Source organism: Eumetopias jubatus, unplaced genomic scaffold, assembly GCF_037043125.1.
Source record: "Eumetopias jubatus isolate StellerSeaLion01/CBP00866 unplaced genomic scaffold, mEumJub1_p1.0 scaffold_2, whole genome shotgun sequence".
Lineage (NCBI taxonomy): Eukaryota > Metazoa > Chordata > Mammalia > Carnivora > Otariidae > Eumetopias > Eumetopias jubatus.
In genome coordinates, this window is record NW_028274808.1 from 43,554,346 (window position 1) to 43,697,534 (window position 143,189).

At 52.9% G+C, this 143,189-nt stretch overlaps 1 protein-coding gene across 3 annotated transcripts; it reads right to left on the reverse strand.

Annotated features, from left to right (window-relative positions):
• Positions 1 to 31,858: 31,858 nt before the first annotated feature.
• GFRA2 (GDNF family receptor alpha 2) lies at positions 31,859 to 113,298 on the reverse strand. 3 transcript variants are annotated; one of them, XM_028114413.2, is made up of 9 exons: positions 113,094 to 113,298; positions 107,534 to 107,807; positions 101,740 to 101,823; positions 81,615 to 81,969; positions 46,738 to 46,847; positions 45,833 to 45,973; positions 43,795 to 43,967; positions 34,133 to 34,186; positions 31,859 to 33,237 (listed from the first exon to the last, which is right to left on the reverse strand). In XM_028114413.2, the coding sequence occupies exons 2-9, from the start codon at positions 107,673 to 107,675 to the stop codon at positions 33,115 to 33,117; spliced, it is 1,182 nt and encodes a 393-aa protein (XP_027970214.1). In that variant the 5' UTR covers positions 107,676 to 107,807; positions 113,094 to 113,298; the 3' UTR covers positions 31,859 to 33,114. The 3 variants fall into 3 exon arrangements, with proteins under 3 accessions (XP_027970214.1, XP_027970210.1, XP_027970212.1); XM_028114409.2 differs by having other exon boundaries at positions 107,534 to 107,848; XM_028114411.2 differs by lacking the exon at positions 45,833 to 45,973 and having other exon boundaries at positions 107,534 to 107,848.
• Between the last annotated feature and the right edge of the window lie 29,891 nt (positions 113,299 to 143,189).

Genomic DNA, 143,189 nt, shown 5'->3' on the forward strand with positions numbered 1-143,189 from the left:
TAGATCCCAGGCTCTAGAAGGGCATGGAGCATATTTTAGACATCTCTTTTACTCCCCACAGTGCTAGGCATGGAGTAGGAGCCCAATAAGGACAAGTGGGAAGGATGAACAAATGTCATTTCAAATTTAATTTAGAAGGTAGCTTCTGCACTAACTTTAAAAGAGCTAATGAAGGTATATCATCTTCACCCCCAAAGAGAACACAGGGGACTTCAACAAAATTTCCCCTTTGACTAGCAAGCAAGTTATAGGTAGAAAGTAATGGTGATAAACTGCCTGCAGTTCATTCTGGTTTTAAAAGTCCACCCAGTGCTCACACACCGTTGGCCGGAGATAATCAGTGGTGTGGAGCTGAGGTGAGAGGTCGCCCCCAGCTCGCAGGGCAGGTGGAGAGAGCGTCCCCCTCACTGTGATGGATGGCAGCAACCTTCAGCTTTTAATTGCTCCCAAAGAATTCATGTATGATTCAAGCTCCAAATCACACACATGGGGAGCAGAAGGACAGAAGCCAAGGCAAAAGTTCCGTCAGCAAAATTGGAATCACTTGAGAAATGGAGGAGGAAGAATCCCCCATCTTTGCTGCTCTAATAAAAGCCTAAGTGATGTATTTTCTTCCCGGTTGACTTTTTTTAAGTGTCTCTCTCATAAGCTATTAATAACTAATTTCACAATCACTGCATCATGTGATAGTCATAAAATATTGCCTGCACTTTTTCCCAGCAAATTTTAGTATTGAGCCAATAATTGAATCCAAATTATCTATTAAGTTAATTCTTTAGTAGACAATATTTTACACTTGAAGTCATTTTTCACAAGTATTCCGGGATGAAGTAATTGTGGAATTAGCAATGACTTCTTCCCCCTCCTGAGCAAGTAAAAATAAAATCACTGGGTTCAGTCTGGAGGGTGTCAAGCTGTTATGAATTTTGTTTATATGCTTCCTCTTCCTAGTTAGAGCCAGCTCTGCGTCCTCAGAAACCACCAGACGACTGGACATTGCGACTATATATTCTGTTCCTTAGCTGGAGCAGCCCGGGGACCACCTCACAGGTACAGTCCCATGTCACCCACCTCAGCCAAACTCTGGGTCGTAATATTCGTCTTTGTCATCTTTTAAGACTGGTGCAGAGTGAACTTGGGGAGTCCAGCCAAGCCACACCTCCCTTGTCTGAGATCCAACCTCCCAACCACAGAGATGGACCCGTCTAGCCACGCTTGTGCCAATGACCCTGGTCCGTCCACCCCTTCACACTCTCCCACCTCTGACCACACAGGTTGGAACAGGGTGGACAGTGACCCCGCTGGGGCAATCCAATTTCCTTCCTCTAAGAAATCCAACTTAGGTCAAAGAAGCACCAGCCAGTCTCTGTTGGTCCTTTGAAATAAGGAAGTGAAATTTCCACACGCTTTGCACAGGGTCTTTGCTTCACAATCCCCAAATCTTTGTGGATCTGGGGGAAGAAAAGAACAAGAGCAAAAGGGAGAAGAAGAGTGGAGAGGCAGAGCGTGAAGGGAGCACACACATGAGAGGATGTGAGGTCCCAGAGGGGGAGGCTCAGCCACAGAGCCCGGACCCCATTCCAGGAACGAGGGTTCCATGAGATCCTCCATCTTCATGCGGTTTAAATAAAATTTGGGAGTTGTTTTGCTCCTATTTTATTATGAGGACACATTGGGGGAAAAAAACACAACAACTCACATATCTAAACACCAAAAGGCCCAAAGATGAACCATAGCTCCTGACTAAAGGTCTTGAGGATTAAGGGGAAAGGAGGCTCTGCCTAGCAGTACCAGCAAAATTTCTCTAAGTGCTTTTAACAATTTCCCTTCTGAGTCCCCCACATCAGGGTTGCTGCTCAGACCTCTCCACCCCTTCTTCCTTCACCCTCTACTAAATGCTTCCAGAAGGCATCTGTGGAGCAATACACCCTCTCTCTTGTGGAAGCCACCACCATCTCTCCCCTCACTGCCAAATACTCATGACTCATCCATGGCCCCACGCACTGTGAGTGGGTGTCGCTTATAGGACCTGCTCACAGGCAAGGCACAGGCAAGGTACATGACCATCCAGGAAGACTTGTAACTTAACACTTGTGTCCCTGTCACAGCTATGATCAAGTCCCCGCTTTTTACAGAACTGAGTTAAGTGATTTTCTGTTATAATCAACCAAAAGGGCCTTGCTCCAAAAATCTCTGAAAGCGGGCCACACCTCAGCCTTTGCCCCACCCATGGGAAACAGCATGAGATTTGGGGCCAAACAGACATGGGTGCAACACGTCAGCTTAAAAAATAAAACAACGAAGCTCATGTTTCTCCGTAAGTTTGGGGTAAGCCGCTTTTCCAGAGTCAGGGAAGTTCCCTTCCATTCCTGGTTTCCTGAGAAATTTGTCATATTGATGATTATTGAACTTCATCAAATGCTTTTTTGCAAATCTTGAGCTAATCATATGATTTTTTTTCTCCTTTGGCCCATTAATGTGGTGAATTGCTAGACTTTCTGCTGTTAAACCACCCCTATATTTTTCTCATAAACCCAGCATAATTGCAGCAATTGTTTTTAATACGTATATTACCAGCTTCTGTTAGCTAATGTTTTATTTACTATTGTTTTCATCTATTTTGGCAAGCGAAATGTGCCTACAGTTTTTTCCTCCTGTCCTTGTCTGGTTTAAGAGGGACAATTAAACAATTTCATTCAATGAATCAGACAGCTTTTGTTTTTCTTTTTCTATTTTCTAGGACAGCTTCTACAAGATGGGGGCTATTTCTGCATGAATTCTCTGTAGAACTCCACTGGAACGTGGTCTGGGCTCCCGGCTTTAAAGGGAGGGGTTAGTCATGATTTTAATTTCTTTACTCATTACTGGTCTGTTTGAGGTTTCTTTTTGTTCTTTGACAATTTTGGCATTTCTCATTTTCCTGGAGAGCTATCCAATTCATTTAATTTTTCACATTTATTGGTGCTTCGTAATATTTGTTTGTACTATGATTTCTTATTTAAAAAATCTTTTATGTCTGTCATTTTCCTTTTTCATTCAGTTTTATTTATGTCCTTTTTTTTCTCAGTCTTGCAGGGTTTTGTGTAATCTTACGAATCTTTTCAAAAGACCTACATTCAGCTTCGCTAAGCTTCTGTGATTTTTAATTGTAATTTGCTCTTCGTGTGTTTCTGTCTTTATATCCAGCACTCCCTTTTTTTCTGGAGGCTCATTCTGCCACTGCCATCTCAGCCCCCATAGATGTGTGCTTAGCTCGTATGTTTTCAGCCTTCTAATAAGTGGATGTAAGGCTACACATTTTCCCCTACATGCTGCTTTATCTTTGCCCCACAAATTTTTCCATATGGCTTATTCATTTAGTTCTAAATATTTTGCAGCTGTCTTTACTGTTTCTTCTTTAATCCATAGACTTCTTAATAGTGCTATTTTTTAGTTTCCATACCTACATGTTTTTGGGTTTTTTGCTGATTTTGAGTCAGAAAACATCATCTGTGTGATGTCAGTCCTTTGGAATTTACTGAGGTTGCCTTTGCACCCTGATTTATGGTGAATGAGAATGTTCTGCCTATAATCAAAATAATGTGCATTTTCTGTTTGTTAAGTACAGTTATATATGTGTGTGACTAGACACACATATTTAAGCATAAGCTTAATAATAAACAAGTTGTTCCATTCTGCTATATATTTAACAAATTTTGTCTGCCTGCTCTATCAACTTTTGGAAAAACATGTTAAAATATTCAACTAAAATATTGATTTATATCTTTTTCCCTGTGTTACTGCAGCTATTTTTATATGTGTGTGCATGTGTATAAGTACACACATACATTTGAGGGTGTATTGTAGATGGGGATATACTTTTCATGATTGTTACAGTTTTACGATCTTTCATTCCTTACTGAATATTCCTCTTTTTATTTTCTCATAAATTTTCTTTTGCTCCTATTTGCTTACTATATTTTCTTCTACACCTTTATTTCCATCTTCTTGTTGTGTCTCCTATAAAAAATATATTCCTAAATCCTGTGTTTTTCAATCCAATTTAAGAGTCTCTGTCTTTTAGATTGAGTTGAATCCATCTATACCATGGTAAATGGATGTTATGTTAAGAATTGGGTTTGCCATTTCATTTCACCTTTTCTATTTTCCTTACTCTTTCCTCCCTCCTTCTTTCCCACCGGATAGATAAAATTTTCCTCTGCTAGTTTGGAAAGTTCTACATTATATTTTTATGGTTCTGGCACCAAGTTCCTCTAGTTGTTCATGCCCAAAATGGCATCATCCTTGAGTCCTCTCTTTTCTCTCACCAATTCATCCGGCTATCCCATTGGTTCTTCCTTCAAAGTATGTCCAGAACCTGACCCCTTACTTCTCACCGACTCTACTGACACCACCCTGCTCCAAGTCACCACTGTCTCTCATCTGAATTAATGTCATCGCTTCCCAACTGGTCTCCAGTCTTCTATCTTGGCTGCCTAGAGCCTACTCTTCAACGTCAACACAGGGACACACTGATCCTTTTAAGACATAAGAGCATGTCACTCCCCTCCTCAAACCCTCCAAAGTCTCTTCACATCACTCAGAGTAAAAGCCACGTCTTTACAGTGGTTACAGGCTTCCCCATCTCAGATGCCCTCTTCTATCAATCTCTTGGTTCACTCCACTCCACATATGTCTGCTTCCTTGCTGTTCTTCATACATGCCAAAGTGTGATCCTACCTCAGGGTTTTTGCACTGGCTCTTCCCTCTTCAGAGAACACTTTTCCCCACATATCCACCTAACTACTTCCTCATTTCCTTCAGGGCTTAGCTTCAGGACTTGAGAAGGAGACCTGCTCTGCCCACCCTAGTTAAGTTGTAAAAGTGCCCACCCTGGCACTTCCGATCTTCATACCACTTCATTTTTGCATAGTACTTACGGACTTGTATTGTTAGTTCGTTTATTACATCTGTGGAGTACTGTCTGTCTTCCCTCACCCCGTGAGAATAAGAACTTTTGTCTGTTGTGGCCACGAAAATGTGTTGTTCGGATCTCTGCCACGAGAAGCGTAATTGACCAATAGTCTGACCCCTTTGGGATCCACCACCACGCTCATGTGGAGGCCACACTCCTTAGGGGCTGCTCCTAGCCGGCAGCTGAGCACAGCAAAATGCAAGACTCCTCCGATGGCCAAATTTGGTTCAAGGACTCCCCACCAGCCAGGCCAAACCAGTCCTGGAACTGTGCTTTGGTCGGAAGCTCTTTCCACCCCAAGCCTCCTTCCTTCCCTCTCTCCTTCTGCAGGTTATCTGGCCCGCATCACAGTAAGAAGGCTCTCCCTGTCTTTCCTCATTCCTTCCCCAGGAAATCTGATCCTACTGCGGCATCTCCTTGCTGGACCTGGACTGTGTCTGTTTTGTCCACTGCTGTACCCAAGTGCCACTTGTAACAGGTGTTCAGTGAGCATCTGTGAAGTGCATGTCTAATGAAGGCCAAGTGCAAGTCAGTGGCGTTCATCTTAGGGCCCCCAAGCCCCACCTCAACACTCCCTCAACTGGGGTTTGTAATAGGGAAGGTGAAAGTCTGTCCTTTACAGCCTGGTTCTTCTGACAAGTTGGCTAGCTACATGCTCAGCTAGGATGAACCCAGGGTCCAACTAAACAATCATAACCATTACTTGCCTAGTGGTTTAGAATGTGCAAAGTACCTTTAGAGATTATCATATAATCCTCACCCCATTATCTATTTTAAATTTGGTAAAAATAAACACAGAGAGGTTGAGTTGCCCAAGATCATACCACAGAGCCAGGCTTCAAATGAGGTGTTTGTGTCCTGGGCCCTTCATCTTCCCACCATATGCTATGGGCCACACCAAATGAGCCCCAGAGTGGGAGAAGAGTAAAAGTTAGGGACTTCTGGAGAAGTCTAGTTACAGACTATATAGGCTTGCTGACAAGAGACAGAGCAGGCCTGGAGAACCATCTTGGGGACAGGCCCCGTGCTCACAGCTCTACGAGCGGGTGCTATTGGTTCTCCCTGGACTTGAGTAACATTGAGGTCCTATACAAGCAGCCATTTCCTTGGGCTCAAGGAGTGTAGTGAAGACTTAGCTAAATAAGAAGGTAAGTAGAAAAGAGACACAGAGGGAATGCAGGCTTCTGATCAAGCCTGGGAAGATAAGACAGGACATTGGACAGAGAAGCCTCTAGACTAGACTTCAAAAAAGCCCTCCCATCACCCCCAATTGAACTGAGGTGAGCTCTCTTCCAATCCCATAAACCTAGGAGTGCCTTTCACCCCTGCCATCTTGAAGACATTCTTGTACTCAGAACAGTGGAGCAGAAACTGTTCAGCTAACTATGGGTACTTTAGAGCAGGGGAGGGTGCAGGGGACCTAGGAGGGAGGGACAACGTTGAGAAGCCCCCACCCCCACCCCAAGCATGCAGTGTCAGTGCTCCAGTAAGGGCCCAGCCTGGCCTTCAATCTCTGAACTGCCCTAGTGCGGAGCTGTACCCATGATCAGTGGTGGGACAAACATCTGTGCTGCTAGCCAAATGAGACCTTCTCTCCTTTGAAGCCTGGAATAGAAATTACCAGTCTCTCTTCTACTCCGGCCATATCCCCAACCCCTGAGGCCTGCGTGTGCTTCCAGCCAGCTCCATAGCCCCGGTGTGCAAGGCAGCATCCAGAGTTTCCCAACCCACCTGCGGCAGCACACCGGTGGGGCAAGAGTGGCTTACAGCATATGACATGGAGCCCTGAAGCCCTAGTGGCACCTGGGCAGGGGCTGGCCTCTGTTTGCAAATAACCTCCAGCATTTATTCTAGAATGCCCTACTGCTGTTATCATTGTCCCTGCAGGCCATGAGGCTGCAAGGGAGGGAGGGAGGGAGGAAAAGAAAAAGGGCCAGAGCTGTAGAGCTCTAGTTGAATCTCCACCACCCTCACCCTCGCACCCACCACTCATTCATTCATTCATTCATTCAATTAAAATGTATTAGTCACCTACCACATGCCAGGCACATTCTGGTATTCTGTAAACTCTTCTTCCAGAGGAAGGCACCCTCTGCCACTAAGAAGCTATCGACCTGTGGGCTTCGAAATTCCATCTATAAACTAGGGGACTGAATAGAAGCTGGCCAAGGTCCCTGTTAATTCTGACATTCTCAATTATGGTGGGGAAAATTTGTGGGATATCAACACACTTTTCCATTTACTCTCTGTTCTCCTCCCCACCCCTGCTCAGGCAGCTAGGTCTTTCCTTGACCAGAGTCTCAGGAAAAGGGCAAACACATCTCCCTGCAGCCTCCTCCTGCCTCTCGGGTGTCAAAATCTTGTGTCCCGAGTCACTGAGAGTACTCCAGGGTCTGCCTAAATGACTGAGGGGTCGAGGATGCCCTCCCTTCTTTCTAAATAACTTTCCCCCAGTACTTACAGGGAAGAGGAGGTCGACCTCTGAAAGGGAGCAGGGATGACCTGGCAGCAACCTCATGGGGGGCTGCCTAGGGACAGCTGGGATGGTGACATCTCACTGTACGCCTGCACGGGCAGTTACGTCAAGGACCAGAGGGGCCACCCACGCCCCATAGTTTGACATACATTTCAGGAGCCCGGGATGCCTCACTTGAGGCATCCCATGTGGCTGCGGGACAGGGACCGAGAGGATGGCTGGAATACCTAAGTCCTTCCTGCCTCAGGTGGGACTGGCTCAGAATCTGGGGCTGTGTGTGGGATGGGGCCCTATTGGGCCTGCCCAGAAAGAGCTGGGGAGTGGAACATGCCAGAAAACGCCTCCCAGGGACAAGACTCGCCAGCCAGCCAGCTCCCTGGAGAGCTCCCTCTGAGGCAACCACAGCCTGGTTGGATTTTTGCCCGGGTCCCCCTCACCCCACAGTATTCCTTTCCTTAGACCCCTCCATACTGCCAGCAGGCCTCATTCATCCAGGCTGAACCCTGTGTCTGGGCAGCCTTGTTGCCAAGCCGCTGTGTCTGTCAGCACCAGCTGCACCTTGCCAGCAGCTGCTGATCAACCCGCGTCCCCCCGGGTGCCATGAGCCTAGCAACCCCACCTGGTCCCAGTGATGAGAGTTAGAGCCTTGTCTCCCAGGCTGCCCCTGCCCTCGCAGGCCTGTACTGCCCCTCACCACCCCAGCCCGAATTTTGCTCAGAGGACGTCAGGCAACTCATGTTCCTGTCTGGGGAGCCCAGCCGAGCCCCCCAGGGGCTGCCCCTGGTCCTCTCGTGACCTTATTGTGTAGGTCTAACTACCTAACAACTGCAGTGTAATTGCATCCCCCCTTCGAAGCTGCCTGCCCAGCAGCTCCCAGGGAATTATGCACTACTTAAGGGGAAAGTGTTGCTAATAGAAAGCAGTAGATGAACAAGGGCTGTCGCAGGCACCTCGCTTCCTTTCCTTAATTTACAACAAACCTCTGTTTATTGAGCCAGTCACATATTTGAACACTGACTCATAAGAGGTCCTTCTTGCAGACGCTGTATATCTGGCAAATAAATCCCCCTCCACTGAGGTGTGTGCAGAATTCAGCCCAGGCAATTTACGGGGCTCTTCGGGGAGGGGCGTGCAGGGGACACTTAGGTCGCGGACCAGACTGCATAGCAGCTGGGGGTGCCCTGCCCTGTGGAGGATCCTCCCCTGCAGCGTGGAGCCTAATCCCCACCCCATGGGCAACTCCAGGGAGGGCCCTCTGCTCTCACATTGGAAGGCAGAGGTGCAGAGACAGCACCCGACTCTCTGTGGGCGGTCTCCCTGCTAGCACGTCTCCACCTGCTCTCTCACTCTTTCCTCAACCAACTCCATGAAGAAGGCCAGGCAGGTGTGACCACGTCCATTTTACAGGGGGATAAACAGAGGCCCAGAAAGCTGACAGGCTCAAGGTCACGAAGCTTTTTGTTCATCATTTGTTCTGCATCCTGGGAGGACATCCATATCTTCTTTCTCGAGAAAGGGCAAGGAGAAAAGGTAACAACTGCCCCCCAACTCCCTCCCACAGGCAGGAGATGGAGCAATGTGCCAGTGCCTGGTTGAGAGAGAATCAGTGAAGCTGGGGGGACAAAAGGCATCTGGTCAGCGTTAGAGCAGGTTATGACAGATGACATTAGAAACCAGCTCGTCTCCCCTGCTTGTCACCCTCAAAGCCCTTGGAAGGCAGTTGATAATTAAACCTCATTACCAGGGTAAAAGGATGCCTTCTGCCCCAGCCCCACCCTCTGCGCACACACCCACACACACACGTGCGCACACCCCACACACACATTGCTGTCTGGAAGAGAAACAAAAGGCTCCCAAGGTTGTCCCACATTCAAGGATATGACTACAGGGGGCTATACTCAAGCCAGTTCCAAGGAGATGCCTTGCACACAGGTACCCCCCAAAGCCAGCCCAGGCACCCCAAAATCATGGCAGACCAGGGAGACAACAGAATACAGCAGAGAGTGTGGAACCCGAGTTCCAAGTGTCACTTGCTAACTTAGTTACCTGGCTATTCAACTCTCTGAGCTTCAGTTTCTTCAACTATAAAATGGAAAGTATAGCAATCATACACATTTTTTTTTGAGGATCAGGTGACATATTAGACATTTAACACAGTGCCTGGCATAGAGTTGGTGCTTAGTAACTATTCAACAACTTTCCCTTCCTCTTCACTCTTCCTCCCCTGCCAAAATTAACAGCTCATTATCTCCAGAAAGTTTTCCCCCAGGTCAACCTCCCTAGAAACAGACCCCAGCATTCGGAGCTGGGATTCATGTGGGAGTGACTTCCCAAGGGTGTGCTCCCTGGAGAAATCTGTAAGGAAGAAGGAGCCAGGGTGAGTGCAGCTTCGGCCAGGCCCAGGAAGGTAACCTCAGCAGGGCCCTCTGGGGTCCATTACACATCCAAGATGTCCTGACACTGAGGCCAGGCGTGAGCCTTATACTCCCGTACTCCCCAGTCATGGACAAAGAGCCCAGAGCAAGGGCGCGAGGGGTGTGGTTCCTGGCACTTTGGGAAGCAGCTCCCAAACCCCCAGGGCTACCCTCATCAGGGCCGGTGTTGGAAGCTCACTGGAGCCAGGAAGGGACTCACAGAAACATTCACAGAGTGGGTGTCTGCGGAACTGTGGGCCGGGGGATCCCCAGCTGCTAATCAGTTCCAGGCTGCCAAATGGCGTGAGACCATTACTACTGAGCACGCCAGGATAAGCAAGGGAGATCTCTAGTATTCAGAAGGCACCTTGTCGAGCACTGGTAAACATCTACAGACACTCTCTGACCGTCTCCCAGGATTACTTTTCATGAAGTGAACAGGGCAGATCACATTACCTTCTTTTATAAAGAAAGTGAGGTCCAGAGAGGTGTGATGAGTCACCCCAGGTCACAAAGCTAATTAACAGCAATCTTAATCCAGGTTTCTGGACTCCCAGCGCCAGCCTCTTTCCAAAAATAGTGCTCAAACACACCCACACGCATGCACACCATATGTTGACCATCTACATGAGATTCTGGCCGCTTTGCAGCAGGAAGGTGCAGGTTGATGATGTGGAGAGGAGAGGGGCCGAAACCAGAGGGGCCAGAGCCACGAGGAAGGGTCCTTCCCTCCAGGACGTGCAATTCTCGGCTCCCTTGTGGGAGGTGGAAGCAATCCCAGGGAGAATAATGGGGACTTCACGTCTCAACGTGCATTTTTTCCATTTAGTTGCTCTCCTGGAAACATCAGAATGCTGCGGGCACATGAACTCGGTGGAAGGGAAGGAATGAGTAGCCTCTGCTGAACGCCGTGGACTGGGGGCAGGCCAGGCAGCACTCATGGCCCCACCTGACCATCGGTTCCTCAGAGGCAGGGCTGCCATGCCCCCAGCGTGACCCGCACTTATGCACAGTCGCCCACCTCTGCGTGTCGACAGAGTAAATGAGTACAGGACACAGGGAGCAGAGCTCCCTGTGTCCTGTACCCCACCACAGGGTGGGGCCCATGTCAGCCGACGTGAGCAGTAAAGACAGGGTCAACGAGAGAGGGGACACCGAAGAGGTTGGGAGGGGGCACAAAGGAAAGTAGGAACTTCCCAAAGATATCCTTGGCTGCTTCAAAATCATCTCCATGGGCAGCAGTTCCCGCCAAATACCTTGCACACACGCCAGTCTGTTTATGTCAGAGCCCTCTGGGCCCCTAATTATGAGAATGTTCCTAAGAGCTCCAGTCCCTGGAGCTTCTCCAGACTGCCCACCCTGGCGCCCGGAGGACCAAGCTGGGCTCATCTGCCTGGATGTCCCCCTAATGCTGTGGCTCCAGAACCTGGGAGAATGGGCTGCTCTCCATCCAGCCAAGGCCGGAGCCGGGGGTAGGGGGGAGGCGTGGCAGGGGAGGTGGCAGGAAATGGAGCCTGAACTCCTGCAAAATGTGAAGAGACTAGTGGAACAAAATGTCTGTTTCCAAACGGGGTTGAAGTTTGACACATTGTTGATCCTCCCTCAGTGCTGGTTTAAAGCCACACTGAGAAAAGACCAATGAGAGGCGGGTGGGCAGCCGGGCCACACCCCGCATGCATGCGCTGTCGGCCTGGGGACAGCTGGCCCATCGTCCCCCGGAGCCCCCTCTTTGAGCCTGCCCGTCCGTGCTTTGCTCTGGCCATGGTAGGAAGTCCAGCAAAAGCTGCTCGGTCCTCTAGGGCAAGGGGCTGAGAGATGCTGCCTCTCAAAGGGGCTTCCCTTTACCCCCAAATGTTTGCTGCAGAGAGGTGCCGGTGGAGGGCAGGTGCCAGGCAGGAATGCCAGCTGGCAGGGGCTCTGCAGAAGGACCTGGAGCAGCCCCCCATTTCACAGGGGAGGAAACGGCAGAGGAGAAGGGCACGACCCCAGTCTCACAGCTACTCCTTCTCCCTACTCCGAGATGTTCTGCCAACGGGGTGCTGGGGTCACAGGGGGAATCCAGGCAGGGTAGAGTGCTGGCAAGGGGGCTGCTTTTGCCAGTATCACACACCCAACGCCTACTACAGGCCGGGCTTGGCAAAAGTAATCTCTGGCTCATGATTCCTTGTTGTTCGCGCATTTTGTTGGAAAACCCAAGTTTTCCCAGGACACGTTCTCATTAGTCCTCGGGGACTTCAGAGAGAAACAGGAAGGAAATAAGACTTTTTCCTCCTGACACCAAAAAACAAAAACAAAAAACCCACACACAAAAACTCAAAAACAAGCAAGCTACAAGAGCAGCCAAGAGAGGGTGGGGCAAAGGGCCAGGCTGCAGAGAACCACCACTGTCCTTGGGGACGGTTGGCCTCCACAGCTTGAAGCCCACTTTCTTTCCATGTCTTGCCCCTCTGGCTGTGGTCCCACAGCGAGCCCTCGCTGGACACCGCTCAGCCAGAGCCCCTCCGGGTCCCCCTGGCACATTCTCGGCAGCTGAGGGGCTTACGGGGCCAACACTTAGCACAGGGTCTCCAGGAACATCTCCCTAATTTCCAGAGCACATCCCAGAGAGGGCCTCAAAACTGACGCCTGAGGACCAAGACCATGGTCTTGTTGTTTCTTCAGCCTCTGTACCTCCTGCATGGTCATTACTTGGGTTACTCCTTACTACTCCCCCATGGGGATTACCAATAAAACCCTTACAAAGGGGGAGCCTGAGTGGCTCAGTTAAGCGTCTAACTCTTGATTTCAGCTCAGATCATGATCTCAGGGTCATGAGATCGAGCCCCGCAGCAGGCTTCACGCTGGGCATGGAGCCTGCTTAAGGATTCTCTCTCCCTCTCCCTCTCCCTCTGTCCCCCACCTCCCGCTCGCACTCTCTCTCTCTAAAAAAATAGTTAATTAATTAATTATAAAAACCCTTTAAAAAAAAGTGGGGGGAGGCTTATGTGCCTAGTCAGCAAGGAGGTGAGGCAGCACAGGTGACCTGCCTGTGGGACACACGGCCCTGGGGACACACAGCCTGTGGGCAGGGAGGAGACCTCCAGAAGGAGAGAAAGGGGAGATGGCCTGGTGCCAAGAGATCCCCCCAGGGCCACTGAGCTGCCACTGTGACCCAATGCCCGCCTCTCAGGACTAGGGGCTCCCTCTGCATTATCCCCTCCGTAGACATGAAGGCAGTGCTTCCTGGAAGGAGAGGAGGGACCAGAGGGATCACTTGAAGCATCTTCCATCAGTTTCCTTGAGCGAGGTTTGGGGGTAGGAGAGGGACATCCCTGGGTGGGTGAATAGAGATATTCATCGGAGCTTTCAGAATGCCCTGGGGAACGGGCCAGGGCAGGGGTAGTTTGAAAAAGGATCTTCAAGAGTATAATATTTCATATTTAAAAACAAAAATAAATGTATGTCATTTTCATAATGCAAAACTGTGGAAAAGGAAACCCAACATGCTTTTGATTGCTGGAGAAAGGCACATAATGGCGGTGCTTCTCTGTGGGATGGGAGGACCAGCCCCATGGGGGAGCACAACAGGATCCCCAGGGGAAGGAGCAAGATTTCTATGCCCATCCCATGGGAACCCGGGTTTCCAGGGCCTGGGTCACGACATAGGGTTTGTCTTGTCTGCCTGGCCCCTGTGGCCACAGATGGGCTTCAGCACTCCCCTAGCTTCCGCCCTCCCAGGGAAACCTGGTGCCTGTGGGAAAACGCACATTCCCAGGGCCCGTCACAAACAGAGGCCTGGGATCTGGATTAATTTTAACAAGTAAGCCAAGTGATTCTTAAGATCAAGCTAGGTTAGAACATACGGACTTCCAGAACAAGTCAGATAAAAAAATGTATTCATCAAAAGCCCCAACTAAATAAAGAAACCCAGAGAAGACTTGTTCCATACCTCCCCTGTCCCCCACCACAGAGAACCCTTTGATCCATTCCTTTTCATCCCCCCAATGCTTCTTCATGCAAATACAAGCACAAATGAATATATATATATATACTCATGTATTTTTTCCCATTTTTCCACAAAAGATATGATACTGTTTACATATTCTCTACCTAGCTTTCTCCACTTAACAAAAATATCCTGGAGATCTCCACACATCCCTACACGGAGATTTCCCTCTTTTTCCCCGCTGCAGTTTTCCACTGGGTAGATGCACCATAGTGTATTCATCCCCTCCCCTGTTGCCAGACATGGGGGTGTTCCCAGCGCTCGGTCAGCCGCAGTACCGTCATGAACGGCTTTGTATATATGTGACGTCACACCTGTGCAGCTGTGCCTGTAGGATAGACCCCCACAAGTGGGATGGCTGGGCGGAAGGGCAGATGCATTTGTGTTGGGGGAAGACATTACCAGGGTCTCACCCAGGGAAGCCCTTCGCTTTACACCCCACCAGCCATGGCGGAGGCCGCGAGCTTCCCCACGATTTAGCCAGCACCGTGTATCGTCAAGATCTGGGAATTTGCCAGAGCTTAGAGGTGAAAACTGTATCTCCCGGTGTCATTTTCATTGGCACCCCTCCCACTCTGAACAGGGTGTGCATCTGTTGGAAAAGGAAAAGACCATTTGCATTTCTGTTTTGTGAACTCGGTGTTCATATCCCTTGTCCATTTTCCTACTGGGTATGGATCTTTCTGAGTTCTAATTCTTTTCGGGTTAGAAGGATTAGCTTTGTGATATGCATTGCAAGTACTTTTTCTCAGTTTGTCATTTGCCTTTTGACTCTACTTACGGTGTTTCAGACATGCATAAACTTTTTTATTTTTACATAATCAAATTTACCCATCTTTTCCTTGGCTTCCAGATTTTGAATCATAGTTAGAAAGGCTGTCCTCAACCAAGGTGATCTCCATGTTTCCTTACAGCATCTGTGTGTGTGTTTAACATTTAAATCTTTGTTCCACCCGGAGAGTTTCCCCATGCATGGTATGAAGCACAGAACCAAATTTATCTTTTTCCAAAAATCGCTATTTTGTGGTCCCCATAGCCTTTATTTAAAATTGATCTTTACCCTATTGATTTGGGAGGCCACCTGTATCATTTACTAATTTCTTATATATGTGCTGGGCCTATCTTGGAGCGCTCTGTCCCTTGGTCTATCTTTCTACGCCACCGCCACACCGTTCCAATTACTGAGGCTGTATAGTGTTTGCAAGTTGTCTGGTAGGGCTAGTCTCCACTCCCTGCTCTATTTTTTTTTTTTTTTTTTTTTTTTTTTAGTTATTTCTCAGGGGTTTTGGCTTGTTTAAATTTTCGTATAAACTTTAAGATGCTTTGTCTAGTTCCAGGGGGAAAATAAGACCCATTGGTATGTTATTGGAATTATATTAAATGTATACATTAACCCAGGGAGTACTGGCCTTTTCATGATATGGAATCTTCCCATCCAAGAACACGGGCAGAGCTGGGGGCAGGGGAGAATGAGATTCAGCTTCAGGGTCTGGAGGCCAGTATGATATGGGGTGATAAGTGTGGTGAGTGTGAAGCCTGAACTGACCGTGTCCTTCCCCGCCCCCCTCCAACTAATTCTGCTATGATAATGTTTGGGGCCAACATTCATTCCAACTGTTCCTAGTTCACTCCCATTACTTGAGATTTTCCAAAAGGACGTAAGAGACACTGAAGAAGTTCAGCAGGACACACTAATTTCATAATCTCCTGAACATCCAATTTAGGATTAGGACTGCTCAGTGTCATTGTAGTGGTTGGTGGGCAGTGGGGAGTACCGAGGAAGACAAGTGACAAGTATAGTAGGTACTTCCCACGTGTTAAGACTGTGGGGTGAGGGCAGGGCGAGGGGGAGGTTTTACAAGGAGAGAGATTCCCAGACGCCCGAGAGCACGTAGCTGGGTTCAGCAGCTTGCAACTGCTTAATGCGTGTGTGAGAGCCTACAACACTGACACCAAAGGATGCAAAATGGATTTTAAGTTTTAAAGGTGAAAGAGAAAGTCATTGATGGATAGCAGAGATAGGCCTTGGCATGACGTTGAGATCCATGGACTTAACTTTCCCCTTGCCTTTCCATGTAGGCCCTTCCCTCCATCCATATGAGACTTCCTCCAGACATATGAGCCTGCCATTGGTCCTGGGCCTGTCATAGTCCAGCCATACCAAACAACTCAAGGTGCTCAGCGGCAGCGCTAGCTTCATCCCTCTGTGCGTCTACAGAGGCTGTTCCTTCTGCCGGGTGCCCTTTTCCCCGGGGCTGCCTGGCGTCTCTTGCCCACTCTTCCAGACTCAGCTTAAGCACCCTCTGCTTCCATGAAGCCTGAGCCTTTCCTGTATGTCAACAGTCGCTGATGCTTAGCCTACCCTTTTGGGGCCCTCCAGAGCTGTGTGATCTGCACATCCTCTCCTGAGCACTTTCCCCTCGGCTGTGCCCACACGGTGCGCTTCGAGGACAGCCTCCCCCCTTAGACTCTGAGCTTCTCCAGGGCAAGGACTTCAGAGCCAGATTTATAGAAAACATCCAGTCAGTAGGTGTACCAATGGACAAGCTAACAAAGCATTACATAAGTGGCCCCAGCTTCAAATCCCAGCCATCCGCCACCACCACTTTCCACAACGAAGTGACCTTGGACAAGGTATTAAACCTGTTAGCCTCAGTTTCCATGCTGGTAAGATGGAGAGAATGATACCAGTTCCTCATAGGAACATGAATAGGATTAAATAAGATAACACATGTAAAATGCCTAAAAGGCACTCAATTAATGTTAGTTACTATTGTTGCCACTAATGAGATCTTAGGTAATGAGGTCTGAAGTGCGAGCTTTACATTTAACAAGAGGGTGTGGGGCTGGCTTGGGCTCACATTTCCTGTAGGAGAGCTCTTTCTACCACACTCTGCCCCTTGCCATAAATGTCCCTGCTCCCGCTGAGGCCAGAGCTAGGTGTGCTGGGCCCAGCCAGTGCAGACGCACTCAGGGGGTTTCGGAGACTCAGGGTGTTTTGGGGATTGAGTGCGCTGAGGAGCAGCTGCCTCAGGGACAGAGAGCACCACAAAGGTTCGGAAGCCTGAGTTAGGGCCCCAGTGGCACGCGGAGCCCAGCAGGACAGAAGCACAATTACAGCACCATGGGCTTTCTGGAGCTTTCCTTAGAAATGCTTACTGAACAGCCAACCCCAACGTCACATAAGGTCCCATCGGAAAACCGCTGACAAAGGCCCGGTTATGTAACTGAGACTGCAAATTATTAGCACAAATGCTCCCCAGCAGAAGTGGAAGAAACACCCCCTAAGGCCCGAGTCGTTCTCCAGAAGGACACCGCAGAGAAAGTCGCTTGCATTAGCCCAAGTGTCAGGAAAGGATTTTCCTCCCTAGGACAGACTTAATTGAAAACCATCAGAGAACAGCCTGCCCACCCGAAGGAGCTAAGCCAAGGCCTGGGGATCTTCCTGGGGGGCTGCCACGTCTTTCTTCACTCCCCAGGAAGGTGCGGGGAGGAGGCTGGGGGGAAGAGTTCATGGCACCAGTCACCCATGCATGTGAAGGGGAAGCCCACCCTGCAGGCTGGCCCGTGTCCTCCTTGGGCTCCCCCATGGTCAGCACACAGTGGGCTCTAGATAAATGGTGTTGAATGAATAAATTTTTCTGCATCTCAGGCTCCAGGCCCGCAGGGATTTCCAGAGGACCAGGAGAAGAAGTAGGTCATCAGGGCAAGGGGCAGGGTATCCACAGATCACCTCCCTCTACCAGCTGCCCATCGGCCTCCTTGAGGGAGCAGCAACCCCTGGGCCTCCATCGTCTTGCAGGCCCAGGTTACTGAGACTGGCTCCGTCTGGGGAGAGATGATTCTTCCAGGCAAGGGTTAACACCCAGCTCTCAGCAGTGTGGAGTGAGTTACCGCATAGATTATAAATCGGTGAGGGCTTCATAAAAAGCCACTGAATAAATAGGCTATGCTTTAAAAGCCCTTAAATGTGGATTTAATTTTATACTGCAATTCGAATTTGGAAAGTTGCTAAATGCCAATCCGTGCGTGTGTCTGGGTGGTCACTCCAAACGGAGGCCTGTCTGTATACATGATAGAGCTTCACAGGCAAACTTCAGAGCCTTTACTCCCCACGCCCCCAGCCCCCCCCGCCCAGCCCCTGCCACATTAATACTGTCTTCGGCAACACTGCCTGTCAGAGCTTTTGCCTTTGAACCCAGCCCCAGAGACAAATCAAGTCCTTCAAAGCTAAGCCCCCTGTCTTCCCCTGACGCCAGCATCCTGTGTAAGCCATGGGCAGAGGTGGCCTCACCAGAAGGCCAGGCCCTCTCAGCTTCTGCAGGCTGGACTGGTAGGTGTTCAGGCTCTGACCTCCTTCCGAGCAAACTTCAGAGACTGTACCAGCTGCCAGCCATAGCCCCTGGAGGCGCTCCCACCAGGCACAGGGCAGAGAGCCCTGAACCAGGGGCCCCACGGCACTTTCTACTCCAGCCAGGCCGCGAGCTGGCTGGGGGATCTCCACCGCAGCACTTGACCTCTCTGGGCCTTGAGCTGCTCACAGAGAATCCAGATGAAAACACCTGCCGGCCTGCTTCACACAGTCCCTGTGAGGATGAAATGAGATCACGGCTGTGAAACAGCACTTTGGAAACATAAAGCTCCAAGCCTGCACCATGGGTAATTACTGTGGCTTCAGGACAGAGCCCCAAAGCCATGAACTGGGGGGGCCAATATCCTGGGCCAAGTTCAGTCCGTCTGGGCCAGGGGCCCAACGGAAGGGAAGGTGTTCTCACCTGATGTCAGGAGCCCAGGGTCTGGGTCAGGCCATCCACCCAGAGTGTGGCCTGGGGTACCTGCCTAGACCCCAATTTCTCCCACATAAAATGAGAAGCAGACCCCTGACCTCAAGGACCCCTCCCAGGTCCATGTGCTGCAAATCTGTGAACCAGACCGATACTTGTCTGGACAGTGTCTCCAATGGTGTTCAGAAGTTTATTCAGGGGTTTGCAGCACCAGTATGTCCAGCCAGGCAGTCAAGCTTACACAAAAGGAGTGTCAGACAAAGTACTGGCCTCGAGGAGCTTCCAGGGAAGTAAGAATGACAGGACACATACGGTGCATCACATCACCATGCTGGACTCTTTCATCATAAATGTTTGCTGAGCACTCGCTATGGGCCAGATGGACACACCTCACCACTGTGGTCTGTTTAGTCTCCCACTGCCCTTTGAAGGAAATTTCTTTACCTCCATTTTTATAAATAAGACAACAAGAGGCCAGAGAGGCAGAACAGCTTGCCCAAGTGCACACAGCGGCCAAGTGACAGAGCCAAGAAAATGCGTGTCCTGCGCTACTCCAGACTATGGTCCAGAACACAAGGCGCTCTCAGGCTGGAGCTGGTGCAGGAGGCGTCATGGCCGAGAAAGTTGGTTATTCATTTGTTCATTTATTTATATCCCTAACCCCACATAATTCCAAAAGCTTTAGAGTTGTGTTTACAATGAAGGTGCACACTAATCGTAAAAGATCGAAATGTGAAAGATCAAGCCCCATTGAATAGAAAAGATGATTACGTCTGATGCCTGAACTGGAATGTTTTATATAACCACTTGTTCATTCATTCACCCTGGTCGCTGAGCATTTATTGAGTATCTGATAGATTTCAGATGCCGGTGTTCTGTGCTGAGGTACTGAGCTGAAAGACATACTCTGGCCTCAAGGAACTTACAGCTGGGGGTGGGGGTGAGCACATGTGTGTGTACACATGCCTACATGTGTGTGTGTGTGTGAGCATGCACAGGTGTGTACATGTATATGTTGACTGCATTGTGCTTGTGTGTGCATGTGTGTGCGTTGAGAGAAAGGGAGGGACATCAGCCTGACAATGTTCTGAGGAAAGCATGAATACCACAAGCACTAAAGTGGGCCTCTGTCCCAGACTCAGGGAGTCAGAGGTTTCCCTGAAGGATGTGTGAGAGAGGTTAGGTAGTACAAGTACTTCAAGTATTATAGCTCTTAAGCACAAAATTTAATTGAGTTTTCTGGCAACCAAGGCCAAAAGGGGAAATATGATCTGCTCTATATGGTCTAACATCAAGGAGGACTTCATTGTTCCTGTACTAAAATCTGAGATTGTGTATTTCAGGGACATTGCCTATAATGGACAGTGTCTTCCAGAATGGGCTTACAGACAAAGCATACCTTCATCAAGCCTCTGTGACTTACAGCGATCCCCCAAGAGAGCCAAGAGTAGAATGTTAGAATGTCCCCCAATGCACCTGTTTATACAGGGAATCAAACTCATACAGTCGCCGTATCTGGCTTTCCAATTCTCAAACCTGGTGCAGCAAGTGAGTGAGAAAGACTTGGGTGTGGGCAATGAGGAAATAAGGACACGAAGGCAACCTATTCTGTTAAGAGCCTACTGTGTGCCAGGCCCCGCACTACATTCACATTAGCTCATCCAATACTCCCAACTCTTCAAAAGAAGGGTCACTTATCCCCCTTTACGGGTGACAGATTGAGACTTACAGAGGTTTGGTGGCTTCCCAACGTCACTTTGCGGGAGCTTGTCTTTGAAGGAGCTGGATCCGGAATTGGCGCACACGGACAGCCCATCCACTGGGCCCCCCACAGCTCTCACCCATTCCACTCATTCCAGATTGCCTGAGCACATGCTCCCAACCACTCATTGACAGAAGAGGAAATTGAGGCAAACCTACAAGGCAGTCCCCTGGACCAGCACAGGGACCACAGCCTTGCTTCTCTGACTCTCAGACAGATACCGCCTGCCTCACACTTTTTCCTCCAGGCCCAGCAAAAGGCCTTGCCCATCCTAGTGAGGCAGTCAGTCAAAAGCCCCCATCCGGGGCACCTGGGTGGTGCAGTCGGCTGAGCATCCGATTTTTGGTTTCGGCTCAGGTTGTGATCTCGGGGTCATGAGATCGAGCCCAGCGCCAGACTCCATGCTCTGCGCAGAGTCTACTTGGGATTCTCTCTCCCTCTCCCTCTGCTCCTCCCCTTCTCTCTCTTTCTCTCACTCTCAAATGAATAAATAAATCTTAAAAAAAAAAAAAGCCCCCACCAGTTACTACTCTCAGTGATGAGGAACTCATTAGAACCCCTCTGCCCTTTGCCTGTTTTCCATCTGAAGGACACTGCCACTTCAATACAGCCCTGAGGGCCATGCACAAAATTCCCCAAAGGGCAAATACTTCCTAAACCCCATCCAAAGGGATGCAGTCTCAAAATCTTATCCATCTTTTATTGTGAGGCGATCTCCCCCATGCACAGGGAAGCCAATTAAAGTGAAAGGGGAAATTCCTCTACAGCCTTCCCTGGGGATGCTTTTCTCCCCGTCCACTCTTCTTTTGAATGCTCTCTGAGTTCATGTGCAAGTAGTTAATGACATTTTTAAAAGCCAAATGAAGGGGTTAGCAAAATTCTTCACTAGCTGCAAATTATCACAGGAAGAGTGCCATCACGGGGGCCATTGAAGGAAAACGCCCTGGACTGACAGGCTCTCAGTTGGATTTGAGACAGGAAGGCAGGTGGACAGGCAGCAGAACCCCCCCTCCTTGCAGCGTGAGCTTCCCCCCAGCCCGTGGCCAGGCCCAACCGTGGTCCCCCTGGTCACCTGAGACCACAAGCAGCTGGGTGGCTGCAGGGCTGGGCCAAAGAGCTGGGTCTCCAGGGTCCTGCCCTGTCTCAGCCCACTGCCCTTCGACTTGTCAGTCAGTCAGCTTCCCCCAAAGGAACTTGGGTTTGGTTCAGAGAATTGTCAGAGTGAACAATTCCACCCACCCTCATTGTTCTGCCAAGAAGAAATGTGAACGTGTGTGCCTGTGTAGATATATACCCACTGGTGCACACACACCCATCCCCCGCTCACAGCAGAACAGGGGCTCAGGAAAGAGAGAACGGAGAGGAGGGCCCCGTGTTGTGCACACGAAGCAGTTTTTTAAGTAGAAGACTGCCCATAAATTTCAAAACCTTAAGACCCAGGGTTTGCCATTCCTGGTCCCGGACTTCTCCTTTGTCTTGAAAAGTTAGCAGCTTTGTGCACCCGACGGGAGGCCAGGAAATTTTGCCTCTGACCCCTGACTCCGGCCCCCTGACCAGTGCCCCTCACGCCCTATCACCGGTGACTGGGGGGATAATTATGGTAAGGAGGCTGCTCACCCAAACAGACTCTGTATGAGGTTCTGTTTGTTCGCCAGGCCACACTGGAACCTTTCCATTTTATCGCCTTCCTGAGATTGTATCTATGTCCTCCCCATTTCAAGAGGCAGCTGTTGATCTCGGCTGTAACGGCCTGGTGATTTCTAACAAGCTCCTCGTCCCTCTGCTGATGGCCTTTCTCAATCACATACCTGAACAAGCAAGACTTAATTTTCCCCTTTTATTATCAGTAGCTCCACAGAGTGAAGAAGCCCCCTGCCCCCTTCTTCTGCCTCTCCATTCAGGGCCCCTCTTTAACCCTTCCCAGCTCAGGCTCCTACACTGGATAGGTTTCTCCTTACTAACTTCCTATTTTTTAACTAGGAGGGTGAGCCTGGGTAAACCAGGACACACAGTGATTTGGAGGGACGAGATGGAGAAATCCAGATGCATGCCAGCTTGATTATAAAATAAGCTTCCTGCAGAAGAACTCCACTGAATTTGTTTAAAACAGATGTTCGAGTCTCCATCCTCGGCCAAGGATTTTCTTTAGACCCCTTCACCAAATCTGACCACGTGTAAATCCGTGGTGCTTCACTGGCTCCACGGAAAGTTCCCTTTGTCCTATCCACCAGAAGAGTTTGCTAAGCAAATTAATTCTTTTAAATGAGATCACAGGGTATGTAGGCAACCACGTGAGGGAAGAAACCATTGTTCCGAGTGGAAGGAGGAGGATCGGACTAACAGAATCCTGAGTTCTAGGCTCGGCCCCACCGTTAAGGATGCACTGTGTGGCCCTGGGAGAGAATACAGGTTTTGGACTTGTTTCTTTTCTTTTAAGATTTTATTTATTTTTTTGTCAGAGAGAGGGAAAGAGCACAAGCATGGGGAGCGGCAAGCAGAGGGAGAAGCAGGCTCCCTGCTGAGCAAGGGGCCCAATGTGGAACTCGATCCCAGGACCCTGGGACCATGACCTGAGCCGAAGGCAGACGCCTAACGACTGAGCCACCCAGGCATCCCAGTTTCAACAATAAGGAAAAGCTGTCCCACGCCAGCACTCTCTGGGCTTCTGCTTTGATATGCTAATTCAAGATTCTGTTCCTCCCACACCCTGTCTTCTCTCAATGTGCCCCCTGCACATTCTCCTGGGACCCACTGAAACTCCTTATCTACTTTCTTTCAGTCAGTCAACAAACCTTTGCTGAGGTTCCCTCTCTGCCAGGCACTGTTCCGGGTGCCTGGAGATGGCAATGGAAAAACAACAGATGGAGATCCTGCCCTCTTGGAGTTTACACTGTAGTGGAAGGAGACAGGTCATAAATACCAGATATACATACATACACGCACACCCCAAACACACATGAACATACATGTGTACGTACAGTCTGTCAGAAGGGGACACGTGCTTTGGAGAAGCAGAGGGTTAAGAAATGGGAAGTCCTGAAGGAGGGGACTGAGAGAGGTGTCCTGGACAAGAAAGGACTCATTAACTGGATGACATGTGAGCAGGGACTTGAGGTAGGGAGCAGGGAAGGTAGCTATAATGATTAGGAGAAGAACACTCTGGACAAGTGGAAGAGCTGCTGCACAGACCCTGAGGTGGGAGCCAACCGGGCATGTTCAAAGAAGAGCAGGGAGGCAGCGTGGCTGGAGCGAGTGAGCAGGGGAGCGCAACTGGGAAGGAGGTGGGAAGGTGGCCAGCCAGATCCCGTGGGTCTCACGGGCCATTACAAGGGCTCTGGCCTACTACAAAGAGATCATATCACTTGTTAAGCAAGATTCTAAAGTTCAAATTTTTTTATTCATTCAGATGAGTCTCCCCTGACCTCCCATTTCATTCAAACGAGAAGAGTTTGGCCCCAGCTGATGGAAGAAAATGCACGGGAAAAGTTGAAGAGGCTATTGGTGGGGGAGATGGCACTCCTAGGGTGAACCCCATGGGTGGAGGGAGGCTGCTTACCATGCTGACGGGAACCCCATAGTTTCTGCTCTCAACTCCACAGCCCACGGAGAGGACGCTGCCAACGGGCGGGACCGGATGGTGGGGGCAGCGCAGACGGAATAATGGAGACGGAAGCAGAGAGCAGCTAGTTCAAGGACTTTGTGGGGACACATCCCCCAAGATGCCGCTCAGGTGGACCCAGCCGCTAAGAGGAAGAGCAACCTGACACGAAGGAGAGGGATCGGAGGAGGGAAGCCCTTACCTCTCCAGGGCCCACAGAGGCCGAACAAACTCTCCTGCTTGAGGAGGTGACACCAGAGGAGACCAGCCCAGCAGAAGACGATGCAAAGGAGAAGGAGGAAAGACAGAACTGCAGGAAGAGAATGACTGTGACAATAAGCCTGAGTTCCTGGTGCCGCACGGCACCCCAGAATCAGCTAACCTGCTGAGCCCCACCCAGAGTCAAACCCCACATTTGCCTGCCTGCGGTATAGGCTCTGGAGCAGCTTCAACAAGAGGAAGTGTCTGAGGCCACAGCCCTTGCCCGACCGCAGAGGGTGGAGTAAGGAGAAAAGGGGAGGGTCTCTGGGCCAGCAGCCCCCAAGGTGGAAGTTGGAGGGATCCCAGGGAGCCCCCATCTTCTGCGCTCAATGCCACAGCCCAGTTCAGGTGGAGGTAGTACCTGTCCCCAGCCCTCCCACTGTCCTGACACCGTCGGATGTCATGCCGGAGCCGTGAATCCCCAGGCCCACATGGAGATGCCCAGGACCAGGCTGAATTGTCCCCCAGATGTATGTGGTCTTTGCCCAGCGGACTCGGGGGCAGGTGCCAGGGTGCCAGCTAACTCCCAGAGGACTGAGGGCCACTGCCTAGGCTCAGCCCCATCCCACCCATGACAGGGACCCAGCAGTTGTGGCTGCCCCCACAAGCACTCCTCCCACCGCCCGGCAGTCTTTCTAGACCTGTCCTCTCCACGGCTGCCCAGGCCCCAGACATTGAGATGTGCGGGCCTGGGCAGGTTTGAGGGGCTGCCGAGGATCACCCCATCACCGGGACAACAGCCCCTCTGGACCATTTCCAGGAGCCAATAAAGTTGCCTCCTCATTTGTTACAGAAGTTTATTTCAGCAGTGCCCAGGTTGAAATGCTATAAACAAACTTCCGGGACGCGGGCATTTTAGAGTCCTTCATGTCCTGTGGCCTCACACTCACCCGGCTTTCTAACACAATGAGAATTAAGAGTGATTTCAGGTTGCGGAGGCCCCTGAAAAAAAAGGCCTTTCATCTTCCACAGAGGATAAAAGTGAAGGATGGTCTGGGCCAGAAGTGTCATCCCACAAGGATTTGTTCGGCCCGCCAGGCTAGACTCTGGTTTTTAAATGAAGGGGAGTGAGAGTTGCAGCCTTTATTTTAAGTTGTCAACCTCCTACATGAGGCTGGGCAGGGAGGAGGGGAAGGGAGCCCACTGTGCACCCAGGGAAAATCACGGGGGAGGGTTCCCCAGACCCTCTCTTCTGGCTGCAAGAGCTTCCGCACCCCAAATCATGCTGGCCATGGGGGCTGGGCAAACTCCTCCTGCAGAGATATCTGATGAGAATTAGTCACTTCAGGCCTGGGTGGTCCAAGCGTAAACAGCTCCAGACCCCTGACTGCAAGGCAGCATCCAGGTTAGATGGGGACGCAAGCGTGGCCTCCCCGGGGAGGCCAGGACATGGTAGGCACAGCTCCATGTGGCCCCAGCAGGTGTCGACTTTCTGGGAAACTCTGCCTTGAAAGGGGAAGAACTGGAGCCGAGCATGAGGGGCGCCACCATAGCAATACCCAGAACGAGCCCCAAGGCAGCTGTCCGAAGCTCTGCACAAGACACTTGGTGAAAAATCGGAGCAACCAAGCGGGTGGTGGTGTTTATTGAGAGAGAGATGAATTCTGTCTCCTTCCAAGTCATCCTGTGCTGGGCTGGTGAGTTCAGAAATAGCCGGCAGTCATAAAATCACAGAAGCCCATTTGTGGAAAGGAACCTTGGGGAGCAGTGTCTCTGACCCTTCCCTTTGTAGATGAGGAAAGGGAGGCCCGCCCAGGTTAAGTGACTTGCTGACAGCCAGACGGGGGCTCTCAGGGGCCCCGCTGCCACACCCCGCCTTCTCTGTGTGCGCGTGTGACCCTTCCCTCCCAGCCCTGGAATGGCAGCTTCCCTTGCTCTTGGCCACAGGTCCTGCTGCAGCACATTCAGGAGCCCTCGTGCAAACCAGCAAGCGGTGCCCCCTCCTCAAGCGGGCCCAGGGTGGGCCTACGGATGGGTGAGTTGAATGCAGCTGTGGGCCTACGGATGGGTGAGTTGAGTGCAGCTGAATGTCAGCCCCATCTGCCACCTGGCCCAAAGCCCCTGCACAGAGCATGACCACAGCCCCCACGCTCTGGACCACACTGCTGTGAGCACAGCCCACAGGGTACCTGGTTTCTCTCCTCTTTCCCACCCTACGCTGGGCCCTTCCTTCTAGTGCCTTCTCCCAACAATTTCACCTCCCTTGTCACAGCAGCAGACTGCCCTCTCTCTCCCTCCAAACCCAGGATGATTCCAGCCCTGCCATCCATCAGCACTCCCGCCACCAAAGCTCAGTGGCCAGGCTGCTGGGGATCGAGAGCTTGGTTTCAGAGACTAATTAGAGCAAGGAGTGGTAAACTATGACCCCCCCAGGCCAAGTTCAGCCTGCGTCTACCTTTGTAAATACAGTTTTATTGGAACACAGTCAGGCCCCGTGATTTACATATTGCCTATGAAAGGCCGAGCTGGTAGCTGGCAGCCAAGACGGCATGACCCACAAAGCTTATGATAATTATGGGGCCCTTTACAGAAAAAAAATTTGCTGATCTGTGATCTAGAACAACCTTCCTGTGGCTCAGAGACGTTCAGTGACTTAGCTGATGGACGGCCAGGCAGACTTTGCATGCAGGTCCCCTGACACCCTTCCAGGTGTACCCTACACTTCTTGAGAAGAGCCTATGAGCTTGAACATGGCCAGACTCACACCTCATTGCCAGCCTTGTTTCTATAGGGAAATCACAGAGGAGAGCCAGTTCTGCTCAGAAAGCATGGAGGTAACTCAGAATTCATCTCAAAAGAGGAGCCTGGGTCTCCCTCCCCACAGGTTGTTCCCAAGAACCCATGGTAGCTAAGTCGCTCTGCTCTTGCCTTGGGCCCACCAGGACCCCACGCCAGCCGGTCGCCCGTGGGTGCTAACATTGCCCTCAGGCCCCATGGCCGATCAATGCTTCCTAGTCTCCGTTTGGAGCTGGTGACCTGACATGCATTTGCCCTGGTGTCCTTGAGCTGAGATGCCACTGCAGCGGCACGTCCTCTGCCTTCATGCATGGAGAGGGGGTAGCCAATCGAAAGGACTCCAGAGAGCATGACATTTGGCTGTTCCGTAGCCACTGTCCCCAGTGACTCGTAGATCAAGTCAAGTCTGCTTTACAAATAACAAAGAAGTTTCCCTTTTTTCTCTCCCCACCCCTCCTGCCCTCTCAACCCCACTCTGCCACGGTTCAAAGAGTGCAGCCCAGGGGCCTAATGACCACGTTCTTGTGTTTGCCACAAGGAACCTGGCTGCTAAGAGGAGCCCTGGTGGGCCAGACAGGTGCCGAGAATCTGTGGAGGTCCAGGGTAGCGTGCCCACTGGTGAAGGGAGAGGCCTGGCTGAGTGCCTGCCCACCGTGTGCCAGGCCCTTGGCCATTTAATCCCAACAAGTGTTGCTATGAGGCAGGGATGGCCATCTCCATTTTACCGACGAGGAGCCTGAAACTCATGCTGGACATGATCAGCCAGCTGGTCGGCGGCATGTACCCTCTTTCCTCTAACACCATGGTGTCCCCGAGGCAAGAGCAGCTCAGCGTCAAATAAGCAAGCTCCTAGATGGTGCGGCTCCTTCCTCAAGGGGCCCTCTTGCGGCCAAAGCTGTTTCCCCACAAGGTCCACACCCATCCCAGCACACACGGAGGGGGACCTGGGGTCAGCCACGTCCGCAGCAGCCATGTCCGGTGAGCATGTTCCTTGCGCTTCTCTCCCTTCTTGAGTCCACACTGTCCTGGACTTAATGAGCTTCGCTCACAGAACTCCCTCACCGTGTGCCCTGGAGGCTGGAGAGAGAAGGGCAAGCACAGCGATGAGGCCCAGATTACCTGGATCCCCCCAGAGAGGGGGACTGCCTTGGTCAGGCCGGCTGCGGGCCAGCACAGAGCAGGGCACAAACGTGCAGGGTCCGCTCAGCAGCAGCCTGGCCCGGCGGCTCGTGCCCCGACCCACAAGGCAGCCCAACCACACTCGCTGCCGCCGGCCCTCCGTACAATCTTGGGCGGGCTCGCCCCTTGTCTGTGCTTCAGCCTGCTCGTCTGCAGAATGGGGAGACAGAGCCAGCCCCGCTGCATCCCCATGGGAAGGAAATGAATGGATGTTCATGCAATTTTGGAACCGTGTCTGGCACATGGTGGGGGGCTATGTAAGCATTAGTTAAATCTCACATATACGTATTTTTAAATATCCACATTTCATTCCAGTTTTGAGTAATGCTATTAAAATCCTCCTAAAATGTTCAACCGCCCTTTCTCTGCTCTGGAAGGTACAGCACAAGAAAGCACTCCAGAAGTGGAATGTGGCAAATCATGCTCTGATTAACTGATGCTTCTCTGCACAGCCTTGATTCTATAAACCACATCTTTGCAAAGATTTCAAAGCCCTTTCCACTCACTCGTTTTAAGATAGGAGTGGAACAATGAAATAGTATGGCTGGGCTTTTAGAAAACACAACTGAACTTAGAAGTACCAAATGGCTACGTGGGCAGATGGGGCTGCCCCGCCTTGCTCAGAACGAGGTGGCTCCCCAGGCAGGAAAAGCCCCGGGTGTGGGCCTCTGTCTGTCCGTGTGTCTGTCTCCCCCTCCAGAGCTGATGCTGAGTTGAGAAGGGCCTTCATTATCACCTAACAGAACTTTGTAGATGAGTTAACCAAGGTTGAACAAGATGACGGTAACCCCAGCCTTTTTAAACCCACCACTTTGATAGCAACTTTTTACCAGTTTTGGCTCCAAATGACTTTGGTTTTTCCTTAAAAAATTAAATCTATTTCTAAAAAATATCTACGCCCCACTGAGACTTTAAGAGAATGGGCAACAGGCTATGAAAACATTTACTAGTACTAACACGGAGTGTGTGGCCACTTTTATCCCCTGGTATCCTAGCCTACAAGAGAGGGAAGACCGAGCTTGAACTCACTTCACAAGTTAGAAAAGGCTGACAAAGCATTTCCCCCACACCAGGCAACACTGGGGCTTTGCGCTTATGTGAGGAAAGGCAAGTCTTTGTCTTATACAGGCATTTGGCAGTCCCTGGGACAGGGCTAGGAAATAGGGACAGGCACACACACGCTCGTGTACATGCACACCACCCCCCATGAGGCCCTTGGGCATGAAGTTAAGCCATTACAGGTGGACCGTCGGACCCTGGGAGCCCAGTGACCAGCAGTTAACTAGCATAGGGGGTGGGCAGGAGCCAGGACACAGGTGACAGTTGACCACCCGGGCAGCCCTGGAGAAGCTTGGCATCAAGAAAGTCTGGTGGAGACCGCAGGACCCAGCTAGGGCCTAAGGATGGAGTCAGGGCTTGTGTCTTAAAAGGACTCAAGACAGCAGGGTTGGGCTCAGTCCTGCGAAACCCATGTTGGCAAGCAGGTTATGAAGGCAGGTGTGGGATGTGGGATGCAGGGACCTGATAATGACCCTGCATCTGGTCTCAGAACAAGGCAGAGGTCCAGCTATGCAGCCTGTCACTGAGGTCAGCTCAGGACCCAGGTGCAGCTCACTTGACGCGGAGTCCTCTGTGATCCTGAACTGGCCTTCTTGGGTCCACTGCCATCATAGGTCTCCACTGGGCCTTCAGTTCAGTCCCAGCTACGTTAGTTAGAGGACGGCAGCAGGGCATGAGCCAGGCAGGAAGCGGATGTCTGGGTTCTTGACTGAGCAAAACTGTCCCAGGCTGGAAGCTTCCCCAGGGAGGGGAAAAGCATTCCTATGTGGTCTCGGTCTCGACAAGGTATGGGGCCTAGTTGCAGATAGATGCATGCCCCAGATCAGGAATCCCTAAGGGGCTAGTGGCAAGCGAAGCACATTGCACAGACTACGCTGACCGGGTAAAGGCACAGTAAGCCTATACTTCATGCAGCTGACTCTCCCCAGAAGAACCCTAAAATAATTTCAGCTCTATCTCCGGAGCCCCTACCAATCTTCTCTTGATTCCGTTCCTGCTCTTCACTTAACTGTCCCCCAAGCCCAATCTCAATGTCTAGGCCCAAATGTCTTAATGTTAACTAAGATTCATTCAAACCATTAACCTAATTAGCATTAAGGGAATTGCATTTTATTCCTCCCAGTGTTATTTACATATTTTGAGAGGAGCACAGAGAACAGGAATCATCTCAACCAAAGGAATGAATATTTAATAATAAAACTTCAGCTATGTGATACCTGGATAGGGAGAGGTTTTAAGGCACAGTAAATCTGCCCCACATCCATTCCTCCTTCCTAATGGCACTTCCATTTCCTTTTGGGAAATTTTCTCTCCTTCATTACGCAAGCCAAGGGCTTAAACCACATTAGGAATGTCAGACATGAGACATTGTCCTGTCCCACCGAAGTATGGCAGGAGGTAGGCACAAGGCCCCAGTGCAGCCAGTTGGACAACAGTTGCTGGTCGTTCATCCAAGAGGCAGCAGCATGCTGACCCTGTAGATCATGCCTTCTGTCCCTTCAGACGTCCTTTGGTTCCTGCCCCAGCACCCCCTGGTCCCCCCACCTTCCACTGATTCTGTGAGCCTTTCCTCCCCAAAGCCTTTTAAGTTAACCAGTCTTCGCTGTTCACAAAGAACACAGATTCCCAAGTAAACTCCACAGCCACCTCTACCCGGAGTAAGGCCAGTGGTGGCTGGGGAAGAGAGCCGGCTGGTGCACTGTCCCTCCAGGCACAGGCTGGAACACGTACATCACACTCATAACCACCATAAGCCAATGGTGGCCAGTGTCTCTGCAACTGGAACCAAGAGCCATTTGGGGGAACCCAGAATCGGGAGACTGAAAAACAGCATCTCATCTCCCGGTGGTGACAGGATGGGATCACATGCAGCCCTGACAGTGGGAACACCCCCCCACGTGGCAGTCTCCTTCCTCCCTCCCCGCCCTGTGCACACACGCATATGTGCATGCGAACACTCACAAGCCTGCATGTGGGGGTGCGTGCACACACTCAGCCAGCAGGCATCCTCCCAGGCTTCTCCAGGGAGAATCTCTCCAGGAGAATATGGCAGGCCCAGGGTCCAGGTGGAGCCTGGGCAGTAAACGGAGAAAAAGAGAAGAAGAGATGGACCACAGTCGTCTTCCTTTTCTGACGGGATCCAGAAGGCCGGGTCCCTGCCTTCTCAGTCACATACCTTACATAAACCAGGAGTCCCACTGGGAATATACCACCTCACTCTACGTAACACCAACAGGGCCACTTAATAGGACCACCCAGGCAGCCTTAAAACCCAAACAGACCCGAGGCGTCAAGGTCAAGTTGTCTCCTGGTCCTCCAACCCCATGGCTGCTTTCTTTCTCGTCAAGGCTGGGTCCAAGGGACATTGGCACTGATTGGTAATGGGGGGCAGGAGAGGATGGGTGAAGAAGGGCCCAGCAGGCTCAGCAGAGCCGGGATGCCGAGATGCACCAAGTGGAAAATCATCTCCTAAAAGAGCTCCCTCACCCCCACCGAAGACACATGACAGATGGAGACACGTGTGCACACACACGTAACACACACTGTCCCCAAGGCCCGTCAAGAGCCCAGGTAAGCGGCCAAGAGGTGGCACTGGGCCAAGAACAAAATAGGGGGAGAAAGCACGCCCGGAGTGAGGCAGAAGGCAAACTGCTTCCTAGTATGTTTATTGGAGCCTTGGCTAAGTATGAATACGGATCAGGAACCCCCCTCCACAGCCCACTCAGCCCAACGGGGGCAGAGACACAGGAAGGCAATCTCCGTTTTTTTTCCCATTATAGACAACATTATTAAAAAAAATAAACTTTACAATAATACATTTTCGCTCATCTGTGGGGGTATTATTTCCATAGTTCTGCTTCTTAAAAAAAGGAAAAAACGGGAAACCACACGATATATATATACGGATGTGTATATACATATATGTTGAGAAAAGAGTCGCGTTACGTACATACGGTTGGCGTTCGTCTGGGAAATGAGAGAATGTGGAAAAGAGGAAGAGGGAGCCATAGCCCCCAGAGCACTGCACCAGCAGGAGTCCCACCAGGCTCTTCTCTGCCGCCTCGGGGACCCCTTTCCCTGGGGCGGGGGAGGGGGGAGACCCACCAAATGGACCCACAAGAAACCAAAAGGGCCAACAAAGGATCATTTCTCTTTGATTTCAAAATTCCTGCCACGGAGGAGGAAGCATCAGCCTTGAGCTGGTGCCCAAGCTTTGCTCCCTCTGCCCAAGGGGATGTCCTGGGAGGGCTGAGCCCCCAAGCTCCCTGGAGCCGGCCCCAGCCCTGCCTCCAGCCACAGTCGGGGAGCCCGGTGCCACACCCTCCACAGGCATCGCTGGGGGTTCCCAGGTCAGACGCAGACCCACTCAACCCAGACAGAGAGGGTGAAATAAACTCCATCCTCAAAGCCAAGTGGGGATACCAAGGTACCCGGCTGGACCCCCAGCAGCCAGCCTCCCTGCGCCGCTGCCCGATGCCCTCTGCCAGGCCCCCCACAGGTCCCTGGAGTGGGTGGCTGGCTGCCCCCAGTCCGCATCAGCACAGCCACAAGTCCCTTGGGCTGCAGGGCTGTCATCTTGGTCTCTTATGTCAGCAGGATGCAGAGAGGAAAACACCAGCAGAAAATGAAGGGCATTTCTAGACCCTCGCCCCCTTCCTCAGCACTGGGTTTCCCTTGCCGAGGGACCTCTGGGCCAGCTCTCTGGCTGCCCGCCTGCTTGTCTGTTTGGTTTAGAAAAACTTCTCCAGAGAAGAAACCTGGGAGGAGACAGGTTCAGAGACAAGGTTGGGGACAAAAATTTTTTTGCAAGGTGTGTGTGTGTGTGTCTGTGTGTGTTTCCATTTTGCCAGGCGGGTGTTCTCATCTGTGTAGTTTCCAGAAATCTCCCGACATGGTTCCCAGAGCCTACAAGGTCAGCTTCAGCATCAGGAAGGAGACAGCGGTCAAGGCAGCCGACGGTATGGCTCTGCGGGGGCCTGAGTTAGGTTTGATCACCTTGTTACTCCCTGGGATGATATTGGTCGTGAGCTGCGGCCATGGCACAAGGGGGGACAGAAACAAAGACACAACGAGAGACAGAAAACCAAATGAGTCGGCAGGCCTGGGGTCAGGCAAAGAAAAGGACTCAAGAAGGAGAGTCCTCGAGCCCCTGCCCTCCTGGCCCACCCAGGGCGCCCTGCTTTCTGCTCGCCTGGAGACGAAGCTGGGCCTCCACGGGGCTGAGCCGAGCCCTGGGCTCCGGGAGCCAGGGCAGCAGCCCCCAGGAAAAGGGGCTGATGCTGCCAAGTGAGGAAGGGGGTCTATGGACACAGACCAGGGAGGAGGGCCATGGTACTAAGATCTCAAGGAGAAGTTCCCAGGGTCCACCAAGCACCTGCTTCTTGAGAGGAGAGGGGGGAGAAGCTCTGTTCTTCCTGTTCCTAAATTACTTTGAATCCCTCTGCTCCATGAAGCTTCCTTGCCCATCTCTGTCTGAACTCTCTCCTCGAGAAGCTTATGCTTTCTTTCCTTTTTATACATATATAAATACCTACACACACGCTATAGATGTAGTCAAAGATACACTCCTGTGTTGGGCCTCCTTCGAGGAAGGGACTGTGTCTTTTTCCATCTCTCTCTCTCTTCAATATCACAAAACCAGCATAGAGCAGGTGCTCAGGACAGGTGTTATGAAGAGACAGGAAGGCTTGAGAGAGCCTCTGCTCGAGCAGCTGCTTGTGTCTCACCCAAGGAGACAGCCGAGGGCCCCGGGTACAGCCCTGCCTGCACCTCCAGGAGTGAGTGCCCACCCCGATCTAGGTGGGTCAGAAGCTCAACTAGCCCAGCCCACGCAATGGCATCCGGGGGCTCCAAGTCCGAGACTTACCCGAGAAACACCCCCTTCCGGACCCTGCACCCACCCCCCACTCTGCCCCTCACTCACCTCTGTGAAGCACATGCTTAACTCTTTGGAGTTATTGGCCTTCAGCCCCTGTTCCTGTGGAAGAGAAGGTGCTAGTAAGGACGGGCCACCAGAGCCGGCTCTCTGGCCGACTTTGTCCCACGACTCAAATGAGACCAAATATTTCATGGCCCTGCCACCCACCACTGACATCATTAAGCACAAGGTGCATGAGAAGATGCTGGCTGAATCCCAGGCAGCTTCTCACACCATCAGCACTTAGGTCCTGTCTCCCCTGGGCTCCTGGAGAAGAGATTGCTAACTCTGCCCCCCAGCTTAAGGCATTATGTAGTAAGAAGCCATTTGCATGTCTGTCGACTATGCTCAGAGCTCCTCTTGACGAGGCAGGGACCATGGCTTCTTTTCCTTGCATTGGGCAGTGTCTGGCCCGTAACATCAGCTCAGTAAATGCTTTCCTAGATGCATAAAAGGATGAATCAATGAATGAATGTCATAGATCAGAACGGGGATCCAAGTGCCAGCTCCAAAAAGCTCCTAAGCCCTTGTCTGGGCTTGTGGGGAAGAGAACTGTAATTGATTAGTTATGTCTGCCACTGGAAGACATCGGGCAACAGGGCCAGGTGCTGGCCAGTCTTCTCTGAACAGATGGGTGGCACCTGGGAGCTCGGGGGACAAGGCGAGGAATGAGAAAGGAATGCTGGCTTGCTGATGATTCCAGGGTTCTCTATTCCTGGCATAACCACTCGGATGTGGGACCAGAGGGTGTGCATGAGGAACCGTCCTTTGTTACCATCACAAAAATGATCCATGGGAACCAGCTGGGGGACATGGTGTTTCTACCCTGGCTTTGAAAGGCTTGGTTCCCAAGGCACTTGCGGGGAATCTGGCCACCAAAAGCACCGGGAAACCCAAGAAATTATTCCTAAATCACTGCTCTTGGCCAGAAGTATCAATAATCCCTTAAACATCACAGGCAATCTACCACCCAGGGCATCTGGTCAGCCAAACAAGGCCCCAGCTGTCACGCAGAGGCCAGCCAAAATCAAAGTCTCTACCAACGGTGGAGACGTGAGCACAGTGACGATGAGCACAACAGGAATGGAACCGGGGCCTGACCCAGGAAGATCTCGTCCAAGCCTATGGTGTCAGTGACTTCAGGGGCCAAGATCCAGCCCGGCCAAGCCACCCACCTCTGCCCCGGCAGAAGGACCCTCTGGAACCCAAGGACTGGATTCTACCGCCCCCGCCAAGCGCAGCTCCAGCCAGGGCGGTGGGACGCCACTGCGGGACAGAGCCTGCCCACTCCGCCTAGGGGCTGTGCTGTCACCACGGTCTTCCATCCAACTGCCCTCCTCTTCAGCAATCCACCCTCAGGCACCCCTCTGAGCAACTCGCACGCAGCATCTGTGCCATCATGCACCACGTGGCCCCGCCCCCGCTTCTCCTGGCATTCTCTCCCCACTGTCTCTGCCTCCAGGTCTGGCAGGCCTCTGTCCCCTCCACACAGGTCTTTTTCCGGTGTGCCCCCTCCCCCCAGTGTCACTAACTATGCAGCCTGCGTGGAAGCAGAGTCAGGCTCAACGTCCTCACCCCCATTCCAACCAAAGCGAGTCTGCTTTGGTTTTATATGTTGGAGTTATACACAAAAATGATTCTTAAAAATAGTCTGTCTACAGCTTCAAAAAAAAAAAAAAATAAGGTAGGAGAAGACAACTAAACTAAGTGACCTCTGAGGCCTGGCAAGCTGCTGTGCTGGGACGCCAGTTGTGAGGGTCCTCGGCACAGGCGCGGCCACTGCTGGCTCTGGAGGGTGGCGCCCCAGGTCACCCCACGCGGGGGGAAGCCCGGGGAGCACAGGCACCCCGGGACCAGGGGCTCAGCCGGCAGGGAGGAGGTGAGATCTGAATGTGGACACCCGGCAGCCACTGGCCTGGGGCTGGACTTGCCCCTCAGAGTGAGTGGACTCGACAGGCTCCTCTTAAAAGCAGAGAGGAGAGGGGTCTGGTGGCAAATATTTGAGGAAAAAGGGGGGGGAGGAGGAGGAGGAAAGAAGTCAGTGAGAGAGGAAGAGAGTAGAGAGAAGAAGGAGAGGCACACCCTAGGAGCCAAGGAGCACACAGAAGGGAGGGTGATGGGGGGAGCAGGTGGGAGCAGAAGGGGCAGGGGGAGAAGGGGGCAGGAACAGGGAGGAGGGGAGGGCGCAGAGGAGGAAGAAGGTAACAGAGAAGGAGAGGGAGCTGCAGAGGGGGAATCTCCATCCTCTCATCAGACCCACATTAACATGAGAAAGTGACACAGCTCCCTGGGCCAGCCCCAAGGCAATCCAACCCCAGGGCGGTCTCTGACAGGTGCCTCAGGGGCTCTGGTGGGAGAGGAGGACTGGCCTCCATGAAGACCAGGGCCAGGACCCGTGCCCTGCCCCATGTCAGCCACGGTGCAGCCATCATCCACAGCATTGACCTAAGCCCTTCTGAGCCAATGACAAGTCAGTCCAGCAGGCTCCGGGCCGCCGGCCGGACACTGAACGTGTGCCGAACGCCCGCTGACACCCGGGGCGTCCTCTTGCTGTCCTGAAGTACTCCCTTCGGGCACTCGGAGGTCTAGCTCCCAGACTTTTATCCTCACAGACCCGTCCAGCCTGTCCCTTTTAAGCCAGAGGTCCATGGGCCGCCTGGGTGGCTCAGTCGTGGTCCCGGGGTCCTGGGATGGAGCCCCGCGTCGGGCTCCCCGCCCCGCCTCGGCCGCCCCCCGGCTTGCGCGCTCACAGATAAATAATAAAACCTCAAGCCAAGGTCCTAATCCATGGTGCCCACCCCACGGGACCACTCCTGGGCCTGAGGAAGGAGGAGCCCGAGAGGCCGGAGCCCTGGGCTCGAGCCTTGTTCGTCCAGTGAGCCAGGCAAGTCACTTCATCTCCTGTAGCCCGTTTTGTCACCCGTAAACTAGGGACAGACCAACGTACCTCACTGGCCCACTGTGACAACTACACGGGACAGGGTGCATGGCACAGTAAGGCTCCGCACACCCGTAAAGGCTCCTTAATGCCATGAGGCACGAGGCTGAGCCAAGCTTAGCTTTGTATCCTAAAGCAGGGCCTATGAGAGAGAAATGCAGGCAGGGCCCAGGAAGGGCCTGGCAGGTGCAACCCAGGGCCAGCTGGAAGCTGGGGCTTCCCCCGCCCCTACCCCCAGAGGAGCAGCCTCTGCCCCAGCCGGAGAGGAGCACCTGACTTCCAGCACACACAGAGCAGACAGTGAAGGCTGCAGCAATCTCCCCAGGGGCCACCCTGAGGCCCTCACCCAGCCGTGGCCACACACAGCAGGGCAGGGGTTCGCCCACCAGCTGACCTTCTCTGAAAGCGGCCTACGGGCGAGGTGCAGAGAGAAGGTTCCACTACCTAATGGCAAAACCACCGGTGACTCAAATCCACTGCCTCTCTCGCCCACCATTAACTTTCCCCCAAGGCTCCCGCAAGGGGTTCCAAAGAAGAATGAGTCACAGCCCTGCTAGCGCCCTAGTGAGAGAAATAAACATCCACACAGTCACCTCAGCGCCAGTAAAGAACATGGGAGCAAGAGAGGCTGCCTCCCTCCCCAAATCCGCCGGGCTGCAGGCTGCCCTCTGAGGCCGTGCCCCCTAAGGCTGCCCGTGATGCCCATCCCACCCAGTTTTCTTGGACTCCTATGGAACAAGTTTAGGGGAACAGAGGTGAGTTGCTTCGGCCCCTGCCCCACCCCCACCCCAACCCTGAGCCTCTGCTCTCCTCAAGGCCAGCTCAGGGACTGTGCGGGCTACGGTGTCCCAAAGGCACAGGTGTGGGCTGCGAGGACAGCAGGGGGCAGACCCTTGAATGGTAAACCCCTCTGACATGGAGGCAAACACAGGGACTTTGTGCCCTTGGCTGCACTGCACGTTGCCTCCAGAAGGATGCAGTAGCAGGTAGCCCTGGGAGACCTGACTGGGGGAAGGGGCACAGACACAGGGAGAATGGCAGCAAAGGCAGAGTTCATCCTTCTAGAAATTTCTCCCAGAGGGGTTTTTGCCCAGGCAGTTGGAAGGAATTACTATCTTCCTCCTCTTCCTTGCCCACCTCTGTCCCCACCCCCAAAGCTGGGTCTGGCAGTCCCAGGGCCCTACCAGTCTGGCCTAGGTGCTGGGGACCAAGCCCAGTATTGCATCCATGGCAACACTGTGTCCTCCGCTTCTGTTCCTGGCCCCAGCGCCAGATCTCAGTGTCCTTGGCCGCCTCCCTCCTGGCTGGCCCACCGAGTAACTCACTCCTCTGCCCCTCTACTCCTTGCCACCCCCTCATCCAGCCCTCCTGTCTTGCCTACCTATGACTGTCAACGGTGACAAAGATCAAACAGGTCTGCAGGTATGTCTCCCTTGCCAACCAATGTCTACCTGCGGTCCCAGGTAGAGGCCTTCCCAGATCACAGGGCTCATCTTCCCACCACCACAGTCCCCAGTCAAAGGCCCTCAGCGGCCCTTCCACACTCCCCATCTCAGCCTGCTCATCAGAGTGCTTTCACATCCGTCCTTCCCACGTAAGTACCCGGTGTTCTCACCCAACCCAGGGCCCATGGCTCCTCTAGACCAGGGGGCAGGCAAACATTTTCTGCAAAGGGCCTGGTTAGTATTTTAGGCAACTCTGCCTGTAGCACATGGATAATACGCAAACAATGGGGTGTGACTGTGTTCCAATAAAACTTGATTTATCCCAACAGGTAGCAGGCCAGATTCCCTACTGGACCTGTTCTGTGCTATGCTGACTACGAGCCCTTGCTCCCACATGCCCCTCCGCCCGGACACCCCCACCCACTCCACTCCAATACCACAGCGCCACATACTCAGCCCTCCCTGTTCTCCCAGGCCTAGCAGCGGGGTTAACTTGGCCCATGGGTCCTCGGCTTCCACTCCCAGTCCAAAGCAGCCCTCCCTCCTCTGGATCCCACATCACTTTCTCAGTCTTCCTGGTGTGCCGACAGCTTCCTCCCCCAGCTATCTGAGCATGCATCGTGCCCATCCTACCAGCATGGGGCCAAGGTACTGCCCAAGTGAGCTGGGCAGCCTCGGAGCCTGGAACAGAGTCACACGCGGTAAGAATCCATGTTGAATAAATGAATGAGGGTCCTGAGGGACAAATAAATAAACGACTACAAGGGAAGCTAGAGCGACGGAAGAAAACAAGGACTGCATTCAAGTCTTTCAAAGCTCGGAAAGGAGCCATATTAGTTCATCAGAACTGTCGGACACACTGCCAGGCCTCTCTGATGCCCACGGGCCTGGGCAGAGAGACCCATCCCGACAGCAGGCAGCATGAGGAGGGGACAGAAGCGTCTGAGGGCTGCTGAGCCTCTTGTAGGTGCGTGATGAGCAGGGCTTGCATCAACCCCTCCAAATGCATTTCTAATGCCCCCACATGTGATGGGAAGTATCAAGGGTAAGAGCCAAAACTGGCTGGCAGGGACAAAAAGAGCAAAGGAGACTATGTGGCCAGGGCCCTGCGGCCCCCGGGGAAAGGCAAGACTCCAGGTGATCTGCTGGGTCCCTGCAAACTGGCCGAGAGAAAACCACAGGGAATGCCAAGGACTCTGGAAACAAACCATGAGCAGAGAAAGCAAGAGCCCACTGCCAATCTTGCTGCCTCCCCATCCACACGGCACCGCCCTGGTCCAGGCCCCATCATGTGTCAGAAGAGCCTTCTAAACAATCTTCATGGATCCTCCACAGAAAGACTTCTTCACCTCCCTACCCTCGTGGCAGGCACACAGACAGCAGCTGTGAGAAGGGAAGCTGCAGAGTTGCCTGCAAGCAAGAACGCACACAGAGCCTGTTCTAGAATGGGGAGCAGGAAGTTCCCATGAACTGGGGACTCTGGGTTCTCTCCCTCAGCCTCTCTGGAGCACCCACTCAGTGCCACGCACTGAGCACCAGGGTACGCAGGGCAACAAAGAGGGTGAGAGGCAGCCCCTGTCCCTCAGGGACACGCACCTGCAAGAGGGAGCCGAACACATCATGATGGGGGCTCAAGAGAGGCGAGGCAGGAGCAGAGTCAGGGGGAACACCCCGAAAGGCGAATCCAAGCAGGAATCACCAGGCAGAAAGAGGAAGGACAGGCACTTGGCTCCAAGGGACTGACAAGTGCACGGGCCAGCATCTTGCTCCCCACAGCCCTCAGGCCTACCCCAGGGGACAGGATGGCTGGGCTTCAGATCAGGGAGGGAACTCATGCAGGGGTGTGCGTATGTACACACATATAGGCAAGGCCAGAAGGGAGAGGGAGAGACCATTTTGCAGATCCTGCCATGCTTTCTCCAAGTTCTAGCCCAGGCAGGCAGGGCTTCCTGGAGCGGGGGCTACAGTCAGGACTGGAAGCACAGAGCAGGACTCAAAACAGCATCCAGGATACCCAGACACAGGGCCAAGTCGGGGGCCTCCTAGCCCCTGGCTCCTCTGTGGACACCCATGTTTTTGCTCGGCAGCCCCACGATGTGGACAAGAGTTCTTCCAGCTGCAGACCCCCGCCACCCACCATGGGAAAGCCCTCTAGGGTAGCAGATCTGGAGGAGGACCCAAGACTGTCTAGGAGCTGCGGGCGGGGGGCTCTGGACAAGTTACTGTCTTCGCCGAGCTTCTATCCTTTGGGGTTTCAATCACTTATGTGGGGTCCCCAACTGGCTGCCATCTCTGGGTCAGTGAAGGGGGTCCCAAAGGCTTCCCCAAGGGCCTGGGCCTACTGATGTGGAGGAAGACAGAAATAAGTAAAGTGACTTTGCCTCTCCCTCTCCAGGGGGTGTGTGGGGTGCACAGCCCCTCCACCCTCCCTCCCACCCTGGCCTCAGCCTCCTGTCTCTGCCCTCACTCAGGGACCCCCTTCTGTAGCTGTGGGTGACTGTCACTCCCAAAGCCTCCACAAAGGCCACCACGGAGCCCTTCCAAGCCAGCAGAGCTGAGGGAGAGGGTACGAGCTGGGGAGGGAACAAACCACCCACACAAGCCTCCAGCTGGAAGGAGGGCAGGGAGGAGGGTTTATTCACTCTGCACTCCCAACATCTGGCACAGAGTAGTAGGTGCTCACTGAAGATCGTGATGAAAACAGAAGCAGGGGCCCTTCCCCTTCAGGTTCAGTGAGAACCAGGCGTGATGGTTGCCTCACCCCACCCCCCAGGGTCTGCATCTGTTCCTTTTCTCCTGGAATGGCCATTCTCAGCTGTCCTGCCCACGGAGACTTAGTCACTAGACTGTGAATGGGCGGTCACGGGGGCCAGGCCTGGGGACCCCCCTGCCAGTTGGCCTCCCCAGCCCAGCCACCCCCCACCAACGTCCATAACACCCAGCAAGCATGGAGTACTGCTCTGTGCACAAGCATTTCCCTGTACATTAGCTGAGCTGCAGATCGTGTATTAACTCCACTGGAATCAAACCAAGTGTAAGACCAGCCTCCAGATGGTGAGTCTGCAGAAAACCAGGCTGAGGCTAAAAGAAACCAGGCAACAGTTTAGCATACTGCTGAGGGAAAACAGGGGGTGGGGGGTTGGGGGGGAGAGTCAGCCATCAGGCCCTGAGCAGGCTGCAGTGGGGGCAGGAGGCCACGGCCTTGAACTCTTCTACACCCACGGTGAGTCACAGCAAGCATCCTGGGAAAGGTCAGCAGCCACCTGCTGAGTCACATCTCCCCATGTAAGCCGGCCCCGAGGGACTCAGGGACGCTGGGGGTGCCCCGACGGACATGGGGGCCAGGGCGGCGCCTGGTCACCTGACAGGGAGCCCAGCCCTGACCAACGAGCTGCCCAGCACTCTAGCATGAAACTGAGGTGGCACTTGTGCAGCAGGCCCCAAGCCCCTGCCGGCAGCCAGTCATGCATGGCTAGTGTAATTAGGAGCTGCCCAAGGGTGACAGAAACACCTCAGCCCAGATCCGGACGGGTGACCTCATGGAGGGGTGCAGGGCACAGAAGGGCCCACCCTGAGTCTGACACGAGGGTCCTGGGAGGTCAGCTGTTACAGCACAGAGGAGCCCACCAGGAGGGAAGGGGGGTGGGCTTCCCAACCAGGATGGGCACCCACACCTGCTCCCACGGTACAGTGGGTCCCAGGGCACCAGAACGCCTCCCCCAGGCCCTGTCCCTGATCAAGTCCTCATCCTGGCACTGAGGGTTTTTCCAGCTTTACTGAGGTTATAACTGACCATCAAAAATTGTATATATTTAAAGTGTACAACCCGATGACCCAAGATACGTATACATATACTGTGAAATATTCACAGCCAATCAACGTATCCATCTCTCCACATCTTTACCATTTGCCTTCTCTTTCCCTTTTTGTGGTGAGAACGCCTAAGGTTTACTCTCTTAGCATATTTCAAGTACACGGCAGGACACTGTCAGCTACAGTCTCACGGCTGTACACCCTCTGTGGGTGCCATGAGCTGGCCACCCCCTCAGACCCGTGTCCTCACTGCCTCACAGCCAGGCCCTGCTCTCCCCGCCCCCCAACTGTACTTCAGAGCCCCCCAACCTTCTTGGCAACTCTGGGCCCAACTCCCCCACTGTACCCCACCACTCTCAATCTCGCTGATGTCCTTCCTCTGCGCTGATATTCTGCATGAGGTCCTCTTTTACACTCTGTTCTAGGGGTGTGTGTGTGAAAGAAAGTGTATGTATGTGTGTGTATGAGTTTGTGGGAGAGAACGTGTATACATGAGTTGAGGGCTGAGAAGTGAGTTGAGTGTGTGTGTGAGTGTGTGTGGGTGTGTTGTGTGAGTGTCCGTGAGTATGTATGCGTGTGTGTTATGTAAGTGTACGTGGTATGTGTGTGTGTGTGTGTGTGTGTGTGTGTGTGTGTGTGTGTTCTGACTAGAACCAACCTCCTAAGCAAAGAACCTGCGTAGCCACTGGCACGAAGGCCTGAGGGCAGTCAGCAGCAGGGAGAAAGGCTGAGTGGGGAGCCCTATGACGTGCCCCCATGGTGCCACACGTGTCCCCTGTCGTGGCACTGACCACAGCCCATGCCCAATGCTCGTTGACTTGTTTGACCCCAGACAAGACCGTAAGGGCCACAAAACTCAGGACTGTGTCCGTTTCATTCACCAGCGTCTCCCTTGCATCTCACATTCATCCTGGCACACAACGCATACGTAACACATGCTAGGTGGATGGATGGATGGACAGATGGACAAACAAATGAACATCATGGGTTCTGGAGTCTGACGTAGGTTTTAAATCTTATTCCACTAACCAGCTGTGTGACCTTGGTTATGCTGCCTAACCCTCCTGGGCCAGTTTCCCGTGAGTAAAACAAGAAGACCAACACCTCACTGTGTGAAAATGCAATGAAATATGTAGAGAATCTGCTAGTACAATACCTGGTAATTAGCAGATGGTTCGTAATGGTAACCCTTACATTTCTCTGGAGCCCCATGGCATCTAGCACAATCCTCTGATAGGACAGGGGCTTCACGCTTGTAAGGTGAATGCCTAGGGAAGGTCTACACAAAAAACTAGCCCCCAACAGCTCCTCCCTGCCTCGGGGTCCCGATCCAAAGGGAGGAACTCGCATACCCGGCCCCTGGCCCCCAGTTTGCTCATGTCCCACCCCCACCTCTGGTGTCATGGTGCTTCTCTAGGCCCTCAGCCTGCCCCCAGCTCCTTTTCCCCAGCTGCAGAGCCACGTCCCCTCACCTGGACAGATGTGCAGGTGGTGATGACGCTGGTCCCCAGGCTGGTGCTATCGCTGAGGTCATCTGGCAAAGAAGGTGTTTTCTCCACCCGAGGGGCCTGCGTGGCCTGGAATGAGGGGTTCTTAGGGGACAGGTTCACATCTGTGCCGTTGCCAAAGGCCTGGATGGCATTCCCTGTTGGGGGAGAGAGCAGGTAGGCACAGAGAACTCGGGGGCTGCCCCTCACATCCCAAGGCCGCCTTCTCAGGAACAACCCAGAGCTGGGGGCAGGCTGTGGCTTGTCCTAACTTAACTTCTCCAGAACTCCTTTTCAGACACTACTGACATCTCACATGTAGAAAAGAAAACAGCAAGAGGGAGGTTGGAGAAGACAAAGAAACCACAAGAGAAAGAAATGTGGAAGAGGAAGGGAACAGAGGCAGTGGATATGGAGAGCCTGGAAGGAGGCAGCAGCCTGGGCCTGGGGTACCCAGTGCTGCAGACCACTCTCCCATACCAATCCCCCACCCGCCCAAACCCCCCTTGGCTCCAGCACAGGTTCTCCTGGCTCCAGGTCCCACTGCTGGCATTCCAGGAGCCCCCGACTCAGCCCTCCTCCCAGGGTGACCTCACCCACTCCCACACCATTAGCACCAATGCACTGAGGACTAAACTGTCCCTAGGACTTGATCCTGGAACAAAGTGCCTACAGGCATCTCTACCTCTAAGTCTGAGACGCACCTCAAGGTCATCATGTCTACGCCCCAACTAGGCATCGCTCCTCCCATTGCATCACCACTTTCTGGCCATGTGAACAGTCTTGGAGGGGTCAACTCTCCCACCCAGGTCCCACACTGTGCCTCCCCAACCGCCCACTTGCCACCAGTGAAGCCCACCTCCTAAAGATCTATCTACTCCATCTCCCCTCTCCCCTCCCGGCCACTGCTCTGCTTCAATCACACTGTCCTCTCTGTGAGCAGGTCTCTGCCCTCTGGGCAGACTTGTGTTGGGTCACCTGTCAGAACCACATCCCTACCCCTCCACACCAGAACCAGAGAGTGGGCCTTCTGCAATGCGGATCTGGCACAGTGCCACCTGCTGCCGCCCCTTCGGTGGCCTGCACCACCATCTCCACCACCTGCAGGACTACAAGATTCTAACATCTTTAGGACTGCAAGGCCCTTCGTGAGGAGGACTCTCCCTCCCTGTCTGGCTAACTCCGGGCATCCTCACGCTCTCTAGCAAGACTAAGTGGTCTGCAGTTCCTATAAGCCACCTCTGCCCAAGGTGGACTGGCATGCCCTCCCTGTCTCGTCAGCTGACAGATGCCCACCGTCCCTCAATGCGCCAGCCTCTGAGAAGCTTCCAGGGCCTTCTTCTCTGGGTTGACTGGTATCACCGGTCTGGACTCCTGAAGAGCCCGGTGCAGACCTCCACCCTAGCAGCATTCACCCTGTCCTGTGATCATAGTGACCCCCTGATGGTGTACCTCCATGAGACTGTGAGCTTCTCAATGACGGGCACTGTGACTCATCTCTCTAAATCCCCAGTGCGACAAAGAAAAAGAGGATGGACTGATGGAGGGAAGGAAGAAAGGACAGAGGGAGGGAGGAAGGAGATTTTCAAGTGGGTGGGAGGCAAGGCTGTCAGACGGGGCAGATCAAGGCAGGTGGGACTTGCAGCCAACCTCTCTCTCTAGCCTTTTGAATAGCAGTCCGAAGACTTGAAAAGAAACTCACCAATTCTAAGGGGGAATGGATCCTTAAAGGGACAAGTGACAAATGCCAAGAAGGCTGAAGCTGTCAGGATAACAGACCAGAAACTTTTGACCCTGACTTGACATAGGTTCAAGACCTCCAGTGGTAAACTGAGGCTGGCCTACTGACCATTCAGGAGGATGGAGTCTCCAAGAGCACAAAACCCAAGGTCTCTGTCGGTTGCTGGGGAAGCCCCATACATCCTGCTGAGCATCCCGGCGGAGAAAGAAGGGGATGGCTAAGGCAGCTGTGCAGGGCCCCTCTGGGACTCAAGGGGCATGGGGAGGAGGTGGTAGGACTTACGGAGGCACGGGTTCTCAGTGAAGTCCCTGAGGAACTTCTCACACTCCTCCTCCATGTTCCCACTCCCACGACAACTGCACCAGGGGGACACCACGATGCCAGTGGGGCTAGAGTCCACGTAGTTGGGTGTCATATCAAACCCTGGGCAGGGAGAAAGGGAAGGCAAAGGAGAGAGGAACGGTGAGGTCTTCTCTTTGGGCCCTGGGCCCCAGACAGAGAAGCAGCTTAAAAGGGAACACCCCCTCCCTCCGACCTGCCCCCTCAAACACACACACACACCCCTACTCACAAACATACTCTGAGCATGACTAGCCCTGTGACCAGGGGACCATGACCACAGGGGGCAGAGGGGTGCGGACACCGAGGACAGAGCAAGACAGCAGAGGAGGTGTCCAGGAGCCTCCCCTGCCCTGCTTCCTGGAGTGTGGGCCTTTGCATTCTTCACCAGCAGAGCGTGTGGTCTAGAGCCAGGGAGACTAAGGTCCGCATCCTGGATGTAGATCCCAGAGCCAACATTTACTAGCTAGGTGAACCTGCGCAAGTTACTCAACCTCTCTAAGCCTGTTTCCCCATCTATAGGATGGAGATACCAACCCCTCCCTAGCAAGCACTGGTGTGAGAATTAAAATAAGACAGTCGGTATATACAGCTCAGCGCAGCACCTGGAATGTCTGAACCATGCAATAAACGTTAATTTCTCATTTCAAAAGCCTTATAAGACCCCAGGGCACCCCTCCACCCATGATCAAGGGCTGACCTCTCTTCTGCTTTCCCACTGCAGAGAAGAGCGAGCTCAGGTTGTCCACCCTCTGGCCCTGAGCCGGGCGCCCTGCCCGCGGGGAGAGGGAAGAGGGGAGCGGGCAACCAGGAGGCACCCCGAGCCCAGGTACACGGGGGCAGCTTACCAATCATGCCGGCGTATGAGCCCAGACACGCCTGGTAATTGTCGGCAGGGCAGCTGGTGAGCGTCTGGTAGGAGGCACGACAATTGGCGTGGAAGTCAGCCAGCCGGGACCTGGTGTCAGGAGAAGACCAAACAGAGGGAACCGGTTAGTCTGGCTGTCTTCCCACCCTGTCTGCGATGGGGAGGCTCCTCCCCGCAGGTCCCCAGGGTGGGAAGAAGCTAGGAAGATGGAGAGGACAAATATGGGGGACCCAAGGCTTTGGGGGGTTCGGGCTGGGAGCTCCTTGAGGGCAGGACTTCCTGGAGAGCCAGGGACACAGCTGAGGCATGGTGGGCTCTGGCTGGACCTTTCAGTCAGAGGAGCACAGAGAGAACCTGGGGTGGGTTTGCCAAGAATGCCCAGGACCGAGGCAGGAAAGTGGGCTCTGCTCTCTGCTTGGCCACACTCCTGCCCAAGGCCTTCAACACATCACTCTTCCTGCCCACAAAATGTGCCACCTCACAGGATCCATCTGAGGGTGATGGGAGCCAGCCGCCAGGCAGGTAAAAAAAAAAAAGATCCCCTAGGGTGAGACATCTGTGGGCTTTCTTGACTGGCCTCTTCTGAATCGGGTCAGAGCAAAGCCTCCCCTACTGGCCCTCCCTCTGCTTCCCTGTCCCACGAGGGCAGAATCAGCCCTTTCTTCCCCTGGTGATATCACCTGCCGTCACCTCTTCCCCCCTGTTGGCACCCATGATACTGCTTCATAACCACCTGGGCACCTCCATCCTTGACCATGAGCCGCCTGAAGGCAGATGCTCTCTGACCCGGGTCTGTATCCAGCACCTGATGTGGAAGGTCCCATGGAGCCCAGGGCACCCAAGTCTAACGTTCCCCAGCACCCGGCTCCCATCAGGGTGGGGACGGCCATTTCACCTCCCCCTCACGCCCTGTCATCACTTCCTATAGATGAGTGCCCTTTGCCATGGGGTCCTCATGTATCATACCATTTGTGTCTCATAGCAGCTCCAAGCAGGGAGGAATAAGGTCTTGTTCACTGGTATTTTCCCAATGATGGGCCTACAGTAGGACCTCAACAAATAGGTGCTCAGTGAAAAGGCTGTGGTAGCTACAGGAAGAGCCAGAACCCAGCCCTTGACTCCCTGCCCCCACTCTCTCCACACCATAAGGTAACCTCACGAAGCCATCCCAAAGGGTGCCCCAAATTCAGCCCCCCTGGTCCTCCACTGGAGCTCTGTCCCATCTGAGAAAAGAGTGGGTAGAGACAAGAGGTTGAGAGGTACACCCTCAGAGCAGACAGCTGTGTGTGTCCCACCATGGGACACATTCTGGTTTGTCCTGGGGTGCAGTTTGGCGGAGAGGAAGCTCTCCAGGGGAATTCAACCCAAGGATGCCTCACACAGAGGTGTGGGAGACAGAAGATGAGCACCAACCTAACTGGCCGGGGACCAGGGTTCTCACTTCAGCTGTACCCCTAGTTCACGGGGTGACTCGGGCAAGCCCTTACATCTCTGGGACTCAGTTTCCTTATTTATCAAGTGAATAGAAAGTGTTCTTCATAAAGACATTTTCACAGTCTGGGCAGATGAACAAGTTCTGGAGAGGGATGATGATGTTGGTAGCACAACAACGTGAATATACTTAATTCCACTGAGCTGCATGCTCAAAAATAGTTAAAGTGGGAAGCTTTATGCAATGTATAATTTACCACCATAAAAAAATGATTTAAGAAAAGATACTTCCTCATTCATCCATTTATCATTCAATCCTCACAAACACTGAGATCTGAACTCTTTTGAGATGTGACAAGCAATTGTTGTTACTATCCCACATTACAGAGGAGGAAGCTGAGACTCAGAGAAGCTACTTGCCCAAGATCACAGAGCTCCTGAGCAGGGGGGCCAGGCTCTGCCCCAGAACTAAGGACAGGGTGGGGGCCCTTTCCGGCAGGTCTCACTGCTCTCACGCAGAAGCCCTTGAAGGGTCCTTCCACAGCCAACATCCTGCATCCCTGAGAAAAGGAAATCTGCAGTTGTCTTCCCTCTCACTCCTGCCCAGAAAGACACCCTCTACTCCTCACCACCCAGCCCTGAAACAGGGAGAAGCAGCATTTCTATCCAAGGCTTCAGCCCCTGCAGAGTAAGACCTGGTCTTGAACGGCAAGAGCGTCCGTCCTACTGTGTGCCCTGCATGTGCAGGAAGGCGCTCTGACAGCATGAGTGGGGTGGCCTCTGCCCACACCCCAGTCCCCCAGAGACTTGAGGGGGGCGGCAGAGACTTTACTAGGTAGAGGGATTTGGAGGCAAGTGAAACAACAGCTCTAGGCACATGCTGTGGGCTGGAGTGCATCCTGACTCCCAAGTACCAGTGATGGGACCTTACTTGGGAATGAGTTCCTTGCAGGTGCGACCAAGGTGAGGGCAGAGTGGATGAGGGTGGGCCCTCAAGCCAATGACGGCTGTCCTTATAAGAAGGGGGAAAGGGACACAGACAGAGCGAGACAGAGGGACACACCTGCAAGCCCAGAAGGCCAAGGATTGCAGGCAACACAAGCAGCTAAGAGAGAGGCGTGGAACACATTCTTCCTTCGAGGCTTTCGAGGGAGGCACGGCCCTGCCGACACCTTGATTTAGGCTACTGGCCTCCAGAACTGTGAGAGATTAAATTTCTCTTGTAAGCCTCCCAGCTTGTGGGACTTTGTGACAGTGGCCACAGGAAAATCTTACAGCCCCTTCAGGGACTTCACTGGTCACTTTGGCCAGGAGCCCAGGGCACATGGTCAGGCCCAACGCTAAGGAGCGCTGCAGGTGGGCAGCATAAAGCCAGAACGGAGCTCCTGCGGGGTGTGAGCAAGGAAGCTACTGGATAACAAGTCAAGCCCCTAGTTTCCAGCTCCTCCCCACCAAAGAGGCGTTCAAGTCATCTCTTAGCCTAAATACAGGAGTGCATTCCTATGCCACTTGATCACACTAAGGCCTGACTCTCTCTCAGCGCCTCCCCAAGGCCCACCTGCAGCCCTTCCCCCTGAAGCCCTTGCTGAGCACCCCGCTGTGTGGATTTCTCCCATCTCCATAGTCCAGCTACACAGAGAGTCTGGACCATGCAATTCATACTGAACTGTAGAGAGACTCACTGATACCACCCTATTTGGTCTCTCCAACTGGAACGAATGTTCCCAGAGTGGCAGACTTTACTGATTTCCTCATCCTTCCTCTAAACACGTATTGAGCCCCTGCCATGTGACTGACAAAGGATGGGAAGGGTCTGCGTGTCAGTGCAATGTCAGAAGGGAAATCCCAGCTCAGGGGGCCAGGACAGAATGGCCACCAGGCCAGGACCCAGGACTTGATGAGAAGCACACTGCCTACTGCAGGAGAACTGAGGGGAGCCTCCCAGGCAGTTCCACTCCCCGTGGGTACACGGGGCCTCCTTCCCTTCTGCGAGGTGAGTTCTCCACTCACTGACACCGGGAACCTTGAGGATCTTGCCTGGCCCCACCATCCACGAGGGCTCTCAAAATGTCACTGGGCCCCACAGGCTGGAGGAGGCGCAAAGCATGAGCAAGGAGAATGTGACTGTCCACGAAGAGAGACAAGGCCACTGGATAAGAGATGAGAGAAAAGGAAGCCGGAAACTAGAAGGTGAAGGAGCCCCAACTGAGGGTAGGGAGAAGGGCACATCCAGCTGCTGGGAGAAGAGAGAGTATCTGTCCCGTGGCCATTCTCTATCACTCACCGCTGAGTGACCTTGGGCAGGCCTGTCATGGCTCTGGGCTGTGTCCTCAGTTATCAAACTGGGTGAGCCATGCCTGCCCATCTCCCTCATGGGGCTACGTTAGATAGCTGGGGCTCTTGGAGGAGGAGTCACCTCGTCTTCCTTCTCTCTCGGGACATCTTGTCCCCAGCACTGTGCCTGCAAAGCACCGGCAAGTGCAAACAGGGAACAGTGTTTCTTGTGTCCAGCAGAGAAGAAGAAATACCTGTTCAGCCTGGTTAGGTGGGTCTGCGTCCCATTCAAGGCAACCCGGGAGAGACGGCTGCCTCACCCTGTCCCTCACCACGAGGCTCCAGAGTCACCCTGCCGGCCCCAGGTGCACGATGGCCTCGCTACCCCACTGTTACTCTCCATGTCACTCTGAGGACACAGAAAGAGGAATACAGGCCCCCGAAGCCAGGCAACATGCACAAGGCTCCTTTGCCAGACCCCTCGAAGGCCATGGCCTACTTCCTGTAAGCCGGCCCCCCGGCTCCATTCAGAGCACAGGGAAGAGAGGAGGTAGGCCCGGGCCCAGCAGCCAGCAGAGAGGCAGGGAAAGGGAAGGGCCATGGTAGGCCTTCTGTTCCTGCATTTCTCCGTTCCCAGCGTCAAAGTGGCCTTGGCAAGAGAGAGGGCCAAACAGGGCCAGTTAGGAGGATGTCACGTCCAAGTCTCCAGAAGGCCTTTGATTGCTCCGACTCTGTCTGCCCCTTAAGACAGGCTGAAGTCCATGGCGGCGGCCCCCTCTGTCAGCATCAGAGACCAAGTGGTGTCAGCCTCCTTCAAGCCAGCAACATGCTGGACTCCAACCCCCATGCAAACCAAGGCCCATGAAAGCTCCCGGCCCAGCCCTGGGAGGTGCATTCTCCAAGGCAAATGTTACCCTTTTCATAATGCGCAGCCAGCCGCCGGGGACCCCTGCACCATCCTCGGCCCTACTGCAGTTCTTCCCTGCAGACACTGTGAGGCCAGCCCTCTGGACTGCTAGGAACACGCTTTTTCCCTGGCCCACCCCCATCACTCTGCCAGTTTCTGCCTTTAAGAATCCCCACCAGAAGGATGGCATAAAAGAAAGCACGAGAGAAAGAGAGACAGACAGACAAAGAAAAGCACAGAGAGCCAGCAAGAGAACCAATATGAACACAAGCCAAGTCCATCCAGTGAAGTGAAGGCTGCCAAATGAGCTCAGGGGCAGCAGGTGGCTCTGTCCGAAAAACACAAACCCTCTTTGGGCTGGTTCCACCAGCAGCTGTAGCCTATTCCATCACAGGGAAGCGACAGGAGAGGCACGGAGAGACACTTGATCCTCAATCTGATGAAACAGTTGCCAGATTAAATACAGGACGTCCATTTAACTTGAATTTCAGGTAAACAATGAATTTTGTAGTGTAAATATATCCCATGAACTATCTGGGACATACTAATGTTAAAGCCAAACATAACTAATACTAAGAAGTTTTTCATTGTTCACCTGGAATTCAAATCCTGAATTTTTATTTGTTAGATCTGGCAACCCTATTTGATAGGAAGACGTGCTCTCGCAGAGGGAAGAGGCAAGGCTGGATGTGCAAAGATCAACCCACATAAGCAGAAATCACCCAGACAGGAGAGGTGGGGTAGCCTTCCTATAGGTTAGCAGTTCTCAAAGTGTGGTCTACAGAACAACAGCATCAGCATCAACTGGGAACCTGGGAGAAATGCAAATTCTCCAGGCCCACCCCAAACATACAAGATCTGAAATTCTAGGGGCAGGGTCCAGCCATCTGTGCTTTCACAAGCCCTCCAGGTGATGCTGAGGCACAAAGTTTGGGGATGTGCCAATCTGCACAGGCTGCAGGGCGGGGCTTCTGGGGACCCTTCAGACCCCACTCCCTGGTCTCAGCTTTAATTATCCCCACTTTAGAGGTGCCTGGGTGGCTCAGTCAGTTAAGAGTCTGCCTTCAGCTCAGGTCATGATCCCAGGGTCCTGGGATTGAGTCCCGCATTGGGCTCCCTGCTCAGTGAGGAGCCTGCTTCTCCCTCTGCCTCTCCCCCCACTCTCCTACTCTCTCTCACTCTCAAATAAATATCCCCACTTCATGACCTAGTCAGGGAAGAAAGTAATGCTTGAGGCCATGACCTGAGAAGGCTCTTGGTCACAAGGCAAAGAGTGCTTGTGTTTATACACACACACACACACACACACCAATCCCCACGCAGACATACACTTACACTTGGATACGCTCTTCTCGGTTCTATGCTTTGGTCTTAGCCAGAAAAATTACAGGCACCTGTACTGCCCTCGATCCAACTTATAAATACCTTCCCAAACACATATAGTTTCTCCAATCTGTCTACTGCAAAATAATAAAAGGTGAATCGCTGCACAGAATCCCAAAGCATTCCAATGCCAGCCAGTACGTGGCTTTTTGGTTTGAAGTTCTTGTCAGCTTCCCAAAGTTCCCATTTATCAGATTATACCTGTTACGCTACTGCATGGAAACCAATGGGATTCTACCGGTCTTCTATAGAAGCGGAGAAGGAGAAAAGGAAGCTAATATTTACTGAGAACCTATTATGTGGTAGACACTGTTACCTCATTTAATGTTCTGAGCAATCCCACAAAGTAGACGTATTCCCCAGCAAGGCCACAGCACTCTGAGAGGTAGGCCACACAGCTTACATGCCCGACAGCCAGCACACCAAGACCAGGCACCTACCTGCTAACGAGGACATGGTCTTTTCTCTGGCTCTGCTGACGATGATTCCAGAGGCAGCCACCAGCACTGCCTCATGCAAACGAACAAGGCACTTGAATATTTCATGGAGGGGAAAAGGGGCTCCCAAGAAGTGCAAATTACTCATGATAGGCCTCATAGACAATTTATGGGAATACAGAGAAAATGGCTTTAATAGACCCAAGTGACTCTGGAATGGCTTTCTGAGGCCCCCTCCAGCAGTGCAGGGCTTGGTTAAGTGGGTTCAATGTTATGTGACACTGAGAAAGGGGAAAATGGATTTCACCCACGTGACTGCTTTCTGACACCTCCAGGGCTCACCGTGGACAGCCTGATTCTCCGTCCTTCCCAGGACACTGCCACCACTGATTCCATGAACTCAAGTCCCAACCTGGCTTCCTTCCCTTCTGTTTATTCTTCAAGTGTGCAGTGAATATTTATTCTATCTGCCCAGAGTAGCAGCTCCCCTGGGGGCGGACTGAGGGAAGGGACTTCCTCCTCCAGCCAGGTAGTTCTAGTAAAGGCTGTCAACCATGGCACTGTACCATCCTGGGCCAAAGGTGGCCACGTGACCCAGGCTGGGTCAACCCTACAACTCTGTCCCCGGCCACCCTGACTAGTGCTTTAGGGATGAGGAAGTAACACAAGCGAGACTAAACAGCGTCCTTCCCTGAGGTTTTTCTGATGGAGCTGGCAAGGAAGAACATTCTTTTCTCTCTGGTTATGAGACACCACAGATGTGAAGCCAGATAAATCAGGACCCTAGTTCTAGCCTCACGGTCACAATAAGAATAAACATGCAGCTAACCTGTAGAGAGAAACAAAAACAAGAGACAAGGAGAGACAGAGACAGGCCTATTTGTATCTTGGTCCTGGAATACACTCCTACCCTTTCTATATGTTATTGGAAGCCAGTAAATTCCTTTTTAATGTTCTTAAGGTAGTTGGGGCTCTGTCCCTTAAAACAGAAAAAGACTTGACTAATGTGTAGCTTTACTCTCTGATTTTATATGATCTTCTCTGTCCACGTTCAAAGCAACCGAAAAAGGCATACACTGAAAAGGACACCGATCAAAACCCAAACCCACGAAGGGTCTGACTAACCCAGGTGAAAGAGCCAGCACTGCAGGGACACCTTAGTGAGAGCTTTGGAAAACAGATGCTAATAAAATTCAGAAAGGAAGATGGACCTGGCCTTGGATTCTTTCCCCAGCTTAACGAGACGGAAATGGCTCAGGTGGATGAGCCAGTGAAAGCTGCATTGCTATTAAAAATGACAAGGATGTAGATTGTGCCAACATATGAAAATTCAAACATGAAATCACGTGAAGGGATTAAAAATCAGGAGACAATACAGTCTGTGCACCCTGGTTGCAAAAATGGGGAAAAAATGGTAAATATATAAACTAATGAGATCCAGAAGTAAATGTCAAAGATGCTAATAAAATACAGTTTGTTATGTTCTCTTTTAATAAAGTTGCTTTAAGATTGTAATTATTTCTTCAAGTTTAATCGAATGAGGCCTCAGGAATCCTGAGTTATTATAAACAATGATTTTTCTAAGGCTTTGTTTAGAGAAAGTGTTATTGGTTCCAGCAGCATCAGCAAATTTAACTGACCCTCTGTCCCGACAAAGAGGCTGAGAGAGAAAAGCTACCATCTCAGAGAACTGGCTCCTCACTTCGGGGCAGCTCCAATACCTAGGAGCTTACAGGCTGGAGACAAAAGCTGGTGCCAGGCTGAGAAATGCAGACCAGGCCCTTCTGGACATGAACACGACCCCAGAGCAGGCTGCCACAACTGGAAATGTCGGGTCTCCTCCCACAGGAGGTCCTGAATTCTTCGAGAGCCCCTCTCCCCTCCAGTCCAGCCAGAAGCACATTCAGCCACAAGGTCCAATTTTGACATCTCGTCTGCCGACTGGATTTGAGGCTTGACTTTAGCTACTCACTAGCTGTGTAACCTTGAGTAGGTCATTAAACCTCCATTTCTTCACCGGAAAATTGAGGTAATGACAGTATTTACCTCATATGGTCATGGCAAGGACTGAATGAGATGTCCAACGAGCAAATGTCTGTAAGTACTTGGACGGTGCCTGGCACGTAGCGGATGCCCCAGCCACGTTTGCTGCCACTGCTGTTGAGATCAGAAGACCCCACTATCCACTCCTGAGCACGCAACATGGTGCGGAAGGCATGAGCCCTCTCCCTTCAGGCCCAGGCACATAACATCTCTGATCTATTAACAAGCACCTTCTGCATTTGTACGGTGTCACACAAAGTACTTCTCCTAACATCCTCACGTTTTACTCTGACAACAATTCTCTGAGGCTGGCGTTATTACCTCTGCTTTACAGATAAGGAAACAAAGACCTAGAGAGGTTAATTAACTCAGTTACTATCTCAGCAGTGAGGCCAGAAGACTGAGCTTCAAAACTTAGCCCCAAACCCAATGGGTTTTCCCTTCCATCATGCGGCCTGCCCCTTCAGCCCCCATCTTTTTCCCAGGCCACCACCCCCTCCCCTTCTGCCAGCATTCTGAAGCCACAGAACAAGGAGGGGGGGCGGTATTTCTCTCTGGTGTCACCCAAGGGAATCAGTGGTGTGCCACCTTGCTCCTTGGCACCCCCCCTTGCCATTCAGCCTGGAGATCTCACAACATCCTCCTCTCCCCTCCAGGTGAACCCTGAGGGCATCCGTAAGAAATGGCCTGGAGAGTGCTGTGGTTGGAGCCACTGTACCTCCAGCTGACCAGAAACAATCAATTAGACCCAGGTCACCATCAAGAGACAGCTACACCAACCACAGTCACCAACCCAAGCCTGCTTTGGGAGAGGATCAGAAGGGTCTGGATGGCTCTCCCACCTGGGGCCCAGAGATGGAAGCCAAGACCATATCCATCTTCCCAAGACCACCACTGGGTATACTCCTTCATGTCCTCTGAAAACACAAGCAGACAGGCAGATAACCTTTTCTCCATTTTTTCCCAATCCCTTTACCTATGTTCCAAACCTATTATTTACCCAGTAAGAAGAGAAAAGAATTAAACATATGCATCATTTGATTTTAATTGAAGGACTGTTCTATTTCATTGAACTGCTAAGTAAGCTGAACAAGAGATTGTGTTTACATAAGCAAACCCTGAGTCACTATAGACTTGCTGTCACATTAAGTCAATACTTATGAAGGCTCTCTATTTAATTATTCAGTGAGGATTGACTTATTATTGTGTTAAGAGTGTGGTTAGCCTTGAGCTAGGTAGCCAGCCAGCTGAAAGATTTCTTTCAACTTTCTCTGAATGCTGATATGGTTCTTATTGGTGGTATGAGGTTAGGTTTCTTCCCTCTCTCTCTCCCACCACCACCCGCCCTCCTGCTCCAGAGCAAAAAGCTCCAGGTCCACCGCCCTCCAGGTGGGCAGGGCAGGCAACCCCGCAGGGCCAGGGAGCAGGCAAGGTCCCAGTTCTCAGTGGCCAGCCACATGGTCTTCCTAACCCTAGGAATTAGTCCTGAGACACTGACACCTGAAGTCCCATTAGCTTACTTTCTCTGTTCTAGCAGTTCCGACATTCATTTTTCCCCTTCCTGACGATGAGGACCTCCTACTCAAAGACCCAGATCCCTCCCCATCTTTGTTATTCTCAGCATTTTCCCTCCCTTCAACCTCCACAGAATGTGTTTCTCAGCCTTTGCAATCCATCCAAGCCCTATTATTCCATGGCATATTGTTATAGGGATTCAGATAGATTCTTACATCAAATAACATTTCCTGAAACCTAACATATGAGAAAACTCTAGAGGTAGATGCTTAGCCTAAACTTCAGAGCAACAGAAGAGGCAGAACAGCATCATGGCTAAGAGCAAATCACCTTCAAACCCCAACTCTGCAAATTACAAGGGGTACAATCTTGGGCAAGTACTCACCCCTCTGTGAGCATCCTAATCCATAAAAAAGGTCTAGTAGTTTCTGAGAAGGTAACTGAGCTTCCCATATTACACCTAGGGCTATGCCCTGCAGGCTAGTATGCTAAGCTTTTATGCTAGGCTTTTATAAAGGGTCCATTATGACCTGGTGACTATAGCCCCACTGATGCCCCAGGCTTATTCAGCCCATCATGTACCACCCTGATCCCCACCCATAATCTGGACTCCACTGATGTCTATCATCTCATCTCTCCTCACACTCCTCCTCTCTGCAACCCCAAACCTTGCAGCAATATCAAAGAGCACACATTCCCCAACCATGATGTTTCACAGATCCTTATCCTGTGGAGCTGCTTCTACCAGGAATGCCATCCCCCAAACATGTCCTCCTTAAACTTCCCCAGTTCACCCTTCTAAACCCAGTTCAGTTGCCAGCTCCCACAGAGCACTTTCTGTGAATGCTCTGCTCCAACTCTGAACATGTTTCACAAACTCCAATTACTGAGTTTGCGCCACCAACCATATCATAACTTATACTTTTCATGTCTGTTTCTCCCATTAAACAATAGGCTCTTTCAGAACAGAAACAATCTTGTTCGTTTTTGAATCTTCAATGTCCAGAGTAGTACCTGACACCAAATAGGGACTCAACAGCCACTGGATGGAAGGAGGAAGGGAAGGAGGGAGGAAAAGATGGGTGAATGGATGGATGGATGGTTAGGTGGGTGGGTAGATGAGTGGATGGATGGATGGATGGATGGATGAGTGGATGGATGGATGGAAGGATGGATGGATGGATGGATGGATGGATGGATGGATGGATGGATGGACGGATGGACAGAGACATGAGTGAGTAGTTAGGTGAATGGATGGATGGACAGTTAGGTGGACAGATGGATGGTTAGATGGGTGAGTGGATGAATGCGTGGGTGGGTGGGTGGATGGATGGGAACTATTCTGGAGGCCTGGAAGACTTTCCTCAAAGCAGGAGGAGAGCCAAGAACTCCCTAATACCTCCTCTTGAAAAATAAAATTACTCCAGATTTCTAGCTGACAGCACAGCAAAATGCGTCAACATTGCATTAACTTAGGCACCAAGAAAGATAGCCCTTTGGAGGGTCTGTGTTCCTCCTCCTCCAATCCTGCCTGGTGGTTGTTAGGAATTTGGAAAAGTATCTTCTCTATCTCTGGTAATAGCCATCTGCTAAAGGAGGCCCCAGTGGCCTGCAAGAATTAACACACATCCTTAAGCACCACTCTTAACATGAAGAAGTGCCTTGGGGCCCTAGAGAGAAAAACACAATGGGTCCCTGTGGAGAAAGGCTGGGTAAATTGCCCATTCTCAAACAAGCAGAAGGGCAAAAGGAATCCATGGTGGGACTGAGTATTTGGGTCAAAATGCCGCTGCTTACAAGCCATAAACCCTAGAACTACCACTGCATCTCTCAGTACCTAAGCGGCTCTGTGATATCTACACGGAAGAGTGGTTGGAATGAAACCACATATGCAAAAGTACTTTGCAAAACAGAATTCGCTCTGTATATCTATACTTTTTTTCTTTCAGAATAATAAATAAAGAACAAGGCAGGACTATAGCACCCAAATTCTCTTCTTCAGCTGACTCAAAAGACCGGGTCCCAATCAATGCAGGCAGCCGGACCGGGGCACAGGAGGGGCTGGGGTGGCAGCGCAGGTAAGAAGCCAGCACACCGCAGCCTGTGCCCACCAGGAGGCAGGGAGAACCCCATGCGGTTGGGGTCTGCTCTCAGAGAACGCTGGGAGATCACACCCTCAGAGCCACAGAGCCCGCAGGGAGCCTGAGCCCTCAGCCCCTTCCCCCCTGCCCTCCATCCCAGGCCTTCTAGAGCAGACTGCATAGGCAAATATTCTTCCAATCAGGCAAATATCTGGGCAGCTATGTCACCACTAAGAGTCTTTCTCATTATATAAACTAATGAGAACGCTATGCTTCTCGGGGGCACTTTATCAAGGCAACATCCGTTATAAATGACATTTTTCCTGAACTAACAAAGAATGTGAGGCTGGGGAAACTGGTTAAAAGGCAATGTTTAGCTGATTCCAGAAATCATTCCAAAATTAATGACCTACCCTCTTGCTGGTCAGTGCTCTCTCTGTGTTCTGCCTCCCACCTGGAGCCCCTGCCCTGGCCACCCACGTCCGTCCAGACCACCTGAACCAGCAGGCTGGGGAAGGGGAGCGACGCCGGCTCCCAGGAACACCCTGCCTTAGGAGGAGAGCACGGTCTTGAGCAGGAGCATCACTGAAGCATAGAAGACCAGATTATTTGTGGTCCCAACTTGCTGAGGCAAGATGAAAAATACAGCAAACCGCAGTTGCTGAACTCAGCTTTTTTTCTTTTTCTCCCTTCTTTCTCCTTCGCTGAGGTTAGTGTTTTATAAAAAGGGCTTTAAAAAAATAAAATCTATAAATGAGGGGGTTCCAACCTGTCAGCTTAAGGTCAAGCACACAGAATGCAGCATCCAGGGAGGAGAGAGCACGGCCATTTGGTTCACCCGCAAGCAGGACACTTACCCATAAACATGCCCACATGCATGCCCATGTGAGGGCCCTGCCACCCTGACAGACACACGCGCCATACCCCCCAACCACAGGCCCTTCCCCTATGCTCTGACTTGTGTGGGTCCTCCCTGTTGCTACCCTCCAATTCCAAAGCAAATGACAACTTCAAGTTCCCCTCCAACATCAAGAGAGCTGGGAGCCATGCCCCTCCCATGTGGGCGGTACGTGCAGCAGTGCTGATCACAGGGAGCTGCGGTCTTGCAATGGGTCAGCACGTATCAGGGCCTCCCACGGGGAGTGGGCGGCATGGAAATCAAAGGGGACATGGCAAACCACTCAGGGAAGCAGATGGCCATGGGTCCCATGGGCTACTCACTAGCCCCCTGAAAACCTCTACTGTAAGGCAATGAAACATCAAGACCCTGGAGCTTCTGAGAATTTGAACTGAAGCCCCTGGCTTCATCTGGGAAGAAGACAAAGCAGGCAGATAGACATGCCCATATGGCAAGAAAAAGATGGTGATTCCTATGTGAAGATATAACACCAGGTGAGGAGTAAGAAGACCCTTCGTGAGCTCATCAAGCATTTAAATGAATTTATCTTAGAATAAGCAGACTCTGGGACCCAGTCAAGTTCCTCACTGCTTCTACTGAGGCTCTCACACATATCCTGTGGGGCTCTGCCAAGGCTGAGGTTAAATCATGGGGGACAGGACACAGGAGTACAAAATACAAAGGAAAGAAAAGCCCGAGTCAAAACTGAGACACAAGTAAGGCAGACCCAGGAACAAAGGGAAGGCCATCACAGCCAATGGTGGAATGCGGAGTAGGAAGCAGATCCAGCAAGGAATGTGAATGAGTGGATTCTTGAGGCAGAATCTAGAGTGATGTCCCAGAGTCTGGATGCAACAGAGGGCTTTCCAGAGCACCCGTGCTCCAGCCCAAGCAGAAGAAAGCCCCTGAGGGGTCTGCTACAGACTGAATGTTTGTGTCATCACAAAATGTGTATGTTGAAACTTAATCCCCAGTATGATAGCCCTAGGATGGTGGGGCGCAGTGGGTGAAAAATCACAAACCACCACCCAGACCCACCAGGAAACAAGAGGGGCCAGGGGCAGGCAGGTTCTGCTCAAAAAGAGCCACAAGAAAACTACACCACAAGGACAAAAGTCGACCAGGCTGATACATCCAACCCCAGGCCACAAGGAACAGTCCTCCAGCTTCCTGCACAGGAAGGTAGCATGTCCCAGCAGGAAAGCCTGATGGTGTCCACCCACAGATGGTCTTCCAGGGGGCATGGTGTTTCATGGTGTTCTTTCTTGCTGTCCCTTGGCCTACTGGACATCCTTATGGGCAACCTGTGTCTCATCTGGATATTGCTGGTGGTGATGTTGGTGTTCAAATAAGGAAGGAGTAGAATCTACCATTGCACTAGAATGAGGTGCAATGAGTTTTGATATATATGAATCTACGGTAATGAGGAAGGTAGACCAGTTGTATAACTGACAGGAGAGCTATTCTTTGAATACCCAGTTGATATGCTCCTCTGTAATAGTGGGTCTGCAACTAGTGGGTAGATACCCAGGCTATCGAAGGCCTTAAACAGAGCCTTCTCAAACCAGGAGGTAAACTGGGAATGGCAATTTGAGATCAGGTGGCTGATGATCTGTAGGCAAAGGATCTGCAAAGGGGGAAAGCTGCTATTTTAATGAAGGCGTCCAGGACCCCCAAACAATGGTAGTCGATGTGCACAGAACTGAATATAAATGAAATAAAAAATAATCATACCCCAGGAGGCATTCAGGAGTTCATAGGCTGCAGCAGTCTCCTTAGCCTCCTGACCCACCTCTAGGCTCAAATGTGCATAACATATCTAATGGCATCACACAGAGCGTCACTCCTGGTAGAAGTGGGACACATTCAACATCTTGACAAGGCTGCAATGGCCAGCTGCAGTGGGGCCATGGCCCACACATAATCTCTGGACGCCAGCCTTCCAGGCCAGGAGTTGCTCCCACTCACCTTCCTACAACAGACCTTCTCAAAACCCATCCCTTCTGACCCCTCCTGCTTTGAAAAGGAGCAAAGGGGGACAGCAACAGGCACAAGAGAGAACAAGATGCCACCCCAGCTTCCATCTCCAGAACAGAGCCAGCCAGCCTGGAGAAGTTGAAGAGTCAAGGGTGAATACCACTTAGTTCATCCCAAAGGAGATTTCTGAGTTTCTCCCAGAATTGAGACCTCAGAGCTGGGTCCCTCGAATCCAGTTCCTGACAAAAAGCTAGACCGGCAGCAGCCCTGCTCCCCCTCCATGATATGGGTTGCTACCACCAGCAACAGGGACCTGAAGAAGCTGAGATGCTTCCAGGTCAGGGGCCAGAGTGGAAGCCCGCTTCCCAGAAGCCCAGCACCCAGCCCAGGGAGAGGGAGAGCCGTGAGGGAGCTGAGCCAGCCCAGGCACTCGGGATCTGAAACTTAGACCTTGGAAACCTATATTTTTATGCTGTTTCAGTTTTCTACAATTACTTCCTTTCAGTCTTGCCTTTGCACGTACCTACCAAACTAGCCTACCAAAGGCCTACCAAACTAACACTAAATAGCAACAGCTAACAATCTGGAGTGTTTACTACGTGCCCTTGAAGCGCCTCTAAAAGCATTACCTTGTTTACCCCTCACAAACACCTGAGACAGGAACCACGAAATCCCCCACTTTCCAGAGAAGGAAACCCAGCCTTGGAGACAGGAAATGACTCGAGGCATGGCTGGAAAGTACAGGAGCTGGGACTCAAACCCAGGTGAGTTCAAGGCTGCTGGTCCTTTCAGGGTTTGGATGGCTGCTCCCTGTGGGATGAACATTGCCCTCCGGGGTTGGCTAGGACAGCAGCTATAGAATCTGAGAAGGAGGCCCCAGGGTAGGGTGCAGGTCACAAGGGCAGAGCCAACGCTGCCTGAGCTGGATCACACTGGCCGCTTCCCCCCTGAGGGTCACACCCAGGCTCCAGCCAGACGGCGCCAGGCTTGGCTGCCAGGAGGAAGGCACACCCCTCACAGGACTACAGCACACCTGCTCTGGGTCTCTGGCCACAAAATCGTGGTCTTTCTCCAGCTCCCCGCTCTGCCAGGGGAGGTCACAGTAACTCCTCACCCCAAAACAGACCCCAGCCCGTGCTCTCCCAGCCAAGCGCCCTGGCACCCACCATCTCACTCCCACTCCCTTTTCTCAGAAAGCCCCCCTCAGAATCTCCCAGCCTTTCTTGAACACCTGCCCATCTGAGCCCCCTCCTACCTGCCTCTCATGGGATATGAACTGTTATGACCTTTGCCAGGATCCCCAGCCTTGGGGGTCACAGTGAGAGCAGCAAGACAGCCTTTCCCTGGGTAATGACCACCCCGGAGAAGTGTGGGAGACCCTGCCTCAGGGCTGCCCGAACAAATCACTGCCAACCGAATGGCTTATAATAACAGAAATTAATTCCCTCATGGTCCTGGAGGCTAGTTGTCCGGGGTCAAACGTCAGCACTGTGACGCTGCCAGAGGAGGAGGCTTCCTCCGCTCTTATAGGGGCTGGTGGCTCCCAGCAGTCCTTGTGTTCCTTGGCTCGTAGCCCTATCTCTCCACCCTCTGCCTGTCTTCACTGGCTTCTTCCCAGCGTGCCTTTACGGTTGCTCTCCCCTTCTCATAAGGACACCCTAATCCAGTATGCCTCAGCTAATTCCATCTGCAAAGACCCTACTCAAACAAGCCCAGGTTCCAAGTGGACATGAATGTTTGGAGGGATGCTGTTCAACCCACTGACACTCATCAACCACCTTCCCCTTGCAGCAGGTGCTTGATCTCCCCTCCCACCGCCGCCCAGCTCGGTTCAGATGCAGGCTGAGACCCCAATGTGTGCCCAGCCTGGCTGACCACCCCTCCCAGGGCAGCTTTTACTCTCCAGGATCTGACTCTGCTGCCCACCCAGGATGGCCAGCTCCCCTGCCCCTGCTGGGAGCCTTCCCTGGGAGCTGCCCTGGGGGTCGGAACCCCTCCAGGACCGGGACCCCAGGACCCGCATGCTGCAACGACACCCCAGGGAAACAATTCTCACTGTGCTCTCCCCATTCCCTGGGTCCTGCCAGGGAAAGACAGCTACAGGACTTAGCCTCTCTTCCGGCAGGTCCTCAGACTCCAATCCTATAACCCCTGAGGGCCAGGTGGGCCCCAGCATGGCAGTTAGAGGGGCCATGTAGGATGCTGTTTGGCAGCTAACTCGCTGTAACGGGCCAGCCAGACCCATGAGGGTGCATCACCACTCTGTATGACGACAAGCCCAAGTCTCCACACTGGGCCTAGCTCAGTTTTGGAGGCTCAGGCCCATCCAGGTCCATCCATCTGTCCCACTCACACCACAGTGGCTCTCTGCACTGACATTCCATTTCCAATGACTGGGCTCATGGCAAACACTTTGATCATTTTCCAAAGGATAAACAAGCAGAGGTCATTTTAATAGTAAAAATGCCAGCTGGATAAACAGCAGATACATCCAGGCTACTCTCCCGCACCGGCATACTCCATCTGCCATTGGAAGAGAGCTCTAGAGAATGCAGAGAAGGCGAAGACATGGGCACACAAATGGCCCCTTGCAGGCAGAACTAGGAAATAGATTCATCAGACTGCATGTTCCAGGACCTTCTCTAGAGGCCCCCGTAGGGCACTGACCATGGGCACAGCATGCCTGCATGCATCAAGTTCTTAATCCTCACTGTGAGGACAATCATCCAGGGAGCCAGACCAAACTGGATTTCTGGGCCCCAAACCCAGGAATTCTGTTTCAGTAGGTTTTAGGAGGGACCTGGGAATCAGTGTTTTAATAAACACCATAGCTGATTGCAACAGGAGCCACATCTGGGGAGACAATGCAGAATAACAGAAAACACAGCCTTGGGAGCCAGCCTGCTTCAAGTTTCTGCTCACCTTATTAGCTGTGTGGTCTTGGGCAAGGCCCTGAAAATCTCTGGTCTGGGTATCCTTACCTGAGCACAGAGAAATAGTAACAGTGCCTGCCTCAAACGGTCCTAAGAACATGTCAGGTTGGGTGTGAAAATTCCTAACACAGTGACACGGTGTCTAACATACAAGAGCTCCATCGATGTCACTGGCCTTGGAAAGCCACGTCCTTCTGGGCAAGGCTGGCCTCCCTTGCCCAGGGGGTGGCAATCCAGCATCAACTACAAGGGGAAGGGACAGGTCCCCTTTGGCAGCCTTGTTCTCTGGGGTCTGGACAGTAGGGTCGGGCACTTAGGCCTATGCCCGGGTAGTAGATCTCCCAAGTGGTGCCCACCACATGGGGCAGACAAGACCAGAGCAGGATGGGCACAGGCTGGCCCCAGAGAGCATGCTAGGCCCAAAAAGCAGGTAACTCAGATGCAGCTTATTCCCCATGCGTATCTTCCTTTACCTCCCTGAGGCTTTATTCAGTATCTGTGAACATCTCAGCCTGATCCTGACTGTGACTGGGGTATCAGCAGGTGGAGAGGCACTCCCAACGGAGCCTGCGAGCTTGCCCAGCCCCCTCACACAGAGGGAGGAGTGCTGGCCATCCATGGAATGTCCCTCAGGGAAAGGGCCCCAGGAGACAAGGGTGGGACCTAGAGGCCCACCTGCCTTTCCTTCTCGTGTTGCAGATTTCCCCATTTTACAATGGTGGAGAGCGTAGGTTTCATTACGATTAAAGAAGAAGGCAATTCTGTACAGAAGTGGCCCCTGCAGTTCAGAAACACTTTGGGGGAGCACGCTGACAAAATCCACAGACAGCATGCAGACTTACTCACGGGAGGAATTCCTCTTTACTGCGTACAGGCACATTCATTCCCTCACGCCCTTCATGTGACTGCACACTCCTCCCCCAGAGAACACATACACGGAGTCTCCTTCCCTCCCACGGCCACCGCTGAAGGGCACAGTGACCCGGGCAGAGTCACCAGGGAAGAACTCTCTCCAGTGTGCTCTTCCAAGAATTAGGAGGCCATCTCCCACCCTGCCCTGCCTGGCGCCCATGTTTCTGAGTCTGGGAGGCCCAAATGCTACCAAGAAACGCCTACAGGTCCGCAGACATGCGTTCATACCTGGAAAACCTAGACTCAGACATGCAGCACACACAAGGCCCTGGAGAGATGAGCTGTCATGGGTCACACCACCCCAGAGGACTCGAGGAAAGGATGGGCCCACAGGCAGAACCTCCCTGGGCTGGAGGAGGAGGGATTGTAAAGGCAATTTCTCCGGTTGTCAGTGTGGTGGCACAAGAAGGACCCTAGAGACCAGTGAGCCCACGACCCTCACTCCAGAAACGAAGCTGTTGCCCAGAGGGGCGAGCAGCCAACCCAAGACCCTGCTTTCAGCTCCTGTGTGTGGGCCAGCATGGGCAAAGTTCGAGCCTCCTAGAGCAAAGCGCAGACCTGTCCTGACAGCTCAGCAGTTCCAGCACAGTCTCACGTGCCCCCAGGATCTCTCCGTCCCCCACACCTCACACCTCCACGCACGCACAGCACCCATAAACACCCATAAACACTAACCACCCACGTCTTCTCGTGCAAACTAATGGAATCATAAGACAGACGACAATGCAAAGTCCTCAGTTGTCTGTTTTTACCTCACTGGATGGCAGAAACCTTACTAATGCTCTGAGCCCAGGGTTCTCCTCAGATCACCTACTTCCTCTGTCTCTGCCCCCAGTTCTAGAAATAATGCATACCAACTTGTGAAACACAAAAGCTGGGATAAGCATCATTTCATTCAGCCCTTCTGTTTTCAGATAAAAGGAGCAAACCCTGACAGGTTATATAACATCCTTGAGGTTTCCCAGCAAGAAGGGCTGATGTCGGGGTAGGACTCGGGAATTCTGGCTGAGGCCTTGTCCCTTCCAGTAAGCTGCCAACGCCAACCTACTGGCACCGGCCTCCTATTTGAAACAAAGCCCTCACCGTGCCTCATTTCCATCTGGTTCTTTCGATCACGGCATCCCGGCCGAGGTCAGACATCACTGCCACTGTCACCGACGCAGTGCTCACCGTCACAGGGTGGGGAAGCGACAGCACCAGGATGCCTGCACGGGTGCGCAACGCCACCGGACGCCAAAACTGCCTGCAACCCAATCCCTGGGCCCACAGGCAGTGAGAAAAAGACAGGGCAAAATTGTGCTGTTACCCAAGGTCATCAGGGAAAACAGGGCTAGGAGGGTTTGGTCACATTCTTTGGTGGAGAAAACAGAGTTTGCTCATCCTTATCCATCTCAACAGCCAACTCTAATTCCAAACGGTCTTAATATGCTCTCTTGTCCCTTTTCCAAAGTCATCTCCCAATATATATTTTTAATCTGAAAGGGCTCCAGCACAATAGCCCTTCTGTAGGTCACTCTGGGGGCAGCCTGCCAGGGGCAAGGAAGCCGCCTGCATGGAGTATAAGGCTTGCACACTGAAACAGATATTTTACTCCTACGAAGATCCTTTCTCTCTTCACTTAGAGTCTAATGGCTCCCGGTGCATACGTACTTCTAGCACATCGCTGATCTGGTTTTCTGTTCCATGGAAACCCCGAGAACGAGAAAGGGTGACAGAGGGAACCTCCCAGGGGCAGAAAGAGCCTTCAGCAGGAAATGACAGCAAACACGAAGAAGGAGACAGAACGACCAGAAAAGTAGAACACAGTGACTCGAAATCCACAGTACCTGGGACTAATTAGTGCAGGGGCAAACAGTTCTAAGTCAGGGACACCCGAAGGCATCACCGCGTGCCAACTGCACGACGTAACCAGTATAGTCACGGAGAGCACTGTGACATCCAGAAAAGGTTAAGCTACCTTCTACAACCTCTGTTTAAGGAGACAAAGAGCATTCAAGAATTCAAGTACTCCTTGCCCCTTGCACTGTGCCAGGCCCTGGGCTAGACGCAGGGGTACGAGAACAAGCCCCAGTCTGAGCGGGACAGCCGTACGCCGGGAACGCCGTGGAAAAGGCAGCTATGTCTCACGTTCCTCAAGGTGCAGCAGAATATGAATTAAAATGATGAAAGGTGTTTTCCTTTCCTCCCTGCACACCCATGTGCCCCTTCTAGAAGGCAAGCAGGATTCGGAGGCCCGGAGGCCTGGGCATCCCTGCCGCTGGAAGGCCTTATTTCCAGACACCTGGTGCAAAGCAGGCTGAGAGCCAGAGCTGCCCAGGGCTTGGCGAGCAGGGCGGGAGAGAAGGCCACTTCCCTCGGGCTGGACGAAACCTGGGGCCACTGCCCTGGGGCCCAGCTGAGGGACCACTGGGAGCAGCTGAACAGGGAGCCCCATGGCCTGGAGGGAAATGCCTCTGGGCAAGTCTCCAGTCAGTAGAGTTTACTGCTGTGGCGACACAGGGGTGCCCAGCAGACGCTGAGGGACCCAGGCCCACTGTGGGGCTGGCAGGAAGAACACCACCACAGGCTGAAGACCAGCCTCCGCCGCCCCTTCAGGCTTCCCCACCTGAGCCTGGGCTCCTGCATGCCACAGATTGGGGGGGGGGAGCTCCATTAACTGGGACTGCATTTCCTGCTGGCAGTCCCAGCGGGGGGGGGAGGGGGGGGACTGTAGCTGGTTTAGAAAATATCAGGAAATGTGATCTGACCCCAGAGTGTTGTGGAGTAAAATCCCACACGCTTTACAACTACAATGCATCCTAAGAATAGCTCTGACTGGTTGGGACAAAGTCGTGCTGGAGCACAGGCGACAGAACACGGCTTCCTGGAAGACAGAGAAGCTTCAAAGAGGTGATGACCTCCAAGGGTCATCGAAGATGAACGGGTGGGCACTTTCCGTTTGGCAGGGAAACATCCCCTGCAGGGGGCCTGTCCCCACAAGATCCCAGAGACAAGTTACGTGCCCAGGGAGGCTTAAGCACAGGCGCCTGGAAGGAGTGCTGGGAAAGAGGGGTACAGATGGGGTCCCCGGCAGAGGGCTCAAATCCCAGGCTCTTCAGGAACCTGAGGCAGGAGGACCCCGGGGTTTGAGTGCTTTGAAAAGTTCCTTCTGAGGACCTCTCTGACGGCTGCTCACTGCCAAGGTGTTTGACTGCAACGGCCTGCTCGCCTGTGAGGAGCTACAAGGACGCGTATCAGAGGCAGCTGTCCTCCCACGGTTCCACAGCCGGTCCCGCCTCCCCGCTTCCTCAGGCTGTGGTCGCTCCTGCTTCACGCCGACCCAGCCGGCCCCGGCCCCCCTCCCGCGCCCAGAATCCCCACAAATCACCAGGCACCTGGCCTGCCCACAGCCCAAGCTCAGGAGGGTCGTTCCTCAATAGAATGAGCAGATCACAACCCCTGCTTTATCCACAGTATGTGGTTACAACAGAGGGTTGAGGCCCACAGCCCCACCGCTGCGGCCTCTGCCCAGCACCCCACACCCGAAGATGTGCCCTTCCAATTCTCCAAGGAGAAGAGAGGTAAGGGAGAGAACGCCCTGTCTTCCCCCCCTCCCACCCCAGCCCATTCTAACCACCCAACAGGGCCCACAGCTGAGCTGGGGGCTACTGGAAACCCTGCTCTAGTTAAAATACATCTATCTGCAGCATTCAGAAAATAGCTATCTACAGCATTGCTTTCAGCTATAATGGAAAACTGATGGCTTTTATCTCCCCAACTTTATGACTATTGATGGGATAGAGGCTGAGGTTTGATGACCATTTAATAGCCGACCCTGTGCAGTTAGAGGAGCATCAGAAAGCAATGAAAGCGCCGAGATGATTGTCTGGCAGAGAATTCTCCGCTGAGGTCCAGGAAGCAAAACAACCACCCTCCCCAGGCTCCGACAGAAGAAAAAAATCAAAGTCATCATCATTTCTGTTTCTCCCCCCTCCTTTCTGCCATTGACCTCTGGGAGGTTGATCCAAAGGGTAAGAGAGGAGCGGGGGACAAGAGCAACGTAGGTGTGAGCCCTTATGAAGAAAGGGAGGGCGAGGGGGATGCTGACTGATGGACACCGCCGCTCCCCACCCCTTCCTGCCCAGTCTTTAGTCTGCCATGGACTGGCTGGGCTTCTGGCCAGACTACAGGGGCTCTGGACTGTCTTGAGGAGCTCCCTGGAAAAGAACCGGAAGGAAAGGGAAGGAAGCAGAAATCTGGTCTAGCCCGTGATCCAACTGGTCTTCGACCTTCTGTCCACGGCCAGAAGCCAAAAGCCATTCCGGGGCTCTGCAAGTACTCAAGCCCCAAGCCTTCCCTGACATTCTGCCCCTTCCCAGTCTGAGGGAATCTGCCCAGCAGCCCCATCACTGACCACCTTCCTCTCCAGGTTACTGGCCAAGGCTCTGTCTGGGGGTGGGGGTGAACACATCACACTTCTTTTTTTTTTTTTAAGATGTATTTATTAGAGAGCGTGCCTATGTGAGTGAGGGGCAGAAGGAGAGGGAGTCTTAAGCAGACTCCTCGCTGAGCATGGAGCCTGACGTGGGGCTCGATCTCCCAACCCTGAGATCATGACCCGACCTGAAACCAAGAGTCAGTCGTTCAACCGCCTGTGCCACCCAGGCGCCCCCACATCACCCTTTCATACATGCAGGGAAGGAATACTGACGTGGCTTCTTTGCAGCATTACAAGCACCTTCACTGATCTCTTATTTTCTACAGCAGCTATGTAGGGTGGACAGGACAGATTTGACTCTGTACTCTTTTCAAGAAGGGAACAGAGGCTCAGAAATGTTCCATGTCCCAAGTGTGGGACCCCGGTTTTTGACTCCCTGTCCAGTGCACCCACCGCCAGGCCAAGATGCCTCGAACTGCCCCGGGGAAGGTGAGACCTGACCTTCTGTCTGGGGTCTGCCACTCCCTGGCTACATGGCTTTGGGCAGATAATTTCACCTCCCTGGACCTCAGCATCTTCATCTATAAATGAAATTTTGTTGGGATGAGTTTCAAGATCTCCTGCAGCTCTGTTTCCAAGTGAACTCCTAGATCATTGGGGGCTCCACCTAGACACGTTTTCAGGCACAATGTCTTGTTCTTCCCATAGCTTCCACCTTCCAGACCATGCACATTTCTCCCATCATGAATAAGGCTGAGAACACTAAGGACATAGAAACCAAAGCCCTACCCCTGCCAGCCCCCCTTGTTATACACCATCACACCAGGGTCCCTCCAAACCACCCTTCCTTCAAGCAGCACAGAAGAGAGGAGGGTGCTCAGGCCAGTGGACAGGGACCCCCAGGGCTCTCCCTTTCCCACCTTTGGGCCAGTTAAGGTGCTTAGACTGGCTCTCTCTCTGAGGACCCCTCTACCAGCCCAACCTCCTTAATGACAAGGCCTTAGTTAAAGCAACTAGAATACAAAAGCAGGGACAGGCAGAAGAGGTGGTCAAAGTGCATCCTCCTCCATGGGGCTTCTGGGGACACATTCCCAGCAGGAGGAAGGAGGAGGCAGGGGTCCCCCAGACCTGGTCACCTGCCCAGCTTTCTTCCCACCCTGGCTACCTCCTGGGAGATGAGAGCCCACCTCTGCTCCAAGCGCAGCTCTACACCTCGGTCCATTAGCAGGGAGAGCAGGCAGCTTAACTGCCTCTGTGGCGGCGCCCCCAGGTCTTCTGAGCCCACTGGTTACCACTCGGTAGCTACTAGCTTTTTTTTTTAAGATTTTATTTATTTATTTGAGAGAGAGAATGAGATAGAGAGAGAGAGAGCATGGGGGGGGGAGGGTCTGAGGGAGAAGCAGACTCACTGCTGAGCAGGGAGCCCGATGCGGGACTCGATCCCAGGACTCCAGGATCATGACCTGAGCCGAAGGCAGTCACTTAACCAACTGAGCCACCCAGGCACCCGGTAGCTACTAGTTGATTTCTCAGGGATTTCCAATCATCCCTGCTGAAACTGGGGGAGGATTAGCAAGCAGCAGGCAATGATCCTTGCTTAGTTTACTTAAAACTCCCCCAGAGAAGCAAAGCACTTAGGAAAACCGAGTGGAGAAAATATGCCACCGCCCCAGACCTTCCTTCCAGGCTCAGCCGGCCAGGACTCTCCAGGTCAAGCCTCTCCCATGGACCCCACAGCCCCTCACTCTCAACGTCACCAGCCAGCTCATTTTTTAATGGTGCCAATACCCATACCGATTCCTAAAATTTTCCACGTTGGGCATCATCTTTCCTTGTCTTTGGATAGCTACTAAAGAGGCCTCCGCATATTCCATTCTAAAATTCACGGGCTCCATTACAGGCCTCTCCCTGCACACTGCCTCTCAGAAGTTAGAGGAAGTAAACAGACCACACTCTCCTTAGCGACCTCCTCCAGCTGAGAGAACCCAAACCCACAAAGAGAAACTAGCCACAAGCACTCACACCCACTGTGGAGACCCTGCTCCATTCCAGGCCCCTGTCCTCCCCTCCACCTTGAGGAGGTCCTGAGTCAGGCCCCCAAGAGCTCTCCAGGGGTCTCGCTGCCTGGTACCCCTCCCCTCCAAGGGCCTAGAATGTGCTGTCCCCTACCATCCCACAGGCTTGGATCCTGACACAAGGTTCTCCCGTGAGAAGAGTGAATGCACACGTATATGAAAAATGAGTGGGGCATGTCATCCCCAGGGACACAAAGCCATAGGGAAGACCAGACCTCCATCAAAATCTGGAAAACCTGTTCGTATAGAGATGTTGACAAAGGTTGAATGTTAACGATATATTTAGAGGAAAAAATAGCTTACAAAACAGCATGTACTGCATGACATCATTTTTGTTAAAATAGGTGTATGCATAGTTAAAAAGCCTGGAAGTATATTTTCTCCAAAATGTTTGCCATGGCTTATTTCAGGGTGTTAGAGTTGAAGATGATTTCTACTTTCTTTAGTATGCCTATCTTGCCTGAACGATGTGTTATAGTGAGTGCATATCATTTTATAATCAGCAAAAATGGTAAAGTGAATTCCATTTTAAAAATCAGGGGGAAAAAAAAGAAAGAAAGGCAAGGGCAGGGAGTCGCCTGGATCACATAATCCATTCTCTTCACTGGACCCCTAGAGACAGGAAGGAGATCTGTGTCACACCTGCTCAGAAGGAACCGACAAAGCCCATCCAACCTGACACTCATCTGAGGCCTGGTGAGGGGCCTCAAGCCTCTGCTTGGTACCTCAGAGGATGGGGAACTCACTACCTAAAAAAGCAACCCATCCCAGTTTCCAGCAAGATCACAGTCTAGTATCAGCAAAGGGAGGAAGTAGGCCTGCAGCAGATTTAGGATTTAGTATAACTCCTAATTCAGGACCCATCTCACCTGACTCTCTTTCTTCCTCTTACTAAGGAACAAGTTTGGAAACCCCTGAGTCTGCTGGAATTGGGACCAACAGTGGGAGGCCTGGAAGGGGCTGAGGGAAGACCCTCTTTGCTCTGTGTCTCCCCTGGGCATCTCAAAGCTGCAAACACACACACACACACACACACACACACACAGGCTCGCACATGCACAACCACTCTCCTCCCTCCACCCGTGGCACCTTCTGCTCCAAGGAGGACATTTCTCCCTGCCTGGAAAAGCCACCTTCCATGGCTCTTCAAGCCACAGGGCTCCCCTTCTCTGAATGCCTAGGGCAAGCAGTTTAACCCTTACAACACTTAATTAAGTGGGGCCTCCTCTTCATATTTAATGTTTTCACGCGTGTGAGGCTTGTCTCCCCAAATGAGCTTATATGCTCTTTGAAGGAACTAATGTTTACCTCGTGCCTATGTGCCAGGCCCCATGCTCACTGCTCTTCCTGTATTACTTCCCTTAATCCCATAATCTCGATCCCAAGCCCCAGCCTCTCTCCGGAACTCCCACATACACAAACGCTTCACTAGATTTCTACTTGCTTCCAACAACAGGTTTGAGACCCAGACATCTTCCCTCTGTGCCTAGACCTCCCCCTCTTCCTCTCATCTCTCAGGTGATGGCTTTACCAATCAGCAGACATCTGGGCCAGAAACCATGGCATCAGTCTGGACTCCCCCCTCCCTCCGGTCCCAGAAGTGACCTCGGAAGGTTTCCAAAGTGTGTCTCTGACCCGGCCCCTCCTCGCTAGTCCTCTGCCTCAGCCTGACCTCAGGCGCCATCGCAATGTGGTCCCGGTGGGGATCTCTGGCTCCAGCCTCACTCTCCTTAGACCACTGTGTACACAGCAGTGCAAGAAATCTTTCCAGAACACCAGCACGATCATGTCATTCTCTTGCTTAAAAGACTTCATGATTTCCCACTGTCTTCTGGAGGAAATCAAGCTGGTTCTCCTGTGCTTCCATCGGGCCCCCACTTAACACACACATCCCCTCTGTGAGGACCAGAGGCCTGCCTCCTTGTGTAGGCCTATTCCTCCCTCAAACTCGGCTCAGATATCCCCACAAAGCTGCCTTCCGCAATGGCCCCCGGCAGCCTCAGTGGGGAAGGCCTGCATCTCACAGCCAGTACTAGGGCAGGCCTGTGGTTTACCTGAGCATCCTGGGTGCTTCGTGCCCACAGGAGTCCTGTTGAATGATTACCAAGCTTCACCGTGGCATCATCGTGTTACTGCCCTTATTCTGACAAGGAACACAGAGGCTCCATGATGTTAAAGAAACTGCCCAAGCTCACACAACTGCCAAGGTGGGGATCTGAAGCCAGGACTGACTCCAGCTGCTTAGTTCCGCCCTCTGAAGAATACATCTGGGGAGTATTTTCTTGAGCAAGTCACAGTGCTCAGAGAGCACACGCCATGGGCCAAGCGGTGGAGAAGTCGCACACTCGGGAGGACCCCTGCCAGACTGAAGCAATGCACCTTGGGCAAGGCAGGATGTGAACAGCTATCCCCAAATTCCCTATGGCACCATAATGAAGAGTGAACATCTTACTCTTCCTTCATGCACAACTCAGTGTCCTGCTTCTACTCTAGGTAAGGGCACCAACAGTTATATGCTTCCTCACCTCAGAGACCCTGGGATAACAGCGCCACCAGCATGAGGGCTCTGAGTCTTCTGTAAGAGCCTCCAAAAGGGCCCTGAAGGAGACGGCCAGCTCCAGGATACCAGGAAGAAGGGGAACAGGGCTGCCTCTTCGCTGTGGATACCACCCCAAGAGGACAAAGAACGAATCCTGGCTGACCATGGGAAAAGGCACACCCCACCCCCTGAACACCACAGAGAGGAATGCTCGTGCAGGTAGCCCCAGGGGCACCTCTCAAACACTCCTCAGTGTTGTAGCATGTCTCTCCTTGCTGAAGACAGCTGAAAAAGCAAGGCTCCTCGGGCAGCCTCAGGCTGTCTTCTCTGGGAGGGTGGGTCATGTAGGTTGATCAGAAGAACATGGGGCTTAAAGAAAGGTCTCTTCTCACATTTTAAGGACACTTTTGGTCATAGCTAGAAAAGCTGAGTCGGTGGCAGCCATAGCATGGCCCCTCACAGCCCAGGGAGGACACAGAAGGTGGGAATGTTCAGGGTTCTAATCATATTGCAGTGTATGGGTCAGCATCAGAGACCATCAGGCAAATGGGGCCCATACCATGGGCTCTCCCCAGGGCTGAGCAGCCTCAGAATCACAGACTCGCCCTGGCCAAGGCTGTGGCCCCAGCCCCTACAGAGTGCCACGGCGGAGTGCCTGAGAATGCCCATGGGGGCAGTGACCCCCACACTACGCTTCTCAAAGCCAAGCCAGTGGACAGGCTCCCCTTGGCCATTTCTCCACTGAACAGACAGATGAGCAACTTCTCCATGCTGCATGTGCTTCCTTTCCTTGAGGATCTTTCCCAGGAAGCTCTGACCAACAAACTGATGAGCATTTCTTTAGCTCTGATCAAGCTTCCATAATCACCCCTTCGCCCAAACTGCTAGAAGAAGTCACCAGTGCCTTCCACTTTCCCAAATCCAATAATTAGCTGTGTGTCCTCATCTTTCTGGACCTTTCAACAGCATCTGGCACAGCTGTCCACTCCCTCTTTCTCAAAAGTCTCCTTCTGACTCCTGGGGCACCATAAGACCACCACCAACCCCTTACCAGGCACTTAAAGGTGCCAGGAGCATTCTCAGTGCCTCTGCCCAGGCCGGCCTCTCCCTGGGAGACCCTGCCCACTGCCCTCGCCTTGAATACCAGAAATATGCTAACGACCCCCAGAATTTATAACCCCTGTCAAGCTCCAGATAGGAAAGTCTCAAAGGCATCTCAAAATTAACATGCCCAAAATGGAATCCCTGATTTATCTCCCTGTCCAAGCCTTTGCCATCTCAGAAAATGGCACGGTCACACAGCAAACCTGCTCAAGCCAGAAGGCAGCAGGTTACCCCGAAATTCCTCTGTCTCCTCACTCCCACATCAAGGTATATCATTTCCATCTCCAAAATACCTCACATCTGCCCACTTATCTCCCTGCACATGGCCACCCCCTGACCTGAGCGGCCGTCACCTCTGGTCTGGTGATACTAGGACAACTTCTTCCCGGCTCTCTGAGGCCATCCTTGCCTCCTCCCCTGGTTCTCCACACAGTAGCCCGAGTAATCTTTTCATATCATGATTTTAATAATGTCACTAGTTGGCTTCAAAGCTTCCTTGTAATTGTGCTCAGAAAAAAATCCAAATTCCTTGTTATAAAACAAATATGTCACGGGGATGTAACAAATAGCACAGGGAACAGAGTAGATAATAGTGTAGTTACTTTGTCCAGTGACAGAGGGTGACTACACTTATCACAGCAAACACTGCGTAACATATAGAATTGTCAAATCACTGTCACACACCTGAAACCAATATAACGTCGTATGTCAACTATACTTCAATCTACAACAAAATCCAAACTCCTTGCCGTGGCCGGCAAGGCCCTGTGTGACCTGGCCCTGCCTCCCCACTCCCAGCTGCCCCTGCTCCTCTCTCCCAGGTCCCCTCTGCTCCAGCCATGATGGCAATGCCAAGCTCTCTCCCTCCTCCAAACTTCTGCACATGCCATTCCCTCTGCATGAAATGTTCTCTCCCATCTGCCTTACTTCTGGCTGCTTCGTGCTTCAGGTCTCAGCTTAAATGTCATCTCCTCAGTTAAACTTTTCCTGACCCCTGTCCATGTAGCTCCCCTCTTCCTTCCCCATTACCTTCTATTTCTACATCCTGCTCATTTTGCAAATGTTTACTCCTATCTCCTCCATCAGATTATATGCTCCAGGGGGACAGGGACCATTTCTATCATGTTCTCCAGTAAGTACCTAGTGTCTAACGCAGCGCCTATACCCCACTACATATTTGTTAAGTAAACAAGTCAACACAGTAGTAACATAAGAGTATAAAAACCAGAGACCTCCCTGGGAAGATAAAGTATCAAAGGAAAGTCATGCAATCGGTGCCACGTGAAGGATCCAGACAAGTTCTAGAACGCATCAGTAGAAGATAGAGCTAGGAGATGAGGACCAAACAGGGCTGTGCATGAAGGGTAAGTCTTCATGCCACAGATTGAATGTTCATGTCCCTCCAAACTGATGTGTCAAAATCCTGATCCCCACCGTGATGGCATCTGGAGGTGATTAGGTCATGAGGGTAGAACCCTCAGGATGGAATGTGTGCCTTTATATAAAAAGGAAGAACACGAGACCGCTCTCTCTGCATGCACATTCCAAGGGAGGCCGCATGAGGACATAACCCCAAAGAGGGCCCTCTCCAAGAACCTAACCATGCTGGCACCCTGACCTCAGACCGCTAAGCCTCCAGAGCTGTGAGAAAGAACTGTTTGTTGTTTCAGGCCCCCAGGCTATGATATTCTGTTCCAGCAGCAGCAGACTAAGACACTAACTAGCAAAGCAGGAGAGCACCCATGTCAATGAGTGCAAGTGGAAAGAATCAAGGAGCCCAGGGAACGGTGCAAGACGAGGGTAGCCGAAAGTGTGCCCTAGTCCTGCGTCAGCAAACACACACACAACTGGAAGGAATGCCTCTGGTGTGACCAAAACTTACTGACTTGTACTGATTCTCCCTGTATAGTGGCATCTCCCCCAAATGGGTCATTCCTCCTGCTGATCACCTAGTAACGCAGGGGTTCTCGTGCAGGTGCGCCACCACATCTCTGTAGGGTGTGAGCTTTATGGAGCCCAGACGCCCAGACAGCAAGCCTGGAGGGTAAAGGTGAAAGGCACTCTTTGCCCAGCCATGCGAATACCCCTGCCGTGGGCAGAGCCAGAAGATATAAATTATATATGCAGGTGGCAGCTCCTCACCCTGGTTATTTTCCCAGAGCCTTCAGCAAAATAATGTTCAACATTCCAACTGGGTCTCAAGGCACCAGAGGAAATTCCAAGAGGAGTCATTTGGGCATCCTCGGCCCACAGCTCAAGGGCAAGCAGGACCCCTACTGAGGTCAGCCACAAGAGCCAGCATGGGATCCTCGGTGGGAAGATGGGTTTCGGGGTCACCAGCAAGGCTGAAGATCCCATAATGCTGCCCACATAAAGAGTCTCCCTCCACTGGCGAGGAAGATGGTGACTTCTCTACCCCATGGCACTCATGGGCACAGCTCTGCTCTGGGAAAAGACTGGAATTTTCGGCTCTGAGCTCTGCTCAAGCCTGGGCAGGCCCCTAAGTCAGGTTTGTGTGTGGCAGCTCCTCTCCACAAGGGCTGCTCTCAGTGTCACCAAAGTGACCCCAGGAAGACCTGGTAGGTAGCAGAGCAGAACTGTGATGGCAAGAGAACCTGAGCGCAAATGCAATCATCTAGTTTCTCACTGTAGAGGCAATAACAATAAACACTGTGTTCTGGCACGGACTCGTAAGCGCCCTGAGGGTAAGGACGTCCACCTACTTCATGGCTCTCTAATCCCAGTACAAGACCTGGCCCACAGTGGAGGATCAACAAATGGCTGTCAAATGAACAAAGGAATGTCCCTAAGACCCCCATTCCTCCTGCCCCGGGTGACCCACTGGGCCCAGCAGCGCTGGCTGGAATCCATCAGGGCATCCATTTTGCCCCGCCCATGCCTGTGGCAGGTGTCCTGAGTCACTCACAATCCTCCAGGCAGCCCATCCAAGCTGGCCATCTAGAGAAGGCAGAGGTTCGTAAGCTTTGAGAGGTCAAGAAACCCTTTGAGGATCTAATGAAAGCAATGCATTTCTCTCTGGAACATACATGGGAAACTTGGTATATGATTTCAAGATATTCAAGACCTTCTTCGAAAGAAGTGAAGGCTTGGAAGCCCCAGAGCCCACATACCCCCTGCAAATAACCATTTGCTCCCGTTTAGAGATAACCCACTAAAAACATCAGTCAACAGATTCTATAAAGAGTCCAAAGGATGCTGAGGGACCACTCCAGGGAGCCAAGAATCAAATTTGGACCTGTCCATATAAACTGCCTACAGACACCAGACATGCCCCAAGCTAAGCAAGAGGGAGAGCTTGCCAAAGGGACTCCTCCCCATTCCCTGTGGACAACCTTGATGGAGGGGACCCCAACCCCTCTGCCTTCCCAGCAGTCCTTCTGGACAAGGACAGTGGCCACTGCTTGAAGAGACCCAGGCAGCCAGGGTAGCCCCAGGCTAGAATCTATTTATACACATCCTCAGCACCCAGAGGTTAAATTACAGCCCAGGATATGGCACAGGGCCAGCACCGAGTTATTTATGTCCTCTCGGTAGACCAAGAGGAATACGACATTTCAGAGAGCCTCTTCCTAACAAGGCCTGAAAGGGACACAGTTTACAGGACAACAGAATCATCCTCTCCACAGCTTCCCAGCCACACACACCCCACCCCCATGCGCGCACATGCGTGCACACACACACACACACACACAATCCAGACCATCCTTCCAACGAGTGTAAGTTGAGAGGAGCAATCAAAAGATTGTGTTTAAAGAAAAAAAAAAAGTAGGTCATGGCCCATTGCGGGGCTGGGGTGAGAGAACTGAGCCAGATTCCATGGACTCATTCCAAGAGATTCTCCAGGCTTTCCAGACTCCATATCAGAAGACTTTAAAAGGAAAAGCCTCTCCTGGTCTTAAGTTTACAGGTCTAAAGGCTCAGGGGATATGAACCAGACAAAGGCTAGAGACAAAGTATGCAACTTCTGGGCCAGTTGGAACCTTGGCTAGAGTAGGAAGCTTCCATGCTGATCCTGGTCCAAAGAACCAGGGGAGGACTCTGAAGTGCTTCCCATTTACCCGCAGCCCCGCAAGGAGATGTCCTTGTTAGTGACATTTCACAAGACGGCACAGCAGAGTCTGCTCAATATCACACTGGGGATGGACAAGGCCTGCCACTGACCGAGGATGCCCAAATCTGCAGGCATCCCCAGCCTAGACTCCCTCTTGCGCTCCACCAACCCACCCTGCACCATTCATTCCACTCACTGATGGCGCTTTAATCACCAACAAGGTACCCAACAGCTCCCAAACCCACTTCTCCACTTCAGCCCCTTACTGGGCATGCCCCCAGGCACAGCCAAGGGGATGGCAACGGTCCTCCAGGCACCGCAAATGCTGCACATCCCAACCTCCCCCCACCACACACTGAATGGCTCCTTCGTCCCATAATTACTCAACTAGGAAACATGGCGGTCATCATTCATTTGTCCATTCCAGTAATGATTGTGGAGTGCTCACCATGTGCCAGGCTCTCTGTGTAGGACGAGGTGTGGTGTAAACAAAACAGAAATGACTTCTGCCTCCGGGGAACGAACTTTCAACCAATCACCCAGTCCTGTCAAGTCTACTTACCAATCATATCTGAAATGATACACTTCCCTCCACTCCTGCAGCTGCCGTCTTAGTGCAGGCCAGTGCGCTACGCTGGAAAGCAGCAGGATACATGGATCCCAGCTCCGAAATGTATGAGCTGTGTGACCTTAGGCAAACTACCTTCTGTATCTCAATCTCCTCATGTGACAGATAAAAATGGTAATCGTTACCTACATCGTAGCTTTGTTGTGAGAATTAAATTCGATAAACCATATAATAAACCGATGTCCAGTACAAAGTAAGCAAACCTCTTGTGGTTTGCTTACTCACAGCCCTCACCACGTGTGCCCACCATCCGCAGCGCCCCATAAGGCCAGGCTCTCTCCTACCCTCCGGCCTCTGCATATGCTTTTCCAGCTGACAATATTCCCTGGTTTTCTCCTTCTCATTTTTCAAGGTTCAGCTCAAGGCCCCCTTCCCTAGACCCCCCAAGGCTGAGGCAGATGTCCCTTCCCGACGCAGCCTCATCTGAGAGCCCACAGCCCTCATCCCCTACACTGGGATCGCTGCCTTGTCTGTCTCCCCTTCTGCACCAGCTGTTCCTCGCAGAGCACAGTGTTCACCTCTGCACACCCTTAGAACTGAGTGCCGGGTGCCACCGCGGCTAGATAAGTGCTTAACAACAAACAGGGAAGACAGAGGAACTCTAAAGAAGCACATTTCACCTCACTCTAACGACAACCAAAAAAACCTTCCTAATAATTAGGCTACACTTACTAAGCATTTCCTCTAAGCAAGGCTCTGTGCTGAGCTTTGGGCACACATCACATCCTCTAATCCTCAGGATAATCCTGTGACGTGGGCATGTTTACTCCCATTTACAAGGTGAAAGAATGGCGACTCAAGAAAAGTTTACAACTTGCTCCAAGTCACACAGCTAGTGAGCGGAAAAGTCAAACCCAGGCAGTCAGACTCCGACCCGCACGGCAGGGCAGCACCAGCCTACCAGGAGCTACCTCTGTGATTTACCAGAGCCCCGTCCTGGTGGCCACATGACCTCACGGGGACCTGAGGTGGGGGCTGCCTCCAGAGGTATGACCCAGTTCACTGAAGGTCCCTTCTTAGTCCAGGCTCTAGGGGTTTATGCTTTGAAATTCTCCGCTCCTTGGCTTGTGAGCACGGGCCGAGCACGAGCTGAGCACGGAGTAGGCAGACAAACCATAAACCTGAGCCGACCGACCGAACGAAGGAATCAAGTGGCCGACAGCGGGGTCTGCGCATGTCTCTGCGGGGCCCGGAAGCGCAGGGCGAGGAGCTGCGGCGGCGGCGCGCTTACCGGCACAGGTGGTCGGTCCGGCACACGCCGCGGAGGTCCAGGCAGTTGGGCTTCTCCTTGTCCTCGTAGGAGCAGCTGGGCAAGATGGTCTGTCGGCGGCGCTCGGCGCACGCCTGGTCTTGGCAGGAGCAGAAGAGCATGCGGTAGGTGTACTCGCTGGGCACCCGGTCGAAGAACTGGCGCAGGGCCTTGTGGCACTTGCGGCGGTTGCAGCGCTCGGTGGGCGAGATCTCACGGTTGCAGATGGAGATGTAGGAGGAGCGTAGCTTCTTGCAGTTGTCGTTCAGGTTGCAGGCCTTGGCGGCGTCCAGGCAGTGGTTGCTCTTGGCGCTGACCGCTGGGTCTGCTCCTGTCCCTGGAGCGGAAGGAGAGAGCGGGTCACAGGCCTGCCCAGGCACCGGAAGCCCACAGCCACCCGCTCCCTGGGGATGCCTCCCAGCATCCACGGTGCCCTTTGCCTCAGTTTCCTCATCGGTGAAGTGGGGACACAGCCAGGATTAAATGAGCGACTAAACAGGTCCAGGTGCTTGTACCTGGGTACGACAGCGCCTGGTACAGACCAAGCTGTACCTATGGGGAGCTCTGATGATGAGGACTGTTAATTCAGTCTTATTTAAAACTTATCACAACCAAAATGGCAAAAGCAACTAGGTGTTCGTAGTCCTGTTCACAAACAGGACATAAAATGACTGGCTCAAGATGATACGACTGAGTGGCAGCTGAGGCAGGATGGGCCCCCAGGCCCCTGAGCACCCAGCAGCAGCACACTTGAGCGGGCTTCTGGTCAGGCTCCTGCTGGCATTTAGGGAGGGACAGTCCTCATCGCGGGATTGTTAGCAGCCCGAGTACGAAGAGCACCACTGCCACCACCCTCACCCCCACCATAGGACCACTGAAGCTGTCCCTACACGTTCCAAAATGCCCCAAAGTGGGGGTGCTGCAGCGAGCGGTTAGTCCAGAGAACCACTAAAAAGGAGGTGCAGGTGGGAGCCCCGCAGTGTGAGGTAGAGGCTATAGGCTAGCCTCAGACTCTAACAGGGCTGAGCACATAGCCAGCAGAAGGGTAGGTGTGCTGGATGTGGGACTTCGGTGTTAGCGCCATGCCTTTGAGTTTTGCATCCCTGCTCACGGAGCGCAATGTCTTGGACACAAAGCAGAATTCTCAGAAATTGTCGGGTTCCTTTTGTGGTGGCTACCCCATCCCGCAGGTCTCAGCTCTTCTAACAACCACCTGACCCTCCACTGCCAGCCAACCCCCACCTACAGAGTGCCTCTTGTCCATCCTGACAACAGACAGAGGAGGGAGGCAGGAATCCAGTCTGCAAATGCCCACCTGAGGCGTTCTGGTGACAGCCAGATGGGAGATCACCTAACCCTACCTCTTGATTTCGCAGATAAGGAAACTGAGGCGCTAACAGGCAAGGGTTTGCCCCAGGTCACCCAGCACACTGGTAGTAAACAAGAGCAGGGACCCAGTCGTGCCAGCACTGTGTACACCATCAGTTTAGCTTTTAGGACCGATGAGCCACAGCCTCTTCATTCATTCTTCATCCACCCAGTAAATGCTTGCCAATATTTAGTGAGCACCACCCATGTCATGCAAGGTCTTGGAAGCTGTTGGGAAGGATGTGGGGTGAGGGAGGCTGACACCATGCCCCCCCTCCCGTGGCCAGCACAGATGCCTGAGCATTTCCAGCACCGTTCCTGGTCTCTGGGTCATTAAAGATCTATCAAACCCCACCTCTGCACAGCCCCTCTGCTGGGTGCTGTGTCAGATACAGATGTGTACGAGCTCGTCCCAATTCTCGAAGAGCTCACAAATCTAGCTGGGAAACCAAGAGACAGAATAGCATAGCGGTTAAGGCTGGGTGTTCTAGAACTGAGCCATCGGCATTGAATGGCCCTGCTGTGTGGCTTTGGACAAGTGACTGAATCTTCCTTTGCCTCAGTTTCCCCATCTGCATAATAGTACCTTCCACATAACCTTGTTGTAAACATGAAAGAGATGGCTCATTTCTTTCTCTCTCCTGCATGATAACTTTGCCCTGTCTACGAAATCATCCCCATCAGGTGTTACACCACCCATCTTGAAGAAAAAAAGCCTCCTAATGACCATACACCCACCATTAAGGTACCACCCTATTTTTCTCCTTCCTTGAAGGCAAACCCCTCAAAGGAGTTGTCCATTCCAACAGTCTCTTTCTCCCCTCCTGGTCTCACCTGGACCCACCGCAGCCTGGCACTTGCCTCCCGCTCTTGTCAGTGGTCAGGGATCCTGGGGCTTCCTCGTCCTCAGCCCATCAGGACACTGGACACAGCCAGTGGCCCCCTCTGGCCCCCTTTCCTCACTCCCTTCCCCCCTCTGCTGGTCTTCCTATTCTCGCCTAAGCAGCCTTCTGCCTTCTCCTCCAGGGCTCAGCCCCCTCTTCTCTCTGTGCACCTGCTCCCCAGGGCCCTCATGGCTTGTCCCCACCCAGACCTCCCCCTGGACCCCAGATTCGTATGTCCAACTGCTGCTTGCCCACTCTACCTGGAAAGCTGACACCCACATCTCAAACTTAACCAAACCCACGTGTTCCCTGCAAAGCTGTTCCCCAGCCCCAGTCCTCCTCATCCCTCTGAAAACAACTCACACTCCCAGTAGCTCGGGCCAAAAATCTTGGCACTTCCACGAGTCCTCTCGCATTCACACACCATGTCAGACAAACCAGGCAGTTCCACCTCCAAAACACATGCAGAATCCAATCACTTCTCACCACCCCCGTCCAAGCCATCATCACTGCCTGCTAGCAAGAGCCTCACTTCCCAGTCTCCCTGCTCTGTCCTGGAGCCCACCCCAACCCCTGCCTCAAAACAATCCTCTCATCGCAGCTGGAGTGAACCTTCTAGAACCCAAGGCAGAGAGATAATGCTCCTGGGCCCCAACGCTTCCTGTGGCTTCCCATCTCACTCTGGGTACAGTCTTCAAGGCTCTCTATCTGTGCTGTCCAGTACGGTAGCCACTAGCCACACGTGGCCATTGCATCTGAAATGTTGCTAGCCCAAAATGGGATGTCCACACCAGATTTTGAAGATGTGCTAAGAAAAAATAAAAATCATGTAAAGCATTTCATTAGTAATTTTTTAGTTTGACTACATATTAAAACAATAATCTTCTGGAAATATATTAAACAAATATATTGTTAAAATTACTTTTACTTGCTTTTTATTTTTTAATGTGGCTCCTAGAAAGTTTAGAATTATGTAGGTGACTCATATTTCTGTTAGGCAGCACTGCCTTATATGACCTCACCTCCTACTCTTCCTGGTCACTTCCTCCATTCCAGTCACAAGGGCCTCCTTGCTCTTCCTGGACTGTGCCCTGACCTCAGGGCCTTTGCACTTGCTGCTTCCTCTTCCTGGAAAGCTCTCCCCCATTACCTTTCTTCACTTCTTTCAGCTCTCTGTTCAAATGCTACCTTGTCTGTGAATCCTTCCCAACCACTCTATACATAGTAAGAAGCCACTCCCATTACCCCTACTCTGATTCCTTTTTCCCACAACTCATCACCATCTACCATAGTATACACTTCTTTAGTCATTTGTTCGTGTCAAATATAAACGCCATAAAAGCAGAGGCTTTATTGGTTGTCCTCACTGCTGTACCCATATTTCCCAATGTCTGGTGCATGGTAGGTGTTGAAGACAAATTTAACAAGTGAAAGAATAAACGTACTTAGAATAATATTTAATTCCTAACAAGTACTCAAAAACTGTTGGCTAATATTATTAAAGAAGCCAAAATTACACAGAGCCAGCAACAGTGGTCAATACAAGACCGTGTGTAATCAAGTATCAGTGTGGCCCAGAAGGGCTCAGATGTGAAAGTCGGGGGACGATGGACGAAGACTGGGCCTCACCCCGACACCCTGCCAACAACAGCCCTACAAAGGCAGAAAGAGGAAAGTTTCCTCTCTTCTTCTTATAAAAACAAAAGGGGGGGATTAAGGCAGAAAGAGAATCAAGGTTGGTTTTCCTACTCATTGGATAAACAGATCTTTATTGAAGGCCTACTATGTGCCAAGCACTTCCTCAGAGACTCAGCTGGAAACAAAGGGGCTGAACTGTGTGTCGGGGAAGTCAGGGTGCTGTGGGAGCAGAGAGGAGAGCAGCGTGTGCCCAGACCAGAGGTCACAGAAGCAGTGGCATCTCTGCTGAACCTACAGGATGAGTCGGAGGAGCAAAAAGAGTACAAAGCGGGTCCCAGGCTGAGCCAACAAAGAGCTGGGGCAAAAGTTGGGAGGTGCTGACAGCAACTCTGGACGCCTGGAGTTGGAGACTGAAAGAGGAGCCCGGAGAGCAGACCAGGGGCTTGTCCACAGTGGGGTGCGGCCTCCCAAGCAGTCGCCCTGAGCTGAGGCCACACCATCCTGCCCAGGGCCGGGATCGAAGGACACCCGTCTGCACACAGGCTGTTCTGGGGGCACTCCCTCTACAAAGGCTTCTCTCCCCCGCCAGCCAGGCTGTTCTTCCACGTTCCTTGCACCTGTCAGGACACTAGCAGGCAGAAGGGAAGAGCGAGTGAAGCAACCTGGGGCGGAGGTGAAGTCAGCGAGGACGGCGAGGGCCCCGGGAGAGGAGTGGGGCGACTCCGCACGCGGAGCAGCAGCTAATTTAGGCCCGCGGCTGCTTTTAGGTTCCCCAGGTGCTCTGCTCCCGTTCCTCTCAGCGTGTTCCTGAGCTAATGCCGGTGTAATTACAGCCTCAGTGCCTTCCATTTGGAGCTTGAATAGTGAAAGCTTGTGCTAGGGGGCGGGAAATGTAAACCCCTGGGCCAAAACTTGGTAAATTTTCTAGAAAAAACAGTAAGTGTGGCAACAGTAACAACAATTGCCTAGTTACAGGGACAAGGCCCCTTCCGACCCTCCCGGAGCGGGTGCCTGCCCTGGTGGGGAATGGCCCCTTTGGACCCTCCCGGAGCGGCTGGCCGCCCGGGTGGCCAGTGACCCCAGAGGCTGGCTGGGCGCGGCTTTCCCTCCAAACAAGGAGGCACGTTCCCGGGCAGGCAGGCCAAGCACACAGCCCCTCCCACATGCACTCTCTCCCACCACTGAGCCGCCTCTCCCCTGGCTCCGGAAGGCTTTGTTTTCTCTTCCACAGCCCCCACTGGGGGAGGAAGGAGGGAGGGCTGGATTGCAAACAGGAGCCGCACCCAGTGTGGGCCTCAGCCCCTTGACTAAACTGTCCAAAGGGCAAGGAGGGAGGCGCCCCGCTACCCTCCCTTCGCGCCCGCTCCACACCCCTGGCAGAGACCACACAGGACCAGTGAAGGATTCAGGCCTGGGCCAGCCTGCTCTCTACACTCACTCTGCTCCTCCCCACGTGGATCTCCCAGGCCTGCCCAGAGGAGCCCAGATGGGCCAAGGAGTAAAGGCAAACAGCTGCCCCAGGGAGAGCTAGGGGGATTGAACCAGACCTGGTACCTTCCAAAACCTCAGGGAACTTAGCCTCCGGCTCCAGCCCCAGGGGGACACAGGGCTTCTTCCTGCCCTCCCTCCCTGTCCCGCCCTGAGGCAGGCCAGGCGAAGAACTGTAGAGGGACTCCCTTACCCCAGCCAAGCCTCGCCCGCCTCCCTTTTTCCCTCCGGGGTGCTGCCCTGAGCCAATGACCAACTGTCCCTAGATCTTCCAACTGTTCTCCTTGAAGTAAGTGTATGACACTTGTATGGAGCGGGCTTTGCCACACCGCAGTCACCTAGGTCCACCTTTATCATTTCGGCCATGTTAACAGTACCACACGTATGAATATTTAATTTCTCCTTTAAATAAATCTCCTAATACATAAGTGAGATGTATAAATTTCTTCAACTGACTCACTTTCTAAATTTTTTTAAGGATTTATTTATTTATTGGAGAGAGAGCGAGCGAGCCCATGTACAAGGGGAGGGGCAGAGGAAGGAGCAGAGACTCGCAGGCAGACTCCACACTGAGCATGGAACCTCACACCAGGCTCAATCTCACAACCCGGAGATCATGACCTGAGCAGAAACCAAGAATCAGACGCTTAACCAACTGAGCCACCCAGGAGCCCCTTTAAATTTTTTAATACCTACCCGGTTTACCCTAAATGATAACATCTCTGTTAGTTCTGAATTTTTCTAACACGTGTTAAAATGCACTGCTATTAAAATGAAAATATTTATTCCCACGCCCATCTCCCATTGCAGCAGCAGTGCACATGCAGTCGGAGGGAAGCCACTGGTTTACAGTCGAGGTCCTTCAACTTCGGTGCGTTTGTGAGTCACCTGAAGTGCCTGTTACACGCAGATGCACAGGCGCCCCTCCTCCCTGTCAAGAGCTCTATGGCTGGTACCTAAGAATCTGGATTTTGCAAGTTCCCCCATGATTCTGAGGCAGCCTTCCAAACTTGCAGGACCACTGAGTTGGAGCGGGGGCTGGGCTGCCAGTGCCCCTCCTCAAACATGCACACACCCAATCCAGCACACCATTTACCAAACCCACCCTCAGCAGAAGGCAACTGAAGGCCCTCTGTGGTCATCAAAGCATGCCCCCAACCCAACCAGGAGGCCCATCGAGGCAGACTTTACAACTACCAACAGGCCTCTCCCTATGGGAGCAGAAATAAGACACTCACCATTCTGTGATACTTGCAAGCCAATGGGGCGCTGGGTGTTTCTGCTCCCCTTCTGGCCTTCCAGGAAACTGCCAGCCTAGTCGCTTGCCCCTAATCTCGTTTCCGGCTGCAACGTCCAGCCCCAAGCCCACCCTGGTTCCCTGGGCCATACTCTGCAGCTCTACTACTGGAATGGGAGTCAGAGGCCTGATTTCTGTCTCTGCCTCTCCTGATATGCCAATCCCCAGACAAAGCCTGGCCCTCTCTGGGTCTCACTTCCTCACCTGAAAAAGGACAGGTTTTCAACTGTATGGTCTCCTACATTTTGTGATTCTCCTGCCTACCCTCACCCCCCTACACACACACACACACACACACACACACACACACACACAAAGTGTAAGACGTTGAGGGCTGTAGGGAGTGAGGAAGCTCCCATTCCACCTCATTTATAAACAGGCTAAAAGGAGTCCACCCTGGCCCCATGCAAACACAGCATGTACACGCACAGAAACACGCTCATATATACGAGGGCTCACAACCGCACCTGCCTCCTCCATGGACAGACCCCAAGTCCCTGTCGGCTGGCAGTCAGCCACACAGCTGTGAGTCAACAAATATTTTCAGGTATTGACTACTTGCCCTAGAAATCCATCTGTGAACTGGAAAGACAGAGTCCATTCTCTCCAGAGGCTTTCAGTCTAGTGAAACACTGATGATAAACATATTAACAAATAAATAAGATAATTTAAAGTGCTGATAAGTGCTATGAAGAAAATAAACTAAGGGAATTCAGAAGAGAATGAATGGAGGATGGGAAGGCCTGTCCTAGGAGGTAACATCCAAGTTGAAAAGTATGGTGGGCAGGAGGAGTGAAACATGCAAAAAATCCAAGGTAAGAGAATCCCAAGCAAAAGGGAAAGCAAGTGCACAGGTCCTGAGACAGGCATGAGCTTGGCATGTTCACAGGCCGAAGGAAGGGTAAAGTGGCTGAAGTTTCCTTAATGAAGCAAAAGTAAGAGAGAGAAGCCACAGATGGTAGCCTGGGTACAGTAGTGACTACAAAGATGTCAAAAATTGAGCCCATTCTGCACATAACTTAGAGATAAAACCAACAGGATGGGCTGGACACTGAATAAGAAGAAAGAGAAATCCAGGTTTGGGGCCTGACCAGCAGGTGGTGGAATCACTTTGTGAAACAGGAAAGACCTGGAGGGGAGAAGGAGGGCAGAACTAAACACATCATTCTGTTTTCACTGAAGTTTGAGATACCTACTAGATGTCCAAGTGGAGATGCTGAAAAGGCAGGACAAATGAGTCTGGAGCGCAGGAGGTAGATCTGAGCTAGAGGCATAAAACAACATGACTGACACGGAGGCTATTTAGTGCCATAGGACTAAATGAGGTTGCCTAGGTTGGGGGCGACGATAACGAAGAGGAAAGGGCTCAGGACAGAGCTTCGGACACCATCATTTAGGGAAATGGGAAGGAGTGGACCAGGGGGTTGTGGAAAGTCAGGTGTCCTGGAAGCCAAGCCAAGAGCTTCAAAGAGAAGGACAGTCAGCTGAGTCCAAATGATTGGGGACATAAGGGTGAACAGAGAGGCAAGTGACAATGAGACATACAAACTCTAAATGGGGCTGGATGGAAGGCAGGACAGGTGGGGAGCTAGAGGGAGCCCAGCTTCCCCACTGGGTTGTAGCCACGCACACTATCACCTCCACACCCCTCGCCCTCACGGGGACACCCATGCCCAGCTGCCCCTCAAGATTCACTCACTGTCCCAACATCTGCACACTGAGCACCCACTTCACGTGGAGCACAGCTAGAGATGAACGAAAGCGACAAAGGCCCCTGCCCTCCTGGAGCTTACATTCCAGTCTGAATGAGACGATGATCAAGTACCAAATGGAAACTTACCCTTGGCCTCAGGCTCACTCTGCAGGCTTCACAAGTGCCCCTGCCCATCCCTGCTCAGGGCTGGACTGGCGATTATGAGCAGGCACTCTGGCCCATCGGGGAGGCAGAGGACCTAGCTGGGCCACCAACTAGCGGAGCAAGCAGGTTACGCAACCTCTTTGAGTCTCATTTATTTTCCTCATCTGCAAAATGAGGATAAAACACCCAGCCTGCCTGCACACAGGACAGTGCTAAAGATTAGACAGGATAATGTAGATAAAAATGTCTCTCTCCCGGTTTCCAGAACATGGCACATGCACCATAAATGCTTGTTTACGAGTATGTCCCCCACCTGGAAAGATCTTCCCTCCCTCCATCTCTCCATTGTCACACAACCCTGCAGGAAGAGGCCCATCCCGTGTACCTCTTGCTCCAGCCTCACACACCACACCCCAAAAGAGAGAAGGGTGCCCAGCCTCCTCACTGGTGATCAAGAGGAAGGCTCCAGAGTGCTCTCTGCTCATCCAGAAGCCTAAGAGAGCAGGAATTCCAGGATCTTCCTCACCACTGAGAGTGGTAGCCAGGAGCCCCATACCATCTGCATGAAGTGGTACCTCAACTTCCCCAAGAGATGACCTTGCCAATCCCAGCATGCCTCACCTGCCAGTCCTCTGTCCTCACTCAAGGCCCAGGGATCCAGTGGGACCGCAACCTTCGTCCCTGCTGCTCTGGGTGCTGCCCCTCAAACCAGCGGCACTCCCAGGCTCCCTTATATCCTCAACCTTCTCTGGGACTTCCCCTCCCCTCCAGCCCCACACAACATGCAGCCACCCCAGCACCCTCCAGGGTCAGCTGTATTTTTGGAAGCAGACCTACACACCAAAAGTCAATTTGACGAATGGCAAATTCACTGAAAATAAATTCCAAAAATCAATTGCTCTTGAATATCATTTTATATTTTGTCAAATCTTAACCACTGTCAGAGTTCTTTCTCCAATTCTTCAAAAGTCTTATTGGTCTTAATTTTGTGTTTTAAAAAGCAATTAAAAATTAAAATTTCATCATTTCACCTTTTGAAGGGAGTTTGTCGGCCACTTTCGAGGGCTCTGTATCTTTTTAAATGTAGTTTGGGTGGGGTTTTTTAACCAGGAATTTTACCATACTCACACCAATTCCCACAATGACATGTTAGCTTTAATTTGGTATTTATAAAAATTAGAACCAAAATTGAAGCATTTCGTATTGAAGTGATTCACCTAAATCCTTCATCAGCATTTTTTATTTGTAGTGAATGGATGAAGGATTGGAGGCACCAACCACAAGCTAAAATTTTTTTTTACTGACTATGAAATATACTTTTCTCACCATGAAAAGTCCTTCTTCACAAAGAAATTCCAAAAAGCCACCTACGGTTGCTGTTTTTACCTTTCTGCCTCACACCCTCTCTTCCATCCTCCCCAAATCAAGTTTCCAACCCACGGCCCCACTAAGGACAGTCCAGCCAAGGTCGTTAGTGGCCTCCATGCTGCCAAATGCAATAGTCATGTCTCTAACCTTCTCTGACTTGACCTCTTGGCTACATTTGGCATAGCTGACCCCTTCCTCACTCTTGAGACGTGTGCTTCTCTTGGCTTCCCCCCCTCACCCTTTCCTTGGTTTCCCCTCCCTCATTGGCCCTCATCTCAGCTTCTTTACTTGCTCTTCGTCCCCTGCATGGAGAGCCCAGCCTCCCTGTCTTTCTGTCCACACACTCTTGCTAGGTGACCTCATGGGTCCAGGGCTTTAAACGCCATCTATATGCTAACGACTCTGCATCTATACATCAACCCTGACCTCTCCTCAGAACTCCAGGCTTACATCCAACTGCCTACTGGCATTTTCAGGCGGAGGTCTGACTAGCACCTCCACCCTACTGTGGCCGACAGAGAACTCTGGATTGCTCCCCCCGCAACCTCTCCTTCCCTCTTCCCCATCCTAATATACGGCAGTACCATCGCTGTTCAAGCCTAAATTACCAGAGTTGTCCTTAGCTCCATCCCACGCCAGACCCCAGATCCCGCACCCTCTCCACCCCTACTGTCTTAGGAGTCCAGCCAGTGCAACGGCCTCTCACTGCTTGCCAGCTTCCTCCCCTGCCTGTGCCCTTCCCCGCCCCATGGTCCACCCTCCCACAGCGCAGGAGTAAGGTTTTCAAAAGCAGAAATCATATTGTGCTGCTCAAGTGCCTAAAATCCTCCAACGTTTCACATCACCCTTAAAATGAAATGCAGAATCCTTAACTTGCGGGCAGCATCCCAGTGAGCTGGCCCCTGCCTGCATCTGTGCCCACCTCCCAAACACCACCTCCACCTCATTCACTGGGCCCCAGCCATATGGCCTCCCCAGGCCCCACCCTCCCTCATGGTGTCCCCTCCTGAGGACCTTCCCCTAGATGTGCCCTCTGCCATTCCTGGACCCCATGGTGGGATCCTTCCTGGGAGTCCGATTTTGGCATTTCCAATCTGGAAGACCCACCAGCCACCTCTGACCTGTCCTCCTATTTAATCCTGCATGGCGTTCGTCACTATCTTTTTGTTGGTGGTGCTGTTCATTTCTTTGTTGGCTTGTCTTCTGTTTTTCTCTGTCTCCGGCGAATTGAAATAAGCTCCATAAGGGCAACTAATTCCCTTGTCTTGTTCACTGACATACCCCCAACCCCTAAAACAGGGCACAGCACATACAGGATGCTCCTGGAGTTTGAAGGATGAATTCACACACACACCGCCTCTGCGAGATGGGACATAAGCATCCAGAGTTCAATGACATAACCTCTAGACAGTAGGAAGCCCCAAAACACACACATAAAGGTTTAGTCCAATAACTATTTTTGTCGATCATGTGAAAATAGCCTTCCCATCTTTAAATGCCCCTCTGTGTTCAGCCCTGGACCAGGGCTTCCCTAAGAGGCAGAAAAGAGGGTTGGGGGCAGTGATTGCTCCACTGAGGGAAGGGCCCCATCACCCTTCTGCACTTTCCCACTCAGGCCACACACACACACACACACACATATGCACACACCACCACACACCCTCATATACACACCACTCCACACAAACACACACCACACATATAGCGCCCACACACACGTATCACACACGCCACATGCACACATCACCTCATACACATAACATGCTCACAGAACACAAAGACACACACACCACCCCACACACAACATGCTCACAACACACACCACCCCACACACATCACACCACCTCACACACACACACCACACACACTCCATCTCATACACACCACTCCATACACAAACACATAGCAGGCTCACAGCACACCCCACACACACGCACATTCACACACGCACATACACACATACACACTCTCACACTCGCACGCACACGCACACTCATACTCACACTCACACACATACACACTCATACACTCACACATACACACACATACACACTCGCACAGACGCACACACTCATACACATACATACACACTCACACATACACACACGCACACTCACACACGCACACACTCATGCGCACTCACACACATACACACTCGCTCGCTCACACACTCACACTCACGCGCGCGCACACTCACACACGCGCGCACACTCACACACACACACCCTCCACACACTCTGACCTGACCCCACTCGGTCCTGTTCCTTTCCCTCCGCAGCCAGGAGGTTAAAGGAGGCTACCAACAGATATGGTTGGAAGGGTCATTCCCAGGGCACTTACCCAAACCGTGCCTTACGCTGGAGTAAATGAGGTGAATACAGTTCATGGCTAAACCAGGAGCACGCTCAGGGGAGCAGAATCTTGCAGAGCCATCTCAGGAGCCTCTAAAGAGCAGAGAGACCCAGCCCAGAACAAACCCTCCCCATCAACTCTACTGGCAGAGCCTGTCTCACATACCCAAGGAGAAGCCAGTAGGTGCCCCCTAGGAGATATTATTTTAAAAAGTACCAGAAGGGGCGCCTGAGTGGCTCGGTCAGTTAAGCATCCAACTCTTGCTTTTGACTCAGGTCATGATCTCAGGATCATGAGACGGAGCCCCACGTCAGGCTCTGCCCTGGGTGTGGAGGGAAGGGCCCCATCACCCCTCTGCACTTTCTCTCTCTCCCTTTCCCTCTGCCCCTCCCCCCCAAAAAGTACCAGAACATGTCTTCACCCCAAAAACCTCACCCCAACCATGACATCTCAAATTCTACCATTAAAAAGTGTTTCTTTGGGGTTAAACTTTGTTCTCTCCTGTTCTTTTCTTCCTTCCTTCCTTTTTTTTTTTTCCTCATAGCAATTTCTTCTTTGGACACAAAGGCAACAAAATGTCACCAACACCCTGCTCACACCGGAGGGCAAGCAAATCCTGCCCCCCACTACCAGGAGCCCTAGGTCTCCGTGCTGACAGGAGAGAGCAGGAAAGGAAACGGAAGGGGGACATGTCTCAGTGCCCCGTGATGGTGGTGCCTGCCTCCTCCCAGTTGCTCCCAGCTGCTGATCAGCATGGCAGGAGGGACTGGGCACCTGACCCCATCCACACAGTCACCTCCCCTCCCCCTGTCCCCACAGGCCCCAGCCCACCACCCCACACCCTCTCTCCCCGCCGTCAGATGAGCTCCTCCTCGCAAAGGGGAGGTGTAAGAGGTGACAGCTGCAGCTAAAACCCAGTCCTCGTTGACACTCAGACTCTCTGACAGCTGTTAGAAGAAGAATGTGATTTTGAAATTTAAATAACACGCTTCTGCATTCGGCTCAGGGAGACAACCTGAGGATAAGCAGTTTATCGCCTAAGCCACCATGCAGGGGGTGCAGGGAGAGAGGCTGCCTGCTTCCTCAGTTCCTCCCCTGCTCTCCATCCCCAAACCACCCCCACCACCTCCTCATAGGGGCTGCCTCAGAAGGGGGTTTCTGAGAGGCACCAGCCAACCAGCTGAGGCTGAGCCAGTAAAGCCCTTGCTCACCAGTCTCCGTTAAGCACCCTGAGGGGAGGAGGCTCTGGGGGCACAAAGGCTCGGGCACCCCCTGAGAGGAGCCAGGGAAAGGAAGGGGCCTCCTGAGGCATCTAGCAGAGCTGAGCCAGGCCCCCACTCTGGCCATGGAGGTGACCTTCACAGAGGCCTGACTCTGGAGCCCAGGACCCAAGCCTCTCCCCCACCCAAGGGCAGCTCAGCCCCTCCCCAGGGACCCAGGCCCCCTAGCCAGGCAGTCATGCTGAGCTCTGTCCTGGAGAAGTCCAGGGCAGGAGTCCCAAGCACGGAGACCCCAGCGAGGCCAATCTCCCATCTGACACAAGGGTCTCTCTTCACTGTCCTCAGAGCCCACCAGGCCCAGAAGATGTGTGGTTCCTCCAACACCCCAGCTGGGCCAGGCCTCTAAGCCATGACGCTGTCAGCAACGGCATTCCCAGAACCCCTCTCTCCTCTTCCAAGACTTTCCTGATTTACCCTGGCTCCTTGAACTCTTGAGCAGCACTTGGTCTACACCACACCACCACCAAAAAGCCTCCTAGTGGGTGTCTAAGTGGGTGTCTGCCCATCCCACTAGGCAGTGAGGACGTGAGTCTGCTTCACTCTAAAGCAGTGTCTGATGTAGTATCTGGAACACAGCAAGCTCAGTTTACAAAACAGGTTGGCCCGGGCCCCATCTCTCCCACAAAGCATTTATGAGCACCCCGCCCTTCCCTAACCCTCAGATACTCCAAAGATGCAACACACATAGGCCCCTCAGATTTGCTTGCACCTCTTCGCCACCTTTCCTTGTGTGGTCTAACACCCATTGAAGCCATTAGCTTCCTCTGGCCCTCTACAGTGCCCCCGCACCATGTGACGAGCTATGCATGCATCACCACCAATCCCTGCAAGGCAGGCCCCAACTGCTCCATTTGACAAGTCAGAAGGGTCAAGTGACCCACCCTGTGGTCACCCAGCTGGGAGGGCAAGGCCAAGATTTGAACTAGGTCTGGCAGGCCCACCCAGTACTCCAGGATCTTCTGTGTGGGTATGTATGTATTAGAAGCACAGGAGAGCGCGAGTCGCCCACAGGAATACAGAGAAGCATGGACGCATGGACACAGACCAACACCCACGATCACACATGTGCCCCCAACACATGAGAGTGCTGTAGCACCAAGGGGAAAGGTGGTGCTCATCTGTGAGGGGCCACCTGTCAGGCTTCTTGGCAGGGATAGGGTTCCCTCCACTCCTAAGCCCCCAAAAAGGGGACCACTTGAGCCTGATACATCCTTAGGCCTTTCCTGCCCCTGGCCAGGCAAGACGGCCCACCCACCCCAGAGGCTTACTGGCCAACTGAGGCAGACACTGCCCACTGCGTCTTCCTCCAACCCACAAAATGCCCCTGGCCCAGACGTTTCATCCACCTCCATGTGTCACCAACCCTCCACAGTGTGGCTCACCAAGGCCAGGGTGGCTCAGCAGGAGTCCCCAGGTCCTACTGTCCCATGAAAATTGCCCAGTCATCTCCCACCCAAGCCCCCACCAAGCACTATCATGGGTGGGAGGCAGTCTCATGTCACCAAAGGGCTTGCAACCACTTCCCAGATGCAAGCTTCCAGGCCATCTGCCCTTAGAGAAACTCCATAAGCTTTAAATAGCTGCATATCCTAGTGCAACATGCCCCAGCACTGAGTCAAGCATTTACCTGCAATATCTCATTTAGTCCCAGCAAAACTCTAGAGAGTAGGCGTTTCTATCAGCCCCTTGGGAGAAGGGGTGGGCCTAGGTGATCTCTAAGTTCCCTTCCAGCTACAGAAAAGACGTTTGCATAAACGTGCTCCGTGCCCATGCATCTGGTAAGGCCCTCGTGGGATGCAGAGGCCCTGGAGGCTCCCACCCCTCACCAAGAATGCAAAGCCCAGCGGAGGCCATCTGCCATTGTTTCTCCCTATCCCCCAGGCACGGCCCTGAGGCTACGAGGGAAACCATTGCCTGGGCCTCCCAGACCCTCCACCCTTGCATTGATGGCCTCCCTCCACATGACCCGAGCATGGAACACTTCCACAACCTCTCTCCGCCTGAACAGTCTCTCCCTTCCCTAAGAAGACCTTCTTCTCCTCACCTGTTCCATCCTCTCCTGCCTCCCCATGTGCGACCAGCTGGGGTGCAGTATTCACAGGGTCACGAACACCTGGGGACGGAGGGGCTCCCAACTTCAGCTCCCCCAAACCCCTGTCCCCTACTGAGCATCCTCGGCACAGGGAAGATGACTGTTACTCTGCCTACATCCGTTCTCAGTAACTCTTCTGTAGCAACCTCGACAGTAGGTATCACATTCCCACCACACAAGCATGGGCACTACAGCTCAAGAAGGCCCAGTGAGGCCCAAGATCACACTCCCCTAAGTGGCCAGGTCGGGATTCAAACCCTAGACTGTCTGCCTTAAGGCCCACACTCTTCTTGTGCACTAGGCTGCCTCCCTAACCACTCCGCCTCGTGCTTGCAAGGGCAGTTGAATGGCTAGAAACAGGAAAAACCTCACTTCCCCATGAACTCTCCCTTCCCACCTGGACGCCTCCAACATCACTGCTGCCATGGTTCAGGGCAGAGCCAGGCTGCTCTCCTCCCAGCCTTGGACTCAGGGCTAACGGGACACCAGTAATCCCAGCCCCAGTCACTGACCCTAGGGCCTGTCTCTGAACTAGGCAGAGAGGAAGGGAGGCTGGTCCTTCCCCCAGGGCCTCTGGCATCAGAGAGTGCTAGAGGAATCCTGGCAGCTTTTATTGCCAACAGATTCCCAGTGGGACTTTCTGAGAACCCCAACAGAGAGAGAAGGCCAGAGATAAAGAAGAACACATGTTCTATGAGGCCCCAACAGGGGCCCAAATTCTTAGACAGTAGATGTGAAGGAGATAGTAGCACCCGAACCCCAAAGCTACAAGAACATCCTCTTCCAAGTCCCTAGGGCCCTGATTGGGCATAGTGCAGCCTAGAGGAGGGCCACAGAGACCCCATGCTCCCCACCCCCTGCCTTTCCACACAGAGATGATGGAGGAAGCAATTCACAGCCAACTCTGGGTGTGTGCATGTGCAGAGGGGCTCCATCCAGTTCTACAAGGTGGCAGCCTCATCATCCCAAAGCATTGGTGGAGACGTTGGGTCCCGCAGGCCAAGCCTTCTCAGACAGCAAGCCACAGATAGGGGACATATGTGCCCAGAGACTGACCCCACACAGAGGCCCATGTTCCCCCAAGCACCAAGATGCTCTGCGCACCCTAGTATGCCACCCAATATTGCCACTGTCTGTGTGCCTTGGTGGGGAAAAATCAGGGAGCTCCGCTCTAAGCTTATGTCTTCCTTCTTCAGAAAAGAAACATAAGGTCTGGAGCAGGGAAGTGACCTGCCCAAGCCCCTCAGGTGATTTGTGGCAGGGAATGCACTGGCACTCGCTCGGGCCTCCCAGCTCCACATCCAGACTTGTTCCTGATCTGCGCCCCACCCTGGCCTGCTTGGTTTCCTGCTGGCCTGGCCAAGGCCCTCCACCCAGCTGTGCCCAAGCTTCCCAGATGGGGCCACCCATGCACCAACTCTGGGGCTACTCTGGGTGGAGTGGGGTCAATTGGAGTGATGAGGGGGGCTGTCACAGACCCTGAAGTTATGCCCTCTCTGTAGGGAGTGGTCCCCCGAGCCCAGGGATCCAGGGTCATGTGGGGGCCATCCAGGGTCATGTGGGGGCCATTTCCATCTGGGCAGCGGGTAAAAGAAGGTGATTCAGTGAGTTGAGACCCAATAACTTCCTCACTTGTCAATATCCTTATCTCACGGGGCGCCTGGGTGGCTCAGTTGGTTAAGCGACTGCCTTCGGCTCAGGTCATGATCCTGGAGTCCCGGGATCGAGTCCCGCATCGGGCTCCCTGCTCAGCGGGGAGTCTGCTTCTCCCTCTGACCCTCTCCCCTCTCATGCTCTCTCTCTATCTCATTCTCTCTCTCAAATAAATAAATAAAATCTTAAAAAAAAAAATATCCTTATCTCACGGAGTATCAAGTCCATCACATAAAGATTTTCTGCTAGAAAGATGTTTAGTGGGAGTCCGAGAAGCAGACCTCTGACCTTCACCCCTCAAGGAGCAAGGCTAATCTATGTCTTTGCTGCAGGTAAACCCAAAGGCTTCCACCCCTCCAGCAGTACTCAGCTGGCAGGGTGAGAACTGGGTACATCGGGGCTGCACGGCATCCCCACTATAGCATCCCATGCTGAGAATATTCTCAACCTGCATCTGAGCCCCGAGGCTGTCTCCAAAGGAGTGGCCCAAGGTGAAGTTTTATCCAAAACCAATCAGGATCATCTCTGAAGTCTCCATTTCATTCACCACCAACCCCAACCATCACCAGGGCCCAAGGGCAAATCTAGTTGGTCACCCTTTGGCCAATGCCTCCTTTCTCATGGGGTTCCAAGATTTCTCCCATCAGGAACATATATATCCTCCTGTATCAATTCCTTAGATACAGTCTCAAAAATTGGCTCTTGGGTAGGCAAAAAAAGAAAAGTAGGTGTTCCTTGGTATTTGCTATGGACTATATTGCGCCCACCAAATTCACATGCTGAAGTCTTAATCTCCAATGTGACTGTATTTCCAGACAGAGCTTTAGGAGGTAATTAGGTTAAGTGAAGTCATAAAGGTGATAAGGTAGGGCCAAAACCAAGAGAAATGGTGTCCTTATATTATAAAAAAAAAAAAAGCTCTCTCGCTCTCTCTCCCCCTCCCTCCCTCCCTCCTCACCACCCCTCCCTTCCCACACAGTGAGAAGGTGGCCATCTGCAAGTGAGGAAAAGAGCGCTCACCAGACACCCAGCCCGGCCAGACTTTGATCTTCAACTTCCAGCCTTTATGAGATAATACATTTCTGTTGTTGAAGCTCCCCAACATGGTATTTTGTGATGGCAGCCCAAAGAGACTACAACAGTATTTCTCTACAGAGAATTGACTTTTCTCCTTAGCAGGGGGCAATAACGGAAAAAGAAAGTTTGAGAAACAGTCTCCTAGAAAATTCTTCATTTGAAGGGGTTTAGGGTCTCACTGGAGAGTCGTTCATTTCACAGTTTTCGAGTGCTGCTTCTCAACTGGTATCAGTCGTGCCCCCAAGAGACATTTGGCAATGTCTGGAGACATTTTGGGTTGTCACAACTCAGTGCGTTGCTACTGGCATCCAATGGGTAGAGGCCGGGGACGTTGCTAAACATCCAACAATGCATGGGACAGCTCTGCCCACGGGACAGAATTATCCAGGTCAAAACCCCAACAGTGCTGCTATTGAGAACCCATGGTTTAAGAGCAAAAGAAACTTCAGAAGGCTTCACATACTGCCACAAAACTTCCTAGAAACCTAAGGTCCGGGGCCCTGTACCGTAACAGGCCCCCCTGGCCACCACTGAGCACCAGTGGTGGCTTCAGGAGGAGCTCGTCCCCAGCCCCTACAGAGCGGTTCCCAAGACAGGAAGGCCCTCCCAGTGCCCGAGCAGGGGCGGCTGCCCTGGGCCCACAGGTCTCCCAGATGCCAGAGGGAACAGGCCAAGAAGAAGGAACCAACAAAGTCCTCGGACTCCTGCACAGGGACCGTGACAAACAAAGCTAGAGCTCCACACAGCCCTCAAACTTCCCGGGGCAGGCTGGGGCAGGCCGGGGCAGGCCGGGGCAGGCCAGGGCAGGAGTGGCCGGGGCAGGCCGGGGCAGGAGTGGCCAGGGCAGGAGTGGCCGGGGCAGGAGTGGCCGGGGCAGGCCGGGGCAGGAGTGGCCAGGGCAGGAGTGGCCGGGGCAGGCTGGGGCAGGAGTGGCCGGGGCAGGCCGGGGCAGGCTGGGACAGGAGTGGCCGGGGCAGGCTGGGGCAGGAGTGGCCGGGGCAGGCCGGGGCAGGAGTGGCCGGGGCAGGAGTGGCCGGGGCAGGAGTGGCCGGGGCAGGAGTGGCCGGGGCAGGCCGGGGCAGGAGTGGCCGGGGCAGGCTGGGGCAGGAGTGGCCGGGGCAGGCCGGGGCAGGAGTGGCCGGGGCAGGAGTGGCTGGGGCAGGCCGGGGCAGGAGTGGCAGGGACCAAGAGGCCTCTCAGCGGCGCTCAAAAAGAAGAGCCCCCAGGGGAAGGGGAGTCCCAGAGTGGAGCTGAGAGGGGTGATATTACTGCCAAGAGCCACAGCTAACCATTCCTGGTCGGGCCCTGGGCTGCGCTGCCCAGCAGCTCACTGAGCCCTTCACAACCACTGGCTCATTCAGACCTCCCAACAACCCAAGGTAGGTACTCTTCCACTGTGCAACTGAGGAAACTGAGGCACAGGAAAGGTGAACAACTCGACCAAAGTAGAATTCCAAAGTGCAAGAGTTAGGAACTGGAAAGAAGGACCCCGCAGAGCAAGACACGTGACAAACTAGGAGCGTGACACCAGGTTTCCAATTCAAGACCTACTGCATGGAAGGTGCATTCTAGGCAAGTCCCATAAATGCTCCACTCCACACACAACCTCAGGGGTGGGTGTTATGGTTTCTTCTTTCACAGATGAGGACCCCAAGCTCAGAAACACAAAGGGGCTTGCTGGTGGAAGGCAGAACCGACTGAAGGCCAGGGTGCCTAGGAGGACTGGGGAGGCCCTAGCACGAGCCCACTTACCTGAGAAGATTGAAGCAAGCCTGAAGATGTCCGAGAGGCGGGAGGTCACCGGCTCATAGGGTGAGGCTTCATAAAACTCCTCACCTGGAAGAGAGAACCGGCGTCAGGCCCAGCTTCACCCCTCCCACGGTGCTAGACAAGAGCAAGTGATGCATGAGATGCTGAACATTTCATACGGGTGAGTTCTTTCTCTCCAACTAGAGTAGAAGTCTCCCACAGCAGGTCAGTACTGCTCACGCTTCCCTCTGCTGACCTCCCTGCATGCCCAGCCCTCTTCTAAGGACTTCCAAATGCTTCCGGAAAGAAAGCACTGGGGAGGTGGACAGCCTGCAGAAGGCCAGACATAAATCAAAGGATCTGAAGCCAAAGGCCCTCCAAGGTTGTTCAGTACAAGTTCCTCATTTCACAAGAGAGGACTCTGAGGTGGCCCAGAGAGGTAAAGACACCTGACTGAGATCACACAGCCCCTTGTGGCAGAGCTAGACTAGACTCTGGTCCCTTGGCCCTCACGCTGACATTCTCCCCCATCACTACAGGTTCGCTCTGCCCAGGCCACCTAAGGGCACAGAACTTCCTCTTTGTTTCCTGTCATGTCACCAGAAGGGTCCGCCTGGAGGGGCTGAAGGTCTGCTGAGTGGAGGCATGACCCCCATCTTGTCTGACCAACTCCCCACCTCTGCACTCCCTCCCTGGCCTCCCCACCACCTGCTGGCTTCTCAGACCCGTCCTCAGGGCTCTGGGGTGCATCAGAGGGCTGGTGAATGGAAAAGCAAGCGAGTGACGGGAGATAAATGGCACAGGGATGCCCTGGAGACCCACCACCTCCTCATTGGGACTCCCGCCCCCTCCACCAACACCTCGGCAGGACAGGAAATATCCTCTTGAGACATTACTGTGAGGAGAAATCAATGGATAATCACTCAGACTGTGTGTGTGCTGAAGGGGCGGGGGAGATAGGTGATGACCCACAGTCTCACACATTGATTTCCCATTCCCCCGGGGTCCAGCACCTGAAGAAGAGCACATGTGCGGTGGCATCCACAGGGCCACCTGCAGGACGGGGCCAGCCATCCAGAAGAGGGGACCTGCAATCTGCCCGTAAGGGGTGAGGTCCCCCGGAGGCCAGCACTCAAGGCGTATCCGGCCCTCTGCTGGTTCACAGAGCAAGGCATCTGTCTGCTAATAGGTAGCAGACCCCCCAAAAATGGTACAGACCCCCAGATGTTCATTCTCCCCCTGGAGAACTGGCCCCCACCCTTTACTTCACCTCACAGGAGCAAGCACCCTTCACGCCCTGCAACACACAGTACACAGAACGCACTACACACAACGGGCCCTAAGCACTATCTGCTGACCGACATCCAAACGGTATTGATCCTTTCAGGCCAGTCTCCGATCCCACCTGCCCCCGGGACTGACCAGGCCTGTACAATCTCAGTGTCCTCCTCTCTACCCACAGGCACCAGAAAAACTCCCAGCGGTGGGGTTACCAGCCACTGCTATTGGTTGGGGCCAAATAATACAAGAGCTTAGGAAGAGTTTTTGTAGGAAAAATGATGTTACACTGAGCCCTCTCTGCACGGGCACCACTGAAAACGCTTTAGGTGTACGAACTCACTTCATCCTCTTAATTTCTCTAAGAGATAGGCACTATTCCTCTTCCTGTTTTATTGCTAAAGAACTGGTCTGAGATGTTAAGTAACTGACCCAAGGTCACACAGCTGGTAAGTGGCAGAGCCAGGTTTCAAACCCAGGCAGCTGGCTCCAGAATCCAAGTACTTAGCCATGATGAATACAGTCTCCAAAATTAAGTGTTGCTGAACCAAACTGTTCTTAAGCAAGTACTGCTGCTGTTGGACTTTTCACAGGGTCAGTCTTAGGCCAGCAGGACTGCTTCCCCAGCCCCAGGCCTGTCCTTCCCTCCTGCACCTGGCAAAGCTAGGCACCTGGGTACGGATCAGCTAGTATGATCGACTGCAGGGTTGGGGGTTAGTGTCTGGGGGGGAAAACAGCCTCTTGGCAGGACTGGCTGGGAAAGGCCCATCCTATTTAAGTCAACTCATGCTGCACGCTCCTGCGGCAGAATTCACCAGCAGGAAATCGGAGACCTGGCCCCTTGGGCATCCCGGCCACCAGACTGACCCAAACCTAAGGTGTCAGATTCCCAGGCCATGACCTGTGCAAGAGGCCTTTGCTCTTCACATGTGAAGGACCAGAATGACCCTGAACTTCAGGGCCACCTCTGGAGAAGGCAAGAAGTCTGGTCTCAAGTGCCCCGTGGAGCCATCAGGGACAGCACCACCATGTAAATAATGGCGGTGGGTGACAGAAGGGACAGTTGAGCCCCAGGCCACAGGTTCTCCCCAGGGCAGTTGGAAAGAGGTCTGGATAAGGAGTCGGCGGCCCTGGTCCCACCAACCCTCCTCCCTGCACCCTCAGCTTCCCCACCAGAGTGGGCGTGGGACAGAACGATCTCTAGGTCCTTTGCAATTGGGACCATCTAGGAGCTCAGCAGAGGCCACATCCCTGCCACCACCAGCTCTGTCCGCAGCTGAGGTCCTCAGACTATGCATAGCTCAGCCTCAGGTGGAGGGAGAAGGTGGGGCCCAGCCTCCAGAGCAATCACACCCGCCAGCAAGGGCCAAGGAGAAGCCACAATCAAAGTCCAAACCAGTACAGATCTCTCCTCTCCACAATCCCCCACCCCGCCCCAGGCCCAAGCCAGGTTATTCAGTGTTATTAAGGAATAGGGAGGAAGTGCTTGCAGCCTCCCCCAGGGAGACCACTCATCCCACACGGTGAATAATTAACTCTCAGGTGGATCCTGTCACTCCCAGGAACATTACCTACTGTTAAATGGCCTCTCAGCTTCCCCTGGCCAGCTCTAGGCAGAAACCACCTCGGGCTCCCAAGAGCCAGGAATGGGGGCGGGGTGCATTCTGAGGAAGGAGAAAGCAGGGGGTCTACTTTTGTAGGATTGGCCCAGGGGAGGGTTCTCCTAGCCACATGCAGCCCAGCACAGGGGACCACGGCTGAATCAGCGCTTCCCCACCCCCACCCCGAAGCACACAGAGGCTTCAAAGATGGTCGCTGAGTAAGAGAACCGGCAAGCCAGCTCACGCCTCTCCCGTCCGGCATTGCTGGGTTGAGAGGGCCTTGAAGAGCAAAGGGCAGGACGCAGCATAAAGCCCGTGACACACGCCATCTTCATCCAAACGCCCCACTGCCTGGCTCCCACCAGCAAGGACCTCAGCCCTCTGGCACGGTAATGCCAGAGGGAGCCACTCCGGTGGCCAGGCTCTCGGGCGACCCACCGGCTCTTCCAGCTGGCAGTCCTGACCCCTCCCCTGGGAAGCCTGCAGCCCTCAGCAAGCCCACAACAAGGTACCGCCCCACTTCCCCTGGGTTGAAACTGAAGACCTCAGGAAAGAAAACAAGAAACTAAAGAATGCAGCCGTGGGCTCAGGGACCTCAGTTTTCAGGCAGTAGAGAGGCATCCTCCCTCACCTCGCAGGGAATAAAGGACATGCACTTTGTGGCACTGTTTCCCTCTCTCTGCTCACCTCTAGCTCCAGGACTCGAGGTTGCTGGGAACGGGAGACTGAGTCAGAAAAATTACTTTGCTATTCACGGTGGTGACACTGTTCATAATGACCTGCCCTCTTTACTCCCACGTTCAGGGTGTATTGGAACCATCTCGGCGCCTGGTCAGAAATCCCTCCTTCTCCGGCCCCCACACCCGGTCCCCATTTCCCCTACCCTCCAGCACCCTGAGGCCATGCTGCTTCTCCATCTCAGGCTAACCACGGACGCTGTTCCACAGCATACCCCTCTCTTCACCTCAACACTCCACCACTACTGGCCTACCTTCCGTTTCAAGCTGCTCCGCCCTCTCACATCTTAAAAAAAAAGTCACCCTTTGTCCTCTCTTCCTCACACCAAACTTCTAGAAGTTGTCCACAGTCACCTTTCCCAGCTGCCACTCACCCCCTAACCAGGCTTCTGCTCCCAGCAGCCACCTGTGGAGCTCACCCTAAGGGCACAGGGCCACGCTGCCAGCCCTCTCCTGCTGGACCCCAAGTACCGGAGACTGCTGGCCCTCCTTCCTTCCCCGGTCCCCTGCTGTCCCTCCCACCTCTCTCCTGCACCCTTGCAGGTGCCCCTGCCTCCCCCACCCATCTGTAAATGTCGGTGGTGGCCCCGGGGGCTCTGTCCCCGCCCTCCCCTCAGTGTGCCCACACCCTTGGCCTTGGCTGACTGGCAGTTCCTAAATCTCCATGTACAAAGCCGCTTCCCCACCTGGGCTCCAACCAGAGCCACAGGCCCCAAAATTAAGGCATCATCTCCCTGCCCTCCCCCCAACGAAACCTTCTCTGCCTCTTGCAAACGGCCCCATCACCCACCCAGTTGCCCAAAACAGAAAACTGCCCTCCTTGATTCCTCTCCCTTCACCAAGACCTGTTGGTTCTGCTTCCCTGGACCCTCCCTCAATCCTGCCACTGTCCTCAGCCAGCCACCACAACCCCTGGCCTGGATCACAGGAACAACCTCCTCTGCTGGAACCACATGAACACTGTCCTGAAGCTGAGATCGCGTGGCCGCCCCTTGCGGGGCTCCCTGAGGCCCAGCAGGTCCCGCACCCCTCCCCTCTCCTCCCCCCATCCCCACTTCCAGCTCCCCACCTGACTACACTGAGTTACTTGTTGGTCTGCAAGTGAGTTCAACTCCCTCCTGGGGGCCTTTGCCAAAGCTCCCCCTCCACCTCCCACACTCTGCCCATATCCCTCCGGCATAACTGCAGCTCACTCTTAGTCTCGGCTCAGAGGCTGCCTCTTCCAGGAAGGCTCTTGAGACTGTAAGAACCTGCCATGGGGCTCCCACAGCACCAGTGCGTTCTGACAGCATTCAGGCCACAAAGTGACGGAAAGCCCCTCACTTCTCTGCACCCCCCCAACTATGGGCTCCATGAAGGCAGAGGCTCCCCCCCGCTTGTTCTCAAGTGTTCCCATAATGCCCAGCAGATGATAACCTCTCAATAAACAGTTGTTGAATCAATAAATGACTGTCTGACCAAGGTGGCCAATCCTCCTGCACTATACGCAAATCCTCTACACTGTGGTCTGGAGGGGGATGACACTGGGGAACGGGCTGTTAGGGGAGGGGGCGGTGGCAGGTTCCACCTTGGCAAGTGGAGGGGCCTGCTGCCCACACACTGCTCCAAGCCTTATGGAAAGGGCCTAGGCCAGCCCTGGGGTCAGGAAGGCCCCTGAAGAGCAAGCCTCCTGGCCGCAGGAAGAGCAAAAACGGGACTGCCCTCAGCTCAGAGCCCAGGCCTTCGGGCAGTGGCAGGGGCTGGTTTGCTTGGAGGCACAGCTCTGCCTGCAGCGACCCCCCCCCATCTGCCTGGGTACTCCTGCCTCCCCTTCTCTGTTACCACTTGCACAAGTCCATCCCTCCGTCCGTCCGTCCGTCCATCCATCCTCTCCCTGACCCCTACCCCCCTCCTTTCTCCAGCCTTGTTCTCCTTCTCCCACCAGCCGGCCCCCTCTCCTCCCCAGCTGACATTCTGCCCCCTCCTTCACCTCTCCTGGCCGCCTCTAACAGCTGCCCTCCTAGGTCAGCCAGCTACTTCCTCTATGTTCCAGGCTCCCCTGGCAGGGAGCGATAGAGAGCTGGCCGGTTCCCTCCACTACCGAGTCTTCCCTTGAACCTAGGCCCCCACCCACAGCTCCCCACCCCCCACCCCCCAGCCCCCCACCAACTCTTCCCCCCACCCCCACCCCGACGGGCTTACCCTCAGTCAGCCCCAGGTGGATGCTCCAGTAGATCTGCAAGCACTGCAGCTCCTTCTTCATGCCCCGCTTGCAGCGACAGTCGTACAGCGGGCTCTCCTGCAAGACCTCCAGGGCCGCCTGGCACTCCTTGTTGGCCAGCATGGTGTTGCGGTCCCGGCCCGCCAGGCACTGCCGCAGCGTGCGGTAGCGGGAGCTGCAGTTGGATTCCGCGGCGCACAGCTCATTGGCCCGGACACAGTCCACTGGGGGGCGCCAGCCGTGGAGCTCGGGGCCCTGCAGGGAGGAAGGGCTGGCCAAAGAGCGGAGGGTCTCGTCTGGGTGGTGGGGAGGGAAGACAAGCATGAATGAGGGCCGCCACGACCTCCGACCCAAGATGCAGGCCTGGGGGCTTGGGCCCTTCGGGGAATTTCACACCCATCTTACTCCAAAGCACACCAAGGCCGACTCCATGCTGCCTTCCCCACCACACAGCGGGTCAGAGGAAGAGCCCAAAGGTTCCCAAGACACCAACATCCCTCCTCAAGCCCAAAGGAGACCTCGAGCTGTCATTGTGCCCCGGCTCTACCAGATTCTCTGCCAATTCCACTTGGTCACCCCTCAGCCCTTGGCCCAGGAGCGGAGCAGAGGAAAGCCTGAAGACCCTCCAGCAAGACCACAGACAGTGGAAAACCCCAGGAGGCCAGAGAAGGATGCCACAGCCTCAGCAGAGAGCTGGGGGCTGCAGGGCCTGCCCGAGTGTGCAGAGGAGGACTCTCACTTTCCTGCTGCCCAAACCTCCAGCCACCTCAGTTCCACCAGAGGTCCAGCCAACAGGCTGGGTTAAACTGGGAAAGCAGCAGGAAATAATTTTACTCTCCTAGTCTGTTAGGACCTCAGAGACCACAGCATCCAGCTCCCCCGACCCCCACCACTTTACCCTGGGGAAACTGAGACCTAAAGAAGGGAGAGGACAACTCAAGGTCACACATGGGCTGAAAGGGCCCCTCAGACTCCTGGACTGTCCATTCTGAGTTCCCAGACTCTAAGAGAAGACCCCAAGAGACAAGCCTGACCTGTGGCCTGAGGCATGCCCAGAAGGGGGCGGCCACGCCTTTCCAGCCCAGCCCTCCACACCTTCCAGTCCAAGTGCACCCTGGCTGGACACCTGAAAACATGCCTTCTGTGGCCAAGTTGTACCCCAGCCCTGCAGAAAGAAAGTGCTGCAGGCAAGCCTGACAAGCCCCTAGCTTTCTTCCTTGTGTGTGTGTGTGTGTGGCTTTCTCAATTCTCTCTCACACACACTTCTCTCTCTGACTTCCTTCTAAGGTCTATTTCTTCATCACCTTTGCTCTTTGAATAGCCTTGTGCCCCAATCTCTCTCTCCCTCTCTAGCACTTCCTACTTCTCTCTTCCCTCTCCTCTCCACCCTTCTCTGAAACCCTCTCCCCCTTGGTCTCTCCTTTTTTTTTTTCTTCTTTCCAAAAGCCGAATAATAAGCCAACTGCAAAAGGGAAAGAGCTTCCCTCCCTGGACTCTGGTCTTGCACATGGAGCCTTGCCTTTCCAAAGGTGAACAGGCAGGATTCAACCACCCTTCCTACCCATCACCCTCAGAGCACCTAAACCCACCATCCTCTGAAGGAAGGGGTTCCGGGGAAAAGATTCAGAAGGGAAGGGCAGGGAGGAGCCCACTTGGTCCTGTCAAAATCAAGCTCCCAAAATGGTTTCCTCTAGACACAGACATCACCCCAGTCTTCCTGTCCACTCCAGATCCTGCCCCGGAAAAAGCCCCTCCATACGCCAGAGCCGAGACTGCCTTTTCCAAGACCCAGGAGTGACCTGGGAGGCTTCCTCCATTCCATCCAGCCCAAAGCATACTGGCCAGAAGTCCCCTCCTCAGAATCCCGTAGAATCCGCCCTTCCCCGCCCCCGCCCCAATCCCTACCCAGAATGGCCACTTCTCACTCCTTCCCCCAGGAGGCCCTGCTCAGGGGGGGAGCTACCGTAGGGAGACAGCGACACCTAGAGGCAGAGCACTGCACCACGAGCCTGCCACTCCGGACAGCTGCGGAGGGAAAGGACTCCACCACTGTCGGGAGGAGACCTAGCCACAAGGAGAGGAAGTAGAAGAGCAAGGGGCAGGCCTGCAATGGAGAAGGCCATAAGGGCCAGAGAAAAAGATATTCCTTCTCCCGTTGACCATACCTCTGCCTCAGGACAGGAAGAGTTGAAGGCTGTGGCCAAGCTGAGACAAGACAAGAGAAGAAGCCAGCATGGGGTGTGAGCACTAACAGCGGGGCATCTGCCCAGGCACCGGCTGGAGAGGTGTTCTCCGCCCAAGCCGAGGCAGCAGCTTTATTTCCTGGCTTCAGCAAATTCCTAGGTCCCCGAGCAGGACTCAGTGCATGTGGGCCACCCAGGAGCAGCTGAGCTTACCCAGCCTCACTTGCACCTGCTACCCCTACCTAGCCAGCGGCCAGCCTGCATGCTAGAGTCTCAAGAATGACCCAGCCTTGGGACTTCCACGGACTTCCCCGCAGTGTCCCAGCAGCCTTCTCCCTTCTCACCTTGACTGTGCCTGAGGCTGCACTGTCTGAGACAGCCTGAGAAGGGATCATCCTGGGCACGCTTAAAGGTCAAGACACTGGCCTAGGGGATTGGGGCAAGAAGGACACTTACCCTGCCTGCCTTACAGGTGGGCCCTAGAGCCCCACAGGACAATCCTCACAAATGCTGGGCTCCTGTGCCAAAAGCAAGGGCTTCCCCCATGCTGCCAGCTGGTACACGTGACCAGGGCAGGAAGATGCTCTGCAGAGAGCCAATGCATCCTCTCCCCAAACTCCCTGGCTGCACCCATCCTTGGTTCTTCTAGTTGGCGTCATGACCCCCAGAACCAATCAAGCCCAGACAGAGAAAGAAATAGCAACTGGGAGCCTTGGGCCAAGAATTCTAAAAGAGTAAAGGTCAGAAGGTATCCTGCTGCTTCCAAATTCTAAATCAGGAGAAAACTCAGATCCATTAAGAAAAGACATGTGGAACAGCTTCTAGAGACAAGGGGGACTGAGAGACTACATGGAGCTGCAAACACCCTCCCGCACTGAACAGCCCCACAAGAGCTAGAATGCACACTAGGATACCAGAGGGAAGTGGGCCCTCTGACCAGCCATGCCCCCAAGTGACTTTCCCCATCTCATTCTCTCCCTGGGTATGTCAACCCTGGAGGTCAGGATGACTGGGCCAGAAAGGCCTCTCTACCTCCAGGCCTCACTCGGAACCTTGGGGGGCACACTGAAGACCCATGTTCCTGGCACCACACTTCACCGTGCCCCCCCACACACACACTGAACCTGCCTACCCAGTCTCAAGCTCCACAAAACCCTCTCCCCGCAAGTGTAATTTCCAACCAACTCCCAACTGTGGGCTCCTTGCCAAGGAAAGTGGCCCTGAGGCTGAAGTTTCCTTAATACCAGCCTATCCCTTCCTCCTCGGCTGGCCTCACCCAGAGTCTTCTAATATCTAGTGGTCACTCAGTTAACCCCTCCCCCCAGCTCTGGAAAGGGACATCTCAAGGGAGGGGAGCTGAAGGGCTCTGACCAAAAGGACTGCTGATCCCCTGCTCTTACTCTTCCTGTCACCACTGACCCCAGGGTCTCAGACTCCGGGCGCATCTCTGACACACACATACACACACATACCCCTATATCATGAGAACGAAGTCAACTCCACAGCCCTCCCAGCTGAAAAAAAGCCTGCCTGCAACATGGGGTCCTGGGCCTAGACAGGACTAAGGGGCCCATAACGCTCTTCTCCACCCCAGGACATCAGAAGGCACCTCTGGGGTATAGCCATACACAGCTCAGCAGCGGGCAATCTGGCGGCTTCTCCTGAAATACAATTTTCTTTTCTTCTTGGCCCCAGAAAGCTGGGTTTTCAAACGAGCAGTGGGAGAAAAGGTCAGGTTTTATAACAGCCCCTCCAGAATGAGAGTCCACTTGCAGTGGGTTGCCAGGAAGGGCTGCAAACTCACAGTGGGCCCAGAGTACCTTTGCCGCTTCCTCCTGCAGCCCCTCCCACCCTGGAGACAGCTGCCTCTGGTTTAGGGGGGCAGGACCTGTGAAGGCCACACCCTAGAGCAGGGCCAGGCACCCTGGGGGACCGCAGCTTCTGGGACAGGGTAGAGGCAGGGGGTGGACAAAGGGTCTAATCAGTATTGACTCAAATCCCCTATTCAAGCCAGGAGGGCACTTACTAGACCACAAACATCTTTCTGTGATGGGCACCTACCCCCTCAGGCCTTCCCCTCTCCCCTCCTCCAGGAGAGAAAGGGTACAGTCCTGACCCAGCTAGGCACCCCAGCTCACCAGAGGCTAACAGCAGGCCAGGGTGGCAGGAACAGCATCCACACCGAAGCAGATGTGTGAGCCCTCAACACACTCGTTACCCAGCTCCCTCTCCAGAGCACCTACCCAGGGGCAGCAGCCTGGCCAGGGACTCCAGGTCAGCACCCGGCTGGCAAACACCTTCTTCCTCCCCTCCCCTCCCAGAATCCCCTCTCTATACCCATTTCCCAAGCAGCTGAGATTTCACATAGCACAAAAGGGTGCGAGGGGTTGGGAATTCTGGGTGGGAAAGAGACTGCCCAGGGTTCAGGGACACCAGGCAGCCCCTCCTCCCTGCAGTTGGAGGAGGGGGCTTATAGAATAAGCAGTGGTCTTTGTTCAGATCCCTTTTTTTTTCCCATCACTCCTCTCCCTCTTCACCCAGGGAAGCAAACTTTGACCTCCCTCCCTCCTCTTCCCACAAGCTACAGGGTTCCCAGGCGGCCAGAGGTGGTGAGGGATAGGTAGTGAACGGTTGCTCACAACCCTTCACTCCTGCCCACGCATCTGGCTCGGGTCTGGGCGGGAGGGCGGGAGAAGGGTGGGGAGAAACTTGAAAAGTGTTCCAGGGAGTGGGGCCACTGGAAAGGGGTTCGGGGAGCGGGAAGTGGGATGCATTTCCCGAAGGGTGATTGGCAGGTGAGGGGATGGCGGCCAGAGCTGCCCGCACCGATGTCCAAGCAGGAGATCCAGAAACCCATGCCGTCCGCCCGGGCCGATCCGGGAGCCGACCAGAAAGATGAAACTGGCATGATTTTTCTCTCCGCGACACAGAGCCTCTTCCCACCCTCCTCTCTTCCAGATCTAGAGTTGGTATTCTTTTTTTCTTAAGTTGCCGCAATTTGAACCCATTATTTTGAGAGAAATGAGTGCTAGCATTGTATGTGAGTAAGCGAGTGTGCGTGTGTGCGTGCGTATGTGCGGCGATGGTTTGGGTGTTCCAAGTCTCCTTCCCAAGCCCCCCGCGTAACCAGCCAGCGGCTGTTCGCGTCCCTCCGCCCGCAGCCTCGCCGCCCGGCCCGGCTCGATTCGCCAGCGCGGGGGCCCGGCTCGCTCCACGGCGCGCTCTCCCCGCCGGTCTCCAGCCCGCGCCCCGCTCGCCCCCCGCGTTCCCGGCTTCTCGCCGGCGACCGAACGCGCGGCCCCGCGCGGCCCCCCAGGCTCCCGCGGACGAGCTGCCCTACCCGCCCGCAGGTACTCACCTAAAAAGAAGAGGAGGCAGAAGACGTTTGCCAAGATCATGTTAAATAAATCCCACAGTTTTTTGTGTCTTTCTCCCTTGGGTAAAAAAAAAATAATAATAACAACAACAATAATAATAGCCAAGCAGTGATAATCAGCCCCAAATCCAATGCGGAGATCCCAGCTAGTCCACCCGATGAAGATCCTGAGTCCGGCGATCCTCGCCTCTGGCGGGGGGGGGGGGGGGCAGGAGGGCGGTGGGCTGCCTCTCGACGCCCCCCTTGCCCACTAAAATCAAATATACACGTAAATGAGGGTATATCTGCTTTGCAAGCCGACAGCTTGGTCCTCGCTCTGTCCTCCCCTCCGCTGGTCCGGGAAGGCGCGAGTCCCCGCGGGTCCAATTCCCCTGCGCTTCCCAGGAACGTACTGGGGAGGTGGGGAAGAGGCGATTTGAGAGTGAAGGGCTGGAAGGAAGCAGCGAAGGTGGGGGTCAGAATAAAATAGGAGAGAAATCCACCGACGGGTGTTAGCGTCAAGGAACAATCCAGTGGGAGCTTCGAGGACGAGAGCCCGGAGTCGCTTCTTTCGCACCCAGACGAAGAAAAGATTAAAAAAAAAAAAAAAAAATCTTCTGCCGCTAACCCTTGCTTCGTCTCACTTTTTTCTAATGGAATTCCAGTGACTGTGTGTGTCTGCGTGCGTGTGTCTTTCTCTCTTCTCTCCCTCCCTCTCCTCTCCCTGGCTCTCGCTCTTTGCTCTCGCTCTCTCCAGCTCTCCCTCGCTCTCCTCTCTCCCTCCCCCTTCTCCCTCTCTCCCTGCTCCTCCCTCCGCCCGCCCCCTTCCCCCCTTCGCGGCTCCCTCTCCGCGGCTCTCGCGCCCGCGCCCCTCTTCTCCGCCCGGGGCTCAGCGCTCAGGCTCCCAGGCGGCTGGCGGCTCGGGGCGCGGGAGCGCGGCGGAGCAGCGACACTCTGCAGCGGCGGCGGCGACACGGCGGTGGCGGTGGCGCCGGGGAACGCTGGACGAGAGGAGTGCTTCGCCGCTGACTCCCTCTGCTCCGCCGCCCGCCCTTCCCGGGACTGACCTGCTGCCTTGGCCAGAAACTGACCGGCTCCCCGAGCTACGGCTCAAACCCACCACAGCCTCCTCACCCTCCTCCTGCCTTCTCAGCGCGCCACCGCACCCCCCCCCACCCCTCGCCGCGGGCGGGCTGCACCCTCAATCCCCACTGCCCCTGCCCCCGCCGCCTCGGCCCACGGGTCCGGGAGGCCTAGGGAGGCTCAGCTGAGGCCGAAGGGCGTGGAGTGTCCACGACACCCCAGCCATCCCGGGGGCATGGGGGGAGGGGCGCCCGAAAATCCCCGGCTGGGCCGCCAGGGTCTGGGGAGGGGCTCCACCCTCCTCGGGCGGAGGCGTCCTTGGGCCAGGGAGTCCAAGCAGAGCTTCGCCCCGAAGGCGCAGGAGAAAAGAAGGAGCCCCTCCAGCGCCAGCCCCCAGCGTCCCCGCGCAGCCTGCCTGCCCGGGTCTAGCCCCTAGCACGCATACACGTGTGCTCTCCACGCGGAGCTCGAGAACTTTCCCCACACGCCCCTGGCGCCCTCGGCCCCCTCACGCCCCGGCGTTGCAGCCCTTCGAGACTCCCCTTCCCCACTCCTCTCTCCTCCCCTGGCACGGGAGGAAGGCCGCGGTGCTCGGGCGCCCCGACCGCCTCCTCCGAGGCCGGCTGACCTGCCCGAGCCGCACCGGAGGGATCGGTCGGGGATTCGCACCCCACCCCGGCGGGAGCACCCGAGACCGACCGGGCCCAGGGCTCCGTGCCAAGCTCGGCGGCCCAAGCTCGGCGGCGGGAGAGCTCTCCCAAGGCAGCAGGCAGCTACCCGCTTCGGAGGCTCCGGGTGGGGTCCCCCTCCCCCAGCCGAGAAGGGGGCGATTGATCCATCTGTCGATGGGCCGGGCTCACCGGCGTGTTTTAGTCACGGAATTTACAGTAAACGCCCAGAGGCACCAAAAAGGAAGCGTCTGGCTGGGAAAGGGCTGAAAGAGAGCTGAGGTTGCTGGCACGTTTCGGCAAGAGGGGGCGAGGCGGCGGGGCCGTGGACACGCGGGGGCACACGCCTACGCACGCCAGGCACCCCAGTTTCACTCTCCCTCCCTACACATCCTCAGCAACGTTAGAGCTGCCTGCGTCCCTCGGCTTTGGTGCACACATTCCTGCATTCAGCTCCGCGCGCACCCCGGGTGCTGGGGTGGGGTACATCCAGTGCCTTGTAAACTTTCCGCGCTACCCAAAACCGGATCTGGGCCGGATCTAAGGTGTATTTGGTAGTGTCTTTTACCATGCATTTTTAAATGAACATGACTCTATAAAAGAGTAAATGTTAGAAATCGACCTGGGCGCGAAGGGAGGGGTCACTCACAAAACCAGCAGCCTTCGCTAGTGGAAAAGCTAGAGGGAGCAACTTCCATCTTGCGGATTTAGGCGGGAACTCGTCTTCCCCAGCCCTGGAAGCAGCCCGCGCGGGTCTCCGCCGAATGCCTCTCTTGTCTGGCTGATCCTGGCGCGTTGGCCGGAGCCCTATCTCCTCCCCCACGCCACTGAATTATGCCCGAGGGAGGTGCAGCCCTAGGCAGTTAGTGCAAGACCAGCCCTAGGAAAGCTTGGGGAGAGGAGCTGGGGAAAGCCTCCTCTGGGCAGCCCTCCTTGACTTTGCTCCGGGCCTCTCTAGTTCTAGAAAAAGACTTCATATCTGACAAGGTCTCCCGGCTTCTTTTCCAAAATTCGGGAACTTAAAGAACAACTTCACAAAAGTATAGATGAAAGGATGACAAGCCGATAGGAATTATACAGCTGGGGCATCTTGGACTGGAGGCCAGAGGTTGGGAGCCCGCTATAAATGAACTTACTCGCTCAGCTGCCCCACTTCAGGGCCTTCTGGTCACCCAAATACACTCCACCATCCCCACACTCTGGTAGCCAATGCAGCTTTTCCCTCTTCCAAGGGCTCTATTCCAGGCTCCCAAATTAGCACATCCCTCTTTCTCCTCCAAAAATTTGTTAAACTGTCTTTTAACCCCAGTGGGTATTCGAAGGACAACTCTGAAACATATGTGGAAGCTTCGCCTGGCCCCCTTTTGGGTGAAAGGGGCTGAGAAAGCAGCAATGGACACCCAAGAGTGGCTTCCACTGACTTCTCTTGTGGGGGGGGGGTAGAATCTGGTAGCAAAAGGTGAGTGGCTGAGGCCTTTTAGGGACTTGGGGTCACCAGGCCTTCACAAGGACAGTGGACCACACCAGCCAGATCAACGTTCAGCTTGTTGTGGCTGTGGGGCACTCTGGCCTTGGGCCCTCTTTCCTCCCTATCTGTATAAGCTTCTCCCACTACAGCCTACCCTCTGCCGACCCCAGGCCTCAACTTGAGCTGCCCTCACATGTGGCAGTCCAAGTGCCGTACCATTATTTCCTGAGCATGTGCTGTGTGTAAGGCTCCCCTCGGCCAGGATCTGCAGAGGAAATACAGATGAACACATACTAGCCATGGGCAATTTAATCTATAAAATCTTTATAAAATGGGAATTAAAAAAAAACCCTCAAAGAAATTATATGAGACGCTGTACACAGAGCAGCTAGTCAAATGTCTGGTTCATAGGAAGTTGTTCATAAAATGTCACCCCTTTCCTCTGGGATCTAGGAAAAGGATTGGGAACCTATGACAAGGCATAAAACTTAGCGGGAAATGAGAAGAGAAGATAAAAGGCTATGGGGATCCAAAGACTACTATGTAGAGTATGAGGGATAGGAGATCTTGCAAGAGGGAGTCATGGGAGAAAGGAGAGTCAGTAGGTGTGAACAAAAGCCCCTGGGGTTCACTGACACACTTTCACACACCCTCAAGTACTATATTCCTTCAGACCACCTGGAAGGGCCCATCCCAGCCATCCTGAGCTAACCAGCAGGTAAGCCTCCTGCCCACCCACCCACCTTGCCTGTCCCTCCACCATTAAAGATCCAGAAGTTATGATGTGCAAAGGGGAGGGAAAGAGAACACTTAGGCCTTTAGTTTCTTCCCTTTGCCTCATCTTTCTAGACCTACTCATCTTGTGGAGTGGATTCTCTGGAGTGCAAGAGCAGTAGCAGAGAGGGAAGAAGGACTGGGGGAGGGGGTTGCAGCCCCACTGCAGTACACACATATGCAGTACACACACACAGGCATGTACATACACACACGCTTACACACACACAGGCATGTGCACACACACATTAGCCACAGAGCTCAGCTGACCAGACCTGTGCTGCCCCCAGCAGAATCTCATCCCTTCCTTTCCTTCAGTGGAGGGAAGAAGGCTGAGTGAGTGTTCCCCTGCCCTGGAGATGAAAACCAACCAGGAATAAAAAGAAGGTGCCAGCTAAGACATGTCAGAAACCACCATGGGACAGCAGCCCACCAGAGTCTCCTGCAATCAATCAACCAGCACAGACTTATTGGACCCCTTTTCTGTCCCCAGCACAGCATCAGAACTGCCCCTGTCTGGGAAACATTTACAGATAGAATTAGGGCATGTACCCCTGAAAAGAGTGAGCAACCCAAAGGCACACTGGGGTCAAGTAGGAGAAAAGAAGAGTACCACTGGATTTCAGGACTTGCTGGGGAGGCAGGATTCCAGCTGGACCTGGAAGGATGGGTAGAATTGGCCTGCAACAGAGGAGAGAGCTCTGAGAAGGGGGCAGCATAGGTAAAAACACAGGGGTAAGAACGGTTTGAGAAACAGTCCAAGAGTGAGCAACCATGGGCACAGGTCGGCACGGGCTAACGGAAGAAGATCTGGAAGGTCCCATGGGGATGGACAGTGGAGGACCAAGCTAGCGAAAGCTTTGGACTTGCTCCCCTACAACCCACCGAAAGTTTCTGAACAGACAAGTGACATGACAAAAATGGTATTTTCGGAAGATTGATCTGACAACTCTGTGAAGGATGGAGACAGGAGAACAGTTAGGAGGCAATTATAACAGTCTCACCCAAGGTAAGGAGGGCCTAAAACCCGAGGAGGTGGTGGTGGGCGTGGCGGAGGTGATGGTGGGCGTGGAGAAGGTGGTGGTGGGCGTGGCGGGAGGTGACGGTGGGCGTGGACAGAAAGCAGTGGTGGGCAGGGATAGGAGGAGGTGGGCGTGGAGAAGGGGTGGGTGTGTCAGGAGGTGATGGCGTGGACAAGGAGGTGGTGGTGGGCGTGGCGGAGGTGATGGTGGGCGTGGAGAAGAATGTGGTGGTGGGCGTGGCGGGAGGTGACGGTGGGCGTGGACAGAAAGCAGTGGTGGGCAGGGATAGGAGGAGGTGGGCGTGGAGAAGGGGTGGGTGTGTCAGGAGGTGATGGTGGGCGTGGACAAGGAGGTGGTGGTGGGCGTGGCGGGAGGTGACGGTGGGCGTGGACAGGAAGCAGTGGTGGGCAGGGATAGGAGGTCGTGGAGAAGGAGGCGGTCGTAGGTGTGGACAGGAAAAGGTGTCAGAGGCAGTATCAAGATAAAACTGCAAGCCGTTGGTGATAGATTGACCACAGAGGCCTGGGAGGGGAGAAATTGCCTCCTACTCAGTGGTCAAGCCAGAATAGGGTGACCAACCCTGACTTCTCGGGCTTTGTCATTAGAAAAAATAAAGTAACCAGCATTATGGCAAGACACATACATGCTGTTATTTCTTTCATTCTTATAACTGTGGGGTAGGTACTATTAACAGCCCCATTTATAAATGAGAAAACTGAGACAAGAAAAGTGATTTAACTCTGCTAAAGTCATATTTTAAGTGGCAGAATCATGATTCGAACTCTGGCAATTGGGATCCAGGGTTCCTCCCTGGTAACTTTTGCGCCCTAAATAAATAAGCAAAGTGATGGCCCTCCAGCCTGTAACTTTTCATGTCCCAGTTAGCATCTTAAATACTCCCTTTCTCCCTGCCCTGCCCAGCAACCAGTGTGAAGACATTGTAAAAACTGAAATTTCTTTTTTCTCTTTCCTGTGGTCCTTGTCTCGCCTCATTCTTGGAGTTCAAGCAGAGAGCCTAGCAAGTATCCTGTCCAACATGGCAAAGCTGCACAGTGCCCAGCTCATCCACGGGCTTTCCCATCCCTGTTCCAGCCCTCTGTCTCCCTCATAATGGCAGGCTGAACACCCTTACCAACACTCCCTCACCACAGGGCCACCTGAGGCCCAGCCTAGAAGGAGAGAACTAGTCTGGGAATGGAGACCAGCAGGGATTTAACTAAACCATCTGATCTCCTAGAGTGAACAGGGCTGCTGGGCAGGGTGGGTGGGACCAGGCTAGCAGGAATGCAAGAAATGCGTACTGCACTGGGGGGCATTGATTTCTCTAATTGATTTCGGTCAATGTTCTCTGTGCTTCATCATTGTCTTTAGAGGTAGGCACCGCAGGAGGTGGGAATCTGGCTTTACTTAGCCTCTCGCCAGGGCATCAGAGACCTCTCTGCAACCCCACCCATGCCAGGGAGTCCCCAGGCCCTGGGGTAGCCCATTAGAAAGGGAGGAAACTGCTGCTGCTGCAGGGATGCAGGAATGCAGGAATGCAGATGGGACATTACTCCCGGAGCTATCAGAACCACCTTATGTGGCTATAGCACCTCAGAGTTTCATGGCCTTCTCCTCCCCGATCGATCGTGAAGCCCTTACAGCATCTCTGGGAAGGGGGTGTGGCAGGATTGGCTTCCCTTCCAAGCGAACCAACTCAGGCTTGAAGACGCCCCACGATGTGGCCAAGGTCACAATGCAGTAGGCAAGTGGCAGAGCCAGGACTCAAAAGTAGGTCCTCCCACACTCTGGCCTAGGGAGATTTCCCCTTCTAACACAGAAACCAAGCATGCATCCTGCCAGGGTACTGGGCCTCTCCGCTGCTTTCTCCCACTTAGGAGATCCTGGAGGAGAGGGAGAAGGCACCCAATAATTTTTGGCAGTGCCTTTCTTTCATCCAGGACAGGTCTAGGAAGGACTGTTTCTCTAAACTGCTCTTTCACCTGAAGTCACAGATATCCTGAGAAAACTGCAAAACCCCGTTTCTCCTCTGCCCCCTTCAAAACTCCCCAATGGCAGCATGAGCTGAGCTGGTAAATGGCCCTTCTGAGCTACTGTCAGCTTAAAATATCCCAGCTCACTGTCAAGCCTCCTCCCCAACGGCCCTGACTGCGAAGCTTACCGCCCGCCCCTGTTGGCACCATCCAGGCCATGCCCCAGAGTTGTCTTGGTGCCAGCACTGTGCTTGGCAGACCCCAGCTGCCTGGAACAACCCCACAGCCTCTCCTGAACATGCACACCCTCCCCAGCTCTCAGGCACTGGCAATCTGCCAGGTTACCAAAGGTCAGAGGCAGAATCCAGGGAGACGGGCAGTGATTGCTTCTGCTAAGCTGTGGGGAGCCGGCTTCTGCTGCCTGGTGCCCCCCAGGAGAGCTCTCAGACCCAGCAGCTCCCCACAGGGACTATGTCTTTATTTAGCCAAGCCTGGCAAAGTGGGTGGAGCACCAGAGCTAGGTCTGAGATGGACTGTCACTTAAAGGTCTCCAGGGAGCTAGAAGGCAGCTCACAAGGGGCTCTGGACAGAAAACAGGGAGCAGAATGTCCCTCTCTGAGCAGACATGCCTTCCCTGGACCCAACCTAGAGTTTAGACAATGAGCACATTTACCTTTATGGCCCACCTTCCTCACCCTGACCTCTCATCCTGGGAACTTCTTTTCCCATCCTCCAAAATGTTCTCTCCTTACCTCCACCGCCCCCATGCACTATGTTTTCCTACTATTCTCTCTCTTTCCCCAGTAGGAAAGTCTGAAACGATGCTGCTCCCAAGGGGGTGGGGGGCAATGTTTAACCCAAAAGAATGAAGTGCTAACGGTAGAATTTCAATCATCATGAGCCTTCAGGCTCTCAGGGTTGAAGGAAACCTGCAGGACAAGAATAAAGAGCCAACAAATGCATAGCATTCAACAGCTTACTAAGATTTTTTTCTGTAAATTCATCTCCCTTGTGCTCCCCCTGTCTCTGAAGTGGGCATTTCTCAGATAAAAAAACTTGAAGTCAAGACATCAAGTGACTTATCCATGATCACATAGTGAGTTGCTGACCTTGGACCTGAACCCAGACCCAACTGATTCCAAATTTCCTATTTGTGAGGTGGCCTCTGCTCAAACACTTCAGTAAAATAAAAATAAAGGATTTTTTAATTGTAAAAACAAAGACAATTTCGCAGAAACAGTCACTATGCTTTGGGGTTGCCATGGTGAATTCTGGGGGCCCCCTTCCCCATCTGCTTCAGGAGTGAGCGGCCCACAGCTGGTGCACTGCTTGGGACAGCTCTGGCTATCCCTGTGGCCTGGGGCTCCGTGGTGAAGAGGACCATCCCCTTTCCACAGATGTGAAAGCCAAGGCCTCCAAAGCTCAGCACTTAGCACACTCTACTGAAAATGCCTGTTTTCTTGTCTATACTCCTCACCCCACTCAAAGCTCTATGCAGACCGGACCTACATCTTCTTCATCCCCATATGGTCAGAGGCTGGCACATAATCAGTGTTCAGGTAAGTGCTTGTTGAATGAATGAACGAATGAATGAATGATGTCCCTTCCCTGACCTAAGCTCAGCACAGAGGCTCAGACCTGGGATTGCTGACCTAGGTCAAAGCCCTTTTTCTTTTTCTGGACTATTGGTGGACTCATTGGGGTCTGACTGACCCGTATAGAATGCTTCTCTTTCCTCCCAATCTGTTCTCCTTAGGAAGAACTGATAAATCTGACCGAAGGACTTCTTTGCCATTTAAGTTCTTTTAATTCAAGCTAGATTAGCTTATACTCTTCACTTTAAAGTCTAATTCCATAAAGACTTAGTACATTAACGGTTCATTAGAATTCCTGATCGACGCAAGGAACTGCCTGGCTCTCACTTATTAGCATATAATCCCCCACCCCCTGCACTTCAGCCCAGCGACCCCAATAATATTTACTCTGAAGAAATGAAGCAGCTACAACCTCGGTTCTCCCCAAACCTGGCCCCCCCAAAGTGGGTGATGAAGACATAGCCCGCAGAGAATGGGCAACGGTGCCAGGAACACGGGTCTCTCCCAAGAAAGGGTTTCTGAACAGAGGAAAGAGTAGAGCTGGCCTGTGCCCTCCCACAGGTCACACTTCCATACCCCGAGCCCCGGCGTGCACCCTGTCGGGGAGGAGGGCCTCCACTTTCCAACCTTGCCTTCCACCAGACTGACCTGCTCTCCCACTTCTTTTCAGCCAGCTGCCACTTCAGAAGGCAGTCTGATAAACAGATCCTAAGCCAAGTGATAATCCATGCATTTTAAGGTTGTCAGTGTGTTGCATTTTCCAGAACTAGCAAAACTGATAACAGTCTTTATTTGTGATCAATCCTGATCAATCAATCATTGAATTCTTCAATACCTTCTTGGTACTCCTCTCTGACACATACACATTTTAAAAGAAATATGAACAGAGAGACAGGGCCTTAAAGCAAGGTAATGGTTCTCTAATGGTGGAAATCAGGCACCAGGAGAAAGGGATTCAAGTGAGATCCAAGAAGGCAAATCTGCTTCGTTCATGCACTACTCCCCTCTCCTAACCATGGCATATACTGTTAATTGATCACAGCTACGACTTCTCAGCGCAGCACTCCAGGCTGCCATAACCAGTTACTTGCAGTGGGGATGCAAGTTCATCTAATCCATCTGCAAGTGTCACTTGATGAATTCTCAGTGTCCTCTGGTCCTCAGATCTGGGGTTCTGGGAGGTGTCTGGGAAGCTGCTCCCTTCACCCTTCAAATCACACTATCGCTGACTCCATGGTACCCAGCCGTGCCAGGAGTATCCAGTGGGGGTGTCAAAGGGCTTCTCAAAAGAGAGAGAACTTTCCACTCCCCAAAGGAGGACAGGGAACCAGTCTGTTGGAAGAGACCTACTGGGCCAAGAAAAACAACCGGCCCTTTTTGGAATCTGATGCCTAATTAAAACCAATCACTGCCCCAGAGGAGCTTCTTCTACCTGCCATCAGCTCTGAGGGTGTGGGCATCTCTTCCCTAGGTGCGGTTCGAAGCCCCTGCCGGACCACTACATCCGGATGCTCCATCTGTCTGCTCCCTGGATGGGATTCAGGCCACCAGAGGATGAGAAAGGGCCGCCCCTCTGCCCCCCTACCCTGGGGAGGAGCTAGGAATAGGGGAGGCCCCATGGCTGATGTTCTGTTGGCCAGTGAGTGTTCTGGGAGTGCTTAAATGGACTGCACAGATGCGACAATGAGCCAGCCACACATAATATCACCTGCCTGGCAGCCAACCCAGCCCCGCATTTCCCCAGGGGTAGGAGACAGACACCACGTGAACCCCAGCGGATGCACACAGCTGGAGCTCGGGCGGGAAGGGAGCCTGTGCATGTTCCCCACCCTGCACACCCCCGTCACGGATCTGTCTCTTCAGAATTCAAGTTGCAGCTTCCTTCCCCGCCTCCCTTTCCCTGCGGGTTCCTTCCCATTTGTTCACAGGGGCACTGAATTGAGCACCGAGTGCGCTCCAGGCACTGTCCTGCTGCTGAGGATACGGCAGACAAGCTCCTGTCCCTGTCCTCTCAACATCCCTCCTTAGTCCAGCCTGGCCCTTGTCCAGCTTCTAACCACCCCCCCACCTGGGGCTCCCCACTGGCCTTTAGAAATAGAAAATGCAAACATAATAGGAATGCCCCCCAAAGCACCCTGGCAATATCTCATTTGGGCCTCAAAACGGCCTGTGCAGTCAACGGGCTGTGATTATTAGTCATGAAGCTGGGGCCCGCGGCTGGCTGTGCTACTTACTAGCTGCGTGACCTTGGACCAGTCCCCTAACCTAGCCACACGTCAAGAAAACAGTGATGATAGGCCTACACCGCCCACACACAGCTGTGGCTTGCTCAGCCATCGTTTAGGCACCTGCTGTAGTAGACGCTGACACACAAACTTGACAGACGCTGTCTTGAGTAAGACAGTATCGAGGAGCTTCCAACCTGGTTGTGGGAGACAGGTGTTAGAACAAAGAAGTGTAACACCGTTTGGAAGCTAAACACTGGTAGAATTAGAGCACTGTAGGGAGAGGGATTGATTAAAACCTGGATGGGCCTAGCAGTGGGGATTTAAGGAAGTCATTACATAAAGAATTAACATTTCCTGAGCTCTTACCAGGGGCCAATTCCCATATATGTGATTGCTCCTAGGATGGAAATGATGGTGTGAACCTGCTCTATAGTAAACTGTGGAAAGCTGTCCAGTGAAAGCTATTAGTTTTACTGTTAAGATAAAATGTCAGACCTCAGTCGACCAAAATGTGTTGTATTAGTTAAGCTAGGCTAAGCTACAATGGAAAACACCTGCAGGGTCTCCAAGGCTTACACTACAAAGGTTTCTTTCTTCTTCACGCAACATGCTCAGCTCAAGTTTGCAGGGAGCACTGCTCCACACAGTCACTCAGGGATCCAGACTGAGGGACGCGCTATCACTTCATGGCTACTCCTCCTGGAACAAAATGCCTCCTCAGCCACTGAGGCAGAAGCAAAGAGAGCTGGAGTGTAGACAGATGGCCGGAGCGATCCGTGTCACCTCCACCCATGGGCCATTGGCCAGAACCATGACGTGGTCCCGTCTGACAGCAGTGGGACTGGCAGATGTGGAGAAAGAGATGGAATGTGTGGTGGGCATCAATGTCTCCATCATGGGGGCCAAAGAAAAACTCTGCCTCCCGCAAAACCCTTTTAAGTATCTCATAGAAAAGACTTTTGTCAACTCTGAACCCTTCTGCTGTTACAAGACCAAAGAATATCTGTGAATTAGATGTCTCCTAGGGATGAGGCAAGGGTCCAAAGGGAGGTCACACCTGCCGGGTGGGAGGCAAAGCAGGACAGCTTCCTTATCCCCTGAGGAGACTTGCCGACACAGCTGAAACAGCCCCAGCCAGTCCCACTAGATGCAGGCCTATTTGGCTCTTCCTCTGGTCCCACACTCCCTTTGGCAGCTCTGCCACGGCTTCATATTTGTTTATTTTTCCTGCTAGGGTTTTTGCAGTATTTCTCCTAAGTGGGACAGCAACATCAATAAGTTCCATTGCATCACGAGCGTGATTGAACAGCAGAGGGCTGGCTTGCTGGCTGGGGCTTCTGGTCTGATGCACAAGGCGCTATCTCTCACACACACCCCCTCCACCACGGCAGTCTGGCCCCTTCTGCCCTCTTCAGCCCTTTTCCCTGCCTCCGGCCGCCAATTCTGTTCTGCTCCAGGACCCCTGCTCCAGCCTGCCTGGTCCACACATCCATCTCCCAGAGCCCCCACCCCAGGTCTTACCCTCCTCCAGCCCAGAGCTTTCACTCAAGACACTGCTTCCACCTAGAATATCCTTTCACCATCTCTGCCTGTCAAAATCCTCCCCAGATACACACAAAAATGTCAACAGCAGTTATCTCTGGCTGATGAGATTACAGATTATCTTTATCTTCTTCTTTCCAATTTTCTCTATTTGGAGATTTGGGGGAATGAGTGCATGTTATTTTTATAATCAGAAAAACACAATGAAGTCATGCTTCAAGTCCCTGCCCTCCTGCAAGGCTCCCCCTCACCTCTGCTGACACTTCTTTTTCTCCTCCGAAATTCTGTTGCTCTTGGCCGGACCACAAACTGCTTCGTACTCTAGTGAGTTTGCTGTGTGTGAATGTCTGCTATCCACAAATTGTAAGCGCCGGGAGAGCAGGGCCCCATTATTCACATCTGCCCTACCCTGCATAGTCCTTGCATATACTATGGCTCCAGGCAGATACTAAGTTATGAGTGACACTTCCCAAATCCCCGGCTTCTAGGGATGGTCCCGGTATACCTTACCTTGGCTTGGGGAAGTGGAATCATAGGAAGTTAGAATGAAGGGGCCTTGGAGTGTATATAACTGAATGCCCTGCATCTATTCAGACCGTTTCTGACATTTCATTTGCCCACTAATAGGGTTTTATTACTCCCACCATGTGAGCAGCCAAACTAAGCCTAGAGAGGCAAAGCGATTTGGCCCAAAAGTCCAGAACCCACATCTCCTGTTGCCCAGCCCATGCCTTAACCACTAAACCACAGCTGCCATTCCAAGACCTTATTAATAGTCATTTCCTCCCCCCCCCCAGTCAGCAGCTGGACATGGCTTGCCAGGTTAATAATTTGTTCATTAGGCGCCTAATGAATTACTTGTTAATTGCTAACTTGATGAACAGCCAGCAGTCCCCATCTGCCTGGAGAAATGGCAGCGAACAACCTCACAAGGGCCAGCCGAGCCCCAGCCGCCGGAGAGCAGGAACTTTCGGCCTGAGCCATGGTGGCAACAGCTCCCAGGAGACAAGCCTGTCCTGGCCGGCACCCTGAGCACTGGCAGGACACCGTTTCTGGACCTGGAAGTCCCCTGCAAATGTCCAGAGCAGCCCAGATTTGCCTCCCGTGAACCGTTCTGGCCCCCGCCCCACAAAACCTCCCCTCATGATTCCCTTTCAGTTTTATTTTCTCTGTGCGCCCACCACTGGAAGTTAGCACCACTCAATTTAAACTTCACCTACACACATAGAATTAGATGCCATTGTATTTTCTCTGAGCGCCGGGCTTCTCTCCCCATCTTGAAGGCGGCGACGGTATCTTCTCAGACTTGAAGCTTGCAGAGGGTGTAAACCACCTCTTTCTTCTTCAGGCTGGTATCTCCTGTCCGCCTAGTGCCCAACTCACTGAGTATTCATTAAAGGCGTGAATACGTTGTCCTTTTCTTTGTAAATCTACGTTAGTCTGCTCAGGCTGCCGGAACAAAATGCCACAGACCACGAGGCTTAAGCAACAGGCATTGATTCTCTCAAGCTCTGGAGGCTGGAAGTTCAAGATCAAGGTGCTGGCCGGGTTGGCTCCTGCCCAGGCCTCCCCGCTTGGTCTGCAGGTGGCCACCTTCTCCCTCTGTCCTCACACGGTCCTCCCTTTGCATGTGAGAATCTCTGGGATCTCTGTGTGTGACCAAATGTCCTCTTCTTAATTGGATGCGGGCCCACCCTAACGGCCTCATTTTAACTTAATTACCTCTTTAAAGACTTTATTTACAAATACAGTCACATTCTGCAGCCCTGAGTGTTAAGACTTCGCATGGGAATTGGCGGGGGGGGGGGGGGGGGGGGGGGGGGCAGGCGGTGACACAATTCAGCCCCTAACATCTCTCCCTTCATAATGCCTACCTCCGTGCCAGGCACGTATTAAATATTTCATACATGCTCCAAAGTTGATAGGCATTCTCCAGGGAAGGGCTCATCTCTGTGGCCTGGGCTCCCAATCCTGCAGAGACCCCTGAAAGACTCTATGGCGGAGTGTTCAAGGCGAACCCCTTTGGTGCTGTCGGCTCCAAAATCCTAACAGCTCTGTTAGTTTTGAAATCCTTTCAGAGCAGCACTGAACAGAGAGGATGATTGTTTATATTTGCATAGTAATTTTGTTTTATCAGAGCACGTTCCCATTTCATGGTGTCCATCGTAGGGACAAAGAATTGAATTAAGGACTTTCCCAATCAAGCTAAGCCCAATGTGACTTTCCCTCCCAGGGTCCTTCCTTTTGAGCCCTGGTAGGACCGGCCTCGGTCATTTTCTTCTCTGTGTCTGCACACCCAGGCCGGGTCCAAGGCACAGAGGGGAGGCTCAGGGGAGGTTTGGCCTGAATGATAAGGGAGCTGCCAGGAAAGCCTCCACAGGGAGCCGCAAGAGGCTGAAGACTCAGAACTGACCCCCCCCCAGCACCCCCCCCCCAGCAAAACAAGCCTTAGGGCCCAGCAGATTGCTGGCTTTGGTATCTGAGGATCGCCCCGCCCCCACCCCCACAGCCCAGCTTTTCAGTTAAGGCCCTGAAGGCCAAGGTTAAATTGAAAATGAGTCTGGGAAATAATATATCTATTATCACTTTTGCACTGCTCCCAGGAACGATAAGGAAAACGTGTTTACAGTACAATCGCAAAATGATTTCACATATTATTTATTTTTATCCTTTATATCACAGGTATTTTTAGAAGCCGCCTCAAATCCACTGTGGAATGAAACAGGGTATGAATTTTAAAAAATACACTATTTCATTTCATCCTCAGAACAATGCTTCAAAGTGGATTTACGAGGATATCATTATGCCCATTTGACAGATGAATAAAGCAAGACAGAGAGAGGTCGAGTATTTGCCCAAAGTCACTCAGGGAGCAGATTCATAAACCAGACCTTCACTCACACTCCAGTCTACTTCCCTGGAGTCACTGGACTGGTGTGGGAGGAACCCTGAGGAGCAGACCTGGAGAACTGCCTTCTGAGGGCAGAACGGAAAAGAACGGTCAGCAGGAGCAGTTCCCAGATTCTGGTGGCAGCTCTATCTTCTTTGGCAGACACCATTTTTAAACAATTTGCATCTGAATGATTTCAGCTGTGGGGCAGACTCCCCAGCCCCCACGGACCCCACCATGCCCTGCCGCATCAATCCCTGGCTGTCCCAGTCCACATTGCCATCAGGACACTCAATGCCTTTGGAATTTGCGATCCGTTTAGTCTGTGAACAGCATCCTTGCGATGGGCTTCCTGGGGCAGCCTTATGGATGTCAGGGGTGGGAGAGAACGTCAGGTATGCTACAGGGCTCAGGAAGGGGAGTAGGGGGACAACAAAGGCAAACTGCATGCCCCTCCTCAGCCAGTAACATGATTCTGCCAAAGTCAGGCAGACCCTGCACCCACTGCCTTAAGCCCCAGATGCTGCTTCTCCTACAGTCCGGGCATAAACGGACCCCACATTTTTTACCCTCCTAATCATTCTCTAATATGTGGTATGCCATAGGCACAGAAGTAACAAACCACGGTCTCTCACCAGCTCAGCTCGAAAAGGAGAATTTGTGAGCCCCAAGGTCTCCCTCGAAAGCCAAATACAAAACACACATAGCAGATGACACCACCCCCTCCGCTGATGAGCACAGGTCCCCAAACCCAAACAGGCCCCTGTTGCTATCCACTACTCTGGACTCAGGGAGTGGAAATGAGCCACAACATGGGGTCTTCTCCACATGTCCTCACCAGGTATGTCTGTCTCTAGCTTGGGTATAGTCAGCCTCCCCCTTTCCCCACCTCCCCTAATTGGTCTAAAACCTTAAAGTTCCTTTGTCCCGTACTGATGTCCCTAGTCTCTTCAAGTCCCTCCCTCCCCAGGCAGAGTCCTTCCTGGGCATGTGCTGCCCGCATAGATCAAAATCTACAACCACTTGGTGCCAGCTCCTTGGCACACTGAGGATCCAAAAGGAATGGGCTTTAGGGGAGCAGGAACACGGCACACGGGACTGGGGGAACGGAAGCATCGAAGGAGCTGCCACTCAGAGACCCAATCTCACCAGGACCGGAGCAGTGCCAAGGACGCAGGAGAATGCCATCCCCGGAGTGGGCTATGGGCCCTGGACTGAGCAGATGGCAATGGTGGGAGTGTCAGCTGCAGAGGCCTGATTCTCAGGGACTCTGGCTAAAAGAGGAGCTGGTGCGGGACCAAGGCTCAGTTCTCAGAAAGAAGCCGTGGGAATGAGGTGAGAGACGCACTGAGGCGCACCTAGTGCAGCTCATGCCCTGGGTACCAGGCTTGGGGACTGAGAGGAGCCCCGGCAAGCAAACAACCCCCGGGGGAGAAAAGGAACCTGGAAAGCCACCCGGCAGCCCCTCCGGACATCAGGGGAGGGCGCTGCCTCTTGATAGCCTTGCCGAAATACTTGACACTTCTGTCCTCTCTGGGAAATCCATTTTCAAATCTGGGTGGGGGGGCTTCAGCTGTTATGCCCCCTGGAGCTATGAAGACAACGTCTATTACCTCCTGGGGAGGGGCGAGGGGACAGAGCAATTCTGAATGTGGCAGAAAGAAAAGGTAGGGAAGAGTCAGGGACGTTGACTTTGGGTATCTTTGTACTGGATGGCAGGTCCATGTTTAGAGGGGTTGTGGGGTCCTCTCTGTGTAGTCCTGGGGGGGATGCCTTCTGCGTGTGTGTGACCATGATGGTGAGTGAGGGGCAAGGAACAGCTGGTGGGGCTTGGAGAAGCCTGGCCTCCACTTAAAGATCTTGCTCATTCATCACGCCCAGATAGCCTGGAACCTTTCCTGATTCTGGAAATGATTATTCAGTACTTTCAATGTTGATTCTTGGCAAAATTCCAAAACAGAGGGTACCACATCGACTCAGGACCCAAGTCTTGCACTGTTAATGGGAAGTCCAAAGCTTTTCCCAGGCCCCCAGTGTTCTAAATTTGCCCTGGGCCACTATGGAATCCAGAGCCACCTCCCAGCTCCACTCCAACATACATCCCCCTGCCTCGTGCTAATGGTCTTGGAGGCCTGGGCCCGGGCAGGACTCCCCCTTATCTACTGGTGAGGTCCCCCCAGGGAGCCATGCTGCTCTTGCCTGCCCCCAGGCAGCCCCAAACAGCTGTATTTGGCTTTCGAGGGAGACCTTGGGGCTCACAAATTCTCCTTTTCGAGCTGAGCTGGTGAGAGACCGTGGTTTGTTACTTCTGTGCCTATGGCATACCACATATTAGAGAATGATTAGGAGGGTAAAAAATGTGGGGTCCGTTTATGCCCGGACTGTAGGAGAAGCAGCATCTGGGGCTTAAGGCAGTGGGTGCAGGGTCTGCCTGACTTTGGCAGAATCATGTTACTGGCTGAGGAGGGGCATGCAGTTTGCCTTTGTTGTCCCCCTACTCCCCTTCCTGAGCCCTGTAGCATACCTGACGTTCTCTCCCACCCCTGACATCCATAAGGCTGCCCCAGGAAGCCCATCGCAAGGATGCTGTTCACAGACTAAACGGATCGCAAATTCCAAAGGCATTGAGTGTCCTGATGGCAATGTGGACTGGGACAGCCAGGGATTGATGCGGCAGGGCATGGTGGGGTCCGTGGGGGCTGGGGAGTCTGCCCCACAGCTGAAATCCTCCAAATCTGGCTTTGGGGACAGGACTGTGACTGGCCTCTCCCGGGCCCCAAGAGAGAGGTGGAACAGCATGCCGAGAGCAGGACAGTCCCAAACCCTCAGCAGGGCCAGGACAGAGGACACACTTGCAGCCACCTCCTTGGAAGTCACTAGGGCCCCCATGGAGCAACCTCCTGGCAGCGTCCTCCAGGACAGTTCACTCTCTACCTCTCACCTCCCCCAGAGCAGAAGCCAGAGCTGGCCTCCCTCCGAGGTTGCCTCATAGAGGCCTCCCCATAGCTTGTCCTCACTGCACTGCAGGGGGTCTGGGCTGAGGTTGGAGGTGGGTCTCCCCACGGCTCCAACCCTGTCTAAGGTCTCAAGCCAGGAGACCTTTACTTTCTGCTTTTCCAGCTCTTAGAGAACTTGGGGCAGGTTTTCCCAGGCTGGATCATACCAACTGTTGAGTGTCCCTCCCAGGATAAAAGTCCCAAAACATCTCTCCCTGGCAACCACTAACCAAACTCACTGTCAGGGGCCCAGGAATGTGGAGTATCCCCAGTCCTCCACCCACCTGGAGCACCTGTGAGTTTGGGGAGTAGCTCTTATCTCCATCTTGCATAAGCTTTATATTCCCAAAGTTCTGGGCCTTGCCAAGGGCTCTTCAAATGCCAGTGACCCTGAGGACCTCCTGCATACAAGCCTCCCCTCCCTCCCCACAGGCTGTCCTAACAGCTAGTTTCTGCAGGACTGAATGGAGACCTACTCCTCTACCCACATCCGAGGGCACTCATCGCAGAGTCTGGCTTAGTTTTTCTCGTGTTTTGTTTTCTTTAACTTTTAAAAAAAAAAAATTATAGATTCACAAGAAGTTGTAAAAAAATAGTACAGATCCACCCCTCCTAGACCCTTCATGCAGTTTCCCTGAATGGTTACAATTTACATGACTATACTACAATAGCAAAACCAGGAAACTGATGAGGTACAGTGGCACAACGTGTGTATACAGTTCCGTGCCATTTTCTCTCATGGGTGTTGATTCATGTAACCAGTGCTGCGATCAAGATACAGAACTGTTTCATCACCACAAAGGTCTCCTCCTCCTCCCCCTCAGATCCCCTCCCACCCAGCTCTTTCCTCCCTACCCTCAGGCTGTCACTTATCCGTTTTCCATCTCAAGAAGCTTGTCATTTCCAGTCTTTGCCCCCTAGGGGGCTAGCGGGCATGGAAAGCCCCTTCAGGGACTGGGCAAACCCCAGCTGAGAAGAGAATTGACCAGGGTGGCAGGCCTGGGACAGAAGTGACTCAAGGCACAAGGCGCCCAGCCTCCCTTGGATTCAGACAACCCACATACCTGGAGCCTGTGTGCTGCAGACCAGCCCTCCCCTGCCCATGTCAGGCCGGCTTGTCCCCTTGTGCTTCCGTGCCTGTTACTGCCCTGACGAGCATCCCTACCTGCTGGGTCCACGCTCCCTAGTGAGCGCCACAAAGCGGCTCCTCTCTGCTGCCCCCACCAGGCAGTTTCTGCTCAATGTATCCCCGCCACACAATTTTAATTTGAAATCCTGCTTCCCCATACCGTACCTACATAATTCATTTTTATTACCTAAATATAGGGCTTAATATTTGTCCCTATTAAATTTCATCTTGTTTGTTTCAGGCATCATTTCAGCTTATCAGGATGTTTTCAAGCCCTCAGCTCTTTCCCTGGACCTCAATTATCCCTTCTAACTGTCATCTAAAAATTTAATAATCCTGCTCTCTGTGTCTTCACCCACATCCTCAGTGAAATCACTGAACTGAAGAGGGTTTAGGGCTGAGTTCTATGGCACCGTACTAGGAGTCTCCCTTTTCGACTGAGATTTGAGATTTAAGGCATCCCCTTTAGGGACACTATGGGCCCACCCAAGGGCACTACCAACAGAAGATCATTTTTATCATTTCTTCACAAGGCTGCCATTTGTGATTTTACACTTGTGAGTTCAAAGATTGACCAGCCCAAGTAGCTAGGTCTCATCAGCCTCTACATATAAACTGTGGTCACATTTCCTTTCATGCCCAAGTTAGTATGGCTCCGAGCCCTCAACTGCACTTAACCAAGGGTCTGATTCCCAAAGATTACTAAGAATTCCCAGGGTTGTATACCCTTGTCTAAAACTCAGCCCTCCTTGAGGTTACCTGGCTACTACCTGCAAAGAAAGCAGAAACTTGGAGGCTAGATCCTCTTACTGGTCTTGCCATAGATGTCTGTCTACCTTACAGGGGCCATGATGGCTCTCCAAGGCGAGAGAGAGGGTACCACATCGACTCAGGACCCAAGTCTTGCACTGTTAATGGGAAGTCCAAAGCTTTTCCCAGGCCCCCAGTGTTCTAAATTTGCCCTGGGCCACTATGGAATCCAGAGCCACCTCCCAGCTCCACTCCAACATACATCCCCCTGCCTCGTGCTAATGGTCTTGGAGGCCTGGGCCCGGGCAGGACTCCCCCTTATCTACTGGTGAGGTCCCCCCAGGGAGCCATGCTGCTCTTGCCTGCCTGTGTGCCTTAGATGCAGCCATCCAATGTGGCAATGTGGCAATGGGGTCCCCTTCCCCAGTCTCTGCGGGGACCACCCCACTGCTGTGTATGTTCAGAATAAAAATAGAGACTTGTGAGAGGGAGAGCCCACAAGGCCACCCACCCCACAGTACCTAAGTCCCATGGACACATGGACAATACTAGGAGAAGGGTAACTCTCACCTACCACCCTCCACCCTCCGCTGAGCAGAAGTGCCCTGCCACACTGATTATCAATCTAACAGCTGTCAAAAAGAAGGAAAGGAGGTGGGTTGATCTGCTTTGTTCTAAGTGAACTCATGCTGGCTTCTAGCAATCACCTTTCTTTTCCAAGAACTCACAAATCATCAGTCTCAGTCATCTGTTTTGGAATTTTGCCAAGAATCAACATTGAAAGTACTGAATAATCATTTCCAGAATCAGGAAAGGTTCCAGGCTATCTGGGCGTGATGAATGAGCAAGATCTTTAAGTGGAGGCCAGGCTTCTCCAAGCCCCACCAGCTGTTCCTTGCCCCTCACTCACCATCATGGTCACACACACGCAGAAGGCATCCCCCCCAGGACTACACAGAGAGGACCCCACAACCCCTCTAAACATGGACCTGCCATCCAGTACAAAGATACCCAAAGTCAACGTCCCTGACTCTTCCCTACCTTTTCTTTCTGCCACATTCAGAATTGCTCTGTCCCCTCGCCCCTCCCCAGGAGGTAATAGACGTTGTCTTCATAGCTCTGTAATTGTGACCGGCTGAGTAGCCAGGTGATCGCAGGGAAAGGGGAGCCAGGCGCGCGGAAGGTGCTCGGCAGGCTCTGACCCATGCTGCAAACACACCTCCATCTGTCAGTGGCCGCGCTCCCTGTGTGGGGAGTTGATGGAGCGTTGACTGCCAGTTCGCTAACGTCCTTGTCTGCGGACGCTGCAAAGACACGGTTTTTTTCCGTGGAGGAATTCTAAGGCTTAGACTCAAGTCTTCTCAGAATTATAGTAATTAAAGTTGAGAAGAGCATTACGCCAGAGCCCCTCCTTAACCTGTCATTTCTGGGCTAACGACAGGACTTCAACTTCAAGGTCACGCTGTCCTCTCAGATGCCCTCCCTCTTTCCTTCCTGCCCATTCTCTCCTCTCCAAGCCCGGCCTCACACAGGGAAGAGCCCAGGCTTCCCTAGCCACGAAGGAGAGGCAAACCAGGTCCCCTGGGAAAGCAGGCACCTCCGAAACGCAGCTCAGGGGAGCCAGTTGGGTCTTACTGGGCTCATTCATCTAGGCCTTGTGGGGGTGGGGGCTGGGTCGGAGACAACATCAGAACTGGAAGAGAGGCAAACCAAGAAACAGACTCTGAACTACAGGAAACAAGCTGATGGTTACCAGAGGGGAGATGGGTGGAAGGATGGGTGACACAGGGCATGGGCATTAAGGAGGGCACTTGTGATGGGCACTGGGTGTTGGATGGAAGTGATGGATCGCTAGATCCTACACCAGAAACTAATATAACACAATATATTAACTAACTGGAATGTAAATAAAAACTTGGGGGTGGGGAAGAAAAGAACAGCAACTGTGAGCTGCAGGATACCAGGCACATACCCTAGTCTAAACTAACCCTGACTTCACCACTAACCCCTAACCCTAACCAGTGCCATAACACTAACCCTAAACTTCACACTCTGGAGAAAACTCTTGACTGCAGGTTACCAGGCACACAGCTTCACCCTAACCCTGACCCTGACCCTGACACTCACAGCAACCCCACCCCACCCTCATCCTCACCAGAACCCCCACCCCCCGACCCTCACCCTCACCGTAGATCTGACTAAGTGGGTTCCTAAACACAGGATAGGGAAAACTGAGAAGCAGCCTAGTTACTCTCAGGAAGATACCAAATCTTTAAGAATTGGCAATATTTTTGAAAATGGGTATGGAGGTAGAGACAAAAACAGAAGGTACAATTGAATATCTATTTAAAGAGCATTCAGAGGCCCAAATCCCCTCCTTGGCTCAGCTCAGTAGACGGCTGCCATGTCTATTCTCACCCCAGCAGAAGTCTAGGGTTTTTCTCCCCTGGAGAGGTGTCTGAACTACATGATACCAAGCACATACCATAACCTTAACCGTGTCCCTAACACTAAACATAACTGCAACCCATAACCTATAATGTCTAACGCCTAACCCTTACCATAATGCTAACCTAAACCTAACAATCTGAAGAGGTCTCTGAACTGCAGGATACCAGACACATACCCTCATCCTGTGCCCCACCCTGACCCTAACCCGAACTCTAACCCTAGATCTAAAGGGAAGAAAGGAAGATGTGGTATATATATATATATATATACCAAATGTGTGTGTGTGTGTGTGTGTGTGTGTGTGTAAATAATGGAATATTACTCGGCCATAAAAAGGTACAAAATCTCACCATTTCCAATGACATACATGGGGCCAGAGAGTATTTTGCTAAGTGAAATAAGTCAATCAGAGAAAGGCAAATACCATTTGATTTCACTCATATGTGGAAATTAAGAAACAAAACAAATGAACAAAGGAGAAAATAGAGAGAGAGAGAGGCAAACCAAGAAATAGACTCTTAACTCTAGGGAAGAAACTGATGGTTACAGAGGGGAGGTGGGGGGGTGGGTTAAACAGGTGATGGGGATGAAGGAGGACACGTGCTGTGATGAGCACCAGGTGTGGTATGGAAGTGTTGATCACCATATTGTACACCTGAAACAAATATTACACTGTATGGTTACTGGCATTAACATACATACATACATAAAAACTTTAAAAGAAAAGAAAAAAACTGGAAAAGACCTCAAATACCATCCATACCTGCTAATTCCACAAATGAAACTGAGGCTCCAAAGAGAGAAATAGCTTGTTCAGGTTCAGTTGAACAGTCATAGAGTCATAGAGCCGGGATGAAACCTCAGTTCTTCCAGTCCTGGTTGATTCCACTACCCCAGGACAGTTTATTAAAACCAGGCATTGTGCTAGGTGCTTTACCTATTATTTCTAATTTTCACAGCCACCTTTTGAGGTATCATTGTCCTAATTTGGGGGTTGAGAAAATGGACTGATTTGCCCAACAGCACACAGATAGAAAGTGGTGGATGAGGAATTCAAGCTCCTCTCTCATAAAGATCTATCAAGGGTGGACAGAGGCAAGTCTAAGTGGGTTTGTAAACACATTAGAGTGTCCCAATGGGAGAAGCCCTTTTAAACTACCTTGTGGAATGTCTCACTGATAACATTCAGCTCAACATGTTCTTCACAATATGAACAGTAAGGATCCCATGAGGCCAAATGTCGACAGAGTGCCAAGAAGGAAAGATGCACCTGAGTACAAAAGACAAAAGTTTCATGGAGGAGATGTGCCTGGAGCTTGACCTCCAATGGCGGTTGCAGAGGTGCAGGGGGAGGCAAGATCTGGAAAAGCAGATGAAAACAGGGAGGACCCTGGAATGCATGGAATCTCAGGGAAGACCTGTTAAGAACCATAAGCTTCCCAAAGGTATTGGTGGCTATACATGTGGGAGAGAGAAGGCATGCAGACTCCCAACCTAGCTCCCAGGTGGCTGCCCGCCCCTACCCATTCTCCAGGCCCTGTCCCAGAATAACTGTAGGATGGCGCAGACCTCAGAGAAAGTGACAGGATTATTCTGCTCCTGGAGCACTTGCTCCATACACCACACTCCTACCCAAGCTCTTGGGAAGTTAAGAGGCTTGGCAGAGAGAAACCAGAGGAGAGGAGGTGTGGGGTGGGAGCAGAACATGGCTGTGTTTGTGGGGAAGATGGCCCTAGACAGCTGGGGGGTGGGGCAGAGGAGGGGACCTTGCATTTGTGCACTTAGGCGTAGCATGACAACACTTACAAGTGGAGGGACTCTGCTCACGGCTCTCCCCGTGAGGTGGGACACTTGCTATGTCATCATCAGTTGAGTTATACCAGCTTTTTCACTGTTTTTCTTTGCGAAATGAAGATGATAATAGTATGCACTGCACAGGTTGGTTGTGAGAATTAAATGAGATGCAAAGTACCTGGTAGAGTTGCTGACACATAATCAACACACAGTAAATGTGAGATTTTTATTATTGTTTTTATTTCTAATCTTGATGAAGAATGTATTATTTTCACACTGTTATAAAACTAAGAGAACCACGAGTTAGGTCCCACAAATTTCATTGCTGAAATCATGTACTTTGGACAGTTCTATGACATTCGTGTTACTTAAACAAAAATTTTCCTTCTTAGGTAAGTGGGGAGGAAAGTGCTCCCTCTCCCAACCCCAAGGCAGTGCTTATGCTCATAAACCACTTGTTCATTTCAAGGTGATTTCTAACTGCTCCTCATCACATGCTCATGGTATAATTCTGAGTTCAGCAGGGCAGACGTTGTTATACTTCCTTTATTAGATCCTGAAACTCATGGCAAAGGAAATTTGTTGGCTGGACCTAAAGCCGGATCCCCAATGCCTCCCTCAGCCCTAAGTCCAGCAACACTGAACACAGGTGTCTCAGCAGCCTCCCTGTCTGCCCCAGCATGCACAGGTGTTCCTATTTGAGATCTGCCCCTGACCTTCCCTGAGTCCTGATCTCTCCCAGGCTTCAGCCAGACAGGATCCTCACCTGGGAATAAGATGTTCAGAATCCTGAGGCGGTTGGAAGCATAGAAAAAGATAATAAGATTATTCTTTAGCAAGGAGCATAATGCAGAGATGTTTTTCCATCCCACAAGGGGTTCTGGTCCCCAAACCTGCCATTCCTATCCTCCACCACCATCCCCCACTCTTGTTCACAGCTAACTTCTTGCTTTGCATGTCTTTCTTCCAGAAAGACTGTCAGGCATACCTTGGTACCATCGCTCCAGGTGAGAGGGGGGACAACAGGTGATGTTCTGATTGGTCAAAGCCCATGTTCTTCCAGGGGTCAGAGATATTCCAGGTAGGAGCTATTTGGAGTATCACCCCAGCCTGTTCCCCTATTTCCCATTACCCCCATATGGCCACTCCCCTACAGGTAGGCTAACCATTATTCCCCAAACAGCTAGGCTTACCCTCCATGGTCTTGCTCAGGCTTCTCCCCTAGAATGACTTTCCCTTACTGACCCAGCTCGTGCCCCTCCTCCAGGACTCTGGCCAAGGGACTTTCCTATAGGAAGCACCCCTAGACCCACCCCTAGGCTACAGTGTTTACCACCACTTTCTATCTCCCTCAAGTCTCTATCACACAGACTCATTTTTTCTCAAACTGCAGACTCATTAGAGGGTCATGGAAATCAATTCAGTGGGCCACAATGAGTATTCTTTAACAAAATTGAATAGAATACCAAATATCAGAATATGTTGCCAGTGATATTGATCCCGGCCCATATACATATTATGTATTGCATACTAATGAAATGTAAACTATATTTTCCATCGTGAGTTGCAATCAAGACTTTTTTAAAAACATTGGGTATTAGTGCCTTCCAGCCTCCATTGCCCCACAAACCTATAGTCTGCCTAATTTCTCCACCAGAGGGTCAGGAGTGAGGCGTCGAGGAGAGGGGGGCGGGCCAGGCTAGAGCTGCTCCCACCTGGGAGGGCAGGCCCCTGTCCACCACCTGGCGTACGTAACAAGACGACAAGCCCCAAGGACAGGGACTCAGCCTCTCCGCTTGCCTCTCTCCCCGGCACCAGGAACCAAATAGCAAGAGCTCAAAAATAAGGGTTGGTGAATGAGTCATGCAGGTCAGGCTAGATTACTCTGTGATAACAAAAAAAGAAACTCCCCATGGCTTCACACGGCTTGCTTCCCACTCATACAAAGTTCACCCCGGTCCGGTGCCCTCCAGGCAGGAGCTCAGAAATCTAGGCTGCTCGTGTCCCGTTGCACAGCCTGCTGTGTGCATGCACGGAGTTCAGGTAACCGTGGCAGGAAAGAGAGAGCTAGAATGCTGTACGCAGTGCCATGTGTCATGCCCCCTCCCGGCCACTGGCCAGGGCGTGTCACATGGCTCCCCCAACACAAGAAGGACGGGAAATGCAGAGCAGCACAGAGATATTTGATGACCAGTAAATGTCTGTACCACAACGCTGCATGAGACATGTTGCCTTGTGACTTAACTAGGCTTAACTCTGGGCATATGCCTTTCCTCCCCGGCTACCCAGTTATTCATTCCACAGAACTTCTGGGGGTCTGCTCTAAAGTCAGTACTATGCTGGCCTCTGGAAACACCGAGATGACTAAGACCACGTCCTAGTTTGGATCACCCTGGAAGCGCACCCTGGGCCAAGGAGCAAGGTGGCTAACCTGGGAGGTCCCGGGAACACCAGCAAGGTAGAGGGCAGTGGTCCAGAAGATGTGTCTTACTAAGCCCGCTACCTCAGTGGGTGTCTGAAGCTCAGGCCCACAGAGAGGCTCTTGGGAAACAGTGTGACTCACACCTCAAAATTATCCCCACTTAAGGGTTGAGGGAACGGAGACATTAACCCATTCCCGTGAGCCAGTCATGAAATCCTCATCCCCCTTGCCAGATGCTTGCCTTTCCAGGCTCTCGTATCCAGAAGCGGTCACATAACCCAGGTCTGGCCAGTGAGATGTGAGAGGAGATCTGTCGGGGAAGGTTCTGGGGCAGCCTTGGCTTCCCCGAGCAGAAGAACAGACGGATTTGCTGCTGTGCCTTTCTCTCCCCTTGCCCTGAGCAGGACAACCGAACACGGACAAGCTGAGGATGGCAGAGCGGGAAGGGAGAAGAGGCCCGGAATTCTGACAGCATTGCTGAATAGCCAAACGTCCAGCAATGGCCTGTCTTCCTGTCGTGGGAGAGATAGAAGGTCCTACGGACTGAGCCCATGCTTGTGCCAGGATCCTGCACTTGCCACCCGACGCCATCCTAACCGACCCAAGCGGGCCGTCCCGGCGGAGGCAGCTCTGGCCGGAGGTCGTGCCTGGGGCTGCGGGGAGGCTTGGTCTGGCCGGACTGGGGTATAAAAGGCCCACTTTGCCATGCAAAGGAGTTCAACGGAGAGGTTTACAGAGCTTCCAACAAGGAGGCAACAGAGTTGTGTTAGAAACCAATGACATAGGGGCGCCTGGGTGGCTCAGTCGGTTAAGCGGCTGCCTTCGGCTCAGGTCATGATCCTGGGGTCCTGGGATCGAGTCCCGCATCGGGCTCCCTGCTCGGCAGAGAGCCTGCTTCTCCCTCTCCCTCTGTCTGCCGCTCTGCCTACTTGTGCTCTCCCTCTCTCTCTGTTAAATAAATAAATAAAAATCTTTAATAAAAAAAGAAAAGAAACCAATGACATCGATCCTATAAAGGAAGACCTATCACCGCCTAAGAGACATAGACGACCTTCTCTGAGTAGCGTCCAGGACGAGTTCGCTTCTCCGCAGCCTCTAATACACTCCCCATCTCATACATGCTGAAGTGAATTGAGATGAAGTTAGCCTAATTATTTTCATGTGACACCCACTGCTTCAAACAATGGCTAGCACGGCTCAGAGAGGCTTCCGTTGTGCTTCTGGCTCTGCTGTAACCCAGCCGGTGGCCTCAGCCGCTTCCCTCTCCGGGCTTAGTGAGCTCACCTGCACAGGGCAATTGGAGAAACCGCTCTCACGTTTTGCAGCAATCCTGGAGGCTGTGGCTGACTGCATCCGGCAGCCGGGAGAGGGGTCCCCGGCTCCCTCCTCTTTACTCCCACAAGACAGGCAGGGGAAGTTGGGGGGCCACCAAGTGCCGAGCAGAGAAAGTGGGGCACTAACTATGCCACCCCCAGCCTGACTGGGGAAAGGAACACTGCAGATCAAATACACATCTCAAATCACCCAGGTCCCAACCTAGATCTTTCTCTATGTGGAACACATATGCAAGTTTTTGGTTTTGTTTTTGATTTTGACTCTTCCAACTATTTTTTCAAAACCAAGGATGAGGGGAGAAGGGAAATCAAATGATTTCTCATGTCACATTCAAATAAAGAATGGTCAATTAACCCCCCAAATTAGGTATGTAGTGGGGAGACCCACAAAGATGAGGCACTGGACTCCATGTTCATACACCCATCAGGACTGCAGTCTTAAATTATATTTGACATTTAATTAAAACTCCAAGGCAGTGAAGTCAAGAGCTGAACTGCTACATTTCTAGAAAAGGAGCTGCTCTTTAGGATGGATTCATTTATCTCCTGTCACCAAAGGCATCAGCACACACCCCCTACCACCACCCCCTGCACCCCACCCCAGCTCCACTCACTACTGCCAGGAGAAATACAATAGAAGCAGAGATTGGCTGAAGGGACCCACCTCTCTTGCCCTCCTCTCAACTGGCACACGCTCGCTCAGATTCCATAACTGCCAGAAGAGAGCTGATCCTTCCCAGTTTCCATGCCACCTAGAGCCAACCCTTCCTGGCCACCTACCATGCCCCACCCCCAGTTCCCACTCATGGCTGTTCCTAAAGACAGCACTTTTACCTGTCCAAAGACATGAAGGTTTTCAGCATTGAACGTCTTTTCCTTCTTTCCTTCCAACCATCCTTCCCTCCCTCCCTCCCTCCTTCCTTCTTCCCTGGCTGCCTGTAGAACTCACTGAACAGACTCCACATTTTAGGGGCACCTGGATGGCTCAGTCGGTTAAGCGGCCAACTCTTGATTTCAGCTCAGGTCATGACCTCAGGGTCATGGGACGGAGCCCTGTGTCAGGCTCCATGTTCAGCAGGAGTCTGCTTGGGACTCTCTCCCTCTGCCCCTCCCCCTACTGTCTAAAATAAATAATCTTTAAAAAAAAAAAAAAAGACTCCCCATTTTAGGGCTGTGCTAAATGTGACAGTGACACAAAGACCCGTAGGACTTAACTCCTGACCTGGTGATCTTTGGGTGGAAACCACAAAACTCATGAAACGCTGACTGTGGGCACCAGATGTAATGAGACAGTGTGTGGTTCGCACCAGTGAGGGCTCCAGACGACAGGAGCTTTGGGGTGGGAGGAAGAAGAGACTCAGGTGTGTAGGAAGGGCTTCAGGAAGGAGCCAGGACTTGTGCTGGGCCCCAGAGACTGATAGGATCTAGTAGGACAGGGGGAGAGGCACTCCAAGAGAGAGACGAGCATATGCAAAGGTCCAGAACTGGGAAATGGTAAGAGGGCTTTCTGCCTACAGCGGAGGCTCCATTAGAGGGGTAGAACGCACAGGGCAGAAGAAGCTGGTGCATGCCGGCTGCGGAGTCAGCACTTCCTCAGGGATCCTGCAACCCTGCCGGCCCTGCAGGGATTCTGGGGTGTTGGTGACTGTGAAACGCTGCAGCAGACTGAGATTGTGTTGCTTTCTGATCTTGCTCAAGCCTGGCTGTGTAGCCTTGGGTGGGTTGCCTTCTCTCAGAGCCACATTTTCTTCCCTCTGTGAAATAGGGAGGGTCACCCTCTCCCGGCTTCCCCCACCTACGTTTCAGGACCAGATCAGTGCCAAACGGTACCATGTACCAGGTTTGGGGAGACAGGGGGTGTCCCTGGACTCTTCCTCCACAGCTTTGAGGCATCAGAACACATGGTGCTTCCCTAATACAGATCACAACCCCAGGACAGGATTGAGACACATTAGCAATGACTCAAATACACATAAATCT

Bases quoted from the DNA above. Each gene is read 5' to 3' on its own strand.
- GFRA2 (XM_028114409.2), bottom strand. From the start codon at position 113,133: ATGATCTTGGCAAACGTCTTCTGCCTCCTCTTCTTTTTAG. The intron at 101,824-107,533 runs GTAAGCCCGTCG...TCTCTCTTCCAG, and splicing joins CCACCTGGGGCTGACTGAGG to GTGAGGAGTTTTATGAAGCC. The intron at 45,974-46,737 runs GTAAGCTGCCCC...CTCCCTGCCCAG, and splicing joins CTCATACGCCGGCATGATTG to GGTTTGATATGACACCCAAC.